Below are 144,179 nucleotides of genomic sequence, written 5' to 3' on the forward strand. Positions count from 1 at the left end.
AGTCGTGCCTTCTATTCATATTAAACAAAAAGGATTAATTACATAAATTACAACCAACCCTAAGGAATCGAGGGACATAGAATTAACTATCCCACCCAGGGTATGGGCCACCGAGCCCAAAGCTAAATAGTTGTGCCATGGGCTCCCACCCCTATGTCCTTCAAAAAACAGATGCAATTTGATCCGTAACAACGGAGCGAAAAAAGGCAAACAAGCTGGAACTAAAACTATACCCAAAAAGGAATACAAACCAAACTATTCAAATTTCGGATCCGAAAAGGGGCATAAACATTGCGAATGTGGTCCGCCTGAAATTCATTGCTACCTGCCACGAAGCTGAACAAGCACGGACGATAACAATAAGGCATAACTCTGACCCAGACCCACCAACATGCAAAATGATCTTGGGCCGTTGATCCGCCTCGCAATATCCAACAGTTGATAAACATATCGGATGGAAAAGAAGCCCGGAGAATACCCGCCCGATGAGGGCGGTATTCTCTCTCCTACTAGAGCCACGTGTTGCATGTTGAGTGGCATCGGGCTCAAATCTTTGAAACCACTTACTGGAGTTGAGAGCTTTTGATAAGCCAAAAACCACCTTGAGGGCGGTATCGAAAGTAAATATATTTATGAGGAAGGTTTCGGGTCCGCTGAGGAAGCAAAGACTCTGACCTGAACCCATCAATCTGCAATTAGAATCTCCACTCTTGATTCTCAGCCGTTTGATCCAACAAATGAGAGGAATCTCCATTTGAAGAAAAGTAGGAGCGATTCCCGCCATCCGAGTACCCAAAAACCTGTAGACCAACCTCACCGGTTCGCTGTATCCATTGCCAAAAGTTATATACCTATGGTGGGGTGCTATTGTTCCTTCTAACTAAAAACTCTTCACCCCCTCTTCCCACTGAGTAAAACTAAGTTGATCTGTGTTAGGAGAAAGTTTTGAGAAAAACCTCAATCTGCAGATCATCTCCCACCCAAAAACTTTGTGTCTGAGCTGTTCTGGACTGATAAAGCTAAGAAAGGCCTGCGTTCCGTCTTCAAAATTACCTCTAGAAAACCCCTTCATGTTGATTGTGTATCTACAAACTCAACCTCTGCGACTTTTGATATTCTCTATTCTGATGTATCTCTCAGTCCTCGTTCCCCTGATTGAGACAGTCATCCCTCAATTTACCCCATGGAACCTCTTGCCATCTGTACTTATTACTGCTTTTAGTGCAGAGAGCACCTTTGTTGGCAAGTATGTCCGCCAATTTATTGGTCATCCTGCGCACATGTGTGAAGCTTAAGGTTCTCATGTTTTGAAGGTAGAGATGGATTCTTTGATAGACCTGAAGAAGCCTCCAGTGTCTCGAGACCTTTTCCGGAGCCGAACCACAACAGATTCTCTTGACCGAATTGATGATCAACTCAGAATCTGCTTCAATTATGATATTCTGAAGATTGTCATTCTTCAGGATTTCTAAACATTGCTCTAGTGCCATTAGCTCCGCCATATTGTTTGTGGCTCTTCCCAGATTGAAATGAAAAATGTATTGTATGCAGCCCTTTTCATCCCTTATTACACCACCATAACCAACCATACCCAGATTTCCTTTTGAGGCCCCATCTATGTTACATTTCATAATTCCTTAGGGGGAGGATGCCAGAAATCTTTATCAGTGACCAGTTGCTTTACCAACCTGTTCTTGCCCTGAGGAATAAGCCCCTGCATACCCAACTGAAGAAGTATCTGCACATCAGCATTTGAAGGGAGATTTGTAGGGGGTGTTTGCATTAAAGTTCCAACTGTCTCCTTGAGCTGTCTTAAAATTTGTTCCATGATGGTTTGGGAGGAACTTTTTTTATTTTTGAAAATTCTATTGTTGCGTTCTTTCTAGACGTCCCATATTAGGAAGCTTGGAGTTAAAGCCCAAGCTTTGTTTATCGTTTCATAATCAGAGAAGTTCCTCCTCCAGTTGCTTAGGGTATTGGTAATGCTTCCTCTGTCCCTGTCTGTTTGTCTGAATATTAAGGCAATACCATCCCACAACGTGGAGGTAAATATGCAGGTGTTGAGAAGGTGCTCCATTGTTTCCTCTTGTGATTCACATAGCTGGCATCTGGATGGGCCCAAAACACCCCTTTTCCAGATATTCTCCCATGTCAGAATTTTCTTATGATGTACCAACCACATGAACAGTTTGGTTTTCATCCATCCTTGGTTCTTCCAGAGATTCTTCCAAACCCAATCCGGTTTTGTGGAATCAAGCTCAAGGGCTATGCGTTTTGCCTCTTTAAGGTTAAAGGTGCCTTCATTGTTATTTCCCCATCTAAGTTGGTTAGGATCAGCTGATATCAGTATCTTTCTTTGATCCAGAATGGCCATTAGAGCATCAGCCTTTGCTTTCAAGGGGCTATTATCCTTGTATTCCATTTTCTTCCAGGTTCTCCATTTTCCTTCGCTATTTGTCTGATCCCAAAAATCATTTACCCGGAGTAACCCTTTGTTATCAGTATCATTCTTGAGATCCACAAAGTCCTCTCTTAACAGCTTAGGTTCTTGTTGCCATTTATCCTCCCAAAACCATGCTAGGTCTCCCGCTCTAATCTCCCAGAAGCTATTCTTTTGAACTATGTCTCTATTTTCCCAAGCTTTATTCCAGATGTGGGAGCCTTTTATGATGCCAGACATTCTTATGTGGTCCTTGTTTTGCCAATTGCTTGCATATTTATGATTCCAAACTTGAGCCCAAGGAGCATTTGAATCTTTTATCCATCTCCACCATAATTTTGCCCCCAAAACTTTATTTAGCACTTTAGGATCATCCAGTCCTAGACCTCTGTGGCTTTTGGGTTTACAAATCTTCAAGGCCCATTTCTTCTTTTCTTCCCCTTTACACCAAAGGAAATCTCTTTGGATATTTCTGCATTGTTGCATAACTCCTTTTGGAGCTGGAAGGGCTGAAAACATGAAGATGGGGATAGTTTGCAGAACAGCTTTTGTAAGCACCAATCAACTTGCTAAGTTCAAAGATCTGTTAGTCCATATTCGAGTCTTGTCTTACAGCTTATTAATCACAGACTCCCAAATAGTCTTGTTCAGAGGTTTGTCTGTGAGCAGTACTCCCAAATATTTGGAAGGTAGCATATCTCTTTGAAAGCCCATAATTCTGGAGATATTTCGCTGAATAGCAATGTTAGTATTGAAAAAGAAAATCTTTGATTTGGAGAGGCTCACCTCTGTGCCCGCTGCCATAGCGAAGTCACTCAAGATTTGTTTGTAAGCTAGTGCTTCTTTGACCATGGGAATGCCCTGTAGCATGGTATCATCTACAAATTGTTGATGGGTCAAAGCCTGTCCGTTCCCGGATAGTTTGAGACCCTGGATCTTACCTGCTTCTTTAGCGGACTTTATGGCTCGACCTAGTCCTTCCATCATAAGAATAAAGAGAAAGGGGGATAGAGGATCTCCCTGCCTGAGGCCTCTTGAAGGTTTAAAGGTCTTAGATGGAGAACCATTTACCAGAATTGAAAAACTAGAGGAAGTCACCAGGGCCATTACCCATCTTACCCAGTTGTGGTCAAATCCAAAAGCTAGCAGGACCTTCCTGATGTAGGTCCAATTTAACTTATCATATGCCTTTTCTAGGTCCAATTGCATAATCATTCCTGCCTGCCTTTTACTCATCAATGAGTGAACCACCTCATGTGCTTGGATGATATTATTGAGAATTTGTCTGCCCTCCACATATCCCGTCTGCTCCACAGAAACCAGAGTAGGAAGAAGGGGTTTGAGTCTGTTGGCAATAATTTTGGATATTATCTTATACACCACATTGCATAAAGCTATAGGTCTAAATATGTCTGGTGTCATAGCATTGTCCTATTTAGGAATCAAGGAGATGAAGGATGTGTTGAGCGCCTTCAATACAATTCTATTTTTCCTGGAGTCCTCCACCACATTCATAATATCTTGCTTGACAATACTCCAGCATGCTTTAAAGAAATCTACATTGAAACCATCCGGGCCTGGTGCTTTTCCATTCTGCATTTCTTTGATGACCTCACTAACCTCCTCTTCATTCACCGACCTATTAAGATTATAATTATCTTCTCTTGTTACTAGCTTAGGGATGTGCTTTGTGAAGTCCCTGATAAATTGTGATCTATCTAAGAGAGGTTCCTCTACTATGCTTTGAAAATGTTGAACCAACACCGCTTCTATTTCTTTATGGGTATTGAGATGTTGGCCTATGGAGTCCTTGATCGTGGAGATTCTGTTGTGAGACCTGTTCTCCATTTTAGATATGTGGACAAACCTTGTGTTTCTTTCCCCTTGTTTTAGCCATTGTACTCTTGATTTTTGTCTCCAAAATATCTCCTCTTGTTTGCATAAGTCCTCCCAATCCCGTTGATGCTTGTTGGCTTGTTCGTTTCTTTCCCCATCAAAGCCATCTATGATAAGGGTTTGATTAATTTCCTGCATTTTCCTTTCAACAACCTTTTTCGCTTCAAAAATATTACCAAACTCATTCTTATTCCAATCTTTAAGCCTAAGTTTGATATGTTTCAATCTTTTGTGTAATAGAAACATCCTCGTTCCCTGGATCTGCAGATCTTCTTTCCACCATTTTTCAATATTGCTAATAAATTCTGGATGGGTGAGCCAAATGTTTTCAAACTTGAAAGGTCTGTTTTTTGGGGTTCCAATGCCGGTCACCTCAAATTGAACTGGCCAATGGTCCGAGCCACTAAAGGGGAGGATTATCGCTGTCATATCAAGGCCTGTGATCATGAGGTCCTCTGAGATAATGAATCTGTCCAACTTTGAGGCTACTTGAGACTCTCCTCCTCTTTTGTTGTTCCAGGTAAAGAGGCCATTACTTGTAACTGTGTCAACTAGCTTCTTGTTCTTTATAAAATTCTGAAATGCTATAGAGTCTTTGCTTAGTGTTCTGGTCCCACCTTTTTTTCCGACAAGGATTTGATCATGTTAAAGTCCCCGCCCAGAATCCATGGTATTCATGAATGTCTATCTCTTAGATCCTCTAGAGAAGTGAGTAATCTGAGTTTGTCATCAGGTCTCTGAGGGCCATAAATGTTTGTGATTAAATAAGTCTTCCTGTCTCCCACAGTCTGAATAACCACTGATAAATAATTCTTAGATGCCTCAGCATCCACTATGCCAAACTTTTGAGGGTTCCAAAGTGTGAGAATACCTCCTGTTATTTTGTCTACCTTGACTTCTAGAAATTCATATCTCTTGAGCCATTTGCTGTGTGTTTCTCTTATTTTTTGAACATTTAGTTTCCTGGATAAAAATCATATCTGGAGTTTCTTGTTTCATTCTATTGTGAAGGTTCCTTTGCTTCCTTTTACTTCCTAGACCTCTAATATTCCAAGATGTGAGATTCATTAAGAAAGATTTGTAAAGGAGTAGTTGGTTAGATCTTTCAACTTACCTGAATCTATCATCAATTTTCCACATTCTATCAGTAACCCATTTTGTTTCTTTCGGCCCCTTTTCCTTCCTGGGTTTTTGGGAGCAAGTCCTAGTGTGGTTTTCAAGGTTTTCACCCCTTCGTTGTCCTGTCTTTAGAGGTTTCTCTTCCCTCCCAGCCCTTTAGCTTGAGTTCTCCACAGAAACAGCTGTTGCACTCTATTAAACTCATCTTGAGGTAATGAATCCATACCTTCCGTGGTCCCCTGTTTTAGGAATCTTTCTAGATCTAGATGTTCTCTTTCGAGAATATCCTGCAGTTCATGATCCTCTGTTTCCACCTCACTCGGGGTCATTTCTTGGTCCATTTCAAGTTCCATGTTGCTCAACATAGTCTCATTTTGCTGGTTATTGTCCTGTATCTTCTCCCTATTTTCTTCCTTTTCCTTCTCCCCTGGGCTGTCCTCTATGGCCTGATTTACCTTTGTTACCTCTTCCTCTTCTTCTAGTATCTCGTACCTATTCTGACTTGCCTGTTTTTCCTCGGATTAGTTTTTCTTTTGCAACCTTTTCCCTCCTTTACCTCTATTTCCCACTTTATGAAAGCTTTCAATTTCTTTCCCTATTGTAACTTTACTTCTGCTCTCTATATTGTTGAGAGGGCAGTCTCTGAATAGATGCCCATGTTCATGGCATTTGCAACATCTAAAAGGAACATGTTCATAATCCATTGTTTGCACCCATTCTTCATAAAAAACTTCCAGGATCACCTCATCCGGTAGAGCTCCAGAGAGATCCATCTCCACACATATATGGGCAAAGGAGGTGTACTTTCCCCTTCTCGTTGCCTCAGATATTTTAACAAAATGCCCTAATTTATTTCCTATTGCTGATAAAGATTCTGGTTGCCAATAATCTAGAGGTAAGGAGTAGAGTCGTACCCAAACTGGGACCAAAGTGAAGGTCTCACGCTCCGGGACAAAATTCATCATCCAAGGCCGCACATAGAGGCCTGCAGCTGCATAGAAGTAGGGCCCTCCTTCAAACAACTTGTCTTTATCCTCGATGTTAGTAAAGACTACAATAAAGAAACCCTTTGACCCAAGATGTAGGTCTATATCCCCTTTAGGTTTCTAGTGATATTTAATCCACGCCTGTAGCGCCTTCTCTGTGAGCCATAACCCTATGAATTTACAAATGATAGCATAAGTCCTTATGTGATCCCTATGCGCCTGTAGTGCTGGATCACTTAACACCACCATGGGTGTGACAACGGTCTTAGGCTTACATGGACCATTTTGTTTTTAGTTTTCTGCTTGCTGTTGCTTGTCCTCTTCTTCTTTATCTTTTTTTCATCTCCCTCCCTCTTATTGTTCTGCTGCTATTTGTTTTCGTTGTCTTGTTTCCCTCCTCCTGAAAGACCTTTTTCACCATCCAGCGGTTTCTTGCCTCGGCTGTAGATTGCCTGACTGTAGGAGGGAGTTGAGCTCCCCCCTTTACACCCCTCCATGGTGTTCAACGCCTGATTAATTTCTGTAAACCCTAACTCTTACCAGTCTTTGCTCCTTCCGCCCTCCCGATTAATTGTTTGATGACCTCAAACACATCCTCTTAACCATTAAACCCACTTTAAATTTATTTTGAAAATTATGAATATGTTGGTTTTTATATTAAAGAGTTAATTTATAGAAGTTGTCGTTAAGAGATAATATACCATGGTGCATTTGTATGAGATTGAAATAATTTGGATAAGGCTCAAGATCAATTTGGACAAGGCTCCATCAAATATTTTGGCTACCACTATAATATTAAGAGCATATTCAACAATCCTCAAACCAAATATACCAATAACTTATGACTTAGTTAGAGTAACTTATAACTATAAGCGAAAGTGCACCAAACATATTCTTTATAATTGAAACTTAGTGAAAATAATATAAAATAATGGAATTAGTATATGAAAATGATCTTTATCTCACAAATACAATGATATACTAATATTTTGTTCTACCATTTCCAGATTACTCACATTAAACATTTTATGATAAAACAAAATAAAATGTTTAATACTCACATTAAACATTTTATGATAAAACAAAATAAAATGTTTAATATGAGTAAATAGTAAAACAAAATCTTCTCCCAAAAACCACCACTATAAAAATATCAATATTTTATTTTTTATTCCATAAATACAAAAAAAACACTCATATATATGAATACTTTGTTTCTAACTGAATTATAACCTTAAATTATATTATTGTTATTTTTAACATCTAATTTTAAATTCTAATAATAAATAAAAGATAGTGAATTTTAAAAAATTATGGGACATTTTTAATGAAAAAAGTTATCTATCTCTCCGCATATTAGAACCTCATATTTTAATATTTTGTTATAATTTCTAACTAAATTATAGCTTGAAATTATATTATTATTACATAAGTTTTTACTGTTGTTGTGAATTATTGCATAATATTGTATTATTATTATTACAAAGAAAATATATAATTTTTGTGTATTTTAAAGGAATTAAACATACAAAAATTCCTTTGAGATTTGAATTCATCTCGATTAATTTGATCAAATTTCCAAGGTATCCATCCAACTTAATTACATCAATATAAAAAATTATCCTTCCAACTTAATTACATAAATATAACCAACCAAGTTCGAACCCCATTCCCGGTTTGTAGCAAAGGAGGGGCGAAAACGAGGAAGGCAAATAATGATGGGGCCATGGGTTGTCTCGGCTGGCTCGGTGGTGGGTACGGAGAAATAATTAATTCTGTAAACGGTGGGCATTAAGACTAGATCTCCGATTATTAAAACGGAGGTGGCTTTTGTCCTATTTCCGACTCCGCTACTTCATGCAGGCGGTGACAGTGGACACCACCACCTTAATAAGTAAAATAACAGCGAGAATTCCATATAAACAAATATAGAATGCATTTTATATTGCACAATGGCACCGGAATGCATTGTTATTAGCTCCCCTCTCCAATCACAGGCCTCGGCTCGACCTGCAGATATTCCCCCATTACGAGTGACAGGTAATAAATTCAGGCTGTTATTTTCTGCTTTTCTGCTTTTCTTTTTTATTTCAAATCAGTCGTTTCAGCTAGATTTGCTTATTTAAATATCCACGAGATTGTGAATTACATTGTGTGCAATCGGTATCTTCTAATTTATTTTTTCGCAATTTTGGGTCAGAAGACTGCTCATGATTTAATACGCTGCTCGATTCACATGGCTCTTGCTTTTGAATCTCAGCGTTTGCATGGGGATTGCTGGTAAAAGAATGGAAAAACAGCAAGATTCTGATGTTAATTGTCCGAATTTTGGATTTTGGGTCGATTTTAGCGCGAAATTATGTGGACAGAATTGTTGTTTGGACCCTTTAATATTGATTTCGAATTCTGGGTTAAACCTCTGATAAGATTAATTGGAAAAACCACGAGTCAGGTTGACTGCATTTAAAAAAAATCAAGTCACATTTGAGTAATTTAAGACATGTGCCCTGTTTTCAAGCCGCTGGAGCGATTTTAGGTAGACATTGGACAAAATATTAAATTTGTGCTTGGTTTCCATTGCAATACAGTTATTAAATCTGGGGCGTAGGCTCATATGCTTGCTTTTTCTGTCCTATTTAGGGCGGGATTTTCCTCATACTTCTGTCGTTCGTGCGTCGTAGCTGTCTCTGTTCCGTGATGTATTTTTCTATTTCCTTATTTGTTCCAGGAAATAGTACATGCGGCATTCCTCCAAACAAAAATATGGGGTTTGAAATTTGACGGGGCTTTTATCTTAAGATATAGCATTGCTTCATTGTCAAACCAGTGAAACTTGTCCAACAATTTTGAATTGCATGCTTCTGCGGCCTTTGCTGCCATTTCAGACGAAACAACTCATGGTGAACAACTTGTAGTTGTCTGTCAAATTTGAAGCCCATCAGAATGCTTGAAGGCGGCGCACTTGATTTTTCAATGACAAATTGTCTGTTTAGAGCGTCGCATGCCATTTCATGTAACATAACCTATCAAATGGCGGCATAACTATGACAGCGTCATCCTGGGCTTAACCACATGCATTACATTCTTGGTTGCCAGTGCTCTGCGAGAATAATTGATATTAATTTCAATGAGTTACATTTCCTCTTTGTGAAAAGATACCTTTAGGGCCTGTGTTTACTGTCTCCATAGAGTGGAAATATATTTTCACAGCGGTTCAGTTCCAGAAACCAAGGTTTTTGGCCCACTGCTTGAATGTACGAAAATTAGCTGACAATGGCATTTTAGGGGCTCTAGTGTGATTATTTTTAAATTACCGTCCATTGAAAAGGAGCCACAAGCTTGAGATTTTTTATAAAGTTCTTTCAGGAATAAGATGTGGCTGTGAATTCTTCCGCCAAAGATCTATCAAATAGAATTCAGTTATTAACTTATTTGCATATGAAAACAAAGGCTTAGTATACAAGATTCAAGCAACTAGAGATTCAAGCTCAGGTTGTTTTGTTCTGCAAATAAAATTGTAAGTGTCTCCAACTCCCTAGCAAAGTGTTTACCCATGTATCATCTCGTTATCATTAGGCATGCAAACTGCAACTCAAAGTAGCAGATCCATTAGACAATTTAACTCAAATAAAGTATAAACCAAAATAAACTATATCTTGTACCCCATGGCATTGGACTAGCAACATGTAAGAAGGTGGCAACTCTATAACCTAATGTGCATTATATTGCATGCCTAACATATAATTGGATGGCTAATGTTGGAAAGTACTAAGGAGTGCTCTCATCATTTGTTTTGGTGATGAAGTTGTTATGAAACTTCCAGAAACTTAGAATAAGAGCATGAAGGCACTAGGTGGTCCCAACATTTTATTTTTTTAGGGTATGGAAGTGAGAATTTTACAACTCTTCTAAGAAGACAGAGAACGAGGAATGTTTTTTGTGCAAATTTCTTAAAAATTTAATGCACACTATTTCTAATCATTTTCTAGGGTGCAAGACACCTACTTTTTATGTTGTTTTATCTGATACAGATGCCATGCGTAGATGTAAGTGATGCTCATACTTGCAGGGCTGACTTATCATATGGTAGGCATGCAATATGGTGCACATTAGGTTCCAGAGTTGGTACCTTCTTTCAGTGCTCTCTTTATGAAACTTCCAAAAAATTAGGATAAGAGCATGATGACGCTAGGTGGTCCCATTTTATTTTGTCAGGGCATGGAAGTGAGAATTTAAGAAGATAAAGAACGACAAACTTTACTCCAGAAATTCATAACCCTACCTTTACCGTCTGATGTTATTGACATAGAAAAGTGGGATTCTCGTAATTTGTGCAAATAATTTGAATTTCTTAAAAATTCAATGCACACTATTCCTAATCAATTTTTGGGGTGCAAAACAATTTTCTATATTGTTTTCTCTGATATAGATGTCGCAATTGGATCTAACCGATGCTGATACTGGGAGGGCTGACACAGTTCTCAAGGCACGTAGAAATGAACCAATGAGCTTTATATTTGTTTGTCTTCCCATAAGAGAAAACAATTTGAAGCATGTCTCAGATTGTAGGGACTGTACCCTTGTTCACACATGGCTGGTCTGGACCTCTCAAGCTATGAAGAGAACACGGGACGGTGGGTACCTATTAAGAGCAAAGTTGTTGTATGAGTTTAAGCAGACTCAAAACAACAGTAATCAGTAAACAAAAACTAAATGGCACAATTTTTATATGTATTTGGTGGAAAAATAAGGTTCATTCAGTGGAGACATAGCTTCAAATTCTCCATTGACTTCATATTTTGCAAACAGCAAGGAACTACTTGTTTATTTTCAAGTCTAATTCTAACTTTTATTTTTGGAATATGAAGAGTCTTGTTTGTTGAGACTTTGTCGTTAAATGTCTCGTCCACTAGTTGAAGTTATTTTGGTTTGTTTCTATTCTTTTATGGTTCTTCAAGAAGAGCTCAGTCATAGAAGTAATGATTTCTTCAAATGTTTCCAGATTTGCAACTTTTAGAAAAATTGAGATGGAAAACAGCATAGCAACAAAACATTGAATATTCATAACTTGCATTACACTAGAAATTTCCATTGACAAATATAAAATCAGAATTTCAGCAGAGTAAAGAACAACATTCTTAAAATAATTGTAATATCTTATGATTATTTACAAGCTTTAGTTGGACATGAAAGATATTGTCATCAGATTCTATATATCCTAACCGCATCTAGGATTACTGCTGCATGGGTTCTCATGTTGAGGTGCTTTTGGCCACTTGGGCTATTTTCTTACTCCCAAAAGCTTTCTTTCTTGCAAAAAGCTAGAATTGAAGCAAATATGGGCTTTTATCATTTATTCAAGTCCTTTGCATTTTTCCATTGGCGTTAAGGATGAAGTACAACATGGTTGCTATAACAATTTAAGCACCTTGGTTAATTGTTCTAAAATGTTAATAGTATGAGTTTTAGGAAGTAATCTTATAGTTTTGTAGATTGATGGAAAACTGGGTTGTTGAGGTTTATTTTTTTTGATTCGGCCTTGTTATATGAGACATAAGCAAATTGAATTACTTTCGGATCTCTCTAGTTTTAGAATATTTGGTGTCAAGTAAGCAGTCAGCCACTATAATGATGTCCTATGGAAAGCTCGTAAAAGTCAATGATTTGTTAATGCATAAATGAGCTTGATAATATATGCAGAAGTAGCTAAAACTTGCTTGAAAATAATTATTGAAGGTGTTGATAAATGAAGAAGAGGTGGTATGTAATCAAGAAGTTGCTACTCAAATGGAATGCAACTTCCATGTAATGTCCTCTACAAATTGAGGATGAATGAAGGACGAAATTATCCCCATAGGCTACAATCCTCAATAAAGGGGAAAACCCCAAAATTTTCAATTTTGCATGAGTTTTGGGGCAGTTGGGCAAAGAAACCCAAAATTGGGGTTTGGAGTAAAATTTACTCAATCAATTAAGAAGAGACCCCTCTAGGAAATCTATAAATATGAGAGGGTTGAATTCATTTTGGATCATCAAGTGTGGATCAATTCATTTGTTTCTTGAGCATTAGCTCTGAGGGTTTTAAGACCCCTTCTCCTTTGTCAATTTCAGTGGTGAAAGATTCCACCCTAGTTGATTCCTCTTTATCTATCCTGTATTTATGTTATGGAGACACAACAAAGTTCTGTTTGATTCCTGGTTTGTCATCAGAGTATCATTTGGAGAAGCAACAAAGGTTTTGTTTGTCCCTGATCTTATATTCCGGTAGGCAACGAAATTGGTTGGTTCTCTTCCTTGCTCTGGCCATAAATCCCATTCAATTGAGGCAGCTAATCCCGGGGAAACTCTATGACAATTTGCTCTATTATTTAAGGGCTTCGATGGGGAAATTTCTAAATTGATTAAGGTTTTGGGCATTTTCGCAAGGGCATCCTATGAGCTGGTTGCATGTTCTTGTTTGTGGATAAGAGATCTGGGGCAAAGTTATGGTGATTCTGGGCCACCCGCGTTCAAACTTGTATCATTGCATTGACACGCGTTCATCTTGTGGGTTGACCAAAACATTGAAACCACCACAAAAGGCATTACCTCCTACAGTTTGGGTCCTGAAAACAAGTATAGGTTGAAGTTGACCTCCTGAAACATGATCCTGAAGCAAACAAAAGGACAGAGATCGTGAATACCTATATAGAAGAAATACCGATTTTGGCACAATAAATCGAGCTATATTGCAATACAGGTCCATGGGTTCTAACTATTTAGGAGTTGAGAGATTGTTGCAGTTGTAGTCACCAGTTAGGGCATTTATTCTTGTCAAATTTGAATATATGGCAACAACTTATAACTGTTTCATCATAGATTGTTGGATTAAGTATGCATGATTATTGTTGGATTACATATGCATGGTTATTGTGGGCAACTCCATATTGTATTAATGGAATTGATGCATTATTGAAAGATACTTCGTCTAAAATTATTTGTACTATTTGTAATAGTGCTAAACTGATAAATTACTATAGCATTGGGATTGTATTCACTGAATCCCTTATACTAAAAAAATGAAGTTATTGTTACAACAAACCCTAGGGTAAAATTACCTTACTCTATTACAGTGGTATCAGAGCGCTGGAAACCTGCTAGCTTGTGAGCTTTGTATGTTTCCAGGAGATACAAATAACGTTATAGTCAGGAAGAATAAGGTTAATTGTAGGGCATCCATGGAGGGTAAGGAAGAACAAGGGGATCTCGATGCCAAGGAACTCTTACATGTACTGATACATGGACAAACAAAAATATCAAACTTGATATTACAAGGGAAACAACAAGGACAACAATTAATGCAAACATTGGCCCAAGGACAACAACAACACCTTGCTGAGCTGGTGTCTCATCTCATAGGAAATGAAAATGTTGCTTGCAACAACAAAACTAACACGGGAGGTAGTGAGAATCATAACCGTCCCTCCTAACATTAGGGAATCCAACAGAATGAGTCACTGACTGTTACTTCCTCAATTTACAAATAATCCAGCCACAGTAAACCAAGAAACTCTTGAACCAAACTGACTGCTAGATGATACTTTCGAGAATATGCAGTGCTAGAAGAAAACACGCGAGTAGCCATGACCTTCAATGAATACAATAATTTCAGATTTTGAAACAGACCCAGGGGAAAACCTAATTCTGATCTAATACGCAAGGTGAATAAAATTTCCCTTCCCTCATTTGATGGATCATCTAAATGTACAACAAGAGCTTGGGTGCAAAAATTGGACACCTATTTCAAGCTCAACCCTATGGTGGAAGCAGATGCGATTCAATTTGCTACATTGCATCTAGAAGGGGAAGCACATGAATGGTGGTATCATGGTCTAGTAATATTGGGGCATGCCAACATCACTTTTTATGAAGATTTTATGCAAAGGATGATAGAAAGATTTGATCAGAAGAACCCTGACATCCACTTGAGAGAAATTGGCTCTACTCAAGCAAACGAAGTTTATTGTAGAATTTGAATGAACCACAGTCATGGTAATAGATATGTTTGAAGAGCGATTAGTCATTCTTTTCACTGAGGCATTAGTCGAACCCCTACAAGGTTGGGTCAAGGCATTCAACCCTGCCACCCTTTAGGAGGCTATTAAGAAGACTCGGGATATGGGAAATGCAACCACTAAGTCTAAGGCTCCATCCAAGCCTTTCATTCCTCTAAAAGATAAGGAGAAGCAACCCTTTCAACGTGATCAGAACAGGAAAAACAAGCTAGATGAGGAAACACGAATTGAACTTAGGCGAAAGAAGCTATGCTTCAATTGTAAGAGGCCATGGGAATCGGGACGTTGCTGCTCAAGTAAGGGAAAAATTCACTACATCGAAGTAGTCTTTGATGAAGAAGGAGAGGAATCCACTTCGAATGTTGAAGAAGAACCACCACAAAAGGAAGCAAGGGAAGAAGAAAATCCTAGCAACCCTAAGGAGGACTCATCACAAGAGGAAGAAAAAGGAGAGGAAAGGCCTAATGGAGAGAAGAAGACACGACCACAGGTTAAGATTGCAACCCTTTCAGGCGCACCCAAGTATTACACTTTTAGGATCAAGGGAGTCGTCAAAGGACAACACATCACATCATTGATTGATGGAGGAGCTACACAACTTCATTGATGCAGCATTAGTAGCAAGGAGGGGACTTCCCACTTAAGAATTCAAGGGCCTTGACATGATAGTAACAGATGGATACAACTTGGATTGCACGCGAATGATTCTAGGTTTGAGTGTAACACTTGGTAATTATACTTTCACTAGTGACTTTTACGTAATAGATCTTGCAGATATTAATATGGTATTGGGAGTTCAATGGTTATATTCGTTGGGGAAGCACACTATGGACTACTAAGCATTGGAAATGGAATTTAAAGCCCTTAATGGCAGTAAGGTAGTTTTGAGGGGCATGACTAATGGGGGACCACAAGTCGTTTCTGCTAGAAGAATGGATGCCATATTTAGGCGCGGAGATATAGCGTATGCAGCAAAATGCAGGATTACAAGCCAAAAGACTCCCAATAGTGACAAACCACAATACATAGTAGACATTCAACGAGAGCTGGACAAGCATGGCCAGGTATTTGGTGATATTCTATAAAAATTTTACTATTGAAATCCTATTGTAGCAACTGGAATTATTTCTTCTAATTGTAAATTAATTTAACTATTTAATGCTATGGCAACAACGAAATAAACCACATTGCAACCTTCACAAATAAAACTATTGTGGAAGGTAAACTGGAATCTGAGAAAATGTCTGCACACACACAATAAATTTGACATAGTTATTTTTGAACAAAAGTCCTCGGAAAAAAACCAACTTGGGAAAACCGATGCAACAACTGAGGGTTTTTATTATTTAAGCATCAGTGAAATAATCTGAGTACAATATGGATGTGGAAAGCTGGCAATTGTAGAGAAAATTCTGGCAAAAATCTAGTGAGGAATTTTCCTCACCCCACAAGCAATCTGGTACTGAAGGCTGGCCTCTGAAACTCCTCCACGAATTGCCCTGTGTCAGCCTCTGTGCAGGCACAAATTCGTGCTGCCTAGATCTCACACCGAGTTGCCCCTTCAGTTTGCCACTGACTCTGGATACGTTTCTCCAGACCTTTGCGAAATTTTCCTGCGAAACTTGGAAATGACTTCACAAATCTACAAATCAAACTACCTCTTAGAGGCTTCTGCACAGCCATTGCACAAGCTCTTTGTGGCTATCTCTGCCTCTCTGCAATGTACTCTCCGGAATTGGAAAATCTTCCTTTGGATCACTGTCCCTGCGCCTCTTTGTCTTTGCTTCCCTGCTCTGGTTCAAACTCTTCTGACAACTGCTGTTGCTCTCTGGAAAATCGAGCTGCCCAAGGAAATCGAGCTCGAGTGTGTGTGTCCTCCATCTACTCATCAACCTCCTCTTATAATCTCTAGTTGGGATTCCAACGACCAAGATTAAAACATAATTGATGGATGAGATCATATCTGGATTGATCCGTGTGAGTTTTTAGATGATTCACAACTTTCTCAATTAATATTGATTATTAACCTCTTTTCCTAAGTTTAGACTTGGGAAATATTTAAAAATAGGCTAAAAATCTAATTGAGACACTTCTAGGTGGAATTTCTAGAAACGAATTTTGAGTTATGGAGAATTCCTGTGTTTTAGCCTCTCCACAAAGTTTCGAGACTAGAACACCTTCGATGCTACAAAAACTAACACTCCCTCTTAGCGAGGAAGGTGTTCTAGTGTTGCACTACTGCTACAACACCCTGTCTCTGCATCACCCTCCATATGCTGCTGATGTCTGTCCATTGTGACTAACTGCCACTACCCACCAACCACTGCGCAACTTTGATGCTGCATCTGTGCTGTTGCTGACACTGCTATACTGTTACCGCATCTACACTGCAACTCCCTCTCATTTGTTGTTGCTGCTACTGTAACTACTGCAACTGAGAAGCATTTGAAATACTTAATCAACTATGTCTTTGTGTTGTATTTGTCTCTTGAGCATCTAATTGCTACTAGCTTCTGCACTGTCCACTGAAGAATTTGCGTTGTTGCTAACTTTGCACTGAGCCACCTGCTTTGCTGTCAACATTGCATCTGCACTCATCACAACCTGATTGCAACTAGTCTGCAACTGTCACTCTGGAGTCTGACTGCATCATCAGACACTGATCCATCCTGTTACTGAACACTGTGGGCCCCTGTACCAATGTAATGATCCATGAGGAGGACACCTCAATGGACCCTGTCCAACCCTTTGTGTTGCTCTAGGACTATAACTCCATACTGCCCCACCTCGCTCCTGGAGGTATAGTTGCAAACATGGCAAAATCTTCCTTCAGCCTGGAGGATAATTTGTTTATCTTTGCAGACGCTACCGCTTGGTCTTACTTCTCCTGCTTGTCATTCTTCTTGAGAGGACACTGAGTATTGTAGTGGCCAAAATCGCCACACCTGAAGCACTTGACCTTAGATAGGTCCTTCTTCTTCTTCCCCCCCTGTCGTTGATTGAGACCCTTTGATGCAAGGGCCACATTCTCCTCTTCCTTCTCACCCTTGTTGTTGCTTCTGCTGATGGTTCTCTTTACTTGAGCTCGCCTCATCTCCTCTTGTTGTAGGTTTGACCACATCTTGTCCCATCTAGGCAATGTGTCTTGACCTAAGATACTTTGGACAAAGACTTGCCACTTCTTTGAGACACTGTTCAGTGCCAAATACATAAGCTTTGTCGGTTGAGGTGCCTCCCCAACGGTTGCAAGCTGATCACGAACTTCTTGAATCCTGGTGAGGAAGAGATTTACGGCTTCACCCTTTTGCATCTTGGTGAGGAACGGATTTATGCCTTCACCCTTCTGCATCTTGATGTTTCTCATCTTTTCCTGCATGAAAATCTTCCGCTGCTCGAAAGTATTCTGATATCTTTGGTCTAGAGCGTCCCACATCTCCTTGGTAGTGTTCTTGACAGATATATGCGAGTCTATATGGTCCGGGACTCCATCTAGGATCATCTGCTTCGCCTTCACCATATCTTTCCTGTACTCCTTTAGCTGATTTTCATCTTGAGATATTGCCACTACATTACCTACACAGGCTTTCAAGCCATATTCATCCAACAGGAAGGACATCCTAGCCTTCCAGATGAAAAAGTGGGAGGCTACTTCCAACCTATTGTGATCTCTAAGCCCAATTGTGGTCAACTTTGAACCTGGACTGGAAACTCCCTCTTCCCCCTTGCTAGGCTGTTGAATCTTCTATTCACACTCCCTTTTGTAGTGAGAAAATTTGCTTGTAGCAACTACCAAATGCAATTGGAAATATGGATTTCTAGGCTAAAAACCCTCTGAGAGAAATTTCCCTCTGTGTGTGCACTTTCTCTTCCACCCAACGCTAATTCTGCCCTAACAACTGCTGCAAAACCCTCTTGCGCCCAACAAGGAATCTGCTTAGTGAAAATTCTGAGCTACAACTGGCCTTTTGCTCGCTGAAATCACTCGAACTGGCAAGCTGAAATTTTCTTCCAACCTGCATTGAAAAATTGAACTTGCTCAAGCAATTTGCACTACCTGGCTAGGCACTGCACAACCACCAGAAATTCGTCCTGCTGCTCCCTCTGAACAACAAATTTCTGCTTCTGCTTTTGAGCATCCCCGTTTGGTCAAAATTGCTTTGATACCATGTGAAAATTTCACTACTGAAATCCTATTGCAGCCACTGAAATTATTGCTTCTAATTGTAAATTAATTTAACAATTTATTGCTACGAAAAATATGAAATAAATCACATTGCAATAGGATATTACAACGATCAGGGACGATCCAATGGCACATTTGGGACCCTGTTGAAGTTTGCAATGATAGTGAGGGTCCACAGTCAGAGAGGGTGTTTGTTCAGGCATTGCTAGAGGACAAGCGATGTTTGGTGCATTGGAAGAGCTTGCCAGATGAGGATGTCACCTGGGAGGTTGAGCATATTTTGGAGCACCCAACTTTGAGGTTGCTTGAGGGCAAGCAACATTTGGGAGGGGAGGACTGTCATGTCCCTTCTCAAACACATTAGTAATAGGGTGCTGCTACACAATCTTGTACCTTTTTTTACTAAGGAAGAGGGCCCCACACTTTCAACTTAGGAACTTAGGGGCCAAATCAACTTTATTTAGCTGCTAGTGGAATGTGGGGGCCACCCACATAGGAGTTCGAATTAACCATTCGATATGCTTGGAGGGGAATTCTAATGGGTGGATGAAGGGGCCCACATGAGGCTAAGAGGGGCCCAAGGAGTTATAAAGAGAGATCAACTCTCATTTTGTTTTCATCTTGATCATTTGCAAACAAACACACCTTTGTACGCTCTGCTGCTTAGCGAGTCTACCGGCTGTTTAGCCACGAATCTTCCAAGCGGGAGATTCAACCTCTTTTTCGGGGGACCATCCGTGCCTGCCCTAGGGAGGCTGTTCCACAGGGATTTCTGAGAGTTCAACACAATCACACCCTTCAGCTAGCAATGCAAAGCAGGGGACTGAGTATTTTCTGGGCAGCCAGAAGCATGCAGGAGGAGATAGAACCAACAGTGAGGTCCATAGCTCGTTGGGAGTTACGAGAGCTGGGAAGGCTATTTGTTGAGGGCATTTTCACTAAGTTTTTTAGCTAGCTAGACCGGGGGATCAACAATACAAATTTATGGGCAGAAGGATTGCGTAGAGGCCTTTGGCAGCTATTTCGTGGTGCTTTGGAGAGCAGTCATCTTGGCCAAGTATCATCCGAGGAGCAAGGAGTCAGTTAGCACAGGTGAATCCAGCATTCTAGTGGAGTTTTCAGAGGGATTTGCAGGTTGTTTCCTGCAAGTCGAATTTAGCAGCAGCTGTTGGGAAGAGGCTCCAAGGAGGTTGAAAATCCAAAGTCAAAACTAGAGAAATTCCCTTCTGGGTTTTTCTGGGTTTTGTCCAAGGAATCCGAGATTGAAAGGAAAATTTTCTGGGTAGTTTTTGGGCACATTCCAGGAGGTCGAAGTTCAGTAGGGCAGTAGTTTACTGGGACAGCGCAATGCAGAGTGGTGCAGCAACTAGGCAACCTTCAGCTCAGTTATTTCATCACCTGGGTTTTGTCAAGCTTGTCCTTGAGACAAGCCCATGTGCACCATTCCATTTTACATTGTACCTAGCTCTCTAAATTTATAATATATGGCTCAGCAGTTAGAGATTTACAATGTTTTCATGGATGTCTAATGGATGTTTTTATTTTTTATGCTACTGCTCTATTTATTTGTTTAAATATCTCTCATATTTCCACTTAGGAACATTACATGAATCAACTTTCCTCGGCTACAACTATGTTGCCCCTGCGCAATAACTACGTGGGCCTGCGTGGAGCTCTCTAAGGCTCTGTGTCAGCTCAACTGGGAAACATCTTGCCTTTTGGAGCAGTTTCCAGCCCTCCCAATTTAGAAATGTCAGCTCCTCTGCAAAACTCGAACTTCTGCGTGGGTGACTGAGCTGCCTTTGCGTGAGCCCTTCTGGCTCAGCGTCAAGCTCTGCGTGGGCCCTTCTAGCTCAGCGTCAACCCCTCTGGTGTCTCTCTGCCTCTCTTTGCTGCGTATCTTGGGCTCTGGAGAAGATACTCCAACCCAACTATCCCTGCCCCTCAACTGCAAGAAATCTACTCGATCAAAATTTCCTCTTGAGAACTTCTCACTTCAGAAATTTGATCTCTTGATCTCTCAGTATGTTTTCCAAATGACAAGAGACACCAAAAATTAGGCTAGCGACCATGGTAAAACCACAAGGGGAAAAGCCAACAAATCTTTCCTTATGAGAGAGAATTCAATTCTTCAAAATGTACATCAGAATATTCAATCAAAACATCAATCTTTGACCTCAATGTTTGCCAAGTCAAAACTAGACAAGGGAGAGAGAAATAGTCAACGTTGGTTCATAATCAAAGTCTGCAATAGAGTGGCCTAAGTGCCACAACCCTTCGCTTTCTCACAGAGATGATGAACCATAGAGAAGCTCACATACACAGGGATAAGTGTCACAAAGAAGCTCACATGCGACAGAGATGAGTGCCACAGAGAAACTCGCATGTCACAAAGATAAGTGCCACAAAGATGTTGAAAAATGTAACTAGGTTCGATCTTTATAATTATTATTGTACTTGTATCAACATGTATTTCATGAAAAGAAAAAAGAAGAGAGAAATTTCTAATATTATTATTTCATTAGTCAAGGATGTTCTTCATGCCTCTAGGGTTTATTGAGTCAATAAGAAAATTTGTCACGAGTCAAAGTCCCATTTGGACTATTTGTAAAGAATTTATTTATTTATTTTTATTTTTAGTCAAAAGAGTCAATTTTGTCACCACAAGAGCAAGTTGGCCCTCCAAATGGACAAGTTTGCCAACACATAAGTTCTGTCTCTTCATATGGTCGAGCAACTATATATTGGCAACTGTGCTCCACATTTTGGCAACCAATTCGATTTCTATGCAAGCAAGAAAGAAGAAAAATCAGTGAAGAAGAGAGAGAGCGAAGTAGGAGAGAGAAAGTCTTGTTTTTTGCCCTATTTTGTCCATGTGTGCGAATATTCTCTATGATTTTTCTAAGTTGTTACAAAGGCCGAAATTTCAAGGGATGACTAGAGTTCATAAATTTGACTAGCGTTGACTTTGTTGACTTTTATGTGGTGGAAAGACTTGGAAGAGGGTTGACTTGGGTTCTTTGTGGTAGTCTTGGTCTTGGATATCTCACTTTGATCTGATTATATAAGAAGAGGATTTCTTGGGTTTTCCCCATTATGGTGTTTTTTCCCTGGCTTGGTGCCCACATCTTTGTGTTCTTTGTCTCTTGTGATCTTCATGTTCTGTACTTTTGGTAATTGCTCGATGAAGAGAACATTAGATTAACAAGAAGCCAACAAACACTCACAAGTAATTATCAAGTTATGCAACCAACTCACAGAAAAGATAGATCAACGACTGAAAAAATATCCTCTTCGAGGGGGAAACCTCCTTTACGTTACATAATGAACAATTCTTGGATGATAATATGATAAGACCTCCTTTATATATATAGGAGTCTAAGGGGTCACAATATAATCAGAGCCTACATAACAATAATAATGTAAGGGCACAACAATAACAATAGTGGGCTTCTATGGGGCACAACAATAACAATATGGGGGCTACATGGGCACAACAATAACAATAAGGGGGATACACTAGTATTATAGGGACCTAACATGCCCCTCTCCTTCAAAAAAGTGTTGTCCTCAACGCTTGAGTAGTTTTGGATGCTTCTGTATAAAATTCTCATCCTCCCACATGGAATCTTTAGCGGGTAAGTTCTTCCACTTAATGAAATACTCTGAAATTGATTGATTCTGTAGCTGTCGAGTTCTTGTTTCCATGACTGCTTCAGGCTCAAATATGATTTTTCCTTCATCAAGTTTTGACAACACTATTTGAACTGGAAGCTTGTCGCCAATAACCTTCTTTAAGCATGAAACATGTAAAACTGGGTGTACTTTGGAAGATGCAGGCAACTCCAATTTGTATGCCATAGTACCAATCTTTTGCAACACCTTGTAAGGATCGTAGTACTTGGGTGATAATTTATTATCCCTCTTAGCTTGCTTGAGAGCCATTTGTTTGTATGGTTGGAGCCGTAAAAATACCCAATCACCTAAATCAAAACTTCTTTCACTGCGATGCTGATTTGCCTGTTGTTTCATTTGATTCTGTGTCAGAGTGAGGTTATCCTTTAAGAGTTGGAGAACTTGTTATTGATGCTCGATGTGATCTTCCACTGCTTGAACCTTGGAATTTTCTCTTAAAGATGATGTGATGGATGGTGGATGATATCCATAAAGTGCCATAAATGGGGTCATTTTTGCTATAGTATGGAAGGAAGTGTTATACCACCATTCAGCTAGAGGTAACCACTTGACCCATTGTGTTTGTTTATCAGATACAAAGCAACGAAGATATCCTTCCAAACATTTGTTCACTATCTCAGTTTGCCCATCAAATTGAGGATGATAAGATGAGCTATGAGCTAATTGAGTACCAAGACAAGAAAATAATTCCGTCCAAAATTTTCCAGTGAAAATGGGATCTTTGTCACTTACTATAATCTTTGGATTTCCATGAAACTTTTGAATTGTTTCCATAAATGCAGTAGCAACTGTATTGGCTTTAAAAGGATGAGATAATGCACAAAATTGTGCATACTTGGTAAGTCTATCAACTACCACCATGATGCCACTCTTTCCTTGAAACTTGGGTAAACCTGTGATAAAATCCATTGAGACATCCTTCGAACACTGACTTGGAATGGCTAAAGGATGTAACAAACCCCAAGGGTCTTAATTGTCTCAACTTTATTTTGTTGGCAAACCAAACATTATGCCACGAACTTTTGGATATCAGATTTAAGGCCATCCCAAAAAATTTCCTTCTTGACCCTGTGGTAAGTTATTAAAAAATCCTTAGTGCCCTCCTAAAGGAGAGGTGTGCAATTCCAAAAGAATCTTTTGTTTGAGTTGGGAATTCTTACAAAGATATAAGCGATCTTTATACCATAATGAATCATTTTTCCAGCTAAATGTATCAAAAATACTGGGATCTTGCTGCAATTTTTGAATGAGTGACCACACCTCTTCATCATTCTTCCATTCATCCCTTACTTTGGTTATCCACTTAGGTTGGATAATAGAAATGGCACAAAGCAATGCTTCCACATCCTCATCCTTTCTTGAGAGTGCATCTGCAACAACATTTTGCTTCCCTTTAATGCAGATGATTTCAAAGTCATAACTCAACATCTTTGTCACCCATTTTTGCTGCTCTTCTGAATATAATATTTGTTCCAAAAAGTATTTAAGACTATCATGATCTATTTTTACCTTGAAGTGTCTTCCCATTAGGTAAGGTCGCCATTGCTTTAGTGCATGTAGTATTGCCAACATTTCCTTCTCATAAATAGGTTTGTGTAAATACTTTCCTTTGATTGGACAACTTTCAAAAGCAATGGGTCTTCCTTCTTGCATTAAAACAACATGAATTCCATTTCCTGAAGCATTACATTCCACAATAAAAGTTTTTGTGAAGTCTGGCGTAGCTAAGATCGGTGCTTGGCACATTGCCTCTTTAAGATGTTCAAAGGCCTTCGTTGCTTCTGGAGTCCAAGAAAATGCATCTTTCTTTAGTAATGATGTTAGAGGTGCCGCTATTCTCCCATAATTCTTAACAAACTTGTGATAATACCCTGTCAACCCGAGAAATCCTTGAAGATGCTTTATGGTTGTGGGGATTTTCCATTCCTTAATGGTTTTAATTTTGTTAGGGTCTACTTTAACACTCCCATGAGATATAATATGACCCAAATATTCCATCCTTCTTGTGCAACAATACTACTGGAGCAGAGAAAGAACTTTGACTAGGTTGAATTATGCCATCCTCTAGCATTTCTGCAACCATACATTCAATTTCATTCTTTTGGGCATAAGGATATCTGTAAGGCCTAATGTTTGGAGGAACACTTCCTGGAATCAAGTGAATCACATGATCATGATCATGAATAGGTGGGAGGCCTTTGGGAATCTCACACAACTTGGAATGATTGTCCAAGACTTTTTGGAGATCTGGAGAAATAGATGATTTTGATGTTTGAACCCCTAGTGAGCACAATTGTGCAATTACACCCCATTAGAGCTGATTATCTTTCCTGGTCTCCCTGCGATACCCCTTAATTCAACTTCCTTTTCTTCCCAAAAATCCAAAGCTCTGATATCAAATGTTATGCAACCAACTCACAGAAAATATAGATCAACGACTTAAAAAATATTCTCTTCGAGGGCGAAACCTGCTTTACATTACATAAATGAACAATTCTTGGATGATACAAATGACAAGACCTCCTTTGTATATATAGGAGTCTAAGGGGTCACAATATAATTAGAGCCTACATAACAATAATAATGCAAGGGCACAACAATAACAATATTGGGCTTCAATGGGGCACAACAATAACAATATGGGGGCTACATGGGCACAACAATAACAATAACGGGGATACACTAGTATTATAGGGACCTAACACCTACATATTTGTGTTCTTTGTCTCTTGTGATCTTCATGTTTTGTAATTTTGGTAATTGCTTGATGAAGAGAACATTAAATTAATAAGAAGCCAACAAACACTCACAAGTAATTATCAAGTTAAGAGAAACGTACCTAATCTTCATGCCTATTGGTTTCTCAACAAAAGAAGCTTGCATACCACAGAGATAAGTGCTACAAAGAAGCTCGCATGTCACAAAGATAAGTGCCACAGAGAAACTCACTTGTCATAGAGATAAGTGCCATAGAGAAGTTCGCATGCCACAAAGACAAGGAATAGAAAGAGAGGCACATGTCTGCAAGGTATAGAGCCTCACATCCTCAAGGTATAGAACCTCAAACCCGTACAAAACAGAGACATAAGAGATGATCCGAATCTGCCCATAATGAAAGCGAATAGGCTCAAAATATATACTTATTCATCCATGCGAAAAGACTTGTCTCTTGGGCAGGGCGACATGATCTAGGAGGTCCGACTTGGACACTTTGTGGGGTAATAAACCAATTATTTTAAATTCAAATTTTCTTTTTTGATTTGCTAATGAAAAGACCAACCATAGCTACGAATTTTCAACAAATTGTTCAATTCAACAAGAGATACAATCTGATTTTCCAGTCAAATTAGGTCAAACATGACCAGCAAACTAGCAGAGGTCAAACCTTGTCACGGTACCTAAAAATAGCCTCAGTCAACCTGCAGTCAACTACTCAGACACAGGCCGAATTTGGTTCTCGTGTTGCTGTCTAGAAAACCTCGGTCTGCTGCCCAAAAACTCGGTCAACTGCCCAAAACTTGTCCAAAAGAATTTCGGTCAAATAGTCTGCTGTTGTATCCGCACGTGTGAGGTCAACACATTTCAAAAGGTGGATAAGCTTGGCTGCCACAGAAGAAATTCTTCCTCAGAAAACTTGACTTCTTTCCTAGACTCCTTCGCACGTGTGAACAAAAGATTTGATGCTTCATGTGATGATCGGAATTTTCTTCTAAGTGGTGAGGTCGAATGCCAATTTATAGTGGTTTAAGGAGCCTGAAATGGTGTGTCTCTTAGCTGGGACGACTTGAATTTTGTAGGCAATTTCAGAATATAAAATTTAAATTTTCCCTCTTTTATTTTCAGCCGACTTGAATCCAAATTATAATTTTTCGTTCTTTTTTATTTTTGTGGGCTAATATAATTGAAGAATACTGACCGCAGCTACCAATATTCAACACCCACTCCATAGCCTTGATAATCATATCTTTAGGGAAATCCCCCTTGAGTTGGAGAAGAGCCAAGCAAAAGTGAGAAAAAGAGCTATTGAGGTTATAGTGTGTAGTCTTCCTACATTGCAACATTTTGGCAGCCATGCCGAGGATAAAGTCCATTTCTTGAAGACATTCTTTGTTGAGGGTGTTGTTTTGAAGTTGTATACTCTGATTTAAGCAACTCCACATTTGATGCCTTGCTGATTTTTTGGAGGTGATCACATTAAGCAAATACTTGAAGAACTCACCTTCGTGACTCCATATTTCAATACTTTTATGAGGTATTATGGTATACATGCATTTTTCAGATTTCAACCTTAGATTTTATTTAATGGCTACTCTGAAAGGGAAGTTTCAGGGAGATTTGTTTACCCCTTTGGATTCTTCATGCATTCCTAGATCTTCACGTCATTTTCAGCCTAGTGTTTAGATTCATCATGTTCCAAGGTTTTGGGGACAATCCCATTTGGTTTCTATGCATCTTTCATCATTCATGAAATTTATTATAGATGATAGTATTGTCCATGAAGATGCTTTGATGATGGTTTTAGCATTTTCTTTGAATGGAAAGAACGAATGGTAGTGGTATGGTGATTTCACCACTAAAGAGATAAAGTCATTTCCAAATTTTGTTAAAAGATTTCAGAAATATTGAATGTATAGATATGATAATGAGGAACATGTAACAAGTTCATATGAGGCATATCATTGGGTTGAAATTTGTACTAAAATAAAATAGAGTGTGATGTTTGATAATTGTCCATGAGAAGAACCCTTCAGATTCTTTTTTGGTTGAGATAAGATATGATAGTTATGCATACTTGGTGAAATATATGAGAAGGAAATATGCACATTTTTAAGTATAAATTCCTTCTTGTTCTCCATTGCATGAGCCACTTTTATATTATATTTCAGAAAATGGTGATGGGTTTGTTGAAGAACATATTACAGCCCCACATGTAGAAGACATTGGTGATAAAGTATGTACCTCATTCTCCCATGCAGACAAGGGTAGTGTAAGTCATAATTCTTCCAAAATTTTGATTTTGATGATGTAATGGCTAATTTGGAGAGTGTTGTTATGGAAATGAAACCTTGTATGAAGATGGAATGTTAAATATATGTATTTGTTCATGACATGAAATGAGGGCAACCAAGTTTTGAAGTTATAGTGAAATTTTTTTCCCAACTTGATAGCAATAGTTTGGTGATGTATTACTGAAAATTGTTCAGGGATTCAATCTATGACATTGATGGGCTATTCTAGGGAGAAAAATCATGATTCTGAGCCTCTTTGACACCCATTTTTAATAGGTGAATGGTGATTTACAGCTATGTTTGCCCATATGTGATTCAAAAAAATTTCAGTTTTCAGAGCATGTTTGTAATGATGAAAGCACCGGAAATTTCCAGCCATCTTCTTTCAATTTTTGTGAAAGAGCACGTGATTTTTTAGTTGGAAATTATGTCTTTGGTGCTGGAAATAGTATGGAATATTTAGTTCAGATTTTATGACAATCATTTCAACTATCAAATTGTGAGTAAAATTTTATTTCTAGAGCTGAAATTTTGTCTCATACTCCATCTTTACGTTTGGTAAAAGACATTTTCTGGTTGAAGTAGCCCACACCATTAATTCTTGGAGGTATAAATGATATTTTTGTTGCAATTAAGTCTTTGGAGAGGCACATGATTGATATTTTGTAGGTTCATGATGCATTGCCATGTACATTTTCCAGACCGTACTTCATTCTTCTTCAACATTGAATTGAGTTAGCATGTAGTGAAACATGCTCTCCTATTTCAGTATTTGGCCGTATTGTAATAGAGATACCAACATACATAGGCCCTATTGTTAATGTAGCTTTGCTTTGATTCGTTGCCAAAAAAAAAAGGGTAGAGTTCATGGCCTTGTGGTGTTGCTTGGATGATTGCATTGGTTATTTCATTTCACTTAGCATCATGTTTCATCCAAGGTTAGAGTAGAATAGGATGAATAAGCTCAAAATACATGAGGATTAGTTTATTTTCATGTTCGATTTATTATTTTGGCATTATTGAAGCCAAAATTTGAACTTTGGTTTATTATAACGAAAAACATAGGAATAAGTATATGGCGTTTGTGGATGTTGACTTTGTTGATTTTCCATGACCTTGGTGTCTAGGATAGAATCTTAAATCTCTGACACTACCAAACCAAGAATCACAACGATACTACTTTGCACAACGGAATATAAACAACAGTAAATCTACTAGTGCACAAAATATGGACAACTTTTACATTTTTCAACCCAACTCCGTTATATTAATCAACATATAATACAACGTTCTAGGGCTCCCATACTAGGGATAATGGCCCTCATACATCCGCTAGTACAAGAATACAAAACTGGGGCTTGGTGTCGGTCCATCAACAACCAATATACTGTCAACAAGATACTCTGACCATATGGCTGATAAAGTCCACTCCCTCAGCTCCCCTCGGTCGTACCCTGTACCTGCTTGGTCCTTTGACTCTTGATTTGCAGCTCCTGCCTCTATCAATGCTTCAAGTCCATCTGACCACTGAACCTCGGCGGTCAATCTACTCACTAGTTGATCATTCGTCCATCAACGCATCAACGCATCAAGACTCCTGTAGAGTCATTCACAGCTACACTTGTGAACAACTCTCAATTTGCCCACTGCTGCTCCTTAGCATTGAGGGACTTCAACCCACTATGGTCTTCCTGCACTGCTCCAATGAAGACCAACATAGGGCACGAAGGGTTGCCACCTATCATTGCAAGATGTCCATCTCCCACAATGAACATAGGCTATGAGGACTTCCCATCATCTGTTGTAGAAGTCCTTCTCCACATACAAGTCTAGGGATGCTCAACTGCTCCTCTGGTTTGTCAACCCTTGAGTTCAACAATTGCCACTCTAGCAACCACCTAAGTCCATGAAGATGGTGCACACCAGGCTCCAACTTGGGCACTATCATGCTGTCCTCCAACAGACCATAAATGCCCAATCCACTATCCACACTTGGTCCACTCTCACACTGCCCTCCAACAGACCACGAGTGACCAATCCTTGCTGTAGCATCTGCTCCTAGTTAGGGCATCCAACCACCTAGGAAACCCTTCCACATTACTGTTAACAGCACTGTTGATAATATCGGCGATATTCGGAAATATCGCGATATTTTTGGCAAAACGATATATCGCCGAGAAAATATCGGCAAATATCGCGATATTTTGAAAATATCGGCAAAATATCGGCTATATTTGAAAATTTGAAAAAATTATTTTTTATGCTTGCCGATATTTGCCGATATTTTGCCGATAAGATATTTTCTGGACCCTCGCCGATATTTTGCCGATACCGATATTTTCAACACTGGTTAACAGACTTCCAAACTGTCCTCTCCTAGGACATCATTCACTAGCATCATTTCAACCTTAACACATCAATACAATACATACCTAGCTTGCTCAGCTTCTGTGTCACCCTGGTGCAGTTTGTTACATGCTCATCCCTCACTCGTGCTGCCTGCACTGGTGTTCCTACACTTGTGCGTTCTTGCACTCACGTTCCTGCACTCGTGTCCCTGCACTCACATTCCTGCACTTGTGCTACCCGCACTCGAGCTGGATTGCTTGGTGTGTAGACTATGAAAGATGCTTCTTGGATGTGTTAAATGACTCTCGTCCACCTTGTATTTATACACAATACAAGGGCTCCATCAAATAACATGTGTGGGCTTGACAACTTGTCACAAGGTCTCTAAACGCCTAACCGACCTTGACCAAGGCCACATATTGACTTCAAAAATTCATTTCTCTTCAACCCCAACTCGAAATAGGATGATTTTTGATGTGTCGAATTCGTCTCAACAAGTACTATCATCCTCATCCATCACATGTTGAAATCTCCCCATAGTTTTGTCCCCAACATCGATGGGTGCAAAACCCGAAGTTTGGGTTTCAAGCCCCAAAGTCCATTTTTGGAGCTCCTTCCTCCAAACCCTCGATCCTCAAGGCTTGGAATACCTCCCAAGTTACAAAAATCAATAGATTTGAATCCATATGTTCACATGGTCTTTATTTATTACAAATGCAATTTATTTCATGAAGTGGGATTTAAACAAGCACACTTATACAATTTTTTTAATTTTCTTATGATGGGGTTTTATTTCATCTTTTTTTTTGTTTCTCTTTCTCATATTTCCATTTTTTCTTTTTTTTCATACCCTCTTTTATAAAATAAAAACTAACTTATCAAAAATAAAGCATGTTACAACATGCTTGTCACCAAAAGTTAGTTATTTGCACATTATTTTTATTTGATGGGCTAATGTAGGCTCAAATCAGGTAATTCAAACTCCTAATGAGTGTATAAATAGGAGAGACATGAATTCATTTTGTATCATCACTTGGGTTGGATCATTCTCTCTCGAGAATTTCGCATTTCCTTCTTAGTGAACGAAATTGGAGCATGGGTGAATTTTGAGGTTTGGATTGCATTTTCTTATCTTGGAGCTCCTTAATTGGTAAATGTCTTGATGGTTGGATATATTCTCTTACATGTAAGTACAATTTTGATGCTATTCTCTTTTATTTTGTCACATACATTGATCATGGGATTTTCACTATTTTAGGGCTAATTGCTTCATTGTTGGAATTATGTTTCTATATAACATATCTCTATGTTGAACGAATTTTCCTAGAGATCGAAGTTATCTTGATAAGCCATCTTAATTTGCAAACGAAGTATAAATGCTTTAAGGTCACTCTCTTTCTTTGCCCTAATGCTAAATGAAGTTGCCCTTAAAGCCTCCTTGAGCTAGAAACGAGATCCATTCTCATAATTGTTCTTGACTCCATATCCCCAAAGGAATTAGGCATTGATCCACCATAAGGTGATCACCTTAAAACTACTGTTGCACGAAACGCCCCCCGACGGATCAAAACCCCGAAACGTGCTCCGTGGGTGATTTGCCGATCGATGTGGATTGGGCTGGAAAAGACAGTTCCTGCCCTGTCAGAACCGTCTAGCTCGATCTGCATTTTGGAATTTTTGAAACGCGTTTTGGCCGGTGGATCGCTCAACCGAAACGTGGCGTTTCAGGTCTGAATCCGTACGGATCGCGACCGTTTCTATGGGCAATCGACCGATTCCGCCATGCGGCACCACAAATGCGACTTTTTTTTTCTTTTTTCTTTTTCTAGTGCTTGGGGTGGGTCCAAGATGGGTTAGGGTAAGGAATGAAGGGATTAAAAGGCCCTTTCACTCTCATTTGCTCACTTGTAGTATTTGAGAGCTTGCAGAAGAGAGGAGAAGAGAGGAGAAAGAGAGGAGAGACTTGAGGAGAGCTTGGAGGAGTGAAGAAGGAGGAGCTAGAAGGATGAGGAGCTTGGAGGAGTAAAGAAGGGTTTCCATCTACAAGAGTTAAAGAGGTAAGTGCAAACCCCAAACTCCCTTTTTTTTGTCATTGTTTTTAGCTTTTTTGTATTTTTCTCCTTCCTTTCCTACTTTTTCCCATTCTTTCTTCTTGCTCATTTAATTGCAGGTTGTCCACCACTTATATTCATATTCCAAGATGGTGTTCTTTTGGCTTCTATGTATCATTCCACTTTTGGTTTTAGTGATGGCAAGGGGGAGTTGGAATAGAAGGGAGGAAAAACAAGAGGATAGTGGTTCCCATATGAGTGACCCATGTATAATGAGGAGGACGGGTTTGACGAGGAAGGGGATGAACTTGAAGGGAACACTGAAACACTAGAGGGGAAAGCTGCATTGACACCCTTGTGGAACTATGTGACCAAACTTGAAGGGGGAAAAGGTGGTGGAAGCTACAAATTTTTGTGCCCTCATGGTTGTCATGGAGGAAAACCATGTAGTGGTTCATATACCTGTGTGAGGAGGCATCTTTGTGGGGTGATGGACAAGATGATAAAAAGGGTGCTGGGGGGATACAAATTTTCCCAAGCATTTCAGCTGAACAAAGAAGAAAATACATCCAAATAGAGGGGGTTGCACAACAAAAAAGGAAGAAACAAAAACTCAGTATGAATCAAGCGCAACCTCTAGATTTGGTAACTCATCTCCCCATGGTACTTCTGCAAGCTTTGGAGGTAAAAAACAATAATGGATTTCTTGAATGTTGTTGGGAGGGATGATGTAGATGGAAAGATAGTCCGATTTCTTTGTGCTTGCGGTGTACCATTCAATGTGCTTCACTCTTCCTATTGGCATGAAATGGTAAAGGCCATCAATGAAGCCCCAAAAGGATACAAGTTCCCCAACTATGAGAAAGCTAGAACAGTGTTATTAGAAAGAGAAAAAGCAAAGGTTCAAAGAGCTTTGACATGTTTTACAAATGAGTGGGTGGATTATGGGCTATCCTTTGTATCAGATGTGTGGACAAATATTAGAAACCAACATTTGATAAATGTTCTTGGTGTTTCTGCTAGTGGTGCAGTATTTATTACATGTCATGACTCCTCCATCAGCGCAACTTCCCAAAACATTATAGATCTCCTATTGTAATCAATCAGAGATGTTGGCTTGAATAATGTGGTTCAAGTGATCACAGATAATGCAACAAATTGTAAGGCAACAGGAAAAGTTATTGAGCATACTCATCCACACATCTTTTGGTTTGGGTGCTTGGTGCACACATTGAACCTTTTGATCCATGATATTGTGAAGCATAAAGAATGTGAAAGGATTAATGAGCTTTACAAGAAAGGGAAACAACTCATTAAATTTATCACAGGGCTTACAAGGGTAAACTACTTCTATGGCACTTACTCCAAGTTGTAGTTGCTTAAACTTGCAAAAACAAGATTTGCAAGTTATTACCTCACCTTTAGGCGGCTAGTGAAGGTGAGACAAGTTTATTAACTAATATGGTGACCTCTGAATCATGGGAGGAAATTAACACTGATAAAGATGGTGCTAATGTAGGTTAAATATGTTTTGGTCACAGGTTAAATATGTTTTGCAAATCACCAAACCAATTTATTAGATGATCAAGTTTGTAGATTCAGATCGGCCAATAATTGCGGAGGTGTATGAGCAAATGGATAGCATGTTGGGTAGATTAAAGACATTGTTGAGCCTAGAGATATCACCTTGTACAATTATATTCGTGCATAGGTGGAAAACTGATGGGAAATGCTAAATGTTCCATTGCATGCATTAGCATATGTTTTGACACCTAAATACTATCATCCATCATGGATTTCAACACCAGCACCTGTGGGGGGGGGAGCAGGAGAAAACCACACCTAGATCCAGAGGTTCTAGAAAAATATATGATTGCATTAGGTAAATTAGTCCCTGATGAGGAGGAGGCTTCCATGGTACGGAAACAATTGAACAACTATACGCTTAGCACTGGTCCATTTGGGAGCATGCATGCAATTAGAGATCAAGAGACTTTTTCTTCTCTTGAGTGGTGGAACATGCATGGAGGTGCTACTCCACTTCTACAGACTTTGGCATTGCGGGTGCTATCACAGGTGGTAAACACTTCTTCTGCAGAGAGGTGTTGGAGCTCTTATTCTTTCATCCACAATGTTAAAAGGAACATGTTGAGTTTAGACTAGGCAGAGAGCTTGGTTTATGTTCATTACAACTTGCGATTGTTGTCCCATTACTGTGATGATGCAAAGACTAATAAAGACCTTAAGGTTTGGGACAAGAATCCAAAGGAGCCCAATTTGGAGGATGGAGTGTTGCGATTAGAGCAATTAGAGGATGCTCTTATCCAGTTATGTCCATTGTGGTATGAATTTCAAAATTTAGTCAATAAGTGGTATTTCCATTGAATTCAAATGTGACAATTTTGGCTATAAAGCATTTCTCTAATTCATGTTTTTAATTTTTTTTGTTAACTAGTGATTTCTTTTTGTATGAATTTTTTGAGCGATTCCAGGATGATGATGATCGAGTTGAGTTGCCATCCCCATCTGGTCCCTTGGTTCCTAGGTTCCATGGTTCAACACCAAGAACAGGGGCTTTGTCTTCATCAGTTTCAGTCCCACTCCCACAACTTCCATAGGCACCATCTTCTTCATTGCCACCACGTGGAGGCCCACCGCCACGTTCTCTTCATGGTGGAAGGAGGAGAGATTAGTAGATATATTCACAATTTACTACTTTTGTCATAGATTAATCATTAGACTTGTAGGCTTGTTGTGAATTTGAACCTTTTTGTCTTGGCGGTGACCAAGTGGCCTATTTTGTAAACATTATTATTTGAATTTTGGACATGACTAATGTTGACAGTTGCTCACTTGCTAGATAATATGCTTTATGTTTTATGATTTATAATATGCTTAAACGTTTTATGTTTTATAATATGGTCAAAAATTTGATGTATGTTTGTAATTGCTAGAATATAGATGGTTGATGCTCGGATAATTAATCATTGATGTACAATGGAATCATGGATGCCATATCTATCTTGATTTATGTAAAAATATGCATGTTTTCATGTCTTCTACAACTAATTTGGTATTTGGGATGTTTGTTTTGAATATAAATGCATATATATATATATATATATATATATAGTAGACGCTTTCGAGATACCTTGCTTCCTAGATTTTTGGAAAATGACGCTTCCGCGTCCCTGCTTCCAAAAAACATCCCCATTTTGTCCCCGCTTTGTGCAATGTTGCTTAAAACCTCTATTTCTTCACCTTTCCCCCCCTCTTTTCTAGGTCTAGCCACGCTGGGCCACCTAGGGCATCATTTTACCAACAAAGTAGCCATAGAAAAAGTTCGATCTCTTGGCCTCTATTGCGCTGGTGTGTCCTCAAGGTCTCCTCCAAATTTGAAGAAATTCCAACGGCGGGATTATGAGATATCCCAAGCCCTAGCCTTGAGACCAAACTTTGCCTTATTGTTCCCTAGGCTAGTACCTCATAGGATCAATTTGGCAAGTCTAAGTGGAAACTCTTGTTTTGATCCTTTCCCCTTCCTTGTTTAGGTTAAGATCATGATTGGTTGCTAAACTCCCTCCCCTTAACCTAACTTGGGTCCACTTGGTCCCGTGTGGTTCCATACCTTTGAAAAGTCAATTCTTCAAAAACCACTTGGGAAACCAAGTTCAATAAGGATTTTAGGGTTTTGGAAGCTCCTTTACAATTCACACTCCTTGAACCTAGCCCTTAAATCTCCATCTCCTTATCCTAGGGAGCTTTGTACCTTACTTAAGAAGCAAGCAAGTCCCATTCTCGAGCCTCCCCTAGGAAAGGGTCCCTGAGATCACTTCACACCCATCTTAGTTGATCTACCCTTATAAGTGATTCTCTATATATCAGGTGTCCTCCCATTGGTGAAAGTCTGTAAAGAGTAGGAAGCTTTAGCTGTGGTGACAGTGGACTTTAGCTTCATTTTTGCTCTTGACCTAGCTTTTGCTCTTGACCTAGCAAGTGCCCCTCTAGGACTACCCTGCTAGTTTGAGCGGTAACATTTTGGCACCGTTGTTGGGGAGGAAGAAGGTCTACCTCCCTAGTGAATCATTAAGGAATTGATTCATTAATGATATCTTTAAGCATTCCTCTAAGCGACTTCCATCATTGTCCAAACCCCTAGTTTACTTGAAGGCGACAACATTCCTCCTTTAACTAGGGTTGTTGCAAAAATGGGAGAACAAAATTCATCACCTGTTGGAACCACCCTTCTCCGTGAATTTGAGAAAGTCAGTGATTCATCGCCAAAGATGCCATGTAGTTCTAACATTGACCCAAAACAAGACCAACCCAAGATGACCAAAAGTGAAATACACTTCGTTAGTGACTTTGCCCCTTTGAAATTGAGTGATCATCCCAAAATATTACCTGAAAAATATAACCGATGGTTACCCAAGTTCAAAGGGGTTGCTACTTGGACTGGCTTTATTGAGGAATTATATTGGCTAATGTGCCCTAGGATGATCTTTAATGAAGATAGGCTCATGATGCTTTTTGCTCTATCGCTTGAAGGACAAGCAAGAGAATGGTACCTTAGCCTTACCCCAACATGCATAAAAGACTCTCATGACTTTGAAGACCTATTAATGAAGAGATGGTCATGCAATGCCCAAGGAACCTTTAACATTGAAAAATTCTATCAAATAACCAAGGGAAGGGAAGACGCACGAGAATTCATTAAAAAATTTGATAGGGTAGTCAAGGATATACCTGATCATTTGAAACCATCTGAAGCTAATATCCTTGATAAATTCATAAAAGCTGTGGGTGGCCACTTAACTTAATGTATCAAGGGACAAGAAACCTTCCACATTGGTTGAAGCCAAAGAGACAGCAATGGAAGTTAGGAAAACCCATGAATCTCGAAGGTATAGGTCACTGACCACCCTAGAGCTAAAGCCGAGATCAAGAAGGAGAAGTCCAAAGATCAACACGACCCTACTTGCCCTCCTCAAGAAAATGGATAAATTCATTGAAGAAGCAAATGCATGTGACAAGGTTATCATGAATAAAATCACTGCCTTGGAAAGGGCCCAAAAATCTAGTTATATTCCAAAAGGAAAACCCTTTTCCAAAAAGCAAGGTGAAGAAGATAGACCAAGCTTGTCTCAATTCCCAAACGCTTTGGCTCTAACTAATGCTATTGAGCCAAACTCATCTTCTGAGGATGAGGGAAGTGAAGAGGGAGAGAGTGAGGGTGAAGAATTGGACGAGCAAGCTAACCTTGTCGAATTTGATATCTTCAACATTTTGCTAGAAGCATCATATACACACCATCCCAATGGTGAGGTCACCCTTAAGGAAGAAAATGAAGAATCCATTCCCAGCTTTGATAGCAAGGGAAGGTTCAAAGGTGTCCAATATTCACGAAAGGAAAATAACAAAGACCCTACAACCTCTAAGGAACCATCTAAATAAGACTCATTGCCCAAGCACACTCCTCCCAAGGAGTCTCTCCTTGAAATTCCTCCCAAGAAGGATCCCCCAACCAAAACCAATTCAAAAAAGGATCCTCCAAGGAAGGAAAACATCAAGAAGAAAGAGAAGGGAAAAGAGGTTAAGCTTGACATTGACATAGGGGCTGTCGTAGGAAAAATAACCATACCCGTTCCTTTGAAAGAGATTGTAAGACTTCCCAAGCAACAACAACAAATCAAGAAGTCCCTAGGTATTTAGGAAGAATAATTACCCGAGGACTTACAAAACATTCATATTCCCGGCCGAAACCCTGGGTGTGAACCATTTATGCTCACTTTGGCTATCAATGACCTCTTATTACACAATTGTATGTTAGACCCAGGGGCTTCTGCGAATATCATGCCCTTAAAAGTTATGAAGCAATTGGGTCTCAGCATCACTCGACCGTATAAGAAGGTATGTGGTTTAACTCCAAGCTTGTATAGGTGGGTTTGGAGCCATCATATTCATTTAGGCCCACTTTAGGGAGTCAATGCCACATTTGAGTCATAGGGTCACTAACAAATGGGTGAGAGTTAGGTCCTACAGGATTGGCTGATTCAACTCCCTCTTATTGGGATGGCCAGGGCTAGTATTGGTATTCCTTGAATTGCTAGTACATTGCCATGAGTAGGGACAACTAGTTGGGGACTCTCAATTTGGTGAGCTTTGCATTGATAGAAGCAATGTTTTACTTGTTAGAGGTGTGGGTGTGGTCTATTTTATGTTGTAATTCATCATACAAAGCTTCTAAGGTGGAGACTTGGTTGTCAAGTTTATTGTTTCTAGTAGTCATAACGATGGCGGTCCATAAGAAAAAAGTTACTTGAGAGTGGTACCAAGGTGATCAATGTTTCTTTTTGGGTCTATTGATATAGTTCTTGGTAGTGCTGTGAGTAGGTCCACTAAAAGGGCTAATGGGAGAGTTGTACCATAAAAATTAACATGACACAAGGATTTTGTTGAGATAGGTTCCAAATAAGGGCATGGCCAAGACCCAAACTTTTTTCTTTTATTTACTCTTATGGAGTTATACTCCTACTTGAATTATACTATGTTGACAAACTGCTGAATTGCGTCATACTGTAGTTTATTTAGGAATTTCATGGATTGATAGTAGGAATCATGGTGTTTATTTACTAAATGGACAAATTTTCAAGACAACTCCTTTTTTTTATATGAGTTTGATGCACTGGAAACAAGGTGTATGGTTTTGAGGGTCCTAAGGATAAGGTAGCGCTAGGTGCTATAGCTCTCTAATATACATGCAGGGTCCAATAGTAGTAATTGGCTCAATTTCTCATGGTCCTAACCAGTGTTGATAATATCAACGATATATCGGCGATATTCGAAAATATCGCGATATTTCAGGCAAAACGATATATCGTCGAGAAAATATCGCAATATTTTCAAAATATCGCAATATTTTCAAAATATCGCAATATTTTCAAAATATCGCCATATTTTGAAAATATCGGCTATGATAAAAATCTGAAAAAATTGATTTTTTATGCGTGTCGATATTTGCCGATATTTTCGCCGATAAGATGTTTTCTGGACCCTCGCCAATATTTTGTCGATATCGATATTATCAACACTGGTCCTAACTATGGAGCTGAACTACTTGTATAACTAGGTGCTAGAGAGTAATCTTCTTGAGTGTTATTCTTGGTGCAACATGACAATTGACGGATTTATTTAAAGATGGCTCTAGGAAACCCAAGGGACATCTAATGTACCTTAGGGTATGTGGAAGTGAACTTTTGTATATAGATGTTGTTTGATGTGGTATTATTTGTAGAGGTACCAACAAGGGTTACAAGAGTGTCCAACTAGGTGAATCCTCTTGTATTTCCTACATGTATGATTCTCCTTGCAGTTTTACTTGCTAAATGACAAATGAATGTGTTATTATAGACATCAAACCATGTCTCTAGCTTGAAAAAAAGTCGCTCTAAAGCATGTGCTAAAAAAGTGCTTTGATACTAGTTGTGGTGTTCTTTCTGTGGATTGAAAGATGCAAAATAGAAATATGTGTAGAAATGATAAATTGCAATTGCTAGCCAAATAAAGAACTAGAATATCACAAACATTATAGTACTAGTGTGGAAAAAGTCGTGATAAAAATGTCAAAGTCCGAATTTTTGAGCTAGCCGATTTTATCGGCCGATTTTTGGCGACTTTTTGGAATATAAAAAAATCGGGATTTTATAAGAGAAAGTCGGGATAAATTGGGAATTTTTCCAAAAAATCGTTAGTGAGGTAGTTTCTTTAATGACTTTTTTTGTTTGTTTGAAAAAACGGGATTTTATCAAAAAAATTGAGATAAAATTGGGAGTTTTCCCAAAAAATCACGAGTGAGGTAGTTTCTTTAACGACTTTTAATTAAAAAAATTAAATATTTTTGTATTTTTTTTAATTTTGTCGATTTTTTCAAAAACCTCCCAACTTTTTCAATTTCTAGACTCTTGCCAATTTAATCCCGACTTCGACTTTTTCGACATTGCATTATACCTTTATTGATGGAAGCAATGTTCACTTTCCTTTTCTAGGGGGAAACCTCCTATTGAGAAGAGCTTTGATTACAAATAACTTCACAAGACACCTCATTACATTGTCTTTATGTAGTACTATCTCCTTCCTACAAACGTTCTAAAGAAGGAACTTTCTAGTGGGTAGAAGGTTTTAGTGAGCCTTCTTACATTTTTTTCTTTCACACTAATACATGAGCATTATTTACTAGGGATGGCCTCCATACATGGCATTACATAACAAGCTATCTATTTAGGGGGTTAGGGAGGTTAGGACCCTAGCACCAAGTCTAGTTTTTTACGATAGATTTATAGCCAACACCTAAGGTTTAATTATGTCAAGTTAGGCTTGTTGCCCACCAATTTGTGGGTGATATGCCTAGGAGAATTTTTTCCTCCAAGTTGGTCCTCAATCGACAGCCTGGACCATATTATGAAACACATGAAATTGAGAAGTCTTCTCCTATTCTCCCGACTCAAGAAGTTCGTATTCTCAAACAACCAATTTCTAAAACAAGCAGAAAGTGGAAGCCTAAAAAGGAGTATAAGGAAGGGGACTTGGTCCTGGTTGATAGAGACCCAATGCCTGTCAAGATTCATGGAAAATTTGGGGAGGACTATTATTACATTGCTAAACTCAACAATGAACTTTGGCTCGAGCCGGTCAAATTAAGTCGTATCACCCCTTTCCTTGAGACTTGATATTGTATCATATGCATGGTAGAGTAGGATGCATTGCATGTTGATTTTGCATTAGAACTAACATCATATGATATTTCTCATGGTAGATTAGTTGCATTTAAATTAAAATTTGCATATTTTATTTTTCTGTTGATTTTACGACCTAACACTAAGCATGGGTGATAATAAGACCAATGTTTTAAGACTCCGACTCCGACTCTGACTCGGCCGAGGATCGACTCCGACTCCGACTCTGACTCGGCCGAGGATCGACTCCGACTCCGACTCTGACTCGGCCGAGGATCGACTCCGACTCTGACTCCGAAACGGTAATGACTCAACCAAGGATCGACTCCGACTTCGACTCCGAAACGGTAATGACTCGGTCGGCTCGATTTCAATGACCCGGTCGTTGTAAAAAATACATTAAATATTTTTTTTTTTTATAAAAAAACATAATTTTAAAGATTTTAAACATAATTTTAAAGATTTTCATTCATGTTTCCAAACACAAAGCATTATAATATAGGTGGAAGACAACATATGATCAAAGTAGGCTCATGAACCAATCCATTATATCAAAATGGTACCCAATGGCAATACATAGTCAACTGTCATACATGATCGAAGACTCAAAACAAAAAACACATAACCAAGGAGGCTAGAAATGGCCTCTACAACAAAAGTAAACTGTGACGGTGACCAGACTCCAGTACTAGTACTACAGTACTACTGGCTAGTAGCTACTGTCAGAGGAGCCAAGATCATGTCGATCAATCTCTGGATCATCATCATTAGAGTTAGATAGGGGGCCCCATGGCTCCTCATCATCATCATCATCCCCAACTGCAACTGTAGAAGTGGTACCACTAGCAGGTTGTGCAACTGCAGCAGATGCAAGCTGAGATAGAGTAGATATGTGGCTGCGCTTCTGTCGTGGCTGAGCAGAGGAAGCACCTACAACTGGAGTCCTTGCTGGCTGTGAGACTGAGGCTGGTGGATTGGGATCTACATTCAACTGAACAGGCTGAAGTTGAACAACATGTTCAAGTTCAACTGATGTCTCCATATCTAAATCTAAATCAAGATCCTCATCAGGATCAAACTCTGCTGGACAACTCTCCACTACCCAATCTGATGTTGGATCAATGTCTTCCAACACAATGGGATCTGAATCAGGTCTTTTGTTCAGTAAATGGTTTCATCTGAGCCGAAGGTTGTATTGGACATAAACTAGATCATTTAACCGTTTTTGATCCAAACGGTTTCTCTTCTTTGTGTGAATCCTCTCAAAGACAACCTAATTGCGCTCACACCCAGATGCACTGCAAGTTTGACTCAAAATACGAATTGCAAACCTTTGCAATTCAGGACAATGGCCACCAAAGGCCTCCCACCATTGTGTTGCAAAAACATAGGAGTGTAATGAGTTAGCTCAACAAAATTACAAATTATATCTAACTTTCAAATTATAAACGATTTAACAAACTTTAAAAAAAAAAGTAAAACTATTAAGAATTTGAAAATTGAAATTTTTGTTTACCTGGCTCATCTGCTTCTCTTGCAATCTTTGCTAGGTTCTTCCCAAAGGTACCTCTGCATTGCTGAAGATATTGGCCTGTCGGTGTATCTCCAGCTGATCAGATTCCAATGGGATCATGCGTTCAATGCAATCAACCAGTCCATCTCTGACCTCCCCCCTCAAAGCTCCTGACTCCTTAGCTTTATAATGATACCGTGGGTTCAAAAAAATACCCAGCTGCATGTATAGGGCGATGGAGTTGATTGTTCCATCTTTCATGAATGATTGCCCAAATGGGTCCATACTTTGCCACTCTATCCTTGTATACTGTCTTTATTTGCTCCTTTGCTTGATCCATAGCCTCATAAATGAAGCCCATAGCCAACCTTTCCCCATCCACCAACCGCAACACCTTAACTAGTGGCTCAGCAAGCTTCACAATCTCTGCTGCCTTTCTCCAAAAGGTTTCTTCATGGACTTTCCTTTTCAATTCTTTGCCTTCTGGTTTGTTAGACCAATTGCTTTGATTCCATTCATCACTGGAAAACATCTTTTGCAAGTTTCTATGTTGGGAAATCGTAGATTGAAATGTCAAAAAATGTGTAGCAAATCTAGTGATGGCAGGCCTAATAATATCCTTGCCCCCAGTGTGTTTCCTCATGAGGCTCAAAACCAATGTATGATTGTAGATAAATTTTGTTATGCTTTTGGCATGATCTATAGTGTTTTTGACCCAATCTAATTTTCCAATATCCTCAAGCATGAGGTCTATGCAATGTGCAGCGCATGGGGTCCAAAAGATGGTCTTGTGTTTTTCCTCTAACAGTTTACCAGCAAGAACATAGTTAGAGGCATTATCTGTGATGATTTGAACAACATTAGCCACCCCCACCTCCTCAACAACCTGATCCAATAGTTGAAACAACAAGTGGCCATCTTTTATCTTATTAGATGCATCAACTGATTTTAAAAACATGGTTCCCTATGGGCAGAAGACAAGAAAGTTTATGATGGTACAGTTTCTTTGATCAGTCCATCCATCTGACATGATGGTACACCCTGTTCTTGCCCACGAGTCCTTGAACTCTTGCAAATTAATGGATTGAATTTCTTTCTGCAAACGAACCCCCCTTAGCTCATGCATAGTAGGGCCTTTGAAGCGTTTTCCAGCAGCATGTATGGCATCAAACATAGGCTCATAATATGGTGAACGAGCAGCATTAAAGGGGATATCAGCATCATACCACCATCTAGCTATGTAATCACAAGCAGTCTCCCTCAATTCTTTCTTCCAATGGTCATCTAAAGTGGGCTGCATTTGAGTTTTACTAACTTCAGGACCATGTGCATCTGATGGAGAGGAGGGAGTGAAATAACTTTTGATAGTCACATCACCCTTTTTCATTGACATTCTACCCTTTCCCTTATCTTGAACAGAACCAAAAGAGGGAGGAACATATCAGAAATGGTTGGATGTATCAGTTTGAGGGATAGAGGAAGAACCCTCAAAATCATAATGGGGGTTGGCAGCCATCATTTTTTGTATCTCCCTCTTCCTCCCAATTTCAGCCTATATGTCTCTTTGCCTAGCCTTATCTTCTTTAAATTTCTCAAAGCTGGCCAACAAATTCTTCCTAATCTCCCCAATTTCTGGTGAGGTACATGGGGTAATTTGGCCTCTAATCCCTGCCAAGTGTTGTTTCAGCCTGTTAATGCTCCCAGGACCTTCCTTAATTTTCCTATGGCAAAATTTGCATTGCATTTGGCTATCAACCATTTCAACATATGCCCAAGTAGGATCTCTTGCTCTAGGTGCCATTTTTGACTAGGAAATGAAAGCAAACAATCTGAAAATGAAAAGAAAAAACCTTGATTCAAAATTTCAATGTTCATTTATTTGACAAAAAACACTCTCTAAGATTTCTAGATATGGACCTTAAATTTACTAAGCAAAAACAGATTTATAGAGGTGAAAAAAAATACCTCCAGGCACAAACTGCCTCCTCAAGCTTGCTCCAAGAATCAGCTCCTCAATGCTGCTCCAAATGGCTGCCCAAGAAGCTCCTCACTCCAGCTACAATGCTCCTCCAAGACTCCTCACTGCTGCTCCAAAACAAGCTCAAGAACTGCTCACTAACTCTCAAAGAAGACTCTCACTCAAATGCATAAGATTGCTGTGAGTGAATGAGAGCACTTGGGTGTGTTAAATAGGGTTTGGGGGGGGGAAATGGACCCCAAAAATCATTTAGCAAATTCATAGACCTATTTGGAGTCCAAACCAACCAAAAAACCATTTAAAAATCCATTAAAGTTTTATAAATCCGCTGTTTGACGTGTTGCTGGGCGGTTTCATGTGACTCGGCCGAGTCATATCGGAAACGGCCGAGTTGGCCGAGTCACCCATGACTCGGCCGAGTCATGGGTGACTCGGCCAACTGAACCGTTTCCATGGCCGGGTCATAACTTGGGCCAATAACTCGGATCAACCAGGCCGTTGCGGTTTCAAAACGACCGTTTCTTAAAACACTGCATAAGACAATGTGAAAAATACGCTACCCCGTGGGTTTAGTCGTTGATATGTGCAGGTAACAAGTCTACGATAACCAAGAGATTGTTGGAATTCTCATGACCTCTCGTGCGAGTAGCTTCGTCGACTTCTTCAAGAGATCACATTCCAGTTAGAGCCAGATGTTACCCACCATTTTGTGGGTGATATCCCTAGGAGAAATTTTTTCTCCAAAGTGGTCCTCGTTCGACAGCCAACAACCCCTTGCAACCACCAACTAGCTCGTTGTGCCACTTCTCCGCCACCTGAGCCAACCATGTGGTCCCTCACCCATCTGCCATGATCGTATGTTTGAAGGTGGACCTCCCAAACCTAAAAGTATGCCTTGTCATTTGGTAATTGAGTATTGTAGTTGGTTTATCATGAACACTTCTGGGCATGGATTAATGGGGGATTCGCAGGAAAGAATGGGCTAGGTCTGTGCTCTTGTCCCCTAGACCCCTTTTGGATGTTAACCTTGGATTCTAGTCCCGTGGGATCTCTTTTATTGACCCTTTGGCTTTAGGGATGATACTTCATGGGAAACCTTGATTTTCGTTATGTGGTCCCGCTCCTTCATCCACATATATTGCTCCCTTTCCACTCTTTATAACTCCATTCATCATTTCTCCCACTTGGGTCCACATTCCTCCAGTGGGTCCACATAGGGTTAGCTTTCCCCTTCGCCTTGCCCACACCTTGGGTCAGGCTTGAAATGATGCCTCAGAGGTTGATGTAGCTAAAAAGAAAAGCAAAATCATTATTGGCCACATTCAACAGGAAAATGTACCACAAAATGCAAAAGATGGTTGGGGCAAACACATTTAGCATGTGGGCAAAAGCCAATACATGAGCTCTACCCCATTATCATGGCCATCACCCTGGTTCCTACAGGCCCTAGATGAGCCTCCTTATAATTTAGGAATCCATGATTATCCCAATCCCTGGTGGGCAATGCACCACCCTACCTTAAAAGGGGTATCCACTGCTCTATCTCACACATCACGCTCTTACCCCATGAACCCTGAGCAGTTAATTAAAGAAAAATCATAAAAGACAAAAGACATATAAAGAAGGGTGGAAAAATCAAGGTCGGGGCACCTCGTGTACCATGATTGCTCCCTCCTATACTTTATATACCCAAGTGTGGGTTTTCCTTTTACTAGCTATTCTTATACCCCAGCATGTGGCCAAGGGCTGCCCCTTTCATTCCCTACTCCATTCATCTCTTTATCACATGCCACCACTTTTTAAAGGATGTACTTTGGATATATTGCCCCCTTTAGAAGTAGAAACCATCTAATGGGATGCTTGGTTAACCCCATTTGGAGCTTGGAGACATTAGCACATGCCAAAGCCCATTATGAAGTCCCCACTTGTTGTCCATGGTTTGTAAGCTCTTTTACTCAATTTCCTTGATGACTTGTTGTACTGGAAGGCTAGGGGAATTGGATCTTATGCGGGATTACAGGTGGTCTCCATCTTGGGTGTGGTCTCCCTATACGTGGTCTTAACCCTCCAAAGGGCTACATTGGCACATGTAAAGTGTGTGTTGAGAGCCATGGGTTTCCATAGCAGTAGACAACACTCCATGGATCCCTAGAGATGTTTAGAGATTGCTCGAGATTCACCTATTGGATGAGGAAGATGCACCTGGTTCACCTTTGCCCAATCAGCCCAACATTTGTACCATGCATTTGGTAGACGACCCAGGACTTGTATGCTGATGTGACATCACTTACACCATCATCTGAGTCCTTACAGATGGTCTACAAGAATTTTAAACTTACTTAGAGACCCATGAGGTCACTTGTGTGCCCTCATAGCCACTGGGAGCACCACAGGTTTATTATGTGGGGAACAAGGGGCCAATCCCTTGTCCATTACTTTTAGAATTCCAATTGATCATTTTGGCACTTATGTACTTCATTAGGCTTCTCAAAGAATCCAACGACATGCATTATTGATTATTCGACCTCTTGGGATGCTTGTTATTTTGTTTATGAGCTAGTTTGGTGGGCTTGTCACAAAAAGTTAGTTATTTACACATTATTTTTATTTGGTGGGCTAATGTAGGGTTAAATTAGGTAATTCGAACTCCTAATGAGTGTATAAATATGAGAGACATGAATTCATTTTGTATCATCACTTGGATTGGATCATTCTCTCTCTTGAGAATTTCGCATTTCCTTCTTGGTGGACGAAATTGGAGCATGGATGAATTTTGATGTTTGGATTGCATTTTCTTATCTTGGAGCTTCTTAATGGGCAAATGTATTGATGGTTGGATATATCCTCTTACATGTAAGTACAATTTTGATGTTATTCTCTTTTACTTTGTCACATACATTGATCATGGGATTTTCGTTATTTTAGGGCTAATTGCTGCATGCATTTACTGCTTCATTGTGGAATTATGTTTCTATATAGCATATCTCTATGTATGGGCCATGTTTGTTGAACGAATTTTCCTAGAGATCAAAGTTATCTTGATAAGCCATCTTGATTTGCAAACAAAGTATAAACGCTTTAAGGTCACTCTCTTTCTTTGCCCTAATGATAAACAAAATTGCCCTTAAAGCCTCCTTGAGCTAGAAACGAGATCCATTCTCATAATTCTTCTTGAATCCATATCCCCAAAGTAATTAGGCACTGATCCGCCATAGGGAGATCACCCTAAAACCTCTGTTTCTTCGCCTTTCACCCCTTCTTTTCTAGGTCTAGCCATGCTGGGTCACCTAGGGCATCATTTTCTCGACAAAGTAGCCATAGAAAAAGTTCGATCTCCTGGCCTCTACTGCGCTGGTGTGTCCTCAAGGTCTCTTCCAAATTAGAAGAAATTTTGACAGTGGGATTGCGAGATATCCCAAGCCTTAGTCCTGAGACCAAACTTTTCCTTGGTGTTCCCTAAGCTAGTACCTCATATCAATTTGGCACCTCTAAGTGGAAACTGTTGTTTTGATTGCTTCCCTTTCATTGTTTAGGTTAAGATCGTCATTGGTTGCTAAACTTCGTCCCCTTAGCCTAACATGGGTCCACTTAGCTCTGTGTGGTCCCATACCTTTGAAAAATCAATTCTTCGAAAACCACTTGGGAAACCAAGCTCAATAAGGATTTTAGGGTTTTGGAAGCTCCTTTACAATTCACACCTTTAACCTAGCCCTTGAATCCTCATCCCCTTATCCTAGGTAGCTTTGTACCTTGCTTAAGAAGCAAGCAAGTCCCATTCTTGAGCCTCCCCTAGGAAAGGGTCCTTGAGATCACTTCACACCCATCTTAGTTGATCTATCCTTTATAAGTGATTCTCTATATATTGGGTCTCCTCCCATCGTTTAAAGTCTGTAAAGAGTAGGAAGCTTTAGCTGTGGTCACAGTGGGCTTTAGCTTCATTGTTGCTCTTGACCTAGCAAGTGGCCCTCTAGGACCTCCCTACTAGTTTTAGCAGTAACAAGGCTCTTTTCACCTTACGTACATATTTTAAGATGAATGTATGAAATAGGTCATTCATCCATTAGTTGGTGAAATGTGGTAAACTCGACCTTTGTACCTTATTGCCTACTTTCTTACTTCAAAGTAGTTGTTTGTGACACCTTAGTTCTCTTATTTATTCAATGTATTATGACTCCATTAACCCAATAGGTTGGTAGGCATTGGTCATGTTGATGCCACCTAACACACACGCCTTAGTTAGTGTGAGAAAGTCCCTAACCCCATAAGGTGTGGCTTGGTGGCAAACCTAAGAGATGGGGTTGTCACCTATTCCGAACTCTCTCTGTTAAAGCTACCTCATAGGTAAGCTATAAGGGGGGTGCCCCCTAATGAAAAGTTAGATGAAAATGGCATGAGTTTCTAGGAGATCCTAAGTCCATGGGACTACTTCATAATTATGAGCAAGCTTAGTGAATATGATGAGCAATACAAGATATGGATTCAATAATCAAATAAATATATTCTTAATGATCATCAACACATCATTCAAAAGATAAACATGTAAAACCAGTGCCTTAATGATTGCTTCAAAAATAATAAAGACTTGCCCAAATGTAAATAACAAGTAGTCCTGCAACACAAATCAATGTTAGATAAAGAGATAATGATTTGCAAGATATAAATTGTACTTTAAAGAAATGCTTTAAGCAAAGATACTATCATTCATGAGCATGTAAAGTAGCAATTTATAGGACAATGACTTGCAAAATGAAATGAAATGAACCAAAGCTTTACTTGCCCAAAAAAGATATTGCACTTGCTCAATGAGATACTTCAATAAAAATGATAACTTCAATAGATATTCACCATAACAAGTACACGAGATAAACTTGCAAGTAAGAAAGCTTTAGAAATAAAATCAGTTAGAATGATATGCACTTAGCTAAGATTAGATGCAATTATCTTGGTAAGTTTGAGACTAAATGCTTATTCTAAAGTGAGATATTATCCCTTCAAACTCTTACCAAGGAGTAAAGATTGGGGTGATTGTAAGGAAGAGGGGTTGAGGACGCACCTATCGTCGCTAACGATACCCTTCACCTAATCCTTACAATCCATGTGTGCCTTCGTTCCTACAAGGGGACAATGCCACCTTCATAATTGCAGGGTCACACACCTTTACCTTGCTCCGTACTAAATGGAAGAATTCTCAAGGAAAATCTTGGTCTTATATTTCTATTCAACCAAACTTATGCTTGGAGGTAAATTTTAAGAAATGCAAGTTAAACTAATATGCCTAAATGAGATGCATCTAATTATTCCCAAAGAATTGTTGATTGCAATGCTTCAAAATAAGAACAATGAGATAATGCTCAACATAAATTGGAAAAATGACTTCAATTGGAGAAATAAATGGAAATTAGCTCACAATTGTTGCATGTGTTTCACAAATTGATTGAAAGTAGACAAACTAAATGCTTAAGATAAAATTGCTTCAATATAATGCACCAAAATTACCAAAACATGTAGCATAAGTTGACACAATAATGAAGCATATATCCAAATAGTTGTGAAACAATTTAATAAGTTGAGTGCAAATTGGATAAATCAAATCTTGTCCACAAAGTAAAGTGCTTTGCAAATAAATGAAATTGCTTAAGGGACAAGTTGTCAATGTTGAAGCATTAGATATGCAAGAACTTGGATAGCAAAAGTAGCAAAAGAAATGTGAAGTGAGGTTGTGTCACTTCCCAATTAAGTTTGCAAATGAAATAAGTAAGAAATAACTAGGAAAATGAGAATGCAAAGTCAATCCTCCCACAAAGTCCTCTCTGTAAATGAGGAGGAGGGATGCCATGGGTAAAATATGAAGCTCCCACAAGCAAATTTTGATCTTTTATTAATGGTTACAATGAGTAGAAAGTGTGAAATTTTTTGAATCTACACATCAGAAATCCTACATCAATCACTGGTTTATCATCTCCTACTTGTTATTACATTCAACAAGTTATTTAATTTATAAATAGTGATGAAAAACACGACTGCACACTTGTAACGACCCATCTATAAATATAAAGAATGCAAGCATAATAGCAGGTATACGGTACATGCATATGATAGCTACATATGCATATGTCGCATACACCGCACTAGAATTTTATACTGAATTGATTATAAATGCTAAATACCATGACGCTTCTTTGAATAGAGGTTCTACTCATTCATCAATATTGCTTAATTTATGGGTAGATCTTAAAAGAGGACTATATATATTATATATTCTAGATTATTGATAAAAATTATATTAAAAAATCAATAAAATTAATTTTAAAAATATATATATATAAGAAATTAAATAAAAGGAGCTCTAAGTATAAAGTTATAATGTTATATTAAAAATATATATAACAAAACATGGTGATATATATTAAACATAATGTTTATAATGTTTAAATGTAATATATATAATGTGATATATACAACATAATATTTACATTAAAAGAATATTTTAATAAAAATAGAATATGGATTCAAAACGTACATCATATACATCCTCGACCTTAAAAGAGATAAGGGAGGAATATGTAGGGGAGGAGTGTGTCATCAACAGGTTGAGCGGTGGGCTGCAGATGGAAGAGCGGCCACCGCCAAACAAGAGAATAAAACCACGAGACATGGATTTGGGGAGGGACACAAAAACCAGAAGGAAGAATTGTGAAGGAGAAGGAAATCATCCACAGGAAGAGCTTGAGTGTTCTGAGGTTCTGTGCACGGGAGAACAGTCGGCTTCTGTTAAGAAGCTTATTGGATTGAGTAGCCAGGCTTTGCTCAGTCTGGCTGGGTGGATTCGGTCTTTCGGTAACTGTAGCAGTGCAGCCGGAGGCATCTTCAATTGCAGGAGTGCAGGTAGGTACCTCAACAGTTCCGTTAATTGATTTTGTCAGGTTTCAGGAAAATGTTTTAACAGTTCCGTTAATTGATTTTGTCAGGGTTCAGGAAAATGTTACAGGTTCATGATAAATCCCTTATTGTTTTTCTTTGCATCTGTTTTTCGGTTCTTACATTTGGTATCAGAGTGTAGGTTAAACCCTTTCGACCTTACCGACCCTACGCATTATGTAATTCTCTGTGAATTTTAATTCTGTTGAAAATGCTGCGTAGAGAGTCCAACCATGTTTTGAATCAAAACCTTTTGTGAGTTGGCTAGCACAAAGCTGCACAGCTTGTGAATCTAAACCCTTGGTCAATTCTTGAGAAGTTTCTGATGTAGACAACGCATCCGAAACCTCCTGTAACTGCGTACACAACTCTTCTGTGTAGTATAATCTGGCCTGCGCAGACAATTCGTCTGCCGTTAATCCACCCAGAAACTAAAAAAAAACGAAATAAAATGAAGAAGAAGAAGAAAATCTGCATGGAGCGGTCACAAGGACGCCATTTGTAACAATAAATACGATTCTCATCAGCGGCAACATCGGTAGATGTTAGAAATGGGATAGGGAAACTATAAGAAATTTGGTAAGAAAAAAAACACAGCAAGAAACTCGCTAAATTGAGCAGAAAACCCATTAATTCTCTGTTGCAGCAGCTAAAATGGAGATTCGGAACCCTAAGCTAACCATTGATCTAAACGCGGAACTGAAAGAAACCGCCATGCAGTACATTACCACGGACCCGTTAAATCTGGTTATAAGATATCACGGTGTTTTGCCTGCAGTGCAAGGGAACGCAGCAGAGCAACCAGGGTTAGGCCAGAAACTTAGTTGCGGTTACTGCGACAGGGCGATTAATGGCAATATCAGTGGTAGTAATAGTACTAGCGGCATTGTGTGCGATGTTTGTGAGCGAAGTTACCATGTGGGATGCGTGAAGCTGAGGCCAAAGCATGCTTCGGCGTTGGACGACTGGATGTGCCCCAATTGCTCCAAAGGGAGCAGTGGAAGTCAGCGATGGTTGGAAGATCTCACAGAGAAATGATATAGCCGAGGAGGTTGAGTATGCAAAACCCTTTTATCACCGCTAGAGGAGCAAGTAAAAGGATCAGACGATCTCCCTCCCATTAATGGATTCCTGCAACACGCAGCGAGCTGTTAATAAAGGGGTTCGAACTGGAGACAGTTCCCGTTTACAAGTGCTCTGTTTGCCGCGTGGCGGTGGCCAACAAATACTATCTGAGAGCAATCCAGAAGCATTGTTAGAAGAACACAACAGTCACCATTTTGGGAATTTAAAATAAATAAATAAATAAATCGAAAGGATAAGCTTAATGACTTCAACAATAACAGAATGCTGATAATACCAAAAGGCATAATATTACACATCCTAAATTCTAAGAGACGCCATTAAAAACAACAATTAATTCCCCAGAGCTCAGACAGTGCCTATGAATACGTGTTCAAGAGGTCCAGCGTGTAGAAATTTCGGTGACCAGGCCGCACCCAGGAACCAGTAGCACCGCTCAGATTTGACGAAAAGAGGACTCGATGGCAGACTTATATACCAACTGGAATGTGTAACATGAGAGCAGTTTATGATGCGAGTATTGAGATGATGAGATTTATGTTTATCGCTCGCCAAATCTAGCTGTTCAGGCCGTTCTCGGTTTCTAACGGCACGTAGAGGAAGCCCCTCCTTTTCCATAAGGGAAATGCGTAAGTCAGCCACAACCCAAACAAGAGATTGAGAATCTTGTTTTACATTGCAGTAAAGACGTTAAATACCAATTTTTTTTTTCTTCGCTCAGGCCGCCCACCGTGAGGCTCGAATCCACGACCACAAGGTTAAGAGCCTTGCGCTCTAACACACGCTTAGAGCGGGCAGTCACCACCTGGACATGCTCATTTCCATGTGTCGAGATAGTTTTTTGTACTGTGGCCAAATGGCACCTGTATTCTTTTTACGAGTGTCACAGACTGCTTGTTGTTGCAAAGATTAAGTTCGTATTCGTTTCATTTGTTGATCATCTAAAGTTAAATAGCCGCATTGCAGGTTACTTTTCATTAATCTTTCTAACAATAACCCAGTTAATGAGATACAGCTACGTTATTAATTTATTTATATAAATATTTCAATAAACGTAAGAATTTTTATTTTACCTAATTTAAATTTATATTGGGATTATTTTAATATGGAATAATTTCATTAATATTGTGTAAGAGACAATTGAAGTATATGAGATACAACTACGTTATTAATTTATTTATATAAATGTAAGAATTTCAACTATATTTATATAAACGTAAGAATTTTTATTTTACCTAATTTAAATTTATATTGGAATTATTTTAATATGGAATAATTTCATTAATATTGTGAAGGGACAATTCAATTAAGAGAATCTAAATATTTATAGATTACGACCTGATTCCCAACTATTCTCTTGAAATTTTAAGCAATATACCAATGAAAAGTATACATTCAAATTATTTAAAATATTCAAAATATTCCAACCGAGAAGAGAGATGATGTTATAAGTAGCATGGAGTAGGAATCCAGCGAAAGAATTGGAGACACTATCACCGGTTGTGTGGCAGTAATCAGTTATCCCCCAAGAAATGTAGGAACAAGAGCTTCCATGGCGGTAAACACTATAGCCGCTGAATCATCAAACACCAGTCCATGGACATCTCATGGAACTGCCAGTAGAGGAAGAAATTCGAGAGGAATCAACATGAGAGGACGAAGCTCTTTATCTAGAAATTCACGCCCTGATTCAAGAGGATCAACGCAGCTTAATTGTTGGGGATGTGGAGGACCGCATTTTCAACGCGATTGCCCAGAAGCTTCGTCAAATATATTGCATAGGACTGGAAAGGAACCAATATCAAACAATCAAGGTAATCATAGAATTCATGCAGTAGTCGGCAACGACCAAGCAGCACATCAATCCACTGTAGTGGAATCTTCAGGTATTATCAATGGTATAAAACTCAAAATCTTATTTGATATTGGTGCCACAGATAGTTTCATTTCGTCATATGCATTAAACAAATGTGGGTTGGCAGCTCGCAGACAAAATGATTTCAAACAGGTGGAAATGGCCTCAAGAGAACTCCAATCCGTGGGCTTTAGTGTGGATCAATGCAAAATTGACCTAGGGGTCTGTACGACTAAATTGAAAGTTTATGTCACAACTTTAGGAACTTATGATCTTATCATAGGTATGGATTGGCTAGAAGCTCATCAAGCTTGGGTAGACTGTTATGGGAAAAGAATTCTAGGTATAAATGATGAAGGAGAAGCAATCCAAATTCAAGGAATCAAGAGAAAGGTATCTTTACGCTACATATCAGCAATGAAAATGAAGCGTTGTTTAAGGAAAGGTTGTCAGGCATATGTAATTCAAGAAATAAGCAAAGAAAAAGGACCATCCTTAGAACAATATCCGGTGTTAGCCGAATTTCCGTATGTATTTCCAAAAGAACTACCAAGATTACCCCCTGTAAGAGAGCTGGATCTCACTATTGAATTAAAATCTGGTACCCAACTGATCTCTAAAACGCCTTATAGAATGACAGCTCCAGAACTTCAAGAATTGAAAATTCAATTGAAGGAACTACTGGATATAGGACATATTCAGGCCAGTATATCACCTTGGGGCGCTCCTATAATTTTTGTGAAGAAGAAAGATGGATCTTTAAGATTATGCATAGATTATTGGGACTTGAGTCGAGATTATTGGGACTTGAGTCGAGCTACAGTAAAGAATCAATATCCTATGCCTCGAATCGATGATCTTTTCGATCAAATGAAAGGAGCTGCTGTCTTTTCAAAAATTGATCTTCGATCAGGCTTATCATCAGCTAAGGATTTCTGAGAACGATATTTGTAAGACTGCATTCCGGACACGTTTTGGACATTATGAATTTACTGTGGTACCATTTGGATTAACAAATGCACCAGCAATATTCATGAATCTTATGAGCAGTGTTTTCCGTGAATATCTTGATCAATTTGTACAAGTCTTTTTAGATGATATTCTCATCTATTCCAAGAATAAGAAAGAGCATGAAGATCATTTACGGATAGTATTGTTCTGCCTTAGAAAACATCAGTTGTATGGAAAACTATCCAAGTGTTCATTCTTTCAGGAAAAGATTCATTATTTAGGTCATATCATATCAAGTGAAGGGATTTCAGTAGACCCTGAGAAGGTAAAAGCAATCATGGAATGGCCAATACCGAAAAACGCACATGAGATACGAAGCTTTATGGGTTTAGTTGGTTACTACCGAAGATTTGTGGAGGGATTCTCCAAAATTGCAAAGCCGATTACAACCCTTCAGCGTAAAGGTGTTAAGTATGAATGGACTGAGGAATGTAATAAAGCATTCTCTGAACTGAAAAGACTACTCACCAGTGCACCAATCCTAAGAGTCCCTGCTATGGACAAAGATTTTATGGTATGTACTGATGCATCCAAACAAGGGCTGGGGGCAGTATTGATGCATAATAGAGGAGTGATAGCATATGCTTCCAAAAAGTTAAAACCTCATGAAGAACTCTATGCTACTCACGATTTAGAGTTAGCCGTTGTAGTACTAGCTTTAAAGATCTGGAGACATTATCTAGTGGGGCGAAGTTTTACACTTAAAAGCGACCATCAAAGTCTACAATATTTGTTCACCCAAAGAGACTTAAATGCCAGACAAAGGCGATGGAGTGAATTCCTAAGTGAATATGACTTTGGAATATCATACATTAAGGGAAAAGAAAATGTAGTAGCAGATGCTTTAAGCAGAAGACCTCGGATATTTTCTCTCATACCTATTAAAGTAGACTTAAGACAACGAGTACTGGAATATCTCATAAAAGATAGCTGGTATTTAAAGGTGAGATCTAGTCTTGAGGGTAAAAAGCCAAAAGAATCTAAATTTGAAGGATATGAACTAGAAAATGATGGAATCTTACGATTCCATGGAAGGATGTATATTCCTGATAATAAGGATCTTTGAGACACTATCCTTAGGGAAGCCCACAGAGCAGTATATTGTGCACATCTTGGAGTAAAGAAAATGTATTCAGATACTAAGAAACTCTTCTTCTGGTTAGGCATGAAACATGATATCGCCCAATTTGTTGCAAAATGTTTGGAATGTCAACAAGTAAAAGCAGATCATTGTCATCCAGCAGGTCTCTTGCAACCTCATGACATTCCTATGACCAAATGGGAGATTATTTCTATGGATTTTATCACTGGGCTACCTCTTACTTCTCAAAGACACAATGCCATTCTGGTAGTAGTGGATAAGTTAACGAAAAGCGCACATTTCATTCCCGTAAGAGATACTTACGAAGTTGCTGACGTAGCTCGAGTATTCATAAATGAAATTATCAGATTTCATGGAGTACCTAAGAAGATTATATCTGATAGAGATTCGCGATTCACTTCAAGATTCTGGACTTGCATGCAGTCAACCTTAGGAACTCAACTAAATTTAAGCACTGCTTACCATCCTGAGATTGATGGGCAAACAGAAAGGGTAAATCAAGTAGTTGAAGACATGTTGAGAATGTATGTTATGGATCAGCAATCACACTGGGAAAAGTATTTACCCTTAGTGGAATTTGCATACAATAATAGTTACCACAGTTCGATTGGAATGCCTCCATTCGAAGCATTATACGACAGACCTTGCAGAACACCGTTAAGTTGGGACAGGTTAGAAGATCAAGTGATGATAGGACCAGAATTAATCCAAGAAATGGAAGAGCAGGTAAGACAAATTAGACAACGATTAAAGGAAGCACATGATAGACAAAAGAGTTATGCTGATGCTCACAGAACTGATAGGAAGTATGAAGTAGGGGATCAGGTTTTCATCCGCATCAAACCAAATAAAAGTACTATTTGATTCGGAAAAGGGACAAAGTTGTCACCCTGATTTATTGGACCATTTAAAGTCCTGGAAAGAGTTGGACCTGTCACCTATCGTCTTGCCCTGCCACCTCACCTGCATAAAATTCATAATGTATTTCATGTATCTGTATTAAGACATTATATAGCTGATCAATCTCATAACCTTCAATGGAAGGAATTGCAAGTATCGGACGAGGGAATCGTATCGGTCGAACCATTACGTATACTGGAACGTAGGGTTCGACAGCTCAAGAATCACCTAGTAGACCAAGTTAAGGTCCAATGGGACAAGTATAGTCCTGGATCAACTACTTGGGGAGATACAGAAGACATATGTCAAAGATACCCAAATCTGTGTCAATTTTGAAGAACTTTAAACTATGTTTAGTATATATTTACTTCACTGCAAATCAGAGACTCAGAACCATTTGAATGATTATATATAAACATGAAATTTTGTGACGTAATCTATGTTTAAATTTTGCTGGTACATGGATACCAAAACGAAATATGTTATTGATCTTACTAAATTATAGTTGTCAAAGTAAAGTTTAAGGCAATTAAATGATTTTACTTCTGATAGGAATTAAGATATTATAAATCTGTTTTATTTATACCTGTCAATATGATCGATGGAATAGAAATCAAGGAATAATTACATTGTAAATGAAAGTCAATGACATGAATAAAATATGGCAAAATATGTTATACTGTAGTTGACATATGTGAATTATACATAAGTTATTTTGAATATGCTAATGCACATTTTATAAATGCATGGATAAGTGTATGATTGCAGATAATAAACAGTTACCAAAATGACCACGTGATGACAGAACCTCAGAACAATTAAGGCTCAAAGAGATTCTATGATAGGGTATTAACCCTAATTCTACTGGGAGGGGTGGAGGTATTGCCCACCGTTTATCCTTCGAACCCTGGAGTCATGGGAGGACTGTGCGAATCACGCTCCCCTAGACGTATGATGATGACTGCCGGATGCCTACTGGGAATCAAGTCGGTATAACCGACGCTGTCACCGTAGATTTTATGAATGGTTAGGTCAGTAAAACTGACGCCATGGCATACTCTAGTAGAGGATGGATAGGATGGGAGCGGAAGAGATTATGAATGATAGAATGATTTTAGAATAGCTTGGGAAACTGGATAGGGCAAGGCATGACCATTAAAATCATAAACCTAAAAATATTCAAAAACACTAATTTTATAGTCTCCTTATATTAAATAAGAATTTTAACCTCGGTTTACAAACCTAAGAAGGATGTACTAATTGCTATCATAAGTAATCAGATAAGATAAAAACTCTAACTTCGGGACGAAGTTTTCTGAAGGGGGAGTGTATGTAACGACCCATCTATAAATATAAAGAACGCAAGCATAATAGCAGGTATACGGTACATGCATATGATAGCTACATATGCATGTGTCGCATACACCGCACTAGTATTTTATACTAAATTGATTATAAGTGCTAAATACCATGACACTTCTTTGAATAGAGGTTCTACTCATTCATCAATATTGCTTAATGTATGGGTAGATCTTAAAAGAGGACTATATATATTATATATTCCAGATTATTGATAAAAATTATATTAAAAAATTAATAAAATAAATTTTTAAAATATATATAAGAAATTAAATAAAAGGAGCTCTAAGTATAAAGTTATAATGTTATATTAAAAATATATATAACAAAACATGGTGATATATATTAAACATAATGTTTATAATGTTTAAATGTAATATATATAATGTGATATATACAACATAATATTTACATTAAAAGAATATTTTAATAAAAATAGAATATGGATTCAAAACGTACATCATATACATCCTCGACCTTAAAAGAGATAAGGGAGGAATACGTAAGGGAGGAGCGTGTCATCAACAGGTTGAGCGGTGGGCTGCAGATGGAAGAGCGGCCACCGCCAAACAAGAGAATAAAACCACGGGACATGGATTTGAGGAGGGACACAAAAACCAGAAGGAAGAATTGTGAAGGAGAAGGAAATCATCCACAGGAAGAGCTTGAGTGTTTTGAGGTTCTGGGCACGGGGGAACAGTCGGCTTCTGTTAAGAAGCTTACTGGATTGAGCAGCCAGGCTCTGCTCAGTCTGGCTGGGTGGATTCGGTCTTTCGGTAACTGTAGCAGCGCAGCCGGAGGCATCTTCAACTGCAGGAGTGCAGGTAGGTACCTCAACAGTTCCGTTAATTGATTTTGTCAGGTTTCAGGAAAATGTTTCAACAGTTTCGTTAATTGATTTTGTCAGGTTTCAGGAAAATGTTATAGGTTCATGATAAATCCCTTACTGTTTTTCTTTGCCTCTGTTTTTTGGTTATTACAAGAATACATTGACATACATATTATACATTGAAATAAATATGAGACAAACACACAATGTTAAGTTTAGGTATGTTCTATGCTAGAGCAATTTATTTCAATTTTCACAATTAGCTCAATATCTTTTCTAGATTAGCAATCACATCAGCATTAAAGTAAACTATAGATAGAACATAAATATAAATCGCAGAAGACAAGCCAAGACAAGAGGATACAAGATGTGGCGCTAGCCAGGGACAAACCCCAATGTGGGGAAACCCTTGATCAATTCTTCTTATATGTTCTTCAGTAGTTCAGCAGAGAGAGATAGTACATTTACCACTGTAGTCAACACTTTGACTTATCTAGATGAGAGCATAGATCATCTCTAAGAAGATGATACATGAGATTAGTTGAAGACATGCTGCTTCAACTGATTCTCCAAGGTGACTCCTTCACCGATCACCATGCTGCATCTCGTCATCATGCTGCACCTCACCGTGCTGCACCATGCTGCACCCATCATCACAATGCTGGACCTTATGACTGTGGCACCTAATGCTATATTGTTGTCCCATGCGTCATGATTGAGCCATGTTGTCCATGTTAGCTGTCCCATTGCTTGTTTGTTGTCCCTTGCATGCTTTCTTTACCATTGCATGCTTGGTGTACTTGCTGCTAAGTACCATACAATTGTCCCAATGTTAGTTTGCTGACCCTTGCATGCTGTTGTACCATTGTGCCACTGCTGCACAATGTCATGGTTGTCTCGTTGTGCTTTGCCATGCCATAACAACACCATGAATTTTCTACACTAAATACGAGTTGTCCCATGTTGTACCATTTACCATTGTTGTCTCGTTGTGCACTATATACGATTAACCATTGCTGTCCCATTGTTGTACCATATGCTGCACCATACTGCACCAAGTTGCCTTTGTTGTCCCATTGCTTATCATTGCAGCGCCTTGTAGCATTGCTGTCCCACTGTTGCACCATACTTCACCAAGTTGCCTTTGTTGTCCCATTCCTTATCATTGCAACACCATGTAGCATTGTTGTCCCACTATTGCACCATACTTCTTGCTGTCATATACTATGTTGTCTATAATGTTACAACATTCATCATAAGACTTGGATCTATCATTCATGATTGTGATTCAATCCAAACGGCAGATAAAGCATCCTTATTTAGAACAACATTAAGAATAACTGAAGGTGTGGCTTCTTTATCTCAACGTTTACGTGTGAGAGCATTCCTTCCATGACAACAATGGTATTCCTTTCATGATTGTGTATAGGATAAGGGCTTTTCCTTTCATGACAGCAAGGGCATTCCATGTGTAGAGCACTTCTTCTAGGACAACGTTTAGGTGCCATCTCCATTAGGTAGCGTAGCAACTAGGTTTAGGGCATCTCTTCTCCTTAGACCTGCGGCTAGGGTTTATGCCTTCATTTCCATGGCTGCGTATTATTACTTCTTCATAGGGCAGCGTTAGGGCTTCTCCATAAGGCGGTGTTAGGTTTTGCTATTAGGCCTCCTTCACCGTGCTAGATCTCCCTTTCCTCCTGCGTTTAGGGCTTCTTCATTAGGGCAACGTAGAGCCTAGGGCACTCCCTCTAGATTAGGGCAGTGTTATCCCTTAGGATCTCTTCTCCTACTAAAACCCAAAGACAAGTAGAGAGGAAGAGATCCCAAGTGTGTTGAAATGATTTGAAGGCCACCTCTATTTATACTAAAATGTTGAGCACAAGTGGGGTTTATTTGGTTGCTGGCCGACCTTGACGAATTGTCCCATAACACAAATAAATTCATATCTCTATGAATACTTATCGAAATTGGATGATCTTTAGATCAATCCTACACCTCTCAATGAGAGGGATCCAAGAAAAATATCAGTTTCCATTAATAAGATGACCCACATGGAGTATGGCCCTACAAATTATATTGACATACATTGACATACAAATTATAAACTGAAATAGATATGAGACAAACACACAAGGGACACTATTATTTTTGGACAACATGTCCCTGGAAAAACCCAATGCGGGAAAACCGTGCACCAAATGAGGGTTTATTTATTATTCTTCAACAACAATCTCTTTTACAAGGAATGATTTTGTTGTACATAGAGAACCCTTCAAGAAAACACCTGAGATAATTTTCCTCCTCAACTAGGAGAAATTTTGACACCCCAGAGATCCTCTAGCCTTCACTGCGTCACTCCTCCATCATCTGCGTGAGGATTGCGTCCTTGCCTGTGTTGTCTCTCAGAGCTCTCCCTCTGCGTTGTCTCTCTGAGGCACTACGTCACCTCCTCCTCAGTCTCTGACTGACGCTGAAACCCTCCTCTTCCTTCGCCTTGCAACTCTTCCTCTAAAATCGAACTTCTTCTCCTTGAGAATCGATTTCCCTCGAGTTGCTGAGTATTTGCCCGGTGTGTCTCTTAATGACTCTCAAGTCTTCTCTTATACTTTTCCTGTTGATGAATCAATGACCGAGATTAAGTCTCTAATCAATGACTAAGATTAAAACAAATTTGATCTTTGTATTTTAGAAGCTTCTCACCCATATCTTTATTAATACACATTAACATTTTTATTTTCCTAAGCTTAGACTTAGGAACCCCATTAAAAATATTAACTTATTTTAATAATTCATCATTCAGGTGGAATTTCTCCAAATGATTTCTGGGTCTTGGAGATCTCATGTATTCTAGCCCCTCCACAAAATTTCGGAGCTAGATCACATTCGATGCTACCCAAAATCAACAGAACGCCTCTTAGAGGGTTGCCCAAAAGATGATGAACTTTACAAAGTAAGAGCTAGCAAAGCTAGAACCTCCTCCCAAACTATGGCAAACACAATGGCCAATGGAATCCTATCAAAATATGAAAATTACAAGCCCCAAAAGGCCACTACCTAACTAATATACAACTATCCTCTAATGCTTATGACCTCCGTGAAATTGATGCTTAAGTGCTTGAGAGGTCTTGAGTTTTCCAAGATTTATCTTCAAGACTTTTGTTGCCAAGAACTCCAAGTATGGGTTGCAAAACAAAGAGAGTATTAGTGTAGAGAGAGCAAAGTAAACAAAATATAATACAAATTAATATACAAGATACGAAATCAAGTAATGGGAGTAAACCCCCATACTTGTTTAGCTTAGGAAATTGCTCTTAAATAGCTTATGTAAACTTGAAAGCTCTAAATCAAAGAAACATGTAATTTAAATGAATAAATGATTCAAGTAGATAATGAGTGAGAGAAACTCCCTTCTAGCTCCTCTTTAGATGAAAGACTTGGAGTGAAAATTGACGAGTTTTGAGCCACTTTGAATCCGAGAGTGAGTTGGTCGATGTGAGACTTCTCCCATGCCCAAAATGCATTCCTACACTCAAATTCCAATAGATTTCTTCCTACACAGTTGAAACAAATATTAGCTTGCAAAGGATTAGAGCATCACAATGGATGAGATAGACCAAATATTCCTTCAAAAATAAATTGGTAAGCTCACTTCTGGAATGCTACTCTAAATCAAGGATATATGCAAGATAACTTGTACATATTAATCCAAAAATATATGGCAAATATAAGCTAACAACATTCAAATATACAAGAGAATTGAAGCATAATAACAAAATTATGGAAATGTATCACCTCAAAATGCCAAGAGAACACCACCAAAATTACCCCAAAGTCTTTGATTATACTAGCAAATTGTAAGTACAGAATGGCAGAGTTTCCTCAAGCCCAATAGCTCATAACATGAATACAGAGTGAGAGCCCATTGTTCACTTAAGTAGAAGATTGAGAGCCAATCCCAAGGCAAATGGTGACAATCTCAAAGCAAATGGGTGACAATCCCAATGACCCTCCATGAAAATTCGAATTTCCCAAGTGGCAACTTGATTTCATCCTTAGATGCTCACACAATCCTTGATGAGGGAGACTTTGTTAACATGAGGGGACATGTGGGAGAGTGAAGTGGAGTGGTAGGAGACCACTCTCTACCTCACTCAATTGAACTCCAACCCAATCTCAAGCCAACTCATGATATCTCCTTAATGCTTGAGTTAACCTCCTCAAATCGTGGATCTTGTCACTTGAAACTCATTGTCTTTCTCCAAGAAATTTGATTTCCTTTTTTGTCACATGTTTCTCCTTGATTCTTTGTCCATGGTGGAGTCCACATCACTCTTTAACTCCTTTATGATTTTCCACCTCATTTCCACATCATTTAACATGTGTGGATATTTATTTTCTCCAATTTATTTAATTGTTGGGTTAATTTATTCCCACATTTTCCACTAAACTTAAGAAAAGTGGGTTTTGAGGGTCTAGAACATATTTTTTACCCCTCAAAGTGTGTCATAGTAGAAAGTTGAGGGTGAGAGGTGTAATTTTGAGCACACGTACCCCATACAACTTCTCTAGACATCACTTATTACATTTTACATTAAGAATTTATTTAAATTTCACTCCGCGAGAAATTAAAAAAATTAAAAAACTGATCCCTAGATCTAATCAAATTCCATGAAATTTTACGAGTGATCTAGTATGGTAATATACAATGACTCTAGACACTAGGACTCACCCAAGGCCCTATTATCAAACCGCACTCCGACTTTGCGGCTATGCTTGGAGGAAAAAACTCAATTAATTATTATGTCATTGAAAACACTTAATAATTAACCAAGTAAAAAAAAAACCTTTCAGAGTAAACTCATTTGATGACAAAGTCCCAAGTTACCTAGGCGTGCTTTTTTTTCCCAAAGAAAAAAAGCGAACTTTTTATATATAAAAGATAAAAAGTTACAAGCAGATGCAAAAAAGCATTCAGAGTTGTGAGGACTTCTCCCTCAGCGAAGCCAGAGAAAGATGCTTCTTCTCTGAGCGAGCCATACTTTTCAAAAGACCTTCAGTTCCCCTGTACCAGGTACAGGTTACTCCCTTTTGGGATCCATGCGTAAGTCTCAGTCTTAGTGAACAGACCATGACTCCAAACACATCATAACAGTTCCATGGGCCTCCTTAAAAGGAAAACAACCCACCCACAAAAAACAGTTACCTATGCGTGTTACATGACTCAACTCATCACATTAGCATCACTTTACATCATCCTCACAGAGCTTGTGGAATTTGAGTACAACATGAGAAGAAGACGAGAAGAAGTGATAGAGTTAAAAAACTCTGATGATATAGTGAACTCTGATGGTACATGAAGCCTCTGGTACATCCTCAGGCATGGGGTCTTCAAAAAATTTTAGACACAATTAAAGTGGTCCATAGGTAACACCATCATTATTTCCTTTTTTTCCTTCATCTTCCTTTCCTTTTTGTTACATATCACTTTCCCCTTTCCATTTTCCTATACCACGGCCATTGTTTTGTTAGGGCTTACTGCTCAAACTTCTCCTTGAACCCTCTACTCCATTTGTTAATGCTATCTTTAGGGAATCCCCCCTTGAGTTGAATAAGAACCAACCAAAGGTGGGAGGAAGAGCTACTAAGGTGACAGTGGGTAGCCTTCCTGAGTTGCACAAAACTGATGCCTCAATGCTTGGGACTTTACACTTTTATAGGTGCTAGTGTTTGTTGTAACAAAGAACTTGTTTGATAGAAGCTTAGTCATCGGGTTCAGCGAACTTGAACGAATAAATTCAAAATTCGCCGAACTTCAAACGAATTCAAATTTATTCGTTCAAGTTCGCCGAACAAAATGGCGAACTCGAACATCATGGCGAACTTGAATTTTATACCGAACAAATTCGCCGAACTTAAAAAAACACCGAAAAAATCGTTGAAATTCGTTTAGGTTCGTTTAAAAAAAAATAAAAAATGTTGTTTGCAAATTGCGGGCCCGCGGTTTTCGTTTCATTGTTTGCGGGCACAGGTTTCATTGTTTGCAATTGCGCCCGCGGGTTTCATTGTTCACTGTTTAGTTTTATTATCACGATTCACCACAACCGGCGACAGTCCAGACTCCGTCACTCCACAACATAGTGAGCAGCGGCAACGCTATTGCAATTTTGTGGCGACCACAACCTATAGGTGAACCGTGACAGCCACAGGCATAGCTCTAGGGCTCCTCTCCGCGACAGGCACAGTGTCTAATCACGACAGATCACTGGTTGTCCTTGTTTCGTTTAGAAATAGGCAATCTGAATAGGCATTGTTTATTTGTTCGCTTTATTTATTTTTTTTTTTTTAAATTATTAATATGATTGTGTTAAAAATTTTAAATTTGTGTTATTTAAAATGTATTTTTTTACTATATAAATAAATTTGCATGCCCAGAAAATTATTTATGTGTAATTTATATAATTTAAATTTATAATTTTAATATTTTAGAGACTTCTCATAAAATTAATTTAAAAATATATAAATTTTAAAACTTAAAATAATTAAATCGTGAAAAAACTCTAAAATTTAAAATAATTAAATTATAATAGCTGAAAATTGAAAATTAATAATTTTAATTTTATTATAAACTTGTACAAGTGTTGGAAAAAATTATATGTAATTTATATAATTTTAATATTTGAGAAATTTCTCAAAAAATTAAATTATATATATATATATATATATATTTTAAAACTTAAAATAATTAAATTGTGAAAAAACTCCAAATTTATTTTAAATTACAATAATTGAAAATTGAAAATTAATAATTAATAATTTTAATTTTACTATAAAATTGTAGTTGTGGTAGGTGAGATTGTAATTTAATTGTAATTCAATCATGTTTTTATATATATACATTTTTTTTTCAAATTTCTATATGTCGAACTTTATTGGCAAAATTTTAGGTGCCGAACTTCATTCGAATTTCAAGGTCGCAAAACTCAAACACAAACACTAACCTGGTGACTTAGGATATAAGGTTGTTGTTGAAGCCAAGGAAGACTTTTTGATTTTGATACTTCGTTGTTGGAGATCTTTGGTGGTTGGTAGGATTTTCAATGTTCATGGTTTGCTTAGCTAGGATTTTGGAGAGCTTGAATTTGTATCAGCTCTCTAATAAAGCTGTGGTATATATATATAATTTCTTGATTTTTAGCTTCTGTCTACTTGATTAGATAATTTCCAGCACTTGATGTTCATGCTGATTTGACATATTTAAGGGTTGAAACTTGAAATAGTTAACTGATTTGACAAACATATTGAAGATAATTGAGTAGACTTATAGCTGTAAATCTGTAGTAATTAAAGTGATTTCATATATGGTTTATACTTGGAAAAGTGTGCCTTAAGGGCTTAAACATGTTGGCATATGTTTGGTATCTTTTCTCTTAGGCTGCTTAGTGTGTTGGGTTGAAGTGAGATGAAATATTGTCCATTGTTTGCTGCTATGAATTGATATTTCAGATCAACCCTAATGCTGACGTTCGCAAGGACTGGATCAGGGAAACTGAATTTTCTGACTTTGCAAGAAAGTCATAAATTCGGAAATTTAAACAATCTCAACATGATTATCAACAAGAGTTTGGGATTTATGTCTTGAAAAATTGAGAGGTCGATGTTGGGGTGAAAGCTTGACATCACTATGGCTGAGTTTGACACTTTGTTGAAGGTTGAGTTCAAGTAATTAGACATTATGGAATTCAAGATCAAATTGAGGGGAGAATTTCTTATATCAAGAAGACTTGAATCGACAATTAGAGAAAATCGAAGATATAAAAGTTCAATGCTGGGGTAAACAAGTTCATCTTCAGGGAGTTTATAATACCAAAATTTCACAAAAAATGTCTTGTTATTTTGTTCTTATTCGAATATGTTTTGCGCATATTGTCAAATTGGACCAACATTTTAGGGGGTGAATTGTCACAGAATTTTGCACCTACAAAATATAGACAACAGTTTCTTGATTCTAGTCAAGTTTGAAGAAAAATAGGAAATAACAAAATAAAACTGTGGAATCTTTTTCCTAAATTTTTCAACAGAATTGAAAAATTTATCCAAGAGCAGAAAAGTTACAGCAAAGGCGAAAAGCAGCGAAACAACCAAGGTCCAACAGTGCACCAAAATAACAACTAAGAAAAAATGATGTTTATGAATCAAAGTATCCATGGAATCTCAGACTACTTTGCTGCTAGACAATTTTCAACATTCCTCGTTTGCAATATGTTGAAGGATAATGAATAGTGCATATTTGTGGTTGAGTCTTCAAGAAGTGTGAAGTTGCCATTTTGCAAAAAGCATAAAAATTTATCAAAACGCTCAAGGAGAGGAAATTGCTAAAACACTCAATACACGGTTAACTACTTGTGACATACATATAATTTATTCTCATTTTAAACCAACTTTTATCTATGAATATCTAAAGAGGGCCTTTGAAGAAAGATAAGAAACTCCAAGTAAGGATGGGGTCCAAGTTTTTAAGAAATTGTAAATTAGTAGGCTTTAAAAAAATAAAGAAACTTCCATTTAGAGAAAAGTCTCATTGTGATGATCATTTTGTGGAGGACACATTCATACAATGTGTTACCTTGGATTCATTGTTTGTTTTAAAAATAAACCCCTTGGACCTAATATTGCCACCTTGAGCTACTTTTGTGAGGGCTTCATAGAATGCATAAGCCCTCTATAATGAAGAAAATGAAGATGAGGAAGTGTATATGGACCATGGATATGAAAAGAGTCAAGGGTACCAACATTGAGACAAACAAGTACGAGGAGCAAACATTGCACAATGAGTTGACAAAAATAAGGTGTTTGTATGAGCAAATTCCTAGTTGTAAGGAAGAGAATGATTGACTTCTGCAAGTCCATTGGGAGAAAATCCAAATTAAGAACCATCTTCTCTAGAGACCACCATGCTTTTAAAGAGAAGTGAAAGAGAAAAAAAGGGAGGAGAATTCAATCGTTCTCATGAGAAGATAAGAATTCCACCTAAAGATCATGAACAGGGCTCAGTCCTTCCTACTTTGATTCATCTTCTAAGAAATCACCTTCTTCTAATTATTCTGTGGAAAAAATCTCCTCTTCCAAAAGAAAGCATAAGAAGAGGTCAATACCTAGAGGAGCTCCAAAGAGAAGTGCACAAAGCCAAGGATCCTACATTCAGTGGGAAAACAAGAACATGCCAAGAAGTGGAAACATGGATGCTATGTTTAAAAACATTTTAAACTTCATGATATCTGGAGCAATATGAAGGTAAGGACTTCCATTTGCAATTAGTCAGTGAAATCCTCTCTAGAAATGTTGCAAAACTTGTTGACTAATTGGGGATTTTTGTTTGAAACAATTAAATTATTAATCATCACTAAAGTTGCCAATTTTTTGAAAAAAAAAATGCAGTTCAAGCTATTTGGTCGTTTTTTGGAAAAAATGGCACTTGTAACAAAAAGGGGACATAAACATGCAAGGTCAGTTTTTTTAACTCATTTTTTGTTACTCGACGATCTTTTGTCAAGTTTTCCAAATTTTGGTTAGAGTTTCCTAAATCAATTAGTTTAGAGACTTACTGATTTTTTGTAGACCCCAAATTCTGCAACATTGTTGCCCATGGTGGGAACAACATAACACAAATTAGAAAAAGAAGTTGGCTTAGAATAAATCTCACAAGTACTTTGAATCAAAGTATATTTTGGAGCATTACTTTGACAAGAAGAATAGTGATTTACATCACACTTGAGCAAGGCCAATCTTGGATAAGTATAAGATGAAGTTCATGGAATCATTGAAGTGTGTCATGCATTTACAATGAAAATAGCAAAGTAAATTGGTTCAATGGTGTACTAAATCATTCTTTTGTTGATTAGATAAAGATCCCGAAGCCAAAGACTTTGGAAGTGATAATTCAAAAAGGTAGACTTTGTGAAGACTAAGTTGAGAACCAACTCACTTTGTAACTACAATGTATCCCATCCTAATCAACAAACTCACAACAAAGCACAACCCTTAGAACTGTTCCACTGTAAAAGAAAGATGGTGACATGTCCTGGTTTTGGGACAAAAGACATTATGCTAGTGACCACTTAAGGAGTAAAATAGGTATTCTTATGAACTTATTGTTGTGTAATCTATAGGGAAATGATTAGAGTGATTTCCCTTCTCTTGATAATTGCCTGTGATGTCTTTTTACTTTTTCTTACTTATTAACTTCTTCACTTATTATTATGTTTGTGTATCATCAAACAACAACCAAAACAAGAATAACAATAGTACACAAGAACACAAAATATAATCTGCAAGCCAGGGCCAAAACCTCTCCACTTGAGAGGAAAACCCATAAATCTCTTCTCTTCTCTTCTTATAGATTCTTCAATTGACAAATTCCATGACCTCTAGACCAAGACCAATACCCTCCAAGACCAAGTGTATCCCTTCTGGATGATGTGCTTCCTTAGATCAAGTAAAACCTAGTCAAATCTCTTCCAACAGCACAACTTTGACCTCCAGCTTCAGAATTTTGGCCTCTACTGTAGGTCTGAAATTATGGTCCCCTCAGCATCAACTACTGCCACACGTGTGAGCTTGTTCTTGCCTCCCAAGGTTTCCCTAGACCTTTGATTGGCTTTTCTCCTTCTTCTAGTGCTTGAAGATGACTCAATGTGACCTTTGCTGACCTTCTTTCTCTTCTTTCTTCATGATTGAACCTGCAAAAGAAAAACCCTAGTCCAACAACAAAAACCCTAGCCTTCCTTAGCACGTGTGAGAGAGAAATAGCCTGGAACAAGATTTCTTCGTCCTCTTCCTTCTTCGCTGCCTTTCTTGTTCTTCTTCTTCACTTGGATGAGTGAGTGAATGAATGTCTTCCAAGGAGGTCAAGTTTCCTCCTTTACATAGGCTTCTTAAGGTGTGTATATTCTCAATGGAAAATTTACAGTGATAACAAGCAATTACAACACATGCACACAAAATTTAAACACATAAGTAAACACCCGGAATTTCTCTAAAAATTGCACCCAGCTGAGCTATTTTATTATAATGCAATTTAAGTATAATGAGAGTATGGTGTGAGTGCACCTGAGCTTGCCCAAGGCAAGCTAAACAAGTTCCAGGTGATAAAGTGAGATGCGCAGATGCTGGAATGTGCTCTCTCTTCTATGCCCTGCGTTGCCTTGGAAAAACTGCACTTCCTTCTAGAATGAAACAGTTGTTTCAGCCTCTTCCAGTGCTCAAAAAATATCGAGAAATTAATCTTGGACTCCCATCAAATAACTTACCAAAACTTAGGAAGGGTTTGGCCTATTCTAACCCCCGAAATTGACTCCAATTTCTACGTGCTCCTCCATTGGCTGGGTATTTTGGACCTCCTGGAAATGGCACTATTTCGACCCTCCAAAATAATGCTAAATGCTGGTGAATTTCTCCTCCAAATGACTCCCCAAATTCATAGCTCAATCCAATCCCAAATGGCCACCCCCCAGCTCCCATGTGCAGTCCAGAAGTACCTCTTGCGTAGACCCATGTAGTCTCTAGAATGGTCTCTCTGCTACAACAAGGGCTCCACAAAATTTGGCTCTCTTATCACCCTGAATCTTCAACAAATAGAGGCCCAATGCTTCCCCGATAGACTCAACAAGTTTGTTGCTTCCCCACTAACTTCCCCAAGAAATGTGTGTTCCTTTCCCACGCCTAGATTGTTGAAGAAAGCCCCACGAAATTCTTGATGCAACGCTAGAATTGGCTCACAAACGGTATCAATTTCCTTCCTTGGGATGGCACTCAAAGTCCACTGAAGCAAGGGGTGAGAAACTTGCTTGAGAATCTCATGTGCTGAACAAACTTGCAGACTTGGCTCAACAACTCAAGCGTGCTTGGTAAGTGAGTTTGTCAAAGTGTCAAAAGGTGCAAAATGATGTGTGCCTCTATTTATCCTTGCGTTGCCTCCTCCTCATGTGGGACCCATACATCGAATTCCTTCATCTCAAAAAGCACGAATTGCCTAAGGGGTGTGTATTTCCCTCTTGGGTGGGCCCTACAACCCACTAAGTGTTTGATTTGCCTTTTTCTCCCTATGTGAGTGCCTTCCTTAGCCAAAAATTGGAAGTGGGGTCCCCCAACCCACTTCTCCTAAGTTGGAAATCAAAATTATCAAAATTGGGCAAAATTGTATTCTCTCCCAGCAATAATTGCTAAGCGGGAATATCACATTCCTTCCCTCCCAATTGTTGCTTGTCCCCAAGCAATTGTAATGCCAGATGCTGTAAGATGTGCTCACCCTCCCATGTGGCATCCTCCTCTAGCAAATTCTTCCACCGAACCAAATACTCTCTGATAATCCTGCTCCTCAGTGTTCTCTCCCTCGTCTCAAGAATGGCCTCTGGCTCAAGTACTAAATGCCCCTCATCATCTAATGGGGGTAGCTCAGTGGTTGCTGTCACATGCTGTCCCAATACCTTCTTGAGGCATGAGACATGAAAAACATTATGAACCTTGTTCCCAGGTGGGAGCTCCATAAAAACGTGGCTATAGCTTCTCGGCTCCCTTTTGCTTTAATGTGGACTGTCTATATGGCTAAAGACGCAAGAACACCAAGTCTCCCACCTTAAAGTGCCTCTCGACCCTGTGTTTGTTTGCGTACATCTTCTGTTGGTTTTGTGCGGTTTGGAGGTTGTCTTTGAGAGCCTTAAGTATGTATTGTCTCTCCTAAATCTAGTCCTTGGCCTTTGGGGCCCGACTGTCTCCAAAAACAAGGTCAGCAAAAGACAAAGCATCATACCCATACAAAGCATGAAAAGGGGACATACTGATGGACATATGATAGGTCGTGCTGTAGCAATACTCCCCCAAATGCAACCATCTCATCCAAGCTCCCTGCTGCCCTGTCACGTTGGCCTTTGGGGCCCGACTGTCTCCAAAAACAAGGTCAGCAAAAGGCAAAGCATCATACCCATACAAAGCATGAAAAGGGGACATACTGATGGAAATATGATAGGTCGTGCTATAGCAATACTCCCCCAAATGCAACCATCTCATCCAAGCTCCCTGCTGCCCTGTCACGTAATTCCTCAAATACCCCTCCAGCCACTTGTTGACTATCTCGGTCTGCCCATCCGTCTGAGGGTGGTAGCTAGTACTGGGAGTGAGCTCAGTGCCCACCAATCTGAAGAGCTCCTGCCAAAATGCCCCCATAAAATTGTTGTCCTTGTCGCTGACTTTGGTCTTGGGAAGACCATGCAAACGGAAAACCTCCCTGAAAAACAGATCCACTACTTGCAAAGTAGAGTACCTCGAGGCGATAACGAAGAAATGGGCATACTTCGTTAATTTGTCCACCACCATGTATATGCAATCATGACCTTGTACCATGGGCAAGCCTGTGATCAAGTCCATCGAGATGCTCTCATGTTTTCCCACCGGAATGGGGAGTGGTTGCAGTAGTATGGCAGGATGGGTCAACTCCACCTTGTTCCTTTGGTAGACCTCAAACTCCTACACATGTCTCAACATGTCCCCTTTGAGGCCCTTCCATGTGAAACACTCTGACTGTCTTGTAAGTCTTTAGGAACCCCTAGTGTCCTGACAGTGGTGAATGATGTGCTGCACGGAGAATCCTTTACCTCAACTGCGAGTCAAATACTAAGAGTATGCAACCCTTGTAATAAATGACATCAACCATCACCTTGTAACGCTCATCTCCATAGGTACTGTCCAGGATCTCACACGCCCACTGATCCTTGGAGTACTCTACCAACAACTGTGCCCTTCAATCCTGGCTAATGCTCATGAGTGAAGGTGTCGCTGGCCTCCTGGATTCGGCACCCGCCACCACATTATGCTTGCCCTTGACATACTCTATTTCAAAGTCATAGGTTTGGATCTTGCTTACGCACTTCTGTTGCTTATCATTGAGGCCCTTCTGCCCTAGAAAATGGCGAAGATTGTTGTGATCAGCTTTCACTCTGAACTTGTTGCCCACCAACTACTATCGGAATTTGGCCAATGCATGCATGATGGCCAAAATCTCCTTGTCATAGATCGAGTACATCCTCTCATGAGTAAGGAGTTTCCAACTCTTGAATGCTATCGAGTGGCCTCCCTGTGACAAAACAACACCAATGCCTTGAGCACCAATGCCTTCACTTGACGCATCGCACTGAAAGGCTGTGTAGAATTAGGTAGTGCCAACACCGGACAACTGCTCATCACCTCCTTGAGGTGCTCAAACACTGCCTATACCCTGTCTCACCATGCAAATGCCCCCTTCTTGGGCAAATCTGTGAGAGGGTCTACTAGCTGTGAGAAGCCCTTAATAAACTTCTTGTTATAAGTGTAGATACCCACAAATTCCCTCAGCTCAGTCACATTCCGGGGGACTAACCAATCCTGGATGGCCTTGGTCTTCTCCTCATGCATGGGCACTCCATCATCTCCAATAATACTTTCCAAGTAGAGCATCTCCATTAGCCTAAACTCGCACTTGGACAGCTCCGCATAGAATTGCTGCCCCTCCAAAATACTAAGCACCTCCTCTAGGTGTTGTAGGTTCTCCTCCCATGTCCTGTTGTAGATCAAGATATCATCGAAGAATACCAACACAAATATGCACAACTGCTTGCAGAACACATTGTTTAGGCAAGACTAGAAGGTGGCAGGAGCGTTGGTTAGCCTAAAGAGCATAACCAAGAACTCAAAGTGGCCGTAGTGAGATCTGAATGTTGTCTTAGGGATATCCTCATCCCTCACTCGAATCTAGTGGTGTCGCGAACGTAGATCTATCTTAGAGAAGTACTTGGCTCTATTAGAAAATCAGAAAGGCAGAAAAAGTTTCTTATACTTGATAATTACTTGTGATGTTCTTGACTTCTTATTAGGTTTCTTTATATCTTCTTTCTTTTACTTCATCAAGCAATTACCAAAGCAATAACACATAAAACAATGGACACCAGATATAGGCTCACAACCAGGGAAAACCCCTCTCTAAGGGAAAACCTAGTCAGTAATTCTTCCTTCAATAGTTTTTTGGAGATATTTAAAGACTCTAAACCTTGATGCAAATTTTCCTCCACACCAAGTCAACCTTCCTCTTCTTTTGCAGATGATCCTTCTTGACCTGACAGCAGTAACAACACTTTCTTCAACCCAACAACTTTGACCTTAATTTGGAGACTTCTATCTTCACTGAAAGACTTTGATCTTCACATAGGAATTTCGATCTTGGCCCAATACAACTTCCGAGGCGACATCACCAACACCTTCGACCTATACTTTGATCTGGCAACAACAAATGCGGCAATTGGCTACTATATCAACAAGAGAACTTCGATCCTCCAAACCAGGGCATGAGAGAGAGAGATAGGAGCATCAAATTTCGATCTTCCTCTTTTCCTTCTCCTAGACGAAACTCACACTTCCTTTTCTTCCTTCCTCTATTTCGCACTTCTTCTAGCTTCAAGAGATATCGAACTAGCTTGTTGAGTGAGTGCTTCAAATGGAATTCAAACTGCTTCATTTGTAGTCCTTTGGTGAGGTCGAATAGCCCTCTTTGAGGCTGACTTGATCATCTTAGGGCCGACTTGGTGTGGAGGCAACACAATTCATATTTGACTCAATACTTAACCTTTTTACATGATTCAAAAGCCCAAGAAGGGTCTTTTTAAAAGTGTAATGACTCTGTTGACTCAGAATAAATCCTAGAAGTCCTCAATGGGGATTTTGACCTAAAACATGATGACCCAAGCATGAAACCCATGCTTTAATAAGTCATAATAATAATAAAAAAAGTTCTTTTCTTTTATTCTTTTGACAAGTACATTACACGATGACTCAAATACATTTAATGAAGACCGAACCTAGTTACATTTTCCAACAGGCTCCTCTGAGCTCATCCATCCTCATCTATCTGGGGAATGGGGTACCAGTTCTTCAAAGTTTTCTTATTGAGGGCCCTGTAATCAATGCACATCCTCAGCTTACCATCCTTCTTCTTCACCAAGACAACTGATGAAGCGAAGGGGCTAGAACTGGGCCTGATGTGTTCCAATGCCAACAACTCCTGAATGGCTCGTTCAATCTCATCCCGGTAGGCCTTGGGATGTCTATAAGGGGTTGTGATGATTGCCTATACCCCTAGCTTTAGCTCAGTGGTGTGGTCAAACCCTTTGTCAGGTGGCTGTCTAGGTGGTATGTCCCTAAACACTGCAGGGTACCCGTCCAAGATGGCTTGAATATCTGGATGGGGTGGTTTGGGCTGGCCCCTAGCCTTCGAAATTGTCAACTCTATTACCCACTCAATGTCCCCATGCCTCAAGTCGGCCTCCATCTTGTTGATTTGGGGTAGCATCGGATGTGCTCTAGCCATGAAAATTGGTGGAGAGGCTAAAGCACATGAGATCTCTAAGACCCAGAAATGGTTTGGGGAAATTCCACCCGGTTAAGGAGATATTAAAATAACTAATATTTTTAATGGGTTCCTAAGTCTAAACTTAGGAAAATAAAAATATTAATGCGTATGAATATAAAACTGGGTAAGAAGGTTCTCAATGACACAAATCAAGCTAAATCTAATCTTAGCCGTTGATTAGAGATGTAATCTCGGTCGTTGAAGACTCAACAGAAAAGTACAAGAGGAGGCTTGAGGGTCAGTTGGAGATACACGAGAGTGATCAGTCAGTTCGATTTTCTAGAGTGGGGTTTGGTAAGAGAAATCGAACCAGTGATCAGTTGCAGCGAGGGGCAGTGAGTGCATAGTAGAGAGAGGCAGAGATAGTGCCGGAAGACCAGTGTAGAGGTAGATGTAGAGCCAAAAGGAGCCACACAGAGGCTAGTAGGGACTGCGCAGAGGGCCAGAGGGCCAGCGTGAGCCACGCAAAGGCTGCAGAAGTGACGTAGAGGGTTAGAGAGGTTGCGCAAAGTCTCAGAGGGTTGACGCAGAGGCCAGGAGGGCTGACACAGTGCTTTAGAGAGGCGTTGGAGAGAGTTTAGTGGGGTAGACTTTCAGAATATCTGCTTCCGAAGAGAGGTATTACTGCCAGATTATTTTCCTTGTAGGGTGAGCCAGTTTGGCACCCAATTGTACTCAGAAAAGCTGCTTAATAATAAAACCTTGAGAACTGCTCCACCGGTTTTCCCAAGTTGGGTTTTTCCGGGGACGATTGTCCAAAAATAACGATGTCCCTTGTGTGTTTGTCTATTTCTTTCTGCTGTTGGTCTATAGATGGTTGAGACTGTATTGTGTTTATTTCAATATTTATATGGTTAAATAACTTGTTAATAATTAAAACGAGTAGGCAAAATAAACCACAGAATACAGAAATTTTTTTTAACGGGTAGTACTTAGAAATTTCAACATGGTATCAGAGCATTGCAGATCACAGGAGAGTTGAAGGCACCAGTTGAATCGAAGAATTTGTAGCAGAAACATCTGTCCCGAGTGATAGAAGCTATTCCTAAGCAAAAAGAAACAAAGAAGGGTTGACGCAGAGGGTCTGCGTCATCAGTTCGAGCCAGAGAAGGGGCCAATGTAGAAGCAGTGAGAGGCTCACGAAGAGCCACGTCATCCGACTCAGTCAAGTAGGAGTGACAAAGTGGGCTAGTGGAGCGATTCAACCACTGTCAGGATTGCGTAGAGCCTAGAGGCTCAGTTCTTTAGTTGCTGGGGCATAGGAAACTGTGGGCAGGTTGTGAAGTGTGAAGTTGTTGGGGTGTTGTTGCTGTTGAGGCAGACCAATACCTAATGGGACAAAACCAAGGTATAAGGGAGTCGCTACCTAGGTGGATTTCTAGCCAAGAAATCCATATCAGTGTTGTAGGAGCAAAGGAGATCAGAGAGGTGCGATTCCACTGTTGGCAGAAGGATTTCCAGGAGGGAAATCGAGACTCAAAGGGAGTCGAAGAGAGAACTTCCAGGAGAGAAGTAGAGACTCAGAGGAGTCAAAGAGGAGCAGAGATGGCCATGAATAGACTAAGGGATTAGGACAGGTTGGACGGGGCGTCCAACTTTGTCATCTGGAAGGCTAGGATCCTGTCTGTTCTAGATAGACATCGCATCAAGGCCTTCGCCTTGAGAACCGTGGCTATCACAGTCGACTCAACTAATAATGAAAGGTATGATGATGTGATGGCTAAGGCGAAATGCATAATCTTTGATGGGGTCAAGGATCATGTGGTTCAGCATATTGATGAGAAGAATACAACAAAGGAAATGTGGGACACCTTGACGACATTGTATCAGGGCACTTCCATGCAGAGGAAGATTCTAGTGGAGAGTTAGCTGCGGTCGTATCAGATGCAGAAGGGGGAGCAGGTAGATCACTTCCTTAGCAAGTTGAAGGAGATTCGGGACCAACTGACTTCCATAGGGGCCACGCCGGATCGGGAGTTAATGGTGAGGACTGCCTGAACGCAGTGTCCGTGTTAGGCCCCTATACTACTAGTGTAACCCCTTATTGTTATTAGTACAACCCACTTATTATATTGATGTACCCATGTAGTGCCCATATTATTACTCTTGTGCCCCATAGAAGCCCACTATTGTTATTATTGTGCCCTTACGTTATTATTGTTATGTCGGCTCTGATTATGTTATAACTCCTTAAACTCCTATATATAGAAAGGAGTTATTTTCATTTTTATCATCCAAGAATTGTTCATTTATGTAATGTAAAGGAGGTTGCCCCCTCGAAGAGGCTGAATTCTAAGGCGTTGATCTATGTTTTCTATCTTTTCTTGAGCTAGTTTCATAACAGTCCGAGGAGTGGGAGACATTTGTCCAATCTATTTTGGGCAGAGAGAATCTTCTAGATTGGGAAGAAGTGTGGGCAGCTCTTTGTCAAGAAGAGATTAGATGACTGACCAAGGCGGGAAGTAGTAGCAAAGGAACCCGAGTCAAGAAAGAGGAGGAAGAGGATGCAACTCTAGCATCTGCGAGATAACAGGGGAAGAGGAAGAAAAAGGACCTCTCCAAGATAAAATGCTTCAACTGTGGGGAACTGGGCCATTATGCAAACCAGTGTCCTAGGAAGAAGAATAAGGGAGAGGCGTCTGACTCCAAGGCAACGCCAGTGAAGGTAGAGAAGGAGGTAGAGGATGATGATGATTGTGCCATGAGGGATCATGTACCTCTAGAAAAGAGGTGGGGAGACATCAAGCTGTAGTCAGGACTACAGGAGATGAGGGGCAGGATCCTTTTGGTACCCAAACTCTTGGATCATATCCGGCTACAGGAGCCCCGAAGTGATAGTAGCAGGATGGCAGATCTCGGTAGAAGCAGATGCGGATGGAGCAGTAGAGAGTGCTAGAGTGCATTAGTCCCTGGTAGTGCAGAGAGGGTTGCAACAATGCAAGAGGCACAAAGGAGGTTGCGACAGTGCAGGAAGGCACAAAGGTGTTTGCAGCAGTGTGGGAGGCACAAAGTTGATGTAGCAACGCAGAGATAGCAAAGGGAGCACAAGATAGCAACAAAGAGAGCTTCAGCATCAGGAGGGCTTCTAGCCTGACAAGGATGTTAGTAGTTGGGTAGATCAGTTACCATCATCTCAGTAACTGAGTTGCAGTGTAGTAGTAGCAGTGGTAGTGCTATGTGTAACACGATTCAACATGATGAGAGAGGGCTACAATCTAGATGCAGTGTTGGGAGAAAGGACCAACAACAACACGAATGTAGAGGAGCTGCCGTATAGATGTAGCAGTGGCAGTGGCAGAGCCATGGGCAACAGTATAGGACGCAGTAGTGCAGAGGATGTTGGGCAGCAAGGCCAAACATCAGCACAGGTATTGGTGCCGGATGATCAGAGTGATGTTTAGTGATGGAGCATTACTAGAGCACATTCCTCGCTAAGAGGGAGTGTTGATTTGGGGTGGCATCGGATTTGCTCTAGTGATGAAAATTGGTGGAGAGGCTAAAGCACATGAGATCTCCAAGACCCAAAAATGGTTTGGGGAAATTCTACCCGGTTAAGGAGATATTAAAATAATTAATATTTTTAAAGGGTTCCTAAGTCTAAACTTAGGAAAATAACAATATTAATGGGTATTAATATAAAACTGGGTGAGAAGGTTCTAAATGACATGGATCAAGCCAAATCTAATCTTAGACGTTGATTAGAGATGTAATCTCGGCTGTTGAAGACTCAACAGAAAAAATATAAGAGGAGGCTTGAGGGTCAGTTGGAGATACACGAGAGTGATCAGACAATTCGATTTTCTAGAGCGGGGTTTGCTAAGAGAAATCGAACTAATGATCAGTTGCAACGAGGGGCAGTGAGTGCATAGCAGAGAGAGGCAGAGATAGTGCCGGAAGACCAACGTAGAGGTAGAGAGGCAGACACAGAGCCAAAAGGAACCACGTAGAGGCTAGTAGGGACTGCGCAGAGGGCCAAAGGGCCAGCGTGAGCCATGCAGAGGTTGCAGAAGTGACGCAGAGGGTCAAAGAGGCTGCGTAGAGCCTCAGAGGGCTGACACATAGGGTTTCAGGCTGACGTAGAGGCCAAGAGGGCTAACGTAGTGCCTCAAAGAGGCATTGGAGAGAGTTTCGTGGGGCTTTCAGAATATGTACTTCCGAAGAGAGGTATTACTACTAGATTATTTTCTTTGTAGGGTGAGTCAGTTTTGGCACCCAGTTGTACTCATAAATGCTGCACTAGTTTTCCCAAGTTGGGTTTTTTCTGGGGCGATTGTCCAAAAATAATAGTGTCCCTTGTGTGTTTGTCTATTTCTTTTAGTTGTTGATCTGTAGATGGTTGAGACTGTATTTTGTTTATTTCAGTATTTATATGGTTAAATAACTTGTTAATAATTAAACAAGTAGGCGAAATAAACTAGAGAATACAGAAAAATTTCTAACGGGTAACACTTAGAAATTTCAACACATACGGTGTGTCGAGACTGTCTGCGGTGGGTATGAGTGCATGACCCTCAAGACAACAAACTTCGCATCCGGCCCCATGAACTCCATCTCCAGCTTCTGCCATTCAGTAGTCACTCGCCCTGGAGAATAGATCCACTAGATTCCCATCGCCACGTTGGTGTCTGACACATCCACCACGAAAAAGTGGTCGGCCATTGAGTAATTCCCCATGGTCACTGTCAAAGAGGGGACATATTGGGTACACTACATGGTCCTATCCTTTGACACAAGGACAAAAAACCCCTCAAACTCCTTTGTAGTAATGACCCTCCTTTGCACTATCTACGCATCAATGAAGTTGTGGGTAGCCCCATTATCTACCCGAACTGAGACACGTTGTCCCTACACTGTGCCTCAAATCCTCAGGGTCAAAAATTTGGGAACCCCACGCAATGAAGCAAGCACTCCCCCAGTAGGTGTGAAAGGTGCTCCCCTAGGTGGTGGTGGTGGAGGTGGTCCCCTTGTTGCATGTGGCTCGTTGTCACTCCCGTCTACCTCCTGCTCTACGTGATCCTCCTGGTCACTATCAGAGAAGACCTCAATGTAATGGGACTTGCCTGTGGTGCATTTGTGGCCTGTTGCCCAAGGCTCTTGGCATGTGAAGCATAGCTTCCTCCTTCAGAGATCTCTCCTAGTCTCCTCATCAAACTGTCCATGCCATTGGTTAGCCCTCGGTGGTGGGGCCCTAGTGTCACGGCCCTTGGGAGGAAAAGGAGCTCGTGGTGGAATTAGTGCCCTAGTCTTGGGAATTGCGTCCTGCAAATCCCGGTACAAGTCACGACCTCCTATAGCGTGGTTGGTCTGCGAGATCTCACCAACCCACGTAAAGGCTCAAGTAAACCCTCTACAAAAGTGTAGACCCTCCTAGGCTTGGGTAGGTTCGGCACCATCACAGATACCCTCAATAACTTTGATATGTAATGATCGGGACTGCCGACCTGTTTGAGTTGTGTGAGCTCTCTAAAGTGGGCCTCTGGGTCCCTCTTGTCAAAATGCTCCACTGCCCTCCGTGTGAAATCCTTGTCAGAAGTTACGCTTGAATGTCCAAGTGTAGCAGGCCCGTGTAACCACCAATCATGGGCTTCACCCTCCAAGTGTAAAGTAACCATCTTGATGGCCTCTACCTTTGCCATCCGATTGAGCTAGAAATATGTGTCCAGCTTCTCCACCCAAGCCTTGTTTGTGCACTTGGAAGACCCATCAAATGTGGGGAGGTACATCCTCCCTACGATGCATTGTAGCTCCGTGTTTTCCGTGCTGGAACCCCCTGTGCCCCTGCCCTTCTCGTTCTGCTTGAGCTGGCAAAAATCTTTGAAGGAGAGTGCAACTCCAAAATCATTGCCCATGGATTGCCACTCCCGGAAATAGTCCCCGATGGGCATCTCGTCCTGCCCACCTTGCTCACCTGGTCCCGAGGGAGAAAACGTGGGCAAAGTGGTCCTAGTTGGCCCACTGAAAACATGTGTGAGCTCTCTAAAGTGGGCCTCTAGGCCCCTCCTGTTAAAACGCTCCACTACCCTCTGTGTGAAATTTTCGTAAGAAGTTACGCTTGAATGTCCAAGCATAGTCAGCTCGTCTAACCACCAATCGTGGGCTTCACCCTCCAAGTGTAAAGTAACCATCTTGATGGCCTCTACCTTTGCCATTCGGTTGAGCTAGAAATATGTGTCCAACTTCTCCACCCAAGCCTTATCTGTGCGCTTGGAAGACCCATCAAATGTGGGGAGGTACATCCTCCTTACGATGCGTTGTAGCTTCATGTTTTGCGCGCTGGAACCCCTTGTGCCCCTTCCCTTCTCAGTCTGCTTGAGCTGGCAGGAATCTCTGAAGGAGAGTGCAACTCCAAAATCATCCCCCATAGATTGCCACTCCCGGAAATAGTCCCCCATGGGCATCTCGTCCTGTCCACCTTGCTCACCTGGTCCTAATGAAAAAAAACTTGGGCAAAGTGGTCCTGGTTGGCCAACTGAAAGCATGTGGTGAGTTAGTGGTGAATGGTGCTCGTACTAGTGGGAAGCCCCCAAAGTCTCCCCAAATAGAGATTCCCGATGTATGCCCTTGTCCCGATTCTGTTGCTTGAGTTCTTCTAACATCTCCTTCTGCCCTCTGGCCAAGTCATTTAGGGCCTTCAAAAGGCTATCAAACATTGCCTCCTCTTTTCTCTTTGGCTCCCCCATATTTACCTCCTCCACTACCTGCTCTAGGGTCTCAATGTCAGGGGTGATTTCCAACTCTCTTTCCCTACTCTGGTATCTCTGTGTTTGGTAGGTCATGTTTTGCTTGTCCTCCAAAGTCATCGAAATAATCCCATGGCTAAGCCAACATCAGGGCTCTGATACCACTGTAATATTCTCAAAGTTGACAGTGTAAAAAGCAATAACAACACATGCACACATAAAATTTAAACACAAGTAAACACACAAAATGGCTCCAAAAATCGCACCCGACTGAGCCATTTTATTATAATGCAATGGAAGTACATTGAGAGTATGGTTTGAGTGCACTTGGGCTTGCTAAAGGCAAGCTAAACAAGTCCCGGTGATAAAATGAGATGCTCGGATGCTGGAATGTGCTCTCTCTTTTATGCCTTGTGTTGCCTTGGAACAACTACACTGCCTGCTGGAATGAAATTGCTGTTTGACCCTCCTCCGGTGCAAAAAAAATATCGAGAAATTAATCTCAGACTCCCCTCAAATAACCCACCAAAACCTAAAAGGGGTTTGGCCTAGTTTTGACCCCCGAAATTGACCCCAATTTCTACGTGCTCCTCCACTGGATAGGTATTTCGGCCCTCCTGGAAATGGCACTGTTCTAACCCTCCAAAATGATGCTAAATGCTGGTGAATTTCTCCTCTAAATGATTTCCCAAATTTCCAACTCAATCCAACCCCAAATGGCCACCCCCTCAACTCCCACGTGTAGCCCAAAAGTACCTCTTGCGCAGGCCCACATAGTGCCTGGAATGGTCACTCTGCTACAACAAGGGCTCCGCAAAATTTGGTTGTCCTATCACCCTGAATCTTTAGCAAATAGAGGCCCAATGCTTCCTCGGTAGACTCAACAAGTTTGCTACTCCCCCACTAGTTTCCCCAAGAAATGTGTGTTCCTCTCCCATGCCTAGATTGTTGAAGAAAGCCCCACAAAATGCCTGATGCAACATTGGAATTGGCTTACAAATGGTATTGATTTCCCTCCTTGGGCTGGCACTTGAAATCCACTGAAGTAACCAGTGAGAAACTCACTTGAGAATCTCATGTGCTGAATAACACTTGTAGACTTGGCTCAACGACTCAAGCGTGCTTGGTAAGTGAGTTTGTCAAAGCATCAAAAGGTGCAAAATGATGTGTGCCTCCTGCTCATGTGGGACCCATACATCAATTCCTTCATCCCAAAACGCACGAATTTCTCGAGGAGTGCATATTTCCCTCTTGTGTGGCCCCCTCAACCCATTAAGTGTTCGATTTGACTTTTTCTCCCTATGTGAGTGCCTTCCTTAGCCAAAAAATGGAAGTGGGGTCCTCCAACCCACTTCTCCTAAGTTGGAAATCAAAATTATCAAAATTGAGCAAAATTGTATTCTCACTTAGCAATAATTGCTAAGCGGGAATATCACAAGGTGGATGTGGCTCCTCAATTTAGGTTGACTTTCTAGCTACCAGGCTGACTTGGCCTTGAAGGGTATTTTGACACTTTTAATGACAAAAATAATTTTCTTTACAAGTTACAATGTGCCTGATGGGGTCTTCAACTTATGACAATGACTCTTTTGACTTCTTGACCTAGGACAAACCCTAGAAGCACTCAATGGGTGCTTGAACTCTAAAATAAAAGACCTTGAGCATGAAACCCATGCTCCAAAAATAATAATAATAATTTTTCTTTTATTTTACAATATACAAGAATCAAAAGTACATTTCATATTTATGAAGACCAAACCTAGTTACACATTTTTCAACACTCCCTCTTAACTAGGGAGGTATTCATAAATGGTACATGGACATTCTCAATCTGAAGAGATCTCATAAGAAGAGTCGGATTGGTAACCCATCTGTTTAGCATCATACCAACCAACATTGTCATATAGCAAGGCCTTGACTAACAACTCTATCTCTCCACAAGATCAGAGCACAATGCTGGCGAGACCAATGATTGATAGACACCATCATCATTGTCTCTCTCGGAACATACCCCACCCGGGTTCTCTCAGAGTATGTTCCATCGAGACTATTCTTATCTTGGATAGCCAATCCTCAAAGAATATTAGTCCTCTACGACTACTCTTATCTTGGATGCCCTACCTCATTCTTAAATAGTATCAGATGCCAGATGGTTACCCAATCCTCCATTATTTCTTCCAAAGTGAAGACAAGAATGATGTTCCTATCTCTCCCTCTCAACCAGGGAGGATTTATCAACAAAACTGAGCTTGTCTCTGAAATGCACAAGCTTCTTGTTAGGAAGAGATTTTGTCAAAATATCAGCGACCTGTTCATCAGTGGAGATATATTGTAGCTGCAATACACCATCTTGTACTAGCTTCCGAATGTAGTGATACTTGTTGTTTATATGCTTTGTCTTTCCATGAAACACTAGGTCTTCAGACAATCTTATACAACTGGTGTTATCACAATGTATCACTGTAGGGTCCATTGGTCCTTCAAACAAGTCAGACAACAACTTCCTCGACTAGACAATTTCTTAGCTTCATAGGTTGCAATATACTCAGCCTCAACACTACTCAAAGCAGCCGTATCTTGCTTTCTGATCATCCATGAGATCATGGAGGATCCCAAGCTAAAACATCCTCATGTAGTGCTCCTTCCATCCTGTTCACTGCCTCCCCAGTCGAAATCTGTATATCCAATCAAATGGACATCATTCCTCTTATCATATTTCAGGCAGTAGTGGATGGTTCCTTGCAGATATCCCAGTATATGTTTCACTGCTATCTAATGATAATGCTTCGACTTCACTTGGAATTGACTGGGAACATTTACTGCAAAACATATGTCTAGTCGTGTATTCACCAAGTACATCAGTGAGCCACTCAATTGTCTATATCTGGAAGGATCCACAGGGCTTGATTCAGGACTGCTTAGTCTTTTCAAGTTTGTGCTCTTCGGGTTGTCATTGGTTTCCAGTCCATCATGTCAAACCTTTTCGACATCTTGATCACATACTTCCCTTGACCTATATAGATCTCATTAGACTTCCAATCCCAAATAGTAGTGCATCAACCCTAGATCCTTCATGTCAAATTCTACTGTTAGATGCTTCTTACATTCTTCAATTCGACCTTCCACACCTATCAAGAGAAGATCATCCACATACAAAAGAATGATTACTGACTCTCCCTTCACAACCTTAATGTAAAGGTTCAGATCAACATAACTCTTTGTGAAGCCTAATCTCTGTAGGTATGCATCCATTCTAGCATACCATGCCCTTGGTGCTTGCTTGAGGCCATATAATGCCTTCTTCAATCTGCAAACATATGCCTCTCTATCTTTAACTTCAAATCCCAAGGGTTTCTCTATATAGACTTCCTCATCAATTGTGCCATTCAAGAATGCAGTCTTGACATCCATTTGGTGGATGTTCCATCCCATCGATGCTGCCAAAGAGACCAATGAATGTATAATTGTATACCTTGTCGTCGTAGCATATGTCTCTTCATAATTGCAACCTTCTTGTTGAGAGAAGCCCCTAGCCACAAATCTTGCCTTATATTTATCAATACTTCCATCTGCTGCATGTTTAATCTTGTAGAGCCATTTGGAAGTTACCACAGATGCCTTCTGGCCTAGGTACGATCTCCCAAACTCCATTTTTCATTATCTATTGATAATCTTCATTCATGGCATCCTTCCATTCTTGGTGTGTGAGAACTTCTTCAAAGGTGGATGGATATGCTTCTATCAATTTCGTCATATAGGCTGTATACCCAAAAAATCGTTTGGGCTTCTTGCTTTACCTGAATGTGCCTTGAACTGCACCATGACCTTTTGCATCGAGTAGTGTAGACTTCAACCAGTTAGGTCTCTTTGTAGTTTCAAGGATTACCACAAGTTGTATAGGTTCACTGGGACCTTCATCTTCATATTTTGATTCTTCTTCCTCCCTAGTAACTTTCTCTTCGAATAATGGAAGTTATTCATCATCAGAGTCCATAGGGAGATCCTTCGATTTCTTGAATGCAATACTTTCATCAATATCACATCTTGTTTGACTTCTATTCCGTGACCTTTCTTTATGTAGATCCTATAGGTCTTAGAAGAGCTATTGTAGCCAACAAATGTTCCCTTCATGCCTGATGGATCCAAATTCTTTCTTTCGTTCTTAGGTATATGAATATAGACAAAACCACCAAAAATTCGGAGATGATCTACGGTTGGTTTCTTTCCAGTGAATATTTCTTCGGGAGTCCTATTATCTCATGACCTGTGGGGACTTCGATTTTGTATGTTTACAGTTGTCTTCATAGCTTCACCCCACATAAAATTCAGTGAATCTTGATCATGTAGCATAGCTTTTACACTTTCTTCAATGGATTGATTCTTTCTTTCTGCAACTCCATTTTGTTCGGGAGTATATGGGACTATCAACTCTCGCTTAATCCCAAATTCCTTACAGAAGGCTATAATTTCGGTTGAAAATGCAACAAAAAAATCCTAATTTAATTTCGTCCTTGAATTAAATTAGGAATAAAATTGTAATTCCACATCTCATGACAGCTTGTATTAGTTAACTAAGTTAATTTAACTTAGTTGGCTCAGTTAGTTCGAGTTGAGGGTCTAACTTGAGTCATGTTAAACTAGTTGGGTCAATTAAACTAGTTCCAACTATTGGAGGAACTAGTGGCAGGTCTATTAGTGTGGTGTTGCTTGCAGTGATCAACCAGTAAACTAATGATTCACTCATAATTAACTCATGCATGTCAGATCTGAGAGTTACCTAGTTGAGATGGGAGTTCAGGGCTAGTGCACTATCAGTTATATAATCATCCAAATTGTACAGGTGGTGCATGCAGTGAGAGGAAGGCCTATGAGGATTGCGTAATTTCAATTGAGGAATTTCCCTAATTAATAGGGGGCTAATTCTCAAGGAAGCAACGCAAGGAAATAGGGACTTGGCTAAGCAGAAACTGGTTAAGTATTGGCTTGGGCTTGTCTAGGAAGCTGTGAGACAAATAGAAATAGCGCAGAGGTTGCTCAGGCTTGAGCAAAGCATTGTAATCTTCTCATATTTTTTGACTAATGCAATATACAGATAGTAGGGGTTTTTGGCTGTGGCTTTCCCCATGAAATCATTGTGTAATGTTATGATTGAATTCTTTCTCTTGTGTGCTTCGTGATTTCACGATTGTTTAATTGTTTCTGCTGATGAGTAGAGTAGATTCAAGTCTATTGTTTTAGCATACTACATTTATTAGTTTGAATCTACAAGGAATTTCTACACCTTGGATGTGTATTCTCCTCCATTATTAGATCTTAATATCTTGATCTTTCTTTCTGTAAGGTTCTCTACTTTAGCTTTGAATTCTTGAAATTTGATAAATACTTCATCCTTGGATTTCATTAAGTGAACCCAAGTTTTCCTTGAATGGTCATCTATAAATGTGACATAATATAGACGACCTCCAAGTGATTTAGGAGTCATAGTATCACAAACATCGGAATGAATAAGATCCAAGATTTCTTTTGACCTTGAAGCACTGCTTCCAAATGGTCTCTTGGTGTTCTTACGCAATGCACATCCCTTGCATACTCCTCCGTGATCTTCTTTCAACTTGGGGATTCCATCTACTATTGAATTTAGGGTTGGAAGGATTTTGAAGTGGAGATGACCGAATCTTCTGTGCCAAAGTTCACATGGGCTGATTTCAATGTGAACTAATGCTTGAGCAAGGGGAGTTAGTAGCCTGTAAAGTCTTCCTTCACGAATCCCAATCATTCTTGCATTTTCTATGCTTGAGTTTTTACCCCATACTACAACTTTTCCATCAATGAAAGCCACTCTATCACCTTTATCTTCTAGACTTGAAATGGAAAGTAAATTCTTATGCAAACTTGGAACAAATAGGATGTTGTTGAGATGGATATTTCCTCCATTCTCCAACTCTAGTGAGGTTGATCCAATTCCTCTCACAGGATAGCTCTTATTATCACCAAGCTCTACAAAGTAAGAGGACTTTCCTTTTGACAATGTTTTTAGTTGCTTGTGATGGTCAATCATGTCTTGATGCTCCATTATCGATCACCTAAATGCTCTCATCTTGAAATGTGCCAGTGAGTGCTGAGAAGAGTCCTTCGTCCTTTGTCTTGATCACTTCCTTCTTTGGAGTAAATAGAAGATTCCATACTTCTTTGAAGCTCTTCTTGAGATGGCTTGCTACCTTTGAACACTTCTTTAGAACCTTCTTCAGTGTGGTAGAGATCTTCATAATGCCCTTAGCCAACCTTAGCTCTGATACCATGTTGAGAAATCTATAGGGAAATGATTAGAGTGATTTCTCTTTTCTTGATAACTGCTTGTGATGTCTTTTTACTTTTTCTTACTTATTAGCTTCTTCACTTATTATTATGTTTGTGTATCATCAAACAACTACCAAAACAAGAATAACAATAGTACACAAGAACACAGAATATAGGCTGCAAGCTAGGGCCAAAACCTCTCCACTTGAGAGGAAAACCCGTAAATCTCTTCTCTTCTTATAGATTCTTCAATTGACAAATTCCACGACCTCTAGACCAAGACCAATACCCTCCAAGACCAAGTGTATCCCTTTCGGATGATGTGCTTCCTTAGATCAAGCCAAACCTAGTCAAATCTCTTCCAACAACACAACTTTGACCTTCAACTTTAGAATTTTAGCCTCTATTGCGGTCTAAAATTTCAGCCTCCCCAATAGCAGCTGCTGCCACACATGTGAGCTTGTTCTTGCTTCCCAAGGCTTCCTTAGACCTTTTCTTGGATTTTCTCCTTCTTCTAGCACTTGAGGATGACTCAATGTGACCTTTGATGACCTTTCTCTTCCTTCTTCAAGTTAGAACCTACGGAAGAAAAACCCTAGTCCAGCGTCAGAAACCCTAGACTTCCTCCACACGTGTGATATAGAAATTGCTATCTACAAATCCCTTTTTGAATCCTTGTTGCTGAAGATACCTGTCAAGACGATAATACCATGCATGAGGAGCTTGTTTTAACCCATATAATGCCTTCTTAAGTTTGCAAACAAGATTTTTATCATTGCCAAGTATGAATCCTTCAGGTTATTCAACATAAACTTCTTGTAGGTCCTTATTAAAAAATGCAGATTTAACATCCATTTGATATTCGTTAAAGTTATGAACACTGGAAAAAGCGAGAAACATCCTTATGGCTTCAAGTCTAGCTAAAGGTGCAAATGTCTCTTCAAAGTCTATCCCTTCCTATTGAGCATAGCCTTTGCATACAAGTCTTGCTTTGTTTCAAATTACTTCTCCATTTTCATTTAGTTTGTTCTTAAACACCCACTTTGTCCCAATTACATTTTTATCATGAGGCCTGGTACCAGTTCCCATGTATGGTTCTTTTCTATTTGATCAAGTTCTTCATGCATTGCCTTAACCCAACATTCATCTTTGCTTGCTTGATTCACATTTTGAGGTTCAATTGTGGATAGTAAGTCTAAGTGACTAGATGTTCCAACAAAAAGTCTTCTAGTTTCTATTCCTGCTTCCTTGTCACCTAGAATTGGAGATTCAGGACGATTTTGCTGAGCATACCATGATGGAGTCTTTTTTGGCATACCTGTAATTTCATTTCCTTCTTCTGATGCTTCTCTTTCTTCTTCTCCTACAACTTCTTGGATTTGAGTAGGGAGAGGTTCATCATCTGCTTGTGCTTCCTTTTTGGTATCTGTGGATGCTTCATCAATCACAACATCTATACTTTCAACAATCTTTTGGAGCCTTTTATTGTAACATTTATATCCTTTGCTTTTGGAAGAGTAACCAAGGAGGATTCTTTCATTAGCTCTGATTCAAACTTTCCAAGCTTGTCATCATTTTTCTTTATGAAATATTTACTTCCAAGGATCCTAAAGTGTTTGACAGTTGCAGGCTTACCATACTAGAGTTCATATGGAGTTTTATCATTGTTTACTCGAACATGAGCTTTGTTAAGTATATCCACGGCTGTATGTACTGCTTCTCCCCAGAAGGTGTGAGGTGTTCCTGACTCATCAAGCATGGCACATGCCATTTGTTGAATTGTTTTGTTCATTCTTTCTGCCACTCCATTTTGTTGAGGAGTTTTAGCTATGGAAAATTGTCTTTTGATGCCATGCTGTTCACAAAAATTGAAAAATTCATCTGATATAAACTCTCCTCCTCTATCAGATCTAAGACATTTGATTTTTAGTTCCAATTCATTTTCTACCAAAGCCTTGAATATTTTAAACTTTTCAAATGCCTCATCTTTATACTTTAGTAAACCAATCCAACACATTCTTGTAAAGTCATCAATAAATAATATGAAGTATTGTTCACCACGAGGAGACTTCTTTCTCATAGGTCCACATAAATCAGTGTGAACAAGTTCAAGGGGTTTACTTGAAGTACCTTCTTTAGCTTTAAACTGAACTTTGGATTGCTTACCAAATTGACATGATTTGCAAATATTATTTTCAGGTGGAGAAATGTTGGGCAAGTCACGAACTGCTCCCATCCTGCTTGATTTGTATAATTGAGAAAAGCTGAGGTGCCCCAACCTTTTGTGCCAAAGCCAACTTTCTTCAGATTTGCTTAAAAAACAATGCTCTTTGTCGCCCTCTAGGATATAAACATTGCTTGGAGTTTTGGTTCCCTTGATTATGATCTTACCTGTATCCAAATTTCTTACCACACAATTCTTTGATCTGAAAATAACTTCATGCCCTTGATTGCACATTTGACTAACACTTAACAAGTTATGTCTTAGCCCATCAACAAATAATACATTCTCAGCCTTGAACTTTTTCTTTAAAAACACAAATCCTTTTCCTTTAATAGCAAAATGTGAGTTATTACCAAAAGTCACATTCTTTTCTTTCTTAATTTCATTAAAAGAAACAAACTTATCTTTGTCACATGTCATATGCTTTGAAAATTTTTTGTCAATGTACCATAGATTCTCTTAATCTCCTGCATACAATGCTAGACCACAATTTTCAGAGTAAGTAATTTTCTTTTTCCATACCTTGGGTGGTATAGTCTTTTGTTCATGTTGATAAGATGACTTCATCTTGCTTCTGCATTCAATTTTTTCATGACCAAAGTTATTGCAAATAGAACATTCAATTTCATTCTGAAGAGGTGAGAAAACATTATAAGTCTTTGTCTTGATTGCATTATGTTGTTTTCTTGCTTCTCTAGTCATAATTGTTTTATAAGCAACACAATGAACTACTTTGTGACCAAAGTTGTGACAAGTGAAGCATTGACCATTGAAGTAAGAATACTTGGGAGTATAATACCTTCTTGAGTAGCTTGCCTTTTGTTCATGGAAAGGTTGTTTTGCATGAGAAAGATTTGATCCTTCATTCTTTTGCTAAGTTCTATAATTCTGATGATTGCTTCCTTTTACCACATTGACGTAGATTCTTGTACCTGTTTCAGAAGATTTCATAGGTTTTGATGTTTCACCATTTGGATTGTATCCAAGACCTGTCTTGATTAGTGGAGAACATTGCACTTTAATGATTTCTTCTAAAGTTTCAAATCCTTTAGCAAATCTAATATTTAGAGTCTTTGTTTTCTCAAGTTCTTTTCTTAAACCCACAATTTCAAGTTCTAAGCATTCACAGTGCCTTTCCTTTTCTTCAAAGATTCTTCAACTAACTTAGCTTCTTCTAGACAGGTCTTTCGCTGAATTATTTTTTCAACAAGGGTGTTTTCCTTATACATACTGATTTCCTTTTCTTGATTCTTGTTTATGATCCCGAGTCTATCAATTTCTTCTAGAGCATCCATAAAGACATCATCAGATTCATCTACACATTGTTCTTCAAATGCCATAAGTAATTGACAATCTTGATCTAATTCATCATCCTCATTATTGGAAGAATATTCACTATCTTCATGAGTATAAAAACTTTTCTTGCTATCAAAATTTCTTTTAACATTCTTTTTTGGAACATTCTTTCAAAACTTTTCTTGCTATCAAAATTTCTTTTAACATTCTTCTTTGGAACATTCTTTCCTTTCTCATGATTTTCTTTATAAGGACATTTAGCGGCATAGTGACCTACTCTTCCACAGGCAAAACATTTAAAAGGAAGCTTACCTTTGAACCTGCCAGTTCCTACTTGGAGCTTCTTCACAAAATTTGCTTCTTCGTCTGAAATATAACTTATTTCCTTAGGCTCTTCTTTTTCTTTCCCTTTGTTTGTGGCTTTGAATGCTACTTCTCTCATACCTGATGTACCCCCTTTTCTCATCTCATAAGCTGTCAAGATCCCATGGAGCTGTTCAACAATGAGATTCTTCAAATCCTGCATTTCTTCAATGGCGAAGACTTTGGAATGAAACTTTGAGGTTAGAGATCTTAAAATCTTTTCAACAATAGTAGAATCCTTTATTTCGTCACCAAGATTTTTAATTGAGTTAACAATCTCGTCTACTCTAAGGAAAAACTTTGAATACTTTCATCATCATGCATTCTAAGAGTCTCATATTGAATTCTAAATGTTTGAAGTTTAGCGTTTTTTACTTTAGTGTCACTTTCGTAGCTTTGGACAAGCTCCATGTTGCGGGGGAGCGCCCCCCCCCCCCCCCCCCTTCAAACCCGCTCCCGTAAAAAATTTTGCGCTCCCTGGTCTGTTAGGAAGCGACACAGGGAGCGATCGCTCCTGCGCTCCCGGAGCAATTTTTAATGCCCGGGAGCGATCGGGGAGCGATCGCTCCCTGATCACTCCCGGGAATTAAAAATCGCTCCGGGAGCGATTCGAGCTGGGCCGGGAGCGGTTCGGCAGAAAAAAATCCGCCGGACCCGAAAAAATTAAAAAATTTACAATTTTTTTTTTGTTTTGTAAGGCCAATGGGCCAAAAAACATTCATTATAACTTCATTGAGCAAGTTTGGAGCTGGAGCAAGAGCATTGGAGCGAAGAGCAAGTGTTGAGGAGCGAGGAGCAAGTGCTAAGGAGCGAGGAGCAAGCCTGCAGAGGTAAGTAACTTAGTAATCTAGTTAGTTTAGCTGGTTAGGTAGTTAATTTAGTTGATTTAATTTAGTTGTTTGAGTTTAATTGTTTAAAAATCATGTATTTAAATTAAATTAATAAATTAAATTAATTAATCCCAATAAATTAAATTAATTTGCAGATTCAAGACTCAAAACCCTACAAACATCAAACACCATGGACCTGGCGATATTTATTGGCATTTTCCTCTTCTTGGTCCCTTTTATGGTTATTATGGTGCTGGAGAGTAGGAAAGGGAGGGGGCCCCAAACTGAAGAGGGGGATGAAGAAGCCGGAGAAAGTCAAATGGGTGAAAACCCCAGTGAGGAGGAGGTGGAGGAGGGTGAACATGACCCTCAAAAAACTAAACAAGACCAAACTCCATTGTGGAAATATGTTCACAGGGCTGAAACAGGGAGAGGGGGTGGAACCACTAAATTTCATTGCCCCCATTGCAACACTGATTACACAGGTTCATACACCCGTGCTAGAAGACACCTCTGTGGGAAAAGGCCATGGGATGGAGAGAAACAAATAGGAATCAAAACTTGTGCAGCGGTGTCAACAACAGATAGAGCCAAATACATAAAGGAAGAGGAGGACGCCCAATACAGAACAAAAAGATCAAGGGGTTTCTTTGAACCAAGCTCACAATCACAAGGAACTCCTTGAGCATCCTCCCAAGGCAGTGGATATGGACATGGAGGCACAGGGTCATCATCTTTAAGGCGTAGAACCATATCAGATTTCCTTGATGGGGGGTGTAGGAATGATGTGGATTCAAAAGTTTACAGGTTCCTCTATGCATGTGGGATACCATTCAATGTTCTACGCTCACCTTATTGGCACGAAATGGTTTCTGCCATAAATGATGCCCTTAAAGGATACAAGAGCCCTGGGTATGACAAGGCAAGAACTGTTGGCCTTGATCATGAAAAAGCAAAAATATCACATTCTTTGAATAAAATGACAAGTTCTTGGACTGACAATGGGGTGTCCATTTTATCTTATGGATGGACAAATGTAAAAGGCAAGCCATTGATAAGTGTTCTTGCTGTGTCTGTTAGTGGTCCCATATTTCTAACTACACATGATTACTCAGGCAAGTTCAAGACCACCATCAACATTGCAGAAGCATTACTTGAAACAATTGAGCGTATTGGCCCATACAATGTCATCCAAGTCATCACTGATAATGCTCCTAATTGTAAGGCAGCGGGAGCAATTATTGAGGATAAATACCCGAACATATTTTGGTCTGGATGTTTGGTTCACACATTGAACCTTCTGTTGCATGATATTGTCAAAAACAAAAATGAACAATACCAATGGATTGGTAATTTGTACAAGAAAGGAAAACAAATGATAAAATTTATTACAAATCATAGCAATACCCATGGCCTTTTCCGCAGTCACTCGAGATTGGAGTTGCTGAAGATTGCAAGGACTAGATTTGGTAGCTATTACCTCACCTTCAGGCGCCTTTTTAAGGTAAGAGAGGCATTAGCTAGCATGGTATCAAGTCCACATTGGCAGGTGTTAAAGGAAAGGGCTACAAATGTAGCTGACATGGCAGGTTTTGAAATGGTGGAGGAGGCCGCTCTTGATGGGCAGTTTTGGACAACTGTGAGGCATGTATTGGATTTCACCAAGCCAATTTATCACATGATTCGGTTTGCAGATACAAACAAACCAGTGATTGGCGAGGTGTATGAGCAAATGGATACCATGTTGGGGGAAATAAAAGACATTGTTCATAATAGAGATCCCAACTTGTACAAACTGATTCATGATTGTGTGTGTGAATGGTGGAATAGGCTTAACCTTCCACTACATTGCTTGGCGTATATCCTTACGCCAAAATACTACTCTACATCTTGGTTGGGCCAACCTGCAGCAGGGGGTGGGGTTAGGACCAAACCCCATTTAGATCAAGAGGTAACTAAAGGATATCTGGAAGCATTAGAAAAGTTGGTGCCTGACAGGGAGGAATGTGCAGCTGTGCGCCTTGAAATAGGCAGATACTTCAGTGGCACTGGTTTGTATGGTAACTTCCATGTAATGGACGACAAAGATAAATTTGATTCTCTCACATGGTGGGAAGCATATGGCGGCCACGGACTTTTGCCAAAATTGGCAAAAAAAGTTCTTTCACAAGTTGTAAATTCTTCTTCTGCAGAGAGGTGTTGGAGCACCTACAGTTATATACATAATGTGAAAAGAAACAGACTCAACGAAAACCGAGCAGAAAGCTTGGTTTATGTGCACTACAACTTGAGGTTGTTGAGTCATTACTGTGATCGGGCTAATGAGGATCCCACATATAAAATTTGGGACAATCACCTAGAGGACGACAATTTGGAGGATGGCATTGTACATATTGAAGAACTAGAAGAGGAACTTGTAAGGGATGAAAATGAACTAGCTGCAGCAGCCATGCCACCTCCACCTCCACCATCCAGTAGTAGTGCTCGAGGTCCGAGTCTTGTTCCTTTGCTGTCGCCACCTCCATCTACACCCTCACGTGGAGGTTCTAGTTCTGGTCGTCGGTCTGTGCGGGAGAGTCCTAGAAGACCACCACGACCTGCTTATATTCCTGGAGACTCTCGTGGCAAGGTCCACATGTAGATTTACAGTTTACTTGTCTTTTTTAGTTTCTATTAGACTTTAGTTTTCATAACTGTTGAGTTTTGAGTCCTTGACTCTTGACTCGTGACTCTTTCATATCATTATGATATTTTTGGTAAACATTATATCACTGTGACAATGAAAATTTGAAGTTTGAAGTTGGGCCTTGGTAATTATAACTCATTGGTAATGATTGTGAATTATGAATATGATGCTTTGTGAAAGACTAAAGTTGTTTCATTTCATCTCATTATTCATGTTTCATTTTATAAATTTTTAACATTTCATATCATGTTAACAGTTAGAAGTTAGGACTTAGAAATATCTTCGATATTACTTCTTGTAATGGTTAAACTTAGCTTACAAGTACAACTTTGGTGATCAATGATGATAAATGTTATTGAATTTTCAATTCTAAAAGCTTGAAGTTGAAACTTTAATATTGAATTTGATGAATCATGATTTATAAGACTCAATATGTTGCAGTTGTAATATGTATTTTACTAACTTGTGGACATGGTTGATGACGATTATAATTTCTAGATGATTGATGTGATATGGTTCAATGATCAATTTATGTTTTTTTATGTTTTTTAGGTCTATTTCATCATTCTACATGTTTTTGTTGACATATATGTATCAAAAATTAAAAAATATAAAAAATATATATATTTTTAAAAAATCGCTCCCGGATTCGCTCCCAAACCGGGAGCTTCTGAAAATGGTCGCTCCCGCTCCCGTTTTTGCTCCCGCTCCTGCTCCCAAGTAACATTGGACAAGCTTATCCCATATTGCTTTCGCTGTATTCGCAAACTCAGATTCAACCAAACTTCCCAAGATAGCATTGACGACCTTTGCATTGATCTCATATTGTTTCTTCCCTGCATCATCTGTGGGAATGGAGGTTGGGTATTGATATCCACCTTCAACAATTGCCCATACATCAGCTCCTAGTGCCTACAAATATGCTCTCATTCTGACTTTCCAAAATACAAAGTTAGTTCCATTAAACAAAGGTGGCTTAATAGAAGATACTCCCTCTTGACTGCTCATATTGATGGATCTCCCTTTAAGCGATCAAGCTTCTTCAAAGAGACCTACTCTGATTCCAATTGTTAGGAAAAATACTTGTGGGGGGGGTGAATTAGTGTTTTTAACTTTTCATTTCTTATTCAAAATTCTTTACGCTACTATTATTCATGCAACCAACGTATGTACACGACTCTTGTGAATGAAAGCAACATATATCCATTTAACTCAATTTGACATATCTTTCATCAGTTAGTTAACTTAACCAATTCATAAAGAATAGAAAAATCATAGTACATAAGCAACACACATAGGACACCAAGATTTTAGGTGGAAACCCAATGTGGGAGAAAACCACCATTGTCGTTGTCTCTGTTTTCTTTCTTATTATATAAAGAAATCTTCATTACATTCTGTACTGGTGTAGACTTTACCAGTACACAAACACCCACCTGCAAGAGGATACAACCTCCACTCATTCTCCGACACCCACTGGAAGGTAGCTACAACCTCCTGATCTCGTTTACCGACTCCAACAGAAGGGAGCTCCTACTCCCACTCTGAAGGTTGCAACCCTCAACACCTTGTGGACCACTTTTCAGGGTGTTTTAGATTGGATCCACATGTCAAACAATCATCAAACAACCTGTTTGCCACTTTTCATCAAATTTTCATACTGGACCCACATAAACAATAAGCCCAAACCAATATCCCAACTGAAATATTGAAACACAAATCTGAACCACTGAATCTCTGAAGCATGAAGTCAATGAATCTAGAGCCCAACCAGAACAAATGAAATTCGGAATATATACGTGACTGTTCTTAATTGACCTTGCGTATATACACGCTTCCTCTATATAAAACCTGTGTACAAATCTCATATTACTGAGCATAGAATCATTTAACTTATTGTAACACTGAACTTCTCACTGAACCAATCACAGATCACTGAACCAATCACAGATCACCACACTGTGGCATCATTACCAATCAATATTCCAATCCACAATCAACCCAACCAACACTATCAGACATAGATCATAGAGACATCATTGACAGACAACAACAAATAGAACAAACATCATCAACAATTATCATCAAGCAGTGCTGCAAACCTTGACCAGGTATGACTTAGAATATATATGCTACAATCATTAACCAAAACAACGTATATACGCGCTTATACTATGAGACACCCACGTACAAGTATTAACATACTGAAAAAACACTTCAAGGAATATATACACGACTATTCAGAAATAAATCTGCGTACTGCAAACACAATTCCCATTTCGCAAACCTCGTTGTCACATATTCAAATTACAGTTTCATTATTACTACAGATCTACCATTATTAGTTATAAGTATAAACAGATCAAGCAAGTGTATTCATTAGTCTTTACTACACTTTCAGATCTATCAGATTTGAGTCTTCTCCTTGCTCCCTGGTGCACACCTGTTTTAGATCAAATCACATATGAATAACTCATTCACTTGCACACTTAACACCTTGATCTCCATCTTCTTATATAGCTTTTGCCTTAGCCAATACCTTAGGTAAATCCTTTGGTAATGTCGTTAGTATTTGTTGATGGGATCAAATGAATGTTGTCGCTCCAATTACTATGGGCCAATACCATGGTAATGACCCCTGGTATCCAGATTTCCATGGTTCAGATTCTGTACGCGAATTTTACTCACAAGACTTGCGTATGTACGCAACCCTTCTTCATAGGAATCGCGTATACTTTCTCAACTTCACTTTTGACATTCATCTGTAACTGAATTTCCATTTCTCTATCCATATCCTCTGTAGCATCTATACCAATCTGCATGAGTTCCATAATCATCATATTATCATAATGTTGACATCTTTATCAAGCAAGTTGACATCAAGGACAACACATTAGCCATAATGCCAACATTCATATGCTCACAAGTAAGAGGCAAGTAAGAGCTTAGGCATCCTTTTATAAGGTTATGGGGCTAGATTTACCAGGGAAACTACCAGGGTTTGCTAAAAACCACCTCCAAAAACCGCTTGCAAGTCTCATCAACATGCCCAACCATCTGGTTTCATAATCGACCAGTTTTTTACAAAATTGGCCGGTTAGGACCGATTATGTACCAAACCAGTGAATTTGGTACCCAATTGGCCTTGACCAATCAACAAATCGGATTTGTTGGGTTGGTTTGATATCTTAGGGAGCTAACCTGCCGGTTTGATTGATTTTCGGTTTGACCGGGTCGGTTCTTAAAACTCTGATGACTATTAATAGTTCCAAGCACATCATGTTTAAAGCATCTCAATTGCAAATTGTGATCCTTTGCTGATGGAGTGAAGTCCGAAACGTTGGGCTAAAAGGCATAAACATGTTTTTCCACATATTTTTTAATAATCTCACATGTATGGACTCTCTCTTTCAAATTTAAACAGACTTTCACCCAACACATTTAACACATTGAACTCACACTAGATAATTATCTTCAATAAATATGTACCAAATCGATCATGCTTTCACCAATGTTGGCATAGGCATTGGCAGAGGTTCCCCATTGGTGTCAGACTTGAGACACTCTCAAATTGTTCATCAGATTTGCACTAAGCAGCGATCGGGTCAAGATTAGATTAATGCGAAACTTCAAACAATTCCTTCAATATAAATGCCTTTTTGTCAAAGTTTAGATTTGTAGAGGCAAATCGCTCTACTAGGGGACAAACATCTTAAAGCCATCAGTGACGTTATGATAGAACCCACGATCTGTGCCAGGACACAGTAAAAACTATAACAGTGGAACCTTTGTGTACTGAATAGAGTTGAACCATGCTCAGATCAAACTTGCGCAAAGTCGTAGACCACCTTGCCTTCCACAATTCAACGCATAGCCTATAGATCACACGCACTACAAATTTCTTTATTGAAAACTCGTTGCTTGAGAGATACTAGGAGCACAAACACATTGTTTCTTTAGAGAAGATAGGCAAAAATACTCAAAACACTTGTGCCAGACAGGCCAGGAAAGACGAAGAGCATACGCCAAGTTATGTGTTTTAGCCTTTGAATCTCTCAACGGATCTAAATTATTCTTAGAACTTATTTAATTGTATTTCATATGATCGTTTGGTAGAGAAACCTCCAATTAAATATAGAATATGCAGCCCAAGGCCGACAATGGGTAATGCCTTCAAATAAGGATTTCCCCTTTTTTTTATTATATTTATTAAACAATACAAACATCTGAACCTATTCAGTGTCCTCCCTTTTTTGTATTATCAAACAATACAAGCATCTGAACCTATGACCCATGCATATTTTCAATAATATGGAGTTTTGGGTCGAATGCCCCATCTTTGGGTCCTCTTGGCTATTGATAATCAAATGGTCATAACTTCTTGTCCAGGAGGTAATTTTGAAAGTATAATATATTGATGGAAAGGTCTCGACGCAACTTATCCACTTATGCTATCCTTGGGCATATTAGGTCACCATAGCTACAACAAAAACTCAATTGAACTCAACTCCTTTAACAAGTGTGGGGTTTCTTGGCTGGAACTTCTCATTATTGGAATTTGATGTATATTAAAAGCATTCATGTCAAAGTTTCTTCAAGGCATTGTCAAGACTTGCCTTCACTTCTTCACTACTTCCAAAGAGGATGTGCTCTTCAGGCTACTCGCCAACAACTAACTTTGACATCAATGACGACGCCATTCAACAAAAACATATGTCATAGAGTATTTCTTTAAGTGCCTTAAATCAATGTTACATTTATCGTGATTGAAAATTTATTGATGGGGGTCTCAAATTCAAATTATTAGCAATATCAAGGAAAATATCGAAAAATATCGAGAAACTTCAAAAAATACAAAAATAATTGTTTTTTTTTCAAAATTTTAACATCAAAAGCAACATCAACATCAAACAAACACATCGCTACATAAATGTGAAAATGAAATTGATATATAAGATGTCAAGTGGTACATCAAATATCAATACTGAAATATGATATTTGTCCTGGGTCCTAGGATCTAATAGAATGATACAAAATCATATCAAAACAAAAATAAATGTATCTAATCAAATGAATCATGGCAATGAAAACAACTGAGTTTCCCTTGTTTACTTGATGAGAAATGTTCATGTTAGCATAACCGAACCAAAAGAACGGTCAACCAAAAAATACATAAAATATTCAAATTTTGATAAGAACATATAATTCATGTGCATCCATATGAATCTAATTATTATACACATATATGTAAGGGTGCATATAACCAAAATAGTATATAGTGCAATCCATCATTGAATCAAAATAGATCAGCAAAGAGACTCTAAATAGCCTCTAGAGTCCAAAAAAGAATTGTGATACTAGAAATGACTACATAACATCAAAATCATTTCCTATATTGGGATCCCCCTCATCAAGATAACCCTCTTAGCAGTAAAATAAGATAGAAAAAATGTATCATGTCTAATTAATGATTGTGCTTGAGTGAGAAGAGTACATTTTTACTAGGGTCATGACGAAGGAGTTCAATAATCAATGCCACCAACATTGAGCTACATAGAGGGCTTGGTGCTCTCGATTAAATGTTAGTTATATACCCTCATACATTATTGGATCCAATAGAAATGTTGCAAGCTTGTGTCTTGCCAATTCTGAAATGCTGAAAATTGTTAAGTTTGCTGAATTTTGAATGGGATTTAAAATTCTAACTTCTCCATATGAGATCCAATTGTTGGAAAATGTAACTAGATTCGGTCTTCATTTAATGTATTTGAGCCATCTTGTAATGTACTCATCAAAAGAGTAAAGAAAAGAATTATTATTATTATTATTGTGACTTATTAAAGCATGGGTTTCATTCTTGGTCGCCATGTTTTAGGTCAAAATCCCCACTGAGGACTAATAGGATTTATTCTGAGTCAATAGAGTCATTGTACTTTTAAAGAGACCTTTCTTTGGCCTTTGAATCATGTAAAATGGTTAAGTATTGAGTCAAATGTAATTTATGTATCCTCCACATCAAGTTGGCCTAGAAGAGATCAAATCAACCTAAGGACATAAATTCAACCTCCCTTGAGGCTTATAAATAGAAGCAAGTTGAATTCATTTGGAACACTTCATCTCAAGCAAGTTCGATATCTCAAAGGAAGCTGGGAAGTGCCAAGTCCGAAGTCGGGAAGCGAAAGGAAGTGCGAGTTGGGTGGAGTCTAAGGAGAAGAAGAAAATCGAAATTTTGGTGCCTCTCTCTCTCTCTGTTTCATGTTCTAGATTAGGAGATCGAAGTCTTCCAAGTTTCACTGATGTTGGAAGCTACTTGATGCCGAAAGTGTTGAGAATTCAATAGGGCAGTAAGTAGGTTAATTCTCTTAACTTGATAACTGTTTGTGTTTAACTTTTTCTTATTAGCTTTGTTCTTTATTATTACAGTGTGTGATACATCAAACAACTACCAAAACAATAAGAACAGTGACACAGTATATTGGCTGCAAGCTAGGGCCAAAACCCCTCCTCTTGAGGGGAAAACCCATAAATCTCCTCTTATAGATTCTTCAATTGACGAATACCATGACCTAGTGACTTAGACAAATACCCTCCAAGATCAAGATCAACTTGGCCTCCTGCTATAGTGACTTCGACCTCCCATTATAGATCCGAAATTCTGGCTCACGACAATTGTTGTTGCTTCTCTTGGAGACTTCGATCTCCCTCGAATAGCCTTCTTCTCCCTTCGCTTGCCTTTCCTTGAGTCTTAGGGCTAATGAGACACCCTAAGAGACCTTCACTTGCCTTTCCTTCTCTTCTTCTTCCAAGATCGAACCAGAGATAGTCCCAACACAAAAACCCTAACTTCGACCTTCTCAAGAGAGAGAGATCTAGCCCAAGCACTTCGACTTCTTCTTCGTACCCTCTTCTCTTCTTCTTCGCATAGAATGAGATGAGTGAATGTGTAGAATGGAAGATGAGTTCCTCTCTATATATAGGCTCTTCCAAGGGGTAGACAGGGCTCTCCATGTAGGCTGACTTGACAGCTCCTTAGGCCGACTTGATCTTGGAGGTATTTTGACACTTTAAAGACAATAAATTTTTCTTTACAAGATACAATGTGCCCATAGGGTCTTCAATATATGACAATGACTCTTTAACTTAGGACAAACCCTAGAAGCACTTAATGGGTGCTTGACCTATAAAATAAAAGAACTTGAGCATGAAACCCATGCTCCAATAATAATTTCTTTTCATTTTATTATTTACAAGAATGCATTTCATACTTATGAAGACCGAACCTAGTTACACATTCTTCAACAGGAAGTTGCTGCCTGGACGAAGTTGCTGGAAAGAGGTCGAAAATCTGGGAGGCTAACTTGGTGTGGGGGGAAGGTTTGGTATTTGTCTAGGGTGAAGAGTCTCAAAGAATACTATTGAAAGGAAGAATTTTATTGACTGGGTTTCCCCTCGAGGGGGGTTTTGCCTTGGTAGAGTGCCTACATTTGGTGTCCATTGTTTTATGCGCTATTGCTTTGGTAATTGCTTGATGAACTAAAAGAAAGAAGATATAAACAATCGTAATAACAAATCAAGAAGATCACAAGTAATTATCAAGAATAAAAAAATATTTCCGCCTTTCTGATTTTCAAACCTAGTATCAGAGCTTTGGTGAAGAAAGAAGAAAAAGGCAGTCTCAAGCACTTGATCAGGGAACCATTCAAAAGGATTATCTCAGGGAAGGAATCTACTATATTCAAGGAAAATGTCTAACACAATTAAGGGAGAGAACAAACATGAAGGAGCCTCAAACTACAGGTCTTGGAAGAAGAGGATTGACCTCATCCTTTAAAAGAACAAGGTACTAGAATTGGTAAAAGGAAAAGTAAAGAAGCCTACAGATGACTCTAGTGATGCTGACAAAGTGAAGTTCAGGGATCTAGAATTGGTGGCCATGACTCTAATGGTAGAAGGAATAAAGGACAACCTTGTCCTATTCATAGCCAACATCAATCATGCTTAGGAAAGGTATGAAGCCTTGTCAAAGCTATTCACTATTAAGAACATTAGTCAAGTAGCAAGTTTGAAGAATGAGCTAAGGACCACAAAGATGACTAAAGAAGACACAGTGGCCTCCTTCTTTGTGAAGATAGCAAGAATCAGGGATGATCTTTTGGCCATTGATGAAATTGTTCCAAACAAAGAACTCGTGATCACTGCTCTATTAGGATTGCCACCTACTTGGGGTGCATTTGCTGCAGGACTTAATAGTTGGAAGGAAGCTCCCACTTTTGAAGAACTATGGACTGCCTGCAGTCAAGAAGAATTGAGGATCTCTCTAGTTGCCAATCCTGAAGGAGTATCAAATGCCTACATTGCTCAACATAAAGGAAAGAAATCGAAAGGACCAAGGAAGAAAGTTGACATGTCCAAGGTAGAATGCTATCAATGTCATAAGAAGGGTCACTACAAGAGTGACTGTCTCGACAATCCAAGAAACAAGAAGAGAGAAAGAGATCAAGCCAACATTGTTGAAGAAGGAGACCCAAAGAAAGTCAAACCTGAAGAATCTGACATAAGGGACTTACACTACTAAGTCCTTTGCTTTTAGTCTTAGTTATTCTATTTTATATTTTTGATATTTAGAATTTATAGGTTTTAACATGTTTTTGGAAAAGACATTTCTTTTGTAAGTTTATAGGTATTCCTCAAGCTTTGGAGGGAGCCCCCAACAACTCCTAAAGATAAGTATCTCATCTCCTTTCAGGTTTTGGTTTCATGTACTCATATAGTTTTGATTATATTAAATACTAATCACCATTCTCCCTCTATTGTCTTGAGTAGGAAGACATCTGCCATGACCTCAAGGTGTATGGAAGAAAGCCACCCAAGATAAGGTTTGTCAAGAAGCAAAGAACCCTAGACAGGTTCTTTGTAGAACCCTAACCTAAGGGTATGCTAATGTGAATGTCTGAAACCCTAAATTGCTTAGGCATATTGTGAAATGTTGTTTGAAGTTCTTATTGATGATGTCATGATTGGGATTTCGGTATGATCATGAAATCTTAACTTGTTAGGGTTGAATGATGTTTGTTTGAGATCTCGAACCTTTGAATTTTTTTAGTAGGGTTTGCTTTGCTATGTTATGAAACCCTAGATATTTAGGGTTTGGTTGGGCTTATAAGCAAAACCTTTGTTATGTATTTGAAAGCAAGATCCTAGGAATGAAAGCCTAGGTATATATGTGTGTGTGTACATTTGGTCGAAACCCTAGCTTGGTCTAGGCTAGTATATGTATTAATGATATGCTTATGCATGTTAATAAATTCCCAGATATGTGTGTTGACCTAGTTATTAATGGTCATAAGTCTTAGGATTTAATAATAAGTCCTTGTCTGAGATTCTAGGATGATGATATTTGGAATTCTAGGGTTTTGCAGCTAAACCCTAGTAGTAAGGAAATTCTCTAGCATGTGTGATATAATAATCTGAGATGTATTTATGTAATGCTTGTTGAGATTATGAAAATGAAATTCTAGAGTTTTGGAGTTAAACCTTATTAGAAGTGAAAAATCTCTGATGTATGATGACAATGTGATATTTTGAGAATGTGTAAGATTGTTGAAATTTGACTTTTGGTTGGGATTAATGTTTGATTGAAAATCTAAGGCTTGCAACTAACCCTAGTGGAAGCTGGTCATGTTAATGACTAAGCTATGATTGGTTTTGATTGATTCTCTTGTATGAAATCTAGGATTTGTATGAAACCCTAGTGGAAAATCTAACATATGAATTCTGAAAGTTGTTAGATACCATGTAGATCTATATTTGTTTGAATTGTGTCTAGGGTCTGCTATATGTTGTAGTAGGGTATGTTATACCTTTGAAAGAAACATTCAAACCCTAGATAGAATGAAAAAAGTTATGAAGTAATCTAGGGTCTATGACAAAGTCTAGCAAGATGTTGAAGAGTATATGTCTCTTGTTTGTAATTAAGTTTGGGTATCTGATATGTATAAACTATAAAGTTGAAATGCTTTTGTGATTTTGATATGGCTAACTTCATGCTTCTATAGATTTGGTTGTATTTGCTATCCAAGTTGTGCAGGTACACAATCTTCAATATGGTGAAGATGCTCATTGATGTGATAAGCATGATGAGGATGATGGTAATTCTAATGAAAATGGTTGGAAGCCACGAAAGATTCTCTGATGATGAAAATAGAAGAAATCTCCCTAGATTAAGAGGGAGCTTGAATGAAATAAATCTCCCTAAGATAAGACGATGGTTGAGAATATTCTTTGTACAGGAATGATTATATCCTCTCTGATTAAGAGGGAGTGACAAAATTTGATTCTCTACTTCATGTGTCATGCATTAGACCAGGACTAATAGCCGTAAGTTTTAGTGAAGGCCATGAATGAGAGAAGGAAATTGGAGAATGCATTTTGAGGTGCTGTTGAAAGAAGGAAAGTTGGATCCGATTGAAGAATATGCTATTGCATGAGAAGTAGGAAATGAAAGTGTATGATTGAGGAACCTTTTGTTAGGGATTCGGTTGATAGTCCTGCTATGAAAAGTTGAGAAGCAACAAGAAGTTGTCTGGAAAGCCCCCAGAGGTTTGTATTTGCTTATATACATATGAAAGCATATTATTGATTGGGGTTGTTTGTACAGATGAATCTCTTAAAAATTTTCATAGCATGTTGTTTACCAATTAATTTGATTGGGAGAGATTGGTCATCCTTCATCTGTTGGATCTAGGAGTGTTGAGGCTTTGTGAGTGAAGCATTTCCTGGGAGGACATCTGGCCGACACTTTGTGTTGATGTCTAGGTCCCGAAGTTGGAAAAGGTGGTGTTGATTATTGAGCTCTGTTTTTGGATGCACACCTGGATTTTTTGGGTTGGTGGTTAGCAAGTAAGCGGCAAGCCTAATGGTACCTAGAGGGGCTGAAAGCTTGAGTTCGCCTTATTCCCACTTCGATAGATTGCCCTGGCCAGGAATCTAGTCTGTGGCAGTGCGGTGCCTAAATTGTTGAGAGACCAATTGATAGATTGCCCTGGTCAGGAATCTAGTCCATGGCATTGCGGTGCCTAAAGTTCTTCATGGTTCATATAGTTGAGATCTTCCATTGTACTTGTATATGATGAATACCTCCCTAGTTAAGAGGGAGTGTTGGAAAATGTAACTAGCTTTGGTCTTCATTTAATGTAATTTAGTCATCTTGTAATGTACTTGTCAAAAGAATAAAGAAAATTATTATTATTATTATTATTATTGTGACTTATTAACGCACGGGTTTCATGCTTGGGTCACCATGTTTTAGGTCAAAGTCCCCATTGAGGATTTCTAGGATTTATTCTAAGTCAATAAAGTCATTGTACTTTTAAAGAGACCCTTTTTGGGCTTTTGAATCATGTAGAAAGGTTAAGTATTGAATCAAATGTAATTTATGTATCCTCCACATCAAGTCAGCCTAGAAGAGATCAAGTTCGCCTAAGGACATCAATTCAACCTCCCTTGAATCCTATAATTAGAAGCAAGTCGAATTCTTTGGAGCACTTCATCTCAAGCAAGTTCGATATCTCTAAGGAAGTTGGGAAGTGTGAAGTCTGAAGTCAGGAAGCCAAAGGAAGTGCGAGTTGGGTGGAGTCTAAGGAGAATAAGAAAATCGAAATTTTGGTGTCTGTCTCTCTTTGTTTCATGTCCTAGATTGGGAGATCGAAGTCTTCCAAGTTTCACTGATGTTGGAAACTGCCTGATGCCGAAAGTTGCTGCCTAGTCAAAGTTGCGGGAAAGAGGTTGAAAATATGGGAGGTTGACTTGGTATGGAGGGAAGGTTTGGTCTTTGTCTAGGGTGAAGAGTCTCAAAGAATACTATTGAAAGGAAGAATTTTCTTGATTGGGTTTTCTCCTCGAGGGGGTTTTTTCCCTGGCAGGGTGCCTACATCTAGTGTCCATTTTTTTATGTGCTATTGCTTTGGTAATTGCTTGCTGAACTAAAAGAAAGAAGATATAAAGAATCGTAATAACAAATCAAGAAGATCACAAGTAATTATCAAGAATAAGAAAATATTTCTGCCTTTCTGATTTTCTAACACCAATTAGCTTGGAAGCGCTCTCAAATAGCCTAAACAATTAATGGTAATGTTAAAATTTTAAGTAAATGGATTAAGAATAGACTTCCTTTTACTTTAAGAATTTAATATTACCATTAGCTACTAGGGTATGTATCTCATGAGATGAATCTTGGAAATGAAAACAATAGATTTCGCCTTGTTTGCTTGATGGAAAATAGTCACAATACCCTCACAGGACAATCCTCTAAAACATCTTTAAGTGAGGGTTATAAAAGCAAAATTTGGTTGTAAGGTGAAATTGATATAGCGAGAATGATAATATCTAAATTATCGTGCTAATTACCTAAATTATTGCAATATATTGAAATTATCACAATAATTTCAAAAGGACAAATTATCACAATAAATACTATTGATATTATCGCCAAGGTTGGTTTTGGCGACATTATCATGATAATTCCATTATTATTCCAATAAGTGCAACACTGACTTAAATGATAGAAAGAGAAAGTTGCACATCAACAACTTGCTAGACTACTTATGTGGGTATTGATTCTATAATGGAAAGGAGAGTCAATTTTCATGGATTTTATCCCCAATATTGCCATCATGGTAATAGTGGAAAAACTAACCAAATCCACCCACATCATACCCATTCATACTACATGTAAGGCTTTATACCTCAAATTTACCCTAGTGTTATGAATTCAAATATTAACTACTTGTATTGTCAATAGAACGACCACAATGTTGCAAAACTGGCCCATCGTGCATGTCAAGGAACAACAACATTATAGACCTATTGAATCAACTTGGGAGATGGAGGATGATTATTAGAAAGCAATATATGTTTTTTTTCAAACTTATAATCTTAAGGTTGCATAGAGGTCGATGGTTTTATCAAAGGGGAAGCCGAATTTAGTACCCCATTTATGTTATTGTACATGTTATAAAGTTCACATTTAATTATATGAATATATTGTACTAGTGTGTTTGAACTTTGAGATGGCATCCCAATTTTGTAAAGTGGGAGTTCAATTCTAAGGTCCCATTAAGAAAGGGATGTATATGTATCAGCGTTGCACATATCACGATAATATTGGAATTAACGCTATATTATCGTTGAAATCACCTATGTCGATATTATCACCGATATTTATCGTGATATTTTGGCAAAATCGAAATTATCGCAATAATTTACGGAAATTATCGCGAGTCGAATGAATTTATCGCCCTACTATTCCAAATTTCGGTTTTAAGTGCCTGGGTCCCCTTTTTTTTTGTCATTTCGGTTTTTGGATTCGCTGGGATTGAGCTCTGAGAGGTATAGTGACTTTGTGACTTGACTATAACCAGTGAACAAAGGGATTTCCATAGATTTTTTTGCCATTAGCTGAGTATTTGTGGAGTGGATATCTACTCCAATATACCATTTCCACATTTCTAGGTATGTAAAAAAAAATTCTCCTTCATTTTCTTTGTTTTTCAAGATCTAGTATAGGGTATGCAATGTTCATTAGATATACCTCTTTTTTCTCTCTTTGATTGGAGGATTTAATACTTATGTAGCTAGGGTTGAGATCTGAAGGGCCAAACATTGTGACCATTTTTCATCAAGCAAACAAGGGGAAATCCATAGTTTTCTTTGCCATCAGCTGAGCATTTTTGGAGTGGAGATTTACTCCAGTATACCATATCCATATTTATTATTTCCAGGTATGTAAAGAGAAATTGCCTTCCTTTTCTTTGTTTTCCAAGATTAGTGATATACTATCAATTTAGAGTCTAACTCTTATCCTCTTTTGAATTTCCACATTTGTTTTGTGTGGTAGGTCCAAAACCTGAAAATTTAATCAGAGCTCTACAAAATGGCAAAGCCATTGGACCAAATGTGGGAGTATGGTGAGCCATGTGAGGATGATAATAGAGCAAAGCTAAGGTGCAAGCTCTGTGGAATGGAAATGTTTGGCGGAATCACCCGCTTGAAATACCACCTTGCCAAAATCCCAGGGCATGATGTGCATATTTTCCCTACAGCTACCCCAGACATTGTCCTTATTGCAAAGAATTCAATTCGTGATAGTACTAGAAAGAGAGAATCACAAGCTTAGCGGATTATCGTTATAGACTTATAGTATCTAGAATCTAGATGCCTCATGATGATCATCTCATGAGATACATTTATTTTTGTTTTAAAGTGATTTTGTATTAAGTTTTAAATTTTAACTATTATCTTGTCAGGACTCAACTCTTGACTAAGGGGTCAAGACAAAGTGGCAAATATAATATTTCAGACTCAAGTATCTAGTAGTAATATCTTACTATCTACATCTTATACATTTTATATTGTAGTTTTATAATTTTATTATCATATTTGTGTGACAATGTATTTGTTAATTGTTTGATGTTGATGTTTGATAAGTGCTTTAGAAGAATACAAATTTGAAAAAATGTCATATTTCAGTATCTACTATCTAGTATCAAGGATTGATGTACCACTTGAAATTTTATACATTTTATATAGCAGTTTTAAACTTTTATCTTCATATTTACGTGACAATGTGTTTATTTGATGTTGATGTTGATGTTGCTTTAGAAGTTTAAAAAATAAAAAAAAATGATCTTTTATTTTTTATTTTTTGAAGTTTCCCGATAATTTACCCTATATTGCCGATAATTAAAATTTTGGACCCCCGGTGATAAGTTGCTGTCAGCTGATAATGATAAAGGTAACATTGATATGTATCTCTAAATATTTCCTATTTTGTCAACTTAACTATGTCGTTGGGCTATAAAGCCCAAAGTTTTCAAAAGTGTAAAGAAGTTATGTGGACTAGATTGCCTCGAGGCAAGAGTGTTCAAGGAGAGAAGCACCACCTAAATGGGAATATCAGTTGTGCATTTTCTCCTCACCTACCATCGCCAGCTATTTTTTCAGTATTTTGGTCACCTTGAGATGAGAAATGGGTTTGAAGAAGGTTCCCCATCTATTGCATGTTGCATGTTCAAGGGGTTCTTTTGGGAATTCAGAAATTTCAATTTCTGTTACATGTGTTGGTGATGGGTTTATGCAATTGCTTTTCTCCATCATTGTCATGGCATTGACCAGGTATTTATTTTCACTCATGTGGCTATGGCTATGGTGGACGTAGGGAGCCTTTCCGTTACAGTGTTTTTGAATGTGTATCTTGCTCCTTGATCTAATGAGGTTGTTAGCAAGGAGGGTTTGGTGCACAGCTCTTTCCTTTTTCTAACAAAGATGTTCGCAATAAGACTGTTTTCTAACAGTAGCCAACATGTTATTTGTGGTTGTACTAGATGCTTCTTCCTGACAGAGGTCTTTGGTTGACGTTTATTTTATGTTTGGGAGTAGCCAGCAAGGCAGCAATGGGTTAACCTATGGCTTTTCCTTGTTCTAGCACTGAGGCTAGCAAGGTTTTCTGTTGTTGTAATCCACTTTTTGCCCTTGTTCTAGTGATGTGGCTAGCTAGGGTTTTGTAGCTGTAAATTGAAGGAGATTGTGAGAAATATTTCTATAGCATATCATTCCTCCTGTGATGGGGTGGCATTTGAGTAGTAGTGCCTATGGCTGGATGGTGAATCTGTCCCTTTGCAATTGGTTTCACAGATCATTACTTTTAAAGGATATTTTTTGAAGTTGGGGACTGATTATACTTTGTTACATTAGCTCTCAATTTTGAGGAAATTAATTGCAATATTGTAAACAGTTCATTTGAATTGTTTCCTTGTGGGTTAGATAGGACAAGGTTTGTATGCTCTTGAATGTGTATATTTAGAATTATTACTGTTCAATCTGTTAGAAATAATCTTCTGAGCTGTCTATGAGGCTGTTGATGTGAGTTCTTTCAAGTAGTACTGGTGTAAGAGAACAATGATTGATGACCCCAGCCAAAAGAAAGCATCAGGTTGCTACAGATTGGGCAAGTGCCAAACATGCTTTATGGCCCCAAAACTACAGTATAGGTAGGGCTGGTGTTTCTTTATTTTCTTGTATGAAAAACTCATTTTGTATCAGTTTGGATCTTAGTTTGCCTGGACATACACATAGTGATTTTAGAAGTGGCAACAAACAACTCTAGTTTATTTTGTTGAACTGTCAGTAATGAGTAGTCACTCATTTCTGTGAACATTTTGGTTTTTTCCAGTTATAGTTTTAGCAGTATTTGACAGGTCAAGCGATTTAATCTTCGTCCCTTTCGGCGGGGCATACAGTATCCATCCTTTTAAATTCTCTAACCACATCATTGATGCAGTGAAATTTTAAGCTTAATGAATTTTTTTGGCTATGATTCATATCTAGTGCATAAAAAATAACTGGTTTAGAAACTAAAATCAATTAAGACTTTTGTTTCATTATCGTAATGAATCATCTCTTTTCTGACTATGCAATTTGTCTATTTTAAGCAATGGTGGTGGAAGCAGACAAAACATCAATTCTCATCTTGAAATAATATTTGGCAATGACTAATTGCAGCAATGGCTGTTTGCAAAGTGCCTAGCATTATCACAGTTCAATCAGCTCAATGCTATGTGGATGGTTCCCTTCATAAGTCAGAGGCTTTGGAATTAAAGAATCCGACGCAGTATTTTTCACAGGGCAAAGCATCATCCTGCTTGTCAGCAACAATGGTCAAATCCAGTGAGCCCGAGGATACGGCAACATCTGAGTTGAGGACTTCGACTTCATCTGGGCCGTCACAAAGTCATGAACTTGAATTATCTATTAGTGATGTCTGTGCACTGGAATTAACTAGAGACCCAGGCAGTAGTTTTGATGCACATGTTATAAATTTGCAGGCATCTTTGGCAAGACCGGCAGATGTGATAGAAGAAGGTTCTATATCTAGTGCAGAGTCTGGAGAGTTGAGCCTTGTAGGACGGTCAATGAAAAGGATCAGGTCAAATGCATTGGCCTTCAACCCTGATGGAAATGGGACACACCCTGAAAATGAGCGTTTGCAATTTAAATGCCCCTCTTTAACAACTGGCAATGGTGACATAGTAGTGGGAATGAATAACTCAGCTTCGTCTTCTGACAAAGACTTTCCTTTGGCCCACAACAGCAGCCCCATTGATTGGAAGCTAGCAATGTCATGGCAATCTACACCAGACTGTTTTTCATTGGCACCATCATTATCACCCCAACTAATTTATGGGGCTTTTAGCAAAGTCGAACAACAGGATTCTCAACTAAAACCCCATTTACTTTCTGTATCAAAATGCAAGGATGGTTCTGAATTTAGCAGTGGTACTATTACATCTCCTGGTTTGGTGGGATTGGAACACCCATTTATGTATGGGAGGCCTAGTTATTTGCATAATATCTGCACATCAAGCAATGAGTTAATAACCTACTGTTCAAATACAACCACTCATACCAGAGATGAGATAGCTCCCATCTCAACGGGCTTGTTGTATGGAAACATCTCAGAACCAGTGACATCACGCGATCATGAAGTATTTCGACATAATCATCCATCCATGGAGTTTGGGCAGATAAACATGACCCAATGGCATTTGCCATTACTGGAAAATAGGCAGCATACTCCAAATACAGGTTTTTCAAATGGCTTGTTTTTGGAGAATGTGAACATAGATTTGCATCGTACGTGCTCAGCTGAAGCAAAGAAAGCACAAGGCTTGAGGTTGTCACAAAGAAGTGCAGAACTTGTTTCTAGTCCTGATGCCATCTTTCGTCTGTCGCTGGCACCAGTTTTTTCACCTATTCAACCAAACCAACACACATCAGAGTTCCCCTTTGAAATGAAAACCAGCTCTGAAATACTGATGAAAACCTTAAAATCTCCTTCCTTTTCAGGCATGAATGCTCCTTTCCTTCCTTCCACTAGACCATGTGACAATTTGCTGTATAGTTCAGGTCCTCCAGCCAGCAACATTGATGTGTCTAAGTCAGATCAAGGACCTTCTATTGATTCTAGCTTTCAACACAAAGGAGGGCAGCAATCTCGCTTGAGTGATGTTCTTTATTCTGCCAAGGACCACCCAAGCTTGATTTCAGATCTGAACTTGTCACTATTGGTTCATGGTGAAACCCCTCCACGTAGTAGTTCAGCACCACTTCATTCTCTTCCATTATCCTCAGAAAATTTTATTTCTGCTAATAATCTATCTGTGACTACAGGAGGAATGGGATTAGAGCTTTTAGGGCTTTCAAATACATCTCCATATTTTGGTGCACTCTCAGTTGACTCGGACAATCACAATGTTCCTCCATGCATTTCTGTAGTGATGGATGGTAGGTCTATTGGAGGAAGGGTTTGTCTTCAAAAACTTGATGGTTATGAAAGCTTTGCTCATACCATGTGGAACATGTTCAAGGACAACATTCAAGAGGATAGCATGGCTGCTTCTGGAGAAGGCTGCAGTCTTTCTAATGCAATTCCGGGTTTTGTGATTGCCTATGAAGATGCAGAGGGTGACCTCCTTCTTGCTGGTGATCTGTCATGGAGGTAAATTGACTTTTGTCTGAGCATATTCTTTAGTAAGGGGTGGACATTTCCGAGTATATATAATTAAGTGTTTCAGAAAACGTCATACGTGATAGCTGGACAGTCTTCACATGTAGTGTTACAGCTGGAAATGACATTATCTATGACTACAGACATGTAGAGATGCAAATCATCTCCTTTGTTTATTGTGTTTTCTCTGTGTTTTGTTTGGATAGGAAAGTCTAGAATTTCGAGTGAATTACAAGCATCAACAGGATTACCTTGTTGTTCTTTGAGAAAGTACTGGTCTTTGATGCTTTTTCAGTTTAGTTTTGTTACTTAATCTGGATACTCTAAAAAATCAGTTTTTTAATAATCGAGGAACTTTACTTCACAGGGATTTTGTTCGCGCAGCGAAGTGCATTAAAGTGGTACCAGCAAAGAAAAACAAAACGAAAGGTATTGAAAAGTTCAATTTTTGTACACATTTATTGCTACAGAATTTTTACAGTTTAGACTACAGCTTTTCTAATCATTAGAAAATATATTTTCTTAATTTAAAAATGTCCTAGTGATGGCATTCGAGCTTAATGATAGTATAAACAAGAAAACTTTTACATGATTGCAGGAAGCTCATGAATATTCATATCAGTCTTATTGTAAACAAAAATTGGTTACAGGCACTCAGTCAATTGACCAGTACGATATTTGCTTGCAAGCACTGCCCAGTTGCAAATCACATATTTTAATGTTTGGAGTTCTGTGGCCGAACATTAAGATACAAAATTTTACGTGTTCCAGAAAATTGGGACTAAGAAGCTGGTGCCTTTTCCTTGCAGTAAATAAAAATCAAAGCCAATGTAATTGTCCTTTTAGTCATATGAGGAAGATTAAGGGAAATTATTAATGATAAGAGCGTGTGCAAGCTGAAACTGTTCGCTTATGGGCACCAAAATATTATTTGCCAGTCTTACACTGGCTTCACTCAATATTGTTCAGTGTATTTCCATAATGTTCCAAATCCTTTGTGTGTAAATTTTGTACCTTGTCTTGGTCTGAGAATCTATATGCATCGACAATAAGGGAGGTGCCCTATCACAGCTTCCATACGAATGTGCATAATAGATCAGAATTTTCTCCTAGTCAAAGTTTCTATCTGGATTCACACAATCTAATCCAAAATTGTTCTTCTAAAGTTATGCATATAGAAATATGAATATAATCTGAAATGTAATTTGAATTTTACTCTATCTTTAGTCTGATGGACATCTTCGGTAAACTTTAGTCTATTGGCTGTTGATAATGTTGATCTTTGCAAACTCTAGTCTGAATCAACCTTATGGACGGAAATTCTCCATCAGATGCCATCCAGAAGTGTAGTGTGTGATCAAAATAGATTTTCATTGGATGGAAATTCTCCAATCAGAGACCATCCAGAAGTGTAGTGTATTCAAGGTTAAGAGCCATTCCTCCATTCATTCAATATAGATTTTCATTAGGTACAACTCTTTTGTCATACATGTTAAAAATAATCACTAGAGGACAATTATTATCTGTAGTTTTAGAAATCAGCTTCCAGTATGACATTATCTCTTTTCATTTTGTTCTAAAGATGATTTTGTTGTCTATGAAAAATTACAATGATCTTATAATATGAATAGGCAGGTGGCATATGCTGATCCTCACAAGTTTTATGTAGTACATCAGGATGAAAGCAACACTGAAAAAGAGAATTCGAATTGCCATAGATGATGTAATGCCATTAGAGGCACCAGTTCAGCAAGGAATTAATATTACTGCCGTTTTTGGCTCCCAACGCAACAGTAAAGGCAGAACCCTTGTCTAGTGGGGTCTTTCCAATCCCTTGGTTTTCCCATTTGTCAATCCACCTTCTTTATCTTCCATGTCTTTTTTTGGTAGATGGTGTGTAGTATAGTGGTAATCTCATCATGCATGGGATTTTGAGATTTCGTTTTGTAGTAGCTTTTGACATTATAATTTCTTTTTGGCCTTGCTTTGTACTTTGATCTCTTGGAGGTACATTTGGCGAGGGACACCGTAGTAATAATATGTGGACCATTGCCCTCAGCGGTGAGACTTCTTGGAAGAATTGAGGATTGTACTTTAAAAAATATAACGTTCACAAGAAGAATTGAAACAAAACCTGTTAAATTTCTTTTAGGCTAGATTGTTCTCTACTATGGATAATTGCATTTCCAAACTTTTTCATCATTTATATTACATTCACCCCATAACATCATATCATCATTAGCAATTGTGTAGAGAGAACAATAAATATCAACAATGCAATGAAACAGAAAGGAACAAAAAAAACATACGCTATAGAGACACCAATATTTAAGTCAGATACCAAGGAAAAACCCCACAAGGGGGAAAACCCAACCAGATTCTTCTTCTATTAGATATTCATCAATTGTTTAGTTGAGATACAAAGTACATCCATAATGAGATACATTAATCATATCAGGCTTCCTAGGGTTAATCCAAGTCAGTGCACAACTTCGTTTGTGAACTGAACGGACAGTCTTACCTCTGATAATCAAATGAGTCCAAAGGAGTTGCTACCATATCACTGACATTTGTCCTTGTAAAGTATAAGATCATTGTATCCATCATAGACATGAGAGCACTACAATGTAAATCATGGTCATAGACAGACTTGCCATACTGTCATATATACTATCCCAACTGACATAGAGGCATTGTCACATACTGCCATAAACAAGGGTATACATCAGAGTCACTGTCATCACAGTGACCAAGGTCGCTGTTATACATTATTCATCATGACACTACAATAAATTTGCATCCAAATCTAGGGTTACTGCCATCAAATTCATTGCCATACTGCCATCAAGGATTACAACCATCAAGGTTTACTATCATTGAGAGTATTGTATATTGTTATCATTGTCGTCAAGATGCCACTGTCACAGTCATACTATCATGATTCATGCCATACATCAAAGCAACAAAGTCACTGTTATAGTCAAATATTAAGGTTATTATTGTGCAACAGGATCACTGTCGTAGTCAGCGATATCTACAAGTCAAGGTCACGGTAGTATGGACTATTGGTGCGTCTATATCTGTCACGACCATATGTATCACAACCAACATAAACCATTGTCAAAGGTATCTTTGTTTGAAGATCATGTCAAAAACATTAATACTGAATTTGATCCACAAAAATTGACATGCGTAACCACAGTGAATGATACGAGCCATTAAATGCAAGCTATAGAAAAATAATGCGAGTTACACTGAAATAGCAATTCGAGTCACAAAGATAATAACGTGTACCACAAATGCAATATGGGCCAAATGCGAGCCATAGAGAATGAAACACGATCCACAGGAATGCCAACATATGCCTAGTTACAATGTGAGCTATAGAAGTAACAATTGAGCCACAATAATAGCAAGCCACAGATAATTTGTAATGTGTTCCACAGGAAAGAGATCCAAACCATTGTGAAGAGAATTGTAATGCGAACTATAACGAGTGTGGCCCACAAACACGAGCCATAGCCACAACGAGCCATGGTGAAGCGAGCCACAATATGAAAATGTGAGCCATTAAATGTGATCACTGGGCCAAAGACAATGATAGTGTATCACTCTGAAAATAAGAGCGAGCCTTAGATATTAGCACGAGCCACAGGAAACATGATTGAGATATGTTGTAGAATGCGAGCCATGGATATGTTAATGCGAACTTCAAAGATGCGTATCATCACCAATAATGCAAACCAGTGCAAAGGCGAACTCCAGATTGATAATACGAACCACATGAATTTATGTGGTCCAAATTCTTTAGATAGTGTGTGCTTGTTATTCACTCAAGAGTACAAATCGCCTTATTGAACAATTGGAAAAGATCTCTTATATATAATTTTGAGGTATAATGATTAGCCCTTCTAGGGCATTCAATCAAGCCAACTTGACCTTTCATTATTTTTCCCTCTATATTTATATAAATCTTTATTAAATATATTTAGCAGATTGTTTGATGATTCTTAGTCTAAATAAAGTTGTCACACTTTAGCATTAATATTTCTTTAATCCAACCCAGATGCGGGTGATCACATCTGCAATCAATGACCGAACACACCACGCAGACACCTGGCCTGACGGATGGCAGGCGGAAGGTCTACAGGGTACGCGTCATCGGAGGTAGTTTCAGGTTTAAGGCAGGTGAATTAAAGCCTGTTCAGTCTCGAAGCAAGTTGGATTTCAATGCGAGCATGGCTACTCTGTTCTCAATTCGGCGCATTAACATGGAGCGGCTCAATTCCTCTGCTGCAGTTAATGACTCTGTTCTATATGAAGCTACGTCGCTTCAGTTTCCTTGTCTGGTCTTTCCTGTCGACTTAATCGCTCGGCTCTGGAATCGTCAGGATTTCAGCAGCACTCCAGCCATTTCGGGTTTACTCTGTCTCAATCGATCTCTCAGGTCTTCTGCCTCTGATATAATGCCTCGCAGTCGAGGTATCCCGCGTCGGGGGGGTCGGTCTGGAATCAGGGCTAGCCCTTCTCAATCTGCTCCTCAGCAGGTTGCCCCAATTGCCTTAGTCCCTCCCTCATCTCCGCCTTCAGACCAAGAGAGGATCATCCCGAATAACTCCTACCAGACCTCCAGATTCGTATTCCAAAGTCGGCTCAACAGGCCGGTGGTGACAGTGAATTTTACAGTATTTGTCTCAGAGGAGGAGAGCAACCAGCTCAGCTCAACTCCTCCCGCTTCCTCACATTCTCAGGATGACAGCATTCTACTTGGGGATATGACTGGGTTGGTGTTTCATGTCGACCGCATGCATGAGGACGCCCCTGTCCCGGAAGCGCCTCAGCAGCCTGACCCCGCTAAGGAAGATGACATTGTTTGCGAGCCATCTCAAAAAGCAACTGGCTGTTTACATTTGGTTACTGATTCTGATGGAGCGCCGGTTCTGGACGAAGACGGGTTCGTTACTTGGGTCGCCTCTCCAAGCCAGGCGAAGGAGGATATGCAAGCTTCTCCAAGTCATGCGGATTAAACTCTACTGGGTGCACATGCTATGCTTTTTTGATCCCGTGTCTTTGATTTTGCAGTTAAAAGTTCTTGTCTGTTTCAGTCTCATGCTTCAGGTAGCAACTCCAGCCAACACAGATTTCAATTTTTGTTTTAAAGACAGCTATGCTAGGCGCTACTGTGTTTTTGAGGTCACTGAAGGTTATGATAGCTGTAGTCCGGGTAAATTTTGTCAGTATGTCAGGGACCGAAATCAAATCTCTGAGGTCTGTATTGTAAATCTGGTTGACAGTTTAAACTGTATTGTCCCTGAGTTTTTGATTGAGGAATGGCCTCGGCCTCCTCTGAGGGCTTGACCTCATTGTACATATTTTTTCACCTTTTTTAATAGAATTAGTATTTGCAGAGAAAAAAAATATTTCTTTAATCCAATTATAAATTATTTCTTTAGGGAATGATGGGCTTCATTTAAGGCTAATGGGGAAATTCGTCCCATAGCCGCCCAAATTTCAACTCTCTCTTAGTAGGGAGGAATTTCCATTTGCTTCATAAGTCTCATTTCAGATGTACATGATTGTTGCATTATGTCTCATGTCGTCTCATCTCATCTTGTCTCCTAGAAGAAGAGTAATCTACAATCGATGATAGGGGAAATTGATTAGATCCTCTAAACCCTACTAGTTTCCTAATCATATCTTATGACCTTTATTTCCACTGCATCAATAATACATCCATCATATATTGTCTCAACTTGTCTCTCCTTTGATCATCCGCTGAACAATAATGTCTCTATCTAAAAAAGAAGAATCATCGTAAGGGAGCTCTGGCTTCCACCCTATATCCATGGACAATAAGGGAGATTAATCAACCGCCCTATATATCAATCGACAATAGGCGAGATATAACTTACCAGACAAGGATCACAACTATCCTATTGTCTAATGACAATAGGCGAGATACCACTTGCCATGAGAGGTAAGGATCACACCCATCCTATTGTCCCCTGATCTTCCCACATTGATCCTTAAGAATCAAAGTGGTATAACACATGCATCCCATCACTTGAGTGAGATATCACTTACCATGAGAGGTAAGGATCACAACCATCCTCACCCATTGACCAGATGGGTGGCAATCCCGACAAGCCCAACTTGTTGGTAGGATGCATACTGGGGTATACTCTATCAAGTCCCATACCATATAGGGGGAGATACCCAACTTGCCATAATTTGCAAAGATCACACACCCTATAGTGACAATAGGCGAGATACAACTTACCATGAATGGTAAGATTCACAACCATCCTATTGTCTAGAGTTCCCTCAACCCCATGAGCTCTTTGACTTGATTCCTTTCCTTGGGAGCTCAAATAGGGGGAAAGGCATAACTTATTTTTCTCGATTAGCCATGACCCTTTCTCGAGAGGGTCACATCTACTAGTCCAAGCTGTGCTCTGAAGACAAAGAACTTCCTTTCGACAAAATCTTGGTGAGAATGTCAACAACTAGCTTTGTTGAAGCCTCACTACATCAATTCCTCAATAAACCAATGTCAGAGCCTCACTGCTCCCTTTGCATCATATCCTAGATATAGTGATATCTAATCTCAAAATGCTTGGACCAATCATAAAACATGGGATTCTCTAAAAGTCAGATCTTACTCATATTATTGTAGTATATCACAGTCATGACCAACACATGCTTAAACAAATCTCCAAAGAGATTTCTCAATCATACTGCCTCGTAGCTAGCCATGCCAACAACAATTTGCTTTGCCTCAATCGTACGCAAACCAACAAACTCTTGTTTCTGGCTTATCCAGGAAATTATGGCAAACCCCAAGCTAAAAACAACACCCAAACATGCGCTTCCTGCAACAACATTTTCAATCTCAGAGAACATTGGCTTATCCATCAAATTTTCAGTAGTGTATCTCAGTCCATGATTAATAATTTAAACACATGGCTAACATCAACCCAATATACATATCCAGGTGTTATAGGCCATTTTTTCACATCTAGTCAATAGGCCTACAAATTAGATCAATCAACAACCGTCAACATGTTGTCATCATCCCTTTACAAAGCCTTAAGCATGACCTTTCCAAAAAGTCTGAGTTTTTTGGATTAATTGCTCAAAATCAATGTTTTTAGCCCCAGCGCACCCTATAACCACCTGCGTTTAGCGCTGGTTGGTCCCTTCTGCTCCAGCGTTGGTCAACACTAGTTACTCTTTTCTGTAGGTGCGTTGATTCTAGAAATTCAGGGAAATTAAAAAGAATTTTGAAGCTTCCTCTCCTAGAAGCTTCCAAGGGTTGTTCTAACTATTTACCATGGATAAGAAACTTGAGTCTTATTTGATCCTACTTTGGAGATTTCACCTCTTATCCCTTGAGCTAATCCTCCCATCATATGTGGATTTCAAGCTCATAATGGCTAATCCTAAACTATGATCGTTCTCCTATAAAATTTACAACCATCCATAACATCAGGGTTGGATTTTGGAGATTGATTGTACCTTTATGTTGTTGCTTTGAACTTAAAGAAGTGACCATCTCTATGCATTAAGGTTGATATTGAAGCGTTCCTTGTGACAATGACTAGTCAACTTGGGGAGATATCTACAAAATTAGTTGTTGTAACATGATTAGTTTTGATAATTTAAATTTGCTGATATAATAAGTTTTAGTAGTTTAGAAATAATAAATGGGTCTGCAAGAGTAAATGTGCCCTCAAAATGTAAATTTAAGTTCCATTAGTTGGTTAATTTAATTAATCATGCATTTAAACATGATTAAATCATGTAATAAATTAAATTTAAACATGGTTTACAAACAACTGAGAACAAATTTTCAAAAACAGAAAGAGGTTTTTGTTTCCAACATCCTCATGTACAAAAACCACTCTCATTTTTCTAATAGCTGTTATGGTTGAGGTTTTCTGTTTCTCAGATTCTAATATACAAAAGCCTCTTTCAGTTTTGTAACAGAGGTTATGGTATTGGATATTTGGATGAATCTTTGCAGGGATGTTTTCCCGAATTTTCTTGGTTTTAGTCAGTGTTTTAAAATGCGGTTTCCAAGCAAGTGGAAACGAATTTTTAAAAATGGAAAGAGGTTTTTGTTGCTAACATCATAATTTACAAAAAACCTCTCTAATTTTTCTAACAACTATTATGGTTTGGGAGAAACAAAGGTATTATAGGACCCTATTTTTCAAAATTTCGAGAGGAAAAAGCTCAAAGATACTTAGTGACTTGGAGGCCACATCAAATATGAGTTGCAATAAAATTTGAATTTATCTTCTTTATCAATAGAAATCTTCAAGGATAGTACTAGAACTCTTCAAATAGTTTTAGGTACCTTTATTTGTGTTTTATTTTTGTAATACAGTTTTCAAATATTTGTAATAACCCTTGATAATTTTATCATGATATTTTGTGAGGAAATTGTATAAATAATTCATCAATTGAAGTAATATGTGTGGGCTTTTGATGCCAAGGCTCTTCAATTTGTAATAGCTTATATTATAGAATTTCTAATGAAAGCCTTCTGGCTCCAGTTTGATAGAATTTTGTGTTTTCTAGTGTTTCATATCTTATTTCTACACATGTTCAAAGCATTTATATGAAGGTGTGGGTAAGTGTAGATTAAGTCTTAATCTCTCTGAAATCGCTTGTAAAATCATAACTTCTAGAAAAAAATTTGCTTATTGGACTATTTGTCCAAGATACTTTGACTGGTTTTTGCTTTATGCCTTCTGATAGCCATTAAAAAATATTAGCTTAATGGATTATCTATCCGAAATAGCTCCTCTTAGAATTGTTTTCAGTTTGGCCTTCGGTTTCCTTTGAATATATTTTGTTGGGTTGTAGAAATATTCTACACACATCCAAATTTTCCTAGTTGTTAAGAAGTCTGTTTGATTGCTTAATTATTAGGAATCTCCTTACATTCTTCTATCATAATCTTTGAAAACTTAAGTCATTCTGTTAGACTGGAAGCTGACACGTTCTAAAGGGGCCCTGTGAGAGAGGCCTTTAATCATGGATAGGAATTGTCATTGATCGCCAACCACCCCCAATTAAAACCATAAATCTGGCCATTGTCCTTCAAAAGCTATTGTTCAGTGACAGGTGAACAACGTTAAACAAAGCCTCGTAACCACCGAGGGAGCCCCCTCTGGTTCAAGGGCCAACTTGAACCTAAACGCTGGTTGAGTTGGTTTCCTGGCGTGGTTTTTGCAGCCAAGGACTACCTACGAGAAATAGGTACAACATCTGGCACCATTGTTGGGGAACATAGTGATGAAGATATCTTTATCCGGGAAATGATAAAGATTAGATCTATTCCTTGCTGGTGAAAAAGGAGTAGGCATTTATTATTGGTTGCATTGCTTTCACCCGACGACTCCACTTTGTCATATGGCGATTCCACTGGGTAACCAATCCTATTGTTTCGAAATTTCAGTTGCCTTTACTGCTATGCAAGGTTCTTTGATACTTGCAATCAACAGTATATGTCTCTCTCTCTCAACCATGGTCAGAAATCTAAAATGTCTATAGAGGATGCAACTTTTAAAGTACACATGTGAGTATAAGTTTCCCATGGGATTTCATGTTCATATTGTATATATTCTTCAGATTTTTAGCTGTTGGCAACGTGGTTTGTCAATAAATCCACTCTGCACTTGGTTACATTGGAAAGCAGAGTACACTTAACAGTGTAAAGTTTTTCAGTTTAGTTAGATAGAGGTGTGGGGATTGAATAGATATTCTGAGTTTGTTAAAATTGGCAACTAGGGCCAAACTCCATGTGGGTCACATTATTTATGAAAACTGATATTTTTCCTAGATTCCTCTTGTCGAGAGGTATAGGATTGATCTAAATATCATCCGATTCTGACAAGTATTTATGGAAATGAATTTATTTGTATTTACTTGACAAATTGTCAAAGTTGGCCAGCAGTTAAATGTGTGGCACACTTGCCCAACGAATCATATAAGTACAAGTGAAGTTGATTCATTATCAACTCATCTCATCTCAACTCATCTTCTCTCTCCTCATCTTATTGGACAAGCAAGAAGGACGAATTATGACAACTTCTCTCACACGTGCAAGAAGAAGGACGAATTAGGGCAGCATTGACTGAATTAGGGCAGCATTTATGGTAGCGTTGAATTTTTGGGCAACGTTGACATTTCTAGGGCCACGTTGACCAAATGTTGGATTGTTTTATGGAGCGTTGACCAAGTTTTGACCAAGGGAAGACCTGCGCTGACTTTTTAGGCATTGCTTTGACCTAAAAGTTGACCAGCGTTGACTAGTTAGGGTTGACAACAGATTGCTGAACTTTTGACCGCTGTTTTGATTGATTATTGTGGATTGTTTTGGGCTGCTGAAGAGAGTTGTTGAAGACCGAGTTCTTCAAGTTGACTAGAAGTCAATCCGAGGCTATTTTGACCAAGTTTGACTTCTTTGATTTAGGGCTTGCTGTTGATGTTATAAAATTACAGAATTTTGAATTGTACTATTTTTCTCTGCTGAACTATTGAAGATTAAAGAAGAATTGATTAAAGGGTTTCCCCTCATTGGGGTTTGTCATTGGCTAGCTGCCACATCTTGTGTCTCTTGCCTTGGCTTGTTTTCTGTCGATCGTTTAATGTTGTATCGACACTTTACTTTATGTTTATGTGATTGCTAAACATTGGCTAATAAAAGATTTGAAGTAAACTGCTCTAAGCGTAGAACATACCATAATTTAACATGGTATCAGAGCTGAGGTGAAGACAAAGCCGAAGCAAGAGCAAGAGCTAGAGAAATCATCGAAAGCTGTTGAAGCAATCTTAAAGAAGTCATGGGGTCCTTAGCGTACTTCTCCGCTGAAGACAAACTCCGTGAGAAGTCTGACTATCATGGATGGAAGATGTCTCTCGATCTGACATTAGAAGAGCAGGAAGTGTTGGACCATGTGAGAGGCAGAATTGTTGAGCCTCCATCAAATGCATCCACAGCTGCAAAGAACAAGTGGACCAAGGGAGAAGTTAAAGCAAAGAAGATCATCCAGGACTCTATCGACAAGCGCCTGGTTGCCTTTGTTTCTGAGCTGACCACTTCTAAGGAAATCTATGATAGATGGGTGGGTTTATTCAAAGTTAATGATGCAAATCAAGTTTTGTTTTTAGAAATAAGCTAAAGGAAATTAAGAAGGGAAAACATGAGAGTATGCAAGCATATTTCTTGAGGATCACCGAGATCAAGAATGATCTCCTATTTATTGGGGAAGTAGTTCCTGACAGGGAAATGACTATCACAATTCTTGGAGGGCCACCACTTGAATGGTATATATTTAGGACTACTCTTCTCAACAATAATGTAATTCCTGGATTTGAGGAATTGATGACAAGATGCATTCAAGAAGAAATAAGGATGGAAGAGCAAGAAATGCCCACACTTAAAGGAAATCCCTCTACCTTTTCTTCTCATGCTAAAAGAAGAAACCATTCTGGGGCTAAATCCAGAGGAAAGGCTAGAGTGAAAGGTGGAAGAAAAGGACGATGTTACAATTGCAACAAAATGGGCCACTATGTGAGGGAGTGCCCTGATAAAAGGGACTCACACCATGACGATGGCCGAAATCACTCTCAAGGCAATCAAAGGAATGGCAGGGCCAATAGCAGAGGTAAAAGGAATGCGAGAAATCAAGGAAGAGGTCAACCCTTCAAGAAGGCAAGAAACTCCAGGTATGAATCTAATGTTCTTAACAATAAGCAAGATGAATATTATCTACCAGTGGCCCCTTCTACTACTGCTCCCCTGGACTCACTGGGAAGTTGGGTTATTGATAGTGGTGCCTCAAGGCACTTCACTGGTTACAAAGAAGCTCTCTCTAATATGATAGAGAAGGAGACCAACTTGAAAATTGTTCTTGGGAACAACTCAAAATATCCCGTGGAAGGCGTAGGGAATGTCACTCTTCAATTGAATCAGGGAAATACAATTCATTTACAAGAAGTCCTATATGTACTTGATATCAAAAAGAACCTAGTGTTCATTTCGGCAATGGAAGACAAAGGCTACAAGGTGGCCTTCATCGATGACAAGGTACGTGTATGGAAAAATAAATTTAAAGATGCTTTCACTCTTGGGTTTTAAATTGATTCATTATATCAGGTCAGAGGAAGTCTGTGGGGTGTCATGTCTTGTGACACATCTCTTCAATTCGAACTATGGCATTAGAGGTTTGCTCACCTTCATTATAAAGCTCTACCTGATATGAGAAAAATGGTGACTAGGATGCCCGAGTTCAAATTAGAGCAAGAAGGTGTATGTTTAGGATGTGCCGAAGGAAAGCTCAAAAGAGGACCATTCCCCTCAAGCCAAAGCAAGACCTCTGATATATTGCAGTTGGTTCACTCAGACATATATGGTATGAAGCCTATGAACTCCTTGAGAGGGTATTTATATTACCTCACTTTTACAGATGATTATTCTCGTAAGACTTGGATATACTTCTTGAAAAAGAAGGATGAAGTGTTCTCTTGGTTTCGTCACTTCAAAGCCTTGATTGAGAATCAAACCGAAAAGAAGATCAAGATTTTAAGGACTGATAATGGGACTGAGTATGAATCCAATGAGTTCCATGACTTTTGCAAAGAGGTTGGCATTAAGAGGGAGACTACAACACCATATACAACTGAGCAAAATGGTGTGGCAGAAAGGAAGAATCGTACGATTTTGGACGCTGTCCGTGCTATGCTCCATGATCAAAGACTTCCGAAGTTTCTATGGGTCGAAGCTGCGAATATTCGTATGTGCAAAACCAATGCCCTCATCAAGCATTGGGTTCCAAGACTCCCGAATAAATATTCACTCGTAAGAAACCTGACGTATCTCATTTTAGAATTTTTGGAAGTCCTATATATTTTCATGTGCCGAAAGAGAAAATGAATAAATTGGGTGCATTTGGAAAGAAAGGAATCTTTGTGGGTTATAGTGAAAATACTAAGGGCTATAGAATCTATGTGGCTGGTCAAAGGGAAGTCGAGATTAGCCATGATGTCACCTTTGATGAAGATATGGCTCTTAGCAAAGTTGACAATCTTCCTACTCTAAGGGAATCTAAAGAAGCCGACACCAGGAAACCGGAGGAAAAGGAAGATGAGACGATGCCCGATGTGGAAGAACCTATGGATCCTATTGATCCCCCTCCACAAGAGCCTTCCTCTTCTAGGAAGAGGCCTTCATGGCTTAGGGGGACACTTGATGATGCTGAAGGACACATTGCACCTAGAGGGACTTTCCGGGAAAGTAAGAAGTTGGCCAGGTATCAGGGATACTTGACCATCATGAGCACGATCATCCAAAATGAGCCTTCATCATTTGCAGAAGTTGTCAAGCATCAAGTCTGGAAGGATGCTATGACTGAGGAATATGAGTCCATCATGAAAAATGATGTCTGGGATGTGGTCCCCAGACCCCAGGACAAAGTCGTTGTCACTTCGAAATGGCTTTACAAGATAAAGCATGGAGTTAATGGAAGCGCTGAAAAGTATAATGTTCGTTTTGTCGCGTGTGGCTTCTCTCAGAAGGAAGGTATATACTATGATGAGATATTTGCCCTTGTTGCCCGATACACCACCATCTACTCGATCATAGCCCTTGCTGCTTCGCAAGGATGGAACCTACATCAAATAGATGTCAACACTGCATTCTTGCATGGTTCAATCAAAGAGGAAGTCTATGTGGACCAACCCGAAGGATTTGAGATTCATGACCGGGAATCTCACGTGTGCAGGTTGAAGAAATCCCTCTATGGGCTGATGCAAGCACCCTGAGCATGGTATGAGAGGACCGATAGATACTTGATGAAGCTGGGATTCACTAGGAGTGAAGCTAACCCTAACCTTTACTTTAAGGTTGAAGATGACAAACCTCTCATACTGGTGTTGTACGTTGACGACCTCTTTTTGATAGGTGTAGACCCTCTCATTCTTAAATGTAAGAGGGAGTTGGCTTCCAAGTTCGAGATGAAGGACTTGGGACTGATGCACTATTTCCTAGGACTGAAAGTCTGGCAGAAACTAGGGGAGATTTTCCTATTTCAAGGAAAATATGTGGTGAAGATATTGGAGAGATTTGGTATCGTGGAATGCAAGCCCATTACTACCCCGATGCAGCGTGACTTCAAGAAGTTAAGCCGTGGTGCTGCCAAACCTGTTTTACAAAATGCTACCGAGTATCATCAACTCATCAGAGCATTGATGTTCTTAGTGAACTCCTATCCGGATATATGTTTTGCAGTCAACACGTTGAGTCAACATATGGTTGAGCCTCAACACACACATTAGATTGGTGCCAAGAATCTGTTGAGATATCTTCGTGGCACAATCACTCATGGGTTGAGATACACTGCCGGAAATGTGCGACTACATGGATATACTGATGTTGATTGGGCAGGTAGTGTGGTGGACCGAAAGAGCACTTCCGGGTGCTTTTTCTCTTTGGGATTTGCCTCGATATCCTGAATGAGAAAGAAGTGGAAGTCAGTGGCTTTGAGCATTGTCGAGGTAGAGCACATTGCTGCTAGTATGGCCTCTTGTGAGGCGGTTTGGTTGCGGAAGCTCTTCAGTGAGCTGTTTGGATTTACATTGGATACTACCATGATCCTATGTGACAACCAGAGCGGGATTCATTTATCAGAGAATCCCGTATTTCATGATCGCTCCAAGCATATCGATATCAAGTACCACTATATCCGGGATATGGTGCAGCGGGGAGCAATAAGGCTCCAACATATCGGTACAGATGAACAAGTCGCCGACATTTTGATGAAGCCCCTGGGAAAGTTCAAATTCTTGACTTTCTAAGAACGACTTAGTGTCGTTGAGAGACCCTCTTATGAGGGTCGTGTATGATGCATACATTGAGCTCTGGGAGCTTCAGGGGGGCATGGGGTATTTTTGGAGCAACATGCGACCATAGGGCGACTCACCCTCCCCTGGTGGTGCGCTAAGTACAGGGTGAAAGGTTCAACCTTCGCCTGTGACACCCCATGGCGATTGTGGGACAAGATGATTAGTTCTCTTGTGGACTAGGATGATTAGTTCTCCCGTGGCGACTATTGGACAGGATGATTCGTTCTCCTGTGGACCGGATGATTAGTTCTCTTGTGGAAGCATCCCACCCATGCAGTGTGGGACTCATGGAAAATACCTCTCATCTGATCAATGAGTAGAGAAATGGGGTTATAGACCATTAGTAGTTCTATCGATGGACGCATCATTGTATCTACCGTACTCCCTATACTAGGATGACCTCCATTTCTCTGGGATCAATGACACTGATCTGGATTAGTGAGAGTGGTATGACACACTCTAAGACTGACTTCAGGTTAGTGGAGGATGGTATGATACATCCTCGATCGTTTATTCTTTTTCATAGTTCAGCAGAGCAGATCAAAGTAGAGCAGAGCCAAGTAGTGCAAGGCAGTTTATTTGATGGCAGGGATTGGACCGACGGTTAGACGGATTAGCAAATGGAGTTCTCCTTAGTTGAGAGGGAGTGCTAAAATTGGCAACTAGGGGCAAACTCCATGTGGGTCACCTTATTTATGGCAACTGATATTTTTCCTAGATTTCTCTTGTTGAGAGGTGTAGGATTGATCTAAAGATCATCTGATTTCGACGAGTATTTATGGAGATATGAATTTATTTGTATTTACTTGACAAATTGTCAAGGTCGGCCAACAGCTAAATGTGTGGCACACATGCCTAGCCAATCATATAAGTATTATCAACCTCATCTCATCTCAACTCATCTTCTCTCTCCTCATCTTATTGGGCAAGCAAGAAGGACGAATTAGGGCATCTTCTCTCACACGTTTAAGAAGAAGGATGAATTAGGGATGCGTTGACATTTCTAGGGCGGCGTTGACCAAATGCTAGGATTTTTTATGGAGCATCGACCAAGGGAAGACCTACGCTAACTTTTTAGGGGATGCGTTGACCAACGTTGACCAGAAAGTTGACCAACGTTGACTGGTAAGGGCTGACCGCAGATTGCTGAACTTTTGACTGATCATTGTGGACTGTTTTGCACTGCTGAAGATAGTTGTTGAAGACTGAGTTCTTCAAGTTGACTAGAATTCATTCCGGGGTTGTTTTGACCAAGTTTGACTTTGTTGATTTAGGGTTTAATGCTACTTGTTATCACTTAGAACTAAAAATTGATACATGCAATTTTCTATCCTAGCCTGATGACAAAGGTCTGTGCTAGTTTAATTTCAAATTTTCATTTTTAATTTTCTTCCCGTAGGATTTGGAGTTTTTAAAAAGAGTTTTTAACTCAAGTTGTTCTCAACTCCCATTGGTTCCCCTCTACCCATCATTGTTCTATAGCCACGTCTTGTCTTATGTGAGTCATCGTGCATTTTCGTGATTTCGCAACGCTATTCCAATTCGCCAATTTCATAGCGCAATCATAACTAGGCAGTTTCGTAGTGCTTCATGATTACGCAGTTTCGCAGCGCATCATTAAAATTCAAAACTAACAGCGCTGCGAAATCATGGATTCGTACATTCCGCAGCGAATCTTTCCCGAAATGTCAAGTCCGTTAGGTGAGTCATCAGCCATGTCTTCTCATGTCAGCTCATGTACCTTTCTTATCACATTTTAACGCTCATTGCCACTATCACCACCACTAGATCTGTTGATATGCACAAGTTATTATTCCCAAGAAATTTTACCGTGCATAAACCATAATGATGGCCGTAAGTCCTGCATGAATGACAAATCTGCAAGATTATATCTTGAAAGGTTTTAAACGGAAGAGTTTAAAATTCAAGCGAGGCTGATAATCAAGCGAGGACGAATAAAAAAGGAGCTGAATCACAATTCCAACCGGAGCTGGTAGTCTTTGTGTGCGAAGATTTGGAAGAATCCATGGAGAAAAAAGAGCACAGATCCGGTAAATGTCTAAGGACTGAACCCGAAGGCCTGGATATAACGCTGAGAAATGAAGAGGTGAAGAAAGCGTTTAAAAAGGCCGGGTGTTGGAACTTTTGCAAGAAGTTACAAGGAGGACATGCACAAGTAACTAAGGAATTTGCACTTAACTTCACTGGTTTGAATTCAAAGGTAGCCATGTTAGAAGTGCAGGTTTCTCCAGAAGCGATATCTGCTGTGACAGAGATCCCGAGAGGACAAGAGGAATGGTTCAAAAATTTTAAATTTGACATGAATCCTTGCAAGGAGTTTTTGAAGGATGATTATGTAAATGAAGATTTAAGTAAGGCAGTGCCCAGAAATTATGTCAAATAACATTATGCTCTCTTACTCACTTGCATACAGAAATATTTGACTTGTAAAGGAAGGTATAACAAGGTTTATTCTTACCATTTTAAACTACTTTTGCATTTCACCGGGAAAGTCTCCATAGACTTACCTTTTTATCTGTTCTGTAGTTTGAGTAAGATGTGTGTTAAGGTACCGCTGAGGAAAGAGGACTGTGAAACCTCTTTGTTTCATCATGGTTTGATTAAACTACTAGTTTTAGATGGGCTCCAAAAGATAGACAGGGATTGGAATTCATTCATTTTTATGGCTGGCTTCAAAAGCTAGATTGGCCTCACTCCCCAACCTGCCAGGGATTACAATAGCTGAGATCCAAACAGAAGCAAGAGCCAAAAGAGTTACAAAGTCACAAGTAAGATCACAAGTGAGAAAACCAGTGAAGCCCCTTATCATCCAAGATCAACCTCAGCAATCAACTAAGGAAAAGGCTCATGGTAAAAAGACTGTACCTGAAACAAGCACATCTGAAGCAGTCTCAAGGGTAAGAACAAGAAGTCAGATAAATAAGGAAAAAGGGAAAACTTTATAACAGAGCATAGTATTTGGCTTATGTAAAGACTCACTTTCAGTGATATAATTTTGATTTTATTTCTCAGGATTCATGAAGGATTTCTTATATTCAGAATGTGTGATGTTGTCTTTTTATTAGTTTTGTTTACAGTGGTATGGATGTATAATCACTCAGAATTCACTGAATGTGCTCTGATTTCCTGTATGCATTTATAAACTGTGTGGTTCCATATGAGTGTATGTTCTGAATATTGAAATGCTGAATGCCCTGACTTCCATGTAAGGTCAAGATCTTTGCTATATTGAAGTGTTGTTGACTCCATAGGTCCAATGGATACTTGTTTAATGTATTTCCAGCATTCATATTTGTCACAGTTGTTCTACAAGAGTTAGCCATCTTATTTTTAATCAAAATCATTATTACACCCAGAGAGAGCCCTCTCAGGTTGAGGAGGCTAAGCCTCAGCCTAAAGTAGGTTTGAAATAGTTACTTAGAATCAACCTGACCAGCAGCCTATCAGGGTCTGATTTTGAGATAACATTTTGGTGCGTCTGCCGGGAGTCTGAAGATTACTCATTCCCGAAATCATGAAGCTGAACTTCTGAAGGTAGCAGGAGCTCAGAAGGTTTTCGAGGCTGCATTCTACCTTGGTGACTCCATACAATCTTAAAGTTAAAAAGGTGGCTTCGAGAGGAAGATATACAAGGAGTAATCCTGACCCAAATCCACCTACTCCTGTGGATAATCCAAACACCATCTCAAGGAGTAGGCAAAGATTTCCTGATATACCAGGTACTTCATCTGTATCAAAATCTTTGTTCCCTGAATTTTCTAGAAGTCCTGAAGATAAAATTGTAGATGATAAAATTCATGAGGTATTGTTGAGGTCTGAGAACGAAGAAGAGCTTATTGGAATTATTTTAGATTTACAAAAAAGAGGCATTGATACTTCATCTTTAGTGTCACAAAAGGATAAGGAAGAGTTTTGGGAGGTTGTTACTTCAGAATTATTATTAGAGGAAGAAGATTTGAATCAACTCAAAGAACTTGATCCTTTTGAGGTTTTGCTCAAGTCCAAAACTGGTTTACCTCTCCCAAATTGTTGTTTTTTTGTCAGTGGTTTGCAAAGTCCAAATAGTTCTTTTCGTACCAATACTTTATCTTCTGCCTCTGCTAGTCCAAATAGTCCTCAGACACTATCTCATACTAGTTCTGGTTCCACCGGTCATACAATACCTGTTGTCACTGCTCCTCCATTCATTATGGCTATACCTGCTAGGTATGCTCCTCTAGCTCTCCCTGCTGTTTTACATGATCTTTCTAGCAAATATGCTGCTAGAATTCCAACATGGGGAGGAGATGAAGATATTACAGTAGAGGAACACGTGGATAGGTTCAATGATTTTGTTGACAGGGAAGAAGTGGATGATGAAGATGTAAAACTAAGATTGTTTGCTCAAACCTTCATTGGGGAAGTCAGAAAATGGTTTAAAGCCCTTAGAGCCGGAAGTATCCATAGCTGGGTAGAATTTGAAGACAATTTTCTAAGGAAATGGAGAAACAGAACCAATCTTGTCCAAGCCCTTACTGAATACAACAATCTTAGAAGAGCCCCAGATGAAACTGTCCAAAACTTCTCTAAGAGGTTTAACAAAATACACAATTCTATTCCAGCTCATTTGAAACCTCCTGGAGCTTTGGCACAGTTCAGATATGCTGAATCATTTGATTCAAATTTCTCTCTTTTACTCAGAGAAAGGGAGTCTGCCTCTCTTGCTGACATGCAAAATGATGCAATTAAGGTGGAGGTAAATATGCTTGCTGCTAAGAAATCAAAGATGGCAAAGACTAAGCTAAAGGAAGAAGAGAAACCTTCTACCTCTGCTCAAGAAGACAAGTTTGAAACAATGATGAAAACCATGGAGAAATTGATGGACCGACTAGCTCTTGGGAATGCTTCTGCCCCTCCAGCACAGCAGGGACCTCAATTCAGGAACCCTCAGTTCAGAAGACCTCAGAATCAGCAAAGGCCAAGAGACAACAGAAATCAGCAGGCAGATCCTCCAGTGAGACCTCCCTTCCAACAAAATTTGATAGATGAAGAGGAAGAAGATGAACTTGAAGTCCCTGAGGAATCAATCCATTGTTTTGATGAAGAAGTGTCAGGAATTTTCTTGACTAAGGAGGAACATGATGAGTCCAGTATGATAAAGTCAGGAGAAGAGCCTTCGGATTTTTTAAAGGGCTATCAGCACGCTATTTTTGAGATGCAAAAGCAGTATAATCTAAGGAATAGAGATGTTCCTATTACAGCAAACAAAGCACAGCCCAAGAAGAATACCTCCAAGGCAATTGAAGATAAAAAGGAAAAATCAAAGGTGGTTGAAGGTAAGGATGATTCTCCTCTTGTCAAAAAGGATATTCAAATTCTTCCTCCTCCTAAAGAAATTGACAAGACTACTTCTGTTTTTAATCTTGAGAATGAGATTGCAAAAATTAAGATATCAGTCCCTTTTAATGAAATTCTCAAGGTAGATAAATACAGAAGCAAAATTGTGGAGATGCTTAATTCACAACCAGGAGTGGCTGATATTCTAAATGTACAAGAAGATAATCCCATTATCTGTTTGGGTCCAAGACTTGAGGATGAACAAAATGAAGAGTTTCCCCCTTTTTACATAAGCATTAGCATTCATGATATGACACTACATAATGCTATGTTAGACTCAGGGGCATCACATAATCTCATGCCTAAGGTAATCATGGAAAGGCTGGGGTTAGAGGTAACTAGGCCATATAAGGATTTATTTTCCTTTGATTCAAAAAGAGTTCATTGCGTTGGTTTGATAAAAGATGTTGTTGTGGGGCTCACACAAATTCCAGCAAAAACAACTGTTATGGACATTGTTGTTGCAGACATTCCACCAAAGTTTGGGATGCTTCTTTCAAGGTCATGGGCAGCAAAAATCAAGGGCACAATGCAGATGGATCTTACATATGCTACCATCCCAGTGTTTGGTGAACAAAGGAGGTTGTATCGCGAAACAAGGATGGCCTACATGGTAAGCAGCAAGGATAAGCCTCAGAATTTTCCTATTTACTCATGTGATACTGGTCTTGGATCAGCTATCATTTTCAATGAATCAGTTGGAAGAGAATCACAAGATAAACCTGCGGAAAATCAGTGTCAAGAAGGGCAGCAAGGAGATGAAAGAGACATCACGGGCTGCTGGTCATTATACTTTGATGGATCAGCAGGTAAAGAAGGGGCAGGAGCTGGGATTTGGATCACTAGTCCAACTGAAGAAAGTAAGTTTCTCTCATACAAATTAAACTTTGATTGTACCAACAATATGGCTAAGTACGAATCTTTGGTTTTAGGTTTGGAAACCTTGATAAAGTTGAAAGCTAAAAACATTGTTGTTTGTGGAGATTCTGAATTGGTAATTAAACAAGTAGAAGGTACATATGAAACTAAAGATGCAAGGATGAGAGCATACAAAAATTTAGTGTTGGAGATGTTGGAAAATTTTCAATCCTATTCCTTCAGCATCAAAACTAGAGATCAAAACTCTATTGCAGACTCTCTTGCTGTTTCAGCCAGTCTCTTTATTATTCCTAAACATTATTCTGAAAGCTATGAAGTGGAGGTTCGCCATAGACCAGTCATACCGGATAATATCACAAATTGGCAAGTTTTTGAGGATGATCAGCAGGTAAGGAATTTCATTGAATTAAAAGAAGAGTTTGAGCACAATCAGATAGATCAGCAGAATATGTTAGTAGAGTCAAAGGAAAGTTATGAAGTCTTACAGTTACAAAACAACTTAATCCCTAAAGGCCTCATTCCCCTTGAAAAATTATTTGATCAAAATGATGTGTTCAAAGCACCAAGACTACAAGCTAATGAAGAGGAAGTAGAAAACTGCAATTTAGGTGATTCGGTTGTGCCTAAAATAGTCAAGATTTCCAAATTCCTTTCAGCTGATATGAAGACTAAATATGTTGAGATGATGAAAAGATTCATTGATGTTTTTGCATGGAGCTATGCTGACTTGAAACAATATGACTCTTCAATCATACAGCATACCATTCCTATTAAGCAGAAGCTAAGAAGAATTAATCCTCTTCTAATGCCACTGATTGAAAAAGAAGTGAAAAAGTTCTTTGATGCTAAAATTATTGTCCCAATGAGATTTTCAAATTGGCTTGCTAACTTGGTACCAGTCAGAAAAAAGAATGGAGAGATCAGAATTTGTATAGGCTTCAGGAACTTAAAAAAGGCTTTATTGAAAGATAATTACCCCCTCCCCAAAATGGATTTCATTCTGCAAAACATTGTTGGTTCACAAAGGATGTCTATGCTTGATGGTTTCTCAGGGTACAATCAGATTCTTGTTCACTCAGATGATCAGGAGAAAACAGCTTTCACTACACCATGGGGAACATTCATGTATGCAAAGATGCCCTTTGGCCTCATGAACGCAGGAGCCACTTTCCAGAGAGCAATGGATATTGCTTTTGCGGAAGAAAAGGACAAATCAGTGGTAGTTTATCTTGATGACATCATTGTTTTTTCAAAAAAGGAAGAGGACCACTTAAAGCACCTTGAAAAGGTCCTACTGAAGTGTAGGAGGTTTGGTATTTCTCTAAACCCAACCAAAAGTATTTTTGCTCTAACTTCAGGCAAACTGCTTGATCATATTATCTCTGAAGAAGGAATTAGGATTGATCCTAATAGAGTTAGTGCAATTCAAAAATTGGATTTACCAAGGAGTAAGAAGGAGGTTCAATCCTTTCTTGGGAAAGTTAACTTTGTTAGAAGATTTATTCCTAATTTTGCTGAAGTTGTCAAGAACATAACAAAGATGTTAAAGAAAGGAGCAGATTTTAAATGGACAGTTGAAACAAAGAAATCATTTGAGGAAATCAAGAAGGCACTTACTCAAGCACCAGTACTCATCAACCCGGATTTTACCAAGGAGTTCCTTATCTTTACATTTGCTTCTGAAGACACAATTGCTGGAGTTTTATTGCAAAAAGGAAGTCAAGGTACTGAACAGCCCATTTCTTTCTTTAGCAAGACATTGGCCAATGCTGAATTGAAATATAATATCTTAGAAAAACAAGCTTATGCATTGGTGAATGCAATTAAGGATTTCAAAATCTATATTTTGCACTCTCACATTGTTGCATACGTCCCAAATGTTGTTATTAAAGATATTCTTACACAAGCTGATCCAGATGGAAAAATGGGAAAATGGATAGCAAAACTGTCGGAGTATGATATTGAGATCAAACCCACCAAGTTGGTAAAGGGTCAAGGCCTAGCCAAATTGTTGACCCAGTCAAATCTGGACTGTATTGATATTAATTTAAGCACAGAAATCTCAAAATTTTTTGAAAATGAAGAGGAATTGGTCCAGATAAATGAAAATTTTTGATCTCAGAATGGTACAAGGATATAGCATTTGTTTTGCAGCATAATAGAGCTCCTGATAATCTTTCAAAATCCAAAGCTCGGTTTACCAAATTGAAATCTCTTAGATATTTTGTGTATGACCAAAATTTATTTTGGAAAGATGCAGGAGGAATATTATTAAACTGCCTCATTGAAGAAGAAGCTGATAAAGTAATTGATGAGTTTCATAAAGGGGATTGCGGAGGACACCATTATTGGAAAGCCACTGCAAACAAGGTCTTGAGAGCTGGCTATTTTTGGCCAACTATGTTTAGAGACATCTATAAAAATATAGCCACATGCCATGAGTGTCAAATTTTTGAAGGAAGGAGAAAGCTTATGCCAATGCCCTTGGTTCCTATTTATGTTGAAGCACCTTTCCAGCAGTGGGGATTAGACTTTATAGGGGAAATCCATCCTCCTTCATCAGGACAGCATCGCTGGATTCTCACAGCTACCGATTACTTTACAAAATGGATAGAAGCAATACCTACAAGGCAAACAAATGATTCAGTGATTATTTCTTTCTTAGAAAACAATATATTATCAAGATTTGGTTGCCCAATCAAGATCATTACAGACAATGCTCAAGCTTTCAAGTCCAAAAGGTTAATTAATTTTTGTCATCAGTATCACATCTCCCTTGGACATTCTACTGCTTATTATCCACAGGGAAATGGTTTGGCTGAGTCATCAAACAAGAGTCTAGTGAGAATCATTAAGAAGCTGCTGCAAGAAAATAAAAAAGCTTGGCATTTGAAACTGAAATATGCTTTGTGGGCTGACTGGATTTGCACAAAGAGGTCCATTGGAACATCACCATATGAGCTAGTATATGGGGCAGAGGCTATATTTCCCACATCCCTCGGAGTACCAGTGATGAAGTTGATTCAAGGACTAGAAGAGGAACCAAATGCTATACAACGAAGGATCAACCAACTAATATCTTTACAAGAGAAAAGAAATGAAGTGTTTGACAGTCATCAACAAAACCAGAACAGGATCAAGAGAGAATTTGAAAAAAAGATCAAAGAAGTTACATTCCAGATTCATGATAAAGTCTTGAAATGGGAAGCCAGAATTGAAGAGAAAGGTAAACATGGTAAATTTGAAAATTTGTGGAAAGGGCCATATCAAATTTTTGCTTTCCATGGGAATAACACCTACATTCTACAAGAGATTGATGGAACACCATATGCTGGAGGACCTGTTAATGGCAGGTTCCTAAAGCATTACAATTGATTGAATCTCTGCCAAGTTTCTCACAAGCATTGTATATAACCGTTTTATTAGTCTTTCTTTGTTGCAAATAAATGACAAGCTGAACAGGAAGCTCAAGCCCGAGGTGAAGGCTCACAAAGCCAGAAAGGAATGCTTGTCAACTCTATCTATGTTTTCATAAAATGGACAAAGCACTGGACCTATGAGTTCTTAGTGTACTACAGGAGCACACTATCCCAAGTGGAGCCACTGTTATCACTTAGAACTAAAAATTGATACATGCAATTTTCTATCCTAGCCCGATGACAAAGGTCTGTGCTAGTTTAATTTCAAATTTTCATTTTTAATTTTCTTCCCGTAGGATTTGGAGTTTTTAAAAAGAGTTTTTAACTCAAGTTGTTCTCAACTCCCATTGGTTCCCCTCTACCCATCATTGTTCTATAGCCACCTCTTGTCTTATGTGAGTCACCGTGCCTTTTCGTGATTTCGCAGCGCTATTCCAATTCGCCAATTTCATAGCGCAATCATAACTAGGCAGTTTCGCAGCGCTTCATGATTAGGCAGTTTCGCAGCGCATCATTAAAATTCAAAACTAACAGCGCTGCGAAATCATGGATTCGTACATTCCGCAGCGAATCTTTCCCGAAATGTCAAGTCCGTTAGGTGAGTCATCAGCCATGTCTTCTCATGTCAGCTCATGTACCTTTCTTATCACATTTTAACGCTCATTGCCACTATCACCACCACTAGATCTATTGATATGCACAAGTTATTATTCCCAAGAAATTTTACCGTGCATAAACCATAATGATGGCCGTAAGTCTTGCATGAATGACAAATCTGCAAGATTATATCTTGAAAGGTTTTAAACGGAAGAGTTTAAAAATCAAGCGAGGCTGAAATTTCAAGCGAGGCTGATAATCAAGCGAGGCCGAATTAAAAAGGAGTTGAATCACAATTCCAATCGGAGCTAGTAGTCTTTGTGTGCGAAGATTTGGAAGAATCCATGGAGAAAAAAGAGCACAGATCCGGTAAATGTCTAAGGACTGAACCCGAAGGCCTGGATATAACGCTGAGAAATGAAGAGGTGAAGAAAGCATTTAAAAAGGTCGGGTGCTGGAACTTTTGCAAGAAGTTACAAGGAGGACATGCACAGGTAACTAAGGAATTTGCACTTAACTTCACTGGTTTGAATTCAAAGGTAGCCATGTTAGAAGTGCAGGTTTCTCCAGAAGCGATATCTGCTGTGACAGAGATCCCGAGAGGACAAGAGGAATGGTTCAAAATTTTTAAATTTGACATGAATCCTTGCAAGGAGTTTTTGAAGGATGATTATGTAAATGAAGATTTAAGTAAGGCAGTGCCCAGGAATTATGTCAAAGAACATTATGCTCTTTTACTCACCTGCATACAGAAATATTTGACTTGTGAAGGAAGGTATAACAAGGTTTATTCTTACCATTTCAAACTACTTTTGCATTTCACCGGGAAAGTCTCCATAGACTTACCTTTTTATCTGTTCCGTGGTTTGAGTAAGATGTGTGATAAGGTACAGCTGAGGAAAGAGGACTGTGAAACCTCTTTGTTTCATCATGGTTTGATTAAATTACTGGTTTTAGATGGGCTCCAAAAGATAGACAGGGATTGGAATTCATTCATTTTTATGGCTGGCTTCAAAAGCCAGATTGGCCTCACTCCCCAACCTGCCAGGGATTTTACAATAGCTGAGCCCCAAACAGAAGCAAGAGCCAAAAGAGTTACAAAGTCACAAGTAAGATCACAAGTGAGAAAACCAGTGAAGCCCCTTATCATCCAAGATCAACCTCAACAATCAACTAAGGAAAAGGCTCATGGTAAAAAGACTATACCTGAAACAAGCACATCTGAAGCAGTCTCAAGGGTAAGAACAAGAAGTCAGAGAAATAAGGAAAAAGGGAAAACTTTATAACAAAGCATAGTATTTGGCTTATGTAAAGACTCACTTTCAGTGATATAATTTTGATTTTATTTCTCAGGATTCATGAAGGATTTCTTATATTCAGAATGTGTGATGTTGTCTTTTTATTAGTTTTGTTTACAGTGGTATGGATGTATAATCACTCAGAATTCACTGAATGTGCTCTGATTTCCTGTATGTATCTATAAACTGTGTGGTTCCATATGAGTGTATGTTCTGAATATTGAAATGTTGAATGCCCTGACTTCCATGTAAGGTCAAGATCTTTGCTATATTGAAGTGTTGTTGACTCCATAGGCCCAATGGATACTTGTTTAATGTATTTCCAGCATTCATATTTGTCACAGTTGTTCTACAAGAGTTAGCCATCTTATTTTTAATCAAAATCATTATTACACCCAGAGAGAGTCCTCTCAGGTTGAGGAGGCTAAGCCTCAGCCTAAAGTAGGTTTGAAATAGTTACTTAGAATCAACCTGACCAGCAGCCTATCAGGGTCTGATTTTGAAATAACACTACTGTTATAAAATTATAGAATTTTGAATTGTATTATTTCTCTCTACTGAACTATTGAAGATTAAAGAAGAATTGATTAAAGGGTTTCCCCGCATTGGGGTTTGTCCCTGGCTAGCGGCCACATCTTGTGTCTCTTGTGTTAGCTTGTTTTTTGTCGATTGTTTAATGTTCTATTTGTACTTTATGTTTATGTGATTGCTAAAAAGTGGGTAATAAAAGATTTGAAGTGCATTGCTCTAAGCATAGAGCATACCATAATTTAACAGAATTTTAGTATGCAGTAGATCAGCGTATTCGTTATTTATGAGTAGTGTGATTTGAAGAATATATGATAGATCAACTTATATTTTCAGCCTCTAGAAATTTTCAGTTTTCATATTTCAGTATGAAAGAGTATCTGAATTTGCAGGGATATGGTTGCATTTTGTAGTTGCAAGTTGTAGTGTGCGGTAGCAGAGTATTCAAATACACTTGTCCATAGGGATTGGTTATATTTCTAAGATGGAAAATCAATGGTTGATAGTTTTATGGCATGACTCCATGCCCAACACTAAAGGCAATTGGTCTACTAGTTCTCTGCATCCCACAAGGGGAAGCAGTTCCCATTGGGGCCGATGTTGTAACATGATTAGTTTTGATAATTTAAATTTGCTGATATATTAGGTTTTAATAGTTTAGAAATAATAAATGGGTCTACAAGAGTAAATGCGCCCTCAAAATGAAAATTTAAGTTTTATTAGTTGGTTGATTTAATTAATCATGCATTTAAACATGATTAAATGATGTAATAAATTAAATTCAAACATGGTTTACAAACAGCTGAGAACGAATTTTCAAAAACGGAAAGAGGTTTTTGTTTCCAACATCCTCATGTACAAAAACCACTCTCATTTTTCTAACAAACTGTTATGGTTTTGGAGATGCAATGCATCTTTGAAGGCATGTTTTTTAGAAATTTCCTGTTTTAGTCACCTTTTTGCAGAGAATATTGTGGCAAAAAAAAGACGAATATTGGGGAACTGGAGGAGGTTTTTGTTACTCAAATTCTAATCTATAAAATCCTCTCTCACTTTTGTAGCAAAAGTTATGGTTTTGGATATTTGGATGAATCTTTGCAGGCATGTTTTCCCGAATTTTCCTGTTTTTAGCTAGTGTTTTAAAATGCGGTTTCCGAGCAGGTGAAAATGAATTTTCAAAAACAGAAAGAGGTTTTTGTTATTAACATCATAATTTACAAAAACCTTTCTCATTTTTCAAACACTATTATGGTTTGAGAGAAAAAAATATATTACAAGACCCTATTTTTCAGAATTTCAGGAGGAAAAAGCTCAAAGACAGTTAGTGACTTGGAGGCCACCTCATCAAATATGAGTTGCAATCAAATTCGAATTTCTATTTTTTATCAACAAAAATCCTCAAGGATAATACTAGAACTCTTTAAATAGTTTTAGTTACCTTTATTTATGTTTTATTTTTGTAATACAGTTTTCAGAAATTTGTAATAGCTCTTGATATTTTTATCAAGATATTTTGTGAGAAAATTATATAAATACTTCATCAATTGAAGTAATATGTGTTGGATTTTGATGCCAAGGTTCTTCAATTTGTAATAGCTTCTATTATAGGATTTCTAATGAAAGCCTTCCGGCTCCAGTTTGATTGAATTTTGTGTTTTCTAATATGTTTTTCTAGTGTTTCATATCTTAATTCTACACATGTTCAAAGCATTTATATGAAGGTGTGGGTAAGTGTAGATTAAGTTTTAATCTCTCTTAAATCCTCTGTAAAATCATGACCTTTAGAAAAAAGATTAGCTTATTGGACTATATGTCCAAGATAACTCCTCTTTGACTGGTTTTTGATTTATGTCTTTTGATAGCCATTAAAAGATATTAGCTTATTCAACTATCTGCCCTAAATAACTCCTCTTAGAATTGTTTTCAGTTTGCCCTTCAGTTTCCTTTGAATATATTTTTTTGGGCTATAGAAATCTTCTACACGCATCCAAATTTCCCTAGTTGTTAAGAAGTCTGTCTGATTGCTTAATTATTAGGAATCTCCTTACATTCTTCTATCATAATACTTGAAAAGCTAAGCCATTATGTCATGTTGGAATTTGACACGTTCTGAAGGGAACTTGTGAGAGAGGCTTTAATCATGGATAGGAATTGTCATTGATTGCCAACCACCCCCAATTAAAACCATAAATCTGGCCATTGTGCTTCAAAGGTTGTTGTTCAGTGACAGGTGAACAACGTTAAACTGTTGGGAGTAATACTGAGAGGGGGGGGGAGGGGTGAATCAGTATTTATAAATCAATAATTTTTTCATTTCCATAATCAGATTTACATACGCTACTTCAATGAAGGAAACTTGCATGTGCACACAACTGTTCTTAAGACAACCAACGCATATCTAGTGATCTATTGATTCAGTTAATTCATCATATGTCGATCTTTAATCAGTGCATCAATACTTTATTTAAACATTAAACAGTAACCATGTGAAGTAATAACAGAATAAACCATCACACATAAGCAACACATATGAACACCAAGATTTAAGGTGGAAACCCAATGTGGGAGAAAAGCCACATGTTGTTATTGTCTCTATCTTCTTTTAATATAAAGAATAGTCTGTTTACAATCTTGTACTGGTGCAGGCTCATACCAGTACGTAAGCACCCACCTGTAGAAGGCTACAACCTTCTCTCATTCTTCAGCTTCTACTGG

At 38.9% G+C, this 144,179-nt stretch overlaps 2 protein-coding genes across 3 annotated transcripts; both read left to right on the forward strand.

The window, feature by feature from the left end:
• The first annotated feature begins 8,130 nt into the window (after window positions 1-8,130).
• Window positions 8,131-115,075, forward strand: LOC149143170 (uncharacterized). 2 transcript variants are annotated; one of them, XM_089447774.1, is made up of 5 exons: window positions 8,131-8,481; window positions 27,261-27,361; window positions 112,426-114,421; window positions 114,798-114,859; window positions 115,029-115,075. In XM_089447774.1, exons 3-5 carry the CDS (start codon window positions 112,428-112,430, stop codon window positions 115,037-115,039), a joined length of 2,067 nt encoding a protein of 688 aa, XP_089303900.1. In that variant the 5' UTR covers window positions 8,131-8,481; window positions 27,261-27,361; window positions 112,426-112,427; the 3' UTR covers window positions 115,040-115,075. The 2 variants fall into 2 exon arrangements, with proteins under 2 accessions (XP_089303900.1, XP_089303901.1); XM_089447775.1 differs by lacking the exons at window positions 8,131-8,481; window positions 27,261-27,361 and having other exon boundaries at window positions 112,482-112,618; window positions 112,749-114,421.
• LOC149143171 (PHD finger protein ALFIN-LIKE 2-like) lies at window positions 51,579-51,962 on the forward strand. Its single transcript, XM_089451714.1, has one exon. The coding sequence runs from the start codon at window positions 51,579-51,581 to the stop codon at window positions 51,960-51,962; it is 384 nt and encodes a 127-aa protein (XP_089307840.1).
• Window positions 115,076-144,179: the final 29,104 nt, after the last annotated feature.

This window comes from Pinus tabuliformis, chromosome X (genome assembly GCF_031772625.1).
Source record: "Pinus tabuliformis cultivar Carrire ecotype Pingquan chromosome X, CPIR1, whole genome shotgun sequence".
In the NCBI taxonomy this organism is placed as follows: Eukaryota; Viridiplantae; Streptophyta; class Pinopsida; order Pinales; family Pinaceae; genus Pinus; species Pinus tabuliformis.

Coding starts and splice junctions, on each gene's coding strand:
- LOC149143170 (XM_089447774.1), top strand. CDS start 112,428: ATGGCTGTTTGCAAAGTGCCTAGCATTATCACAGTTCAATCAGCTCAA. Junction 114,422..114,797: donor GCTGGTGATCTGTCATGGAG/GTAAATTGACTT, acceptor TTTACTTCACAG/GGATTTTGTTCGCGCAGCGA.
- LOC149143171 (XM_089451714.1), top strand. CDS start 51,579: ATGGAGATTCGGAACCCTAAGCTAACCATTGATCTAAACGCGGAACTG.